The following is a 136,427-nucleotide window of genomic DNA, read 5'->3' on the forward strand; positions in this document are numbered from 1 at the left end:
GTCCATGAAAGCGAGTTGTTGGAATGATTAATTTGGTGCGCAGAATCTTTATTTGTCATTATACATACAAATATTGGTTTTCATGACAGAGGAACACATATTCTTGAATACACATTGGTAAATGAAATGCAATTAATTTATTACTATAGATTTACAATTTGGAAGATATTCTAATTGTGTTTTGGTAGCATATTGTTGCTGAGGATTCTACATCTTTGACGGGCATTACACCCGCATTGGTGGTCAGGCTACTAAACTCTCCTCACAGGAGGATATGTTAACAGACAGCGATGAAGGATTTCAGGGTAGGTATCTAGCGTGAAGAACCCTCAGCTGAAATAGTTGCATGCTCGTTTCAAATTGAAAAGCAAGAAGTGGATTCTGCTTTTACATACCACAGTTTGTTCTTCACACGTCAAATTCGACTATCAGGTTGCTAGCAAGAATCTGCTCGGTATTCTGATCTTCCAACTAGCAGAAAACTAATTGCCCAAAGGCACTTTCACCACAAAGCCTAATAGCCTATCTTTTCAAACTTCAATTCTACAATAAACCTTTTTATAGACACTAAAATCTTAATCTAAAAGCAGACAGGATTTTCTTCTGTTGCTCTGGAGAAGTCAGTTGTATGAGAAAACGTCTGTGCTCTGAGGCCTTCCCACTTTATCATCAAACTCAATAATGACTTCCTTCTTCTCTTAATTTTCTTTTCCCACGGCTAAGTCAGAGTGCCAGTCGCTGAAACTTACTATTTGTCGAGTACATAGACAACCTAAATATCTGAAAAGAGTGTAACAACAATTCAAGAAAAGCTCGAAGTCCCAACCTTTGGAGTTCTAAAGAATCATTACAAGTCATAAGATCTTCCATCATCTCGTACTAAATAGATATTACAATCTCCGATACCATTTATAAAGAAGAGCACAAACAATATGAGAATTTATAATCTAAAAAGATCAATCGATGTATGATTAGAACTGATTGAAATTATAATAAGACTCAATTCCACCTAATAAGAATCCAATATAAAGCTTGGCACTCAATACACCTTGATTATACTCGTTCGTTTTTACCATACTTCATCCAATTAATAGGCAATTACAATCTCCCTCATATGTTTGAGAAGCCATTATAATCTCTAGTCCTTAACTCTCTTCTTCGTCAGGGCCATGTTGTTCTGTGTTAAGATATAAAATAAATAATAAAATCTACCTCTTCCTTTTAGCTTAAACTTTTGGAATAATTAATGATTTCACATTCTAATTGACTAACGACATTGTTACTAGGTCATACCATTTACAACAATCTAAGGAAAATCAAAAAGTCATATAGACTTAAAAAAACAAAGAAAAAAAAAAGAAAAAAAAAAAGAAAAAAGAAAGAACTAGCAAATGCTACAATCAGAACTCCATTGTAAAAGTGGATCTTTCCCAAACAATATGAAATCTTATTCATCATAATTGCAAAGAGTATACAGTCATCAGTATTTTGTAATCAAGATTCCTAGGTTTCTAACCAATACCTTTGGTATAACAACATTACATGATAGCAAGTAGCATCAAAATGAATTTTTTACCCTTTCTAGTGAGTGAGAACTAGAGATTGAAAGAAGGGTGAGTGAGAACTAGAGATTGAAAGAAGGGCTAAACCTCGGTATAAGCCTATGTAATGGTCAGGACCAACCAGGAAGGCAATTGTGGTGAGGGCATTGAGGGTGAAAGAGGCTGTTAGTTAATTCTGTTAATAGTTTACTTCAAGTGTCATTTATATTGTAATAGAGTTAGTAAGTGCTACATGTCGTTTAGCTCATAAGGGAATAAATGAAATGCATGTTTTAATGAAAGTATGAAACGATGTCGTACGATATTACTGTAATTATAAAAACAGATTGAATGAGAGAGAAACACACGAAGTAAATTCATTAAGTTGATTTCTCTTCTGATCTTCTCTTCCCTTTCTCTATCTGATTCTCTCCCTTCTTCTCATTCTTACGTAAATCTTTTCCATCTTCTTACTTCTTCCTTTTCCTAAGATCTTATTAAGAGTTGGATCCATTACAATTGATATCCAAAGCCATGTCAGAAGGCACATGTTCCTATGCTCAAGTGGTTGATTCTTTAAACCAGTTTCGACAACAGCATGATCGTCAACAACAGCAGATTGAAGACACCATTGCTGTCTTGGTTCAACAGCAAGAAACTGCAAGACTTGATAGAAAGAACCAAGATAAACGATTTACAGAAATTTTACAACAAATTTCTAAAAGTTCTCTGAATGGTTCAGTGGGCCACGAGGAGACTGCAAGGAATGTACATGACACACATGGAAGTGGGGATGAGACACACTTTCGAGACAGAGGCGATAAAACCATCTTAAAGGCTACCAAGATTGATTTTCCATGATTTTTTGGTAAGGACCCTTCAGCTTGGGTCTACAGGGCTAACCAATATTTCCTATACCACCAAGTGCCACCAGGCCAACCAATCTTTATTGCCTCCTTCCATATGGATGAGGAAGCATTGGTATGGTTTCAAGATGCTAGTGAAGTAGGAGTCTTTCATTCTTGGGAGGATCTGGCCCAAGCAATTCAAGTAAGGTTTGGCTCATCTCCTTATGATGATCCAATGGAATCTCTTGCCCGTGAGGATGTTAAGTCCCAAAAGTTTAAACGATGCATTTGGGCTAGCTAAGATTCAGGAGCAATATGTGGCGAGTACAAGAAGACCATGGAGAAACAATTCTTTAGACACAGCAGTTCTGTCACAAAAGCCAACTCCAACTCCCTTAATTTTGGGGCCTCCACTAGTCAATTCTAAGGTGTAGTTTACTCCTAAACTTTCTTATCAAAGACTGACAGACTCTCAGATGCAAGATTGAAGGAGGAATGGGCTTTGTTTCTTCTGTGATGACAAATGGCAGCAAGGTCATAAATGTTCAAGGCCAAGATTGTATGTCTTGGAGAGCATGGATTTATCTCAGTTGGAGACATTGAATCCTGAGGAAGATTCTGATCAGCTCTTGACCATAGCTGATAAAGATGTACAAGATATCGCTACACTTGCATCCATCTCTGTGCAAGCTATGGTGGGGACACCTAGCTTAAAGACTATGAGGGTTTTTGGTCAGCTTAAGAAGAGGTGGGTCACCATTTTGATCGACACTGACAGTACCCACAACTTTGTAGATACTATAATAGCAAAGAAGTGTGGCTTGTTGATTCAAAAATCTGTTCCCAGGCCAGTCAGAATTGCAAATGGTGACATGATCAACAGTGTAGGAAGATGTGAAGGTGTGTCTTTGCATGTACAAGGTGCAACCTTTGAAACTGAGTTGCTGATGGGTGGCTGTGATGTGGTCTTGGGAATCCAATGGTTGCTGTCATTAGGTCCCATTTTATGGGATTTTGGTAAGCTTCAGATGCAGTTTACTTATAAAGGTAGCTTAACCTTTTTAAATGGTTTAGCTTCTACCTCTAGTAATTTAATTAATGATGTTGAGATTGCTAAACTCACCTCAATCCAATCTAAAGGCCTACTTTTACAAATAACATTTCTTCAGTCCCAAGAGGGGGTAACTAAGGTACCTAAGGATATCTTGAATCTGTTGGACAGATTCAATAAGGTCTTTGATGAACCTAAAGGCCTTCCCCCTCCAAGGTCTCATGACCATCAAATTATCTTAAAACAAGGTACAACACAAGTTAGTGTAAGACTCTATAGATATCCCTTTTATCAAAAGACTAAAATTGAGAAAATAGTGACAAAATTATCACAGTCAGGGTTTATAAGGCCCAGTCAATCTCATTTTTCTTCACCTGTGCTCTTGGTAAGAAAAGGAGATGGTTCTTGGCGCTTGTGTATAGATTATAAGGTACTTAATGAGGCAACTGTCAAAGCAAAGTATCCCATAGCTGTGGTGGATGAGTTACTTGATGAGCTTTTTGAAGCAAGTGTGTTTTCTAAGATTGATCTTAGACCAGGTTACCATCAGATTCGCATGAAGGAGGCAGACATCTTGAAGACATAATTTAGAACACATGAGAGTCATTATGAGTTCTTTGTAATGCCATTTGGACTCACTAATGCACCATCCACGTTTCAAGGACTCATGAATGATGTGTTTAGGCCATTTTTAAGGAAATTTATCATTGTCTTTTTTGATGACATATTGGTTTACAATCCAGATTTTTAGTCTCATTTGGGCCATTTAGCTTATGTTTTGCATACCTTGGAAATCCATCAGTTGTATGCCAAGCAATCTAAGTGTCACTTTGCATGTGCTAAGATTGAGTATTTGGGGTACCTTATTTCCAAGGAAGGGGTTAGGGCAGACCAAAAGTAGTTGGACTCGATGTTGACATGGCCTCTACCTAAAACTGTGAAAGTCTTGAGAGGATTCCTTGGCTTGACTGGATATTATCGAAAGTTTATCAAGCATTATGCCATCATAGCTGCCCCATTAACTGTTTTGTTGAAGAAGGAAGTTTTCAAGTGGATTGCTAAGGCAACCAGTTCTTTTGACTAACTCAAGCAAGCTGTAACACAACCTCCTGTTTTATCATTACCTGATTTTTCTAAACATTTTATAATTGAATGTGATGCCTGTGCTAGTGATGTAGGTGCTGTGTTAATGCATGAGCAAAGGCCCTTGGCTTTCTTAAGTCAAGCCTTGAAAGGAAAAAATATGTTGTTGTCAACCTATGAAAAGGAGTTCCTGGCATTGATTTTGGCAGTAAAGAAATGGAGGCCTTATTTGCTTGGAGGCTCTTTCATTGTGAGAACTGATAATCATAGTTTAAAATATTTGTTGGAGCAAAAGATTGGAACCCCTGCTCAACAAAAGTGGCTGTCAAAGCTGCTAGGCTATGACTTTTCTATGGAATACAAGAAGGGTGTGGATAATAAAGTTACTGATGGTTTGTCTAGAAGGGGTGCACATGAAGATGACTCAATTTTGCTCACCATAACTGTTCCTAATCTAGTTTTGTTAGAAGAGATAAAGAAGGTTTATGAGGCTGTTCAAGCTGTCCAGCAACAACTTACTCAATTACAGCAAAGTTCTTCAAACAATGCAGCCTATTCTTGGAGAGGAGGTGTTTTGTTCAGAAAGGGAAGAATTTACATCCCTGATTGTGCATAGTTGAAATTGAAAATATTGCACTTCATCCATGCAAGTCCTAATGCTGGTCATTTAAGGTTTCACAAGTCACTGCATCGAGCTAGAAATGACTTCTATTGGCCTGGAATGAAAACTGAGATCAAGAAATTCATCAAGAAATGTGAGACCTACCAAAGAAACAAGGTTGAAAATGTCCTCCCAACTAGGTTGCTACAACCCTTACCAATTCCTCAACATATTTGGACAGACATTTCCATTGATTTTATAGAATGATTGTTTGTCTCTAAAGGTTACTCAGTGATAATGGTAGTTGTGGATCGATTATCCAAGTATGCTCATTTTTTGGCTCTCAAGCATCCCTTCATTGCAACAAAGGTAGCTTCTGTTTTTATGAATAACATTTTTAGGCTTCATGGAATGCCTAAAAGTATTGTCTCTGAACGAGGTTCTACATTTACAAGCTCCTTTTGGCAAGAGTTTTTCAAGTTACAAGCTATGAACCGGTCCTACTCTTCAGCATACCATCCTCAAAGTGATGGTCAAACAAAGGATGTCAATAAATGTTTGGAACACTTTTTGAAGTGTTTTTCTAGTGACAAACCCAAATAGTGGGTTGAGTGGTTACCCTTGGCTGAATGGTGGTAGAATACCACATTTCATGCCTCTACTAAAACCACCCCTTATGAGGTTGTTTATGGAGTACCACCCACTAAGCTGCAAGATTATATTCCAGACCTGTCACCTAATGAAGCTGTGGAAGAAATTTTAAGAACTCATGAACATATTTTAGACACTTTGAGAAGTAATTTGGTGCTAGAATGAAGACTCAATTTGACAAGAGACATACTGAAAGGTCTTTTGCTGTAGGGGATTGGGTGTTTTTAAGGCTCTAACCATACAGACAAAAGTCTTTGGCAGTTAGAAAAAATATGAAGCTTTCCCCAAAATTTTATTATCCTTTTCAAGTTGTGACAAAGATTGGACAGGTTGCTTACAGATTGCAACTTCCACCACAGTCTCAACTACACCCAGTTTTTCATGTTTCATGTTTAAAGAAAAAGGTTGGACAACATGTATCTCCTCTCTCAACCTAACCTCCTGTTGACAGTCATGGAGAGTTGGTACCTGAACCTCAAGCTATTTTATAGAGACACACAAGAAAATGCAACAATAGAGCCTTAGTTGAAGTTTTAGTACACTGGCAAGGAACTGATCTGGAACACGCCACTTGGGAGCCATACTGGCAGTTGAAGCAACACTATCCTCACCTTGTGGGCAATGTGCTTTGAAGGGGAGGGGTGTGTAGTGGTCTGGACCAACTAGTAAGGCAATCGTGGTGAAGGCATTGAGGGTGAAAGAGGCTGATAGTTAATTCTTTTAATAGTTTACTTCAAGTGTCGTTTATATTGTAATAGAGTTAGTAAGTGCTACGGGTTGTTTAGCTCATAAGGGAATAAATGAAACACACGTTTTAATAAAAGTATGAAATGGTGTTGTACGATATTATTGTAACTATAAAAACAGATTGAATGAGAGAGAAACACACGAAGCATATTCATTAAGTTGATTTCTCTCCTGATCTTCTCTTCCCTTTCTCTCTCTGATTCTCTCCCTTCTTCTCATTCTCTCCCTTCTTCTCATTCTTATGTAAATCTTTTCCATCTTCTTATTTCTTTCTTTTCCTAAGATCTTATTAAGAGTTGGGTCCATTACAGCCTGAGATCCAAGAGGGTGTGTTTCGAGACTAACTTCTTAAAATTTTTCTTACGGGAAAAATCACAAACTCACATTTCGCAGAAACTCCAATAACAAGTTCACCATTCGTTGGAAATCTCTGACTCTGATAGTGGTTTTATTTTCATATACGTTATTGTTTATGATAGGATATGAGGTTTTTTTTTTCTCTTTTATTTTTTGATAGGAACAGGATATGAGGTTGTGAGCATATATGGAGGGAAATTGGAATATTATTTAGGATCTTCGTCACATTTCTTTGTAATTGGAATCGTTGGATTGTTAAGATGGGCTCGCTGGGCCAATGGCCGACAGAAGGGTATCCTGGGCTTGCCAGACTGTTCTAGCATTATCCAAAGTGTCACATTGAGTAGCAAGTTCCATCAACGTCTAAAAAGCCCAGGTCCGTACGAATGGCCATAAATAATCTAGCATTTGTTTTCGACGCTATTTCTTTTCATCAATCTGACACTTGATATGGGATTATTGACCGAAATCTAAAATTTAGAATACAAGTGAGAGGTAGATATGGGCTGGTTTGAGATAAGATAGAAACATTTTTCCAAACTATACCATAAACATGTGAAGTTATGATCCAAATCCCAAGAATTACTCATAGCAAAGCAATACATGAGTTCCTTATTCAGCCTCCTGATCTTACATTCCATAATGATAATATTACTTACTTACACAATAATATCCCATGATTCGAGACAATTAAGTTGTACGTCAACATGTTTATATTTTGGATCAAATAAAAACTTCATCTCCACGCTCCATGGTAGAATAAATACACTAATCAACTCAGTAGGCTTAATCCACGTTCGAGATCTATCTTTTTAATTAGTTGAAGTCTCTGAGCTGTGAGTTGAAAAGACTCTGCACCGTTGCGATCATCTAGACATGATATTCTCTTCTAGAAAGAGAAATCGAGCCATGGCAATCAGGAGGTCTTTATAAGGTCCAAAGATGAAGGATATCCATCAATTATTTTTAAACCAACTGGCAATAGAAACCATATTTAGCATGTATGTACTCCAGTCTAATCTGTTAATTTTTTTTTTTTTTTTACAGGGTCTAGCTTACACCAACGAGATGGGTTACGATATTCATGATTCTCTTCATGTATCTATTCATTCCTCTGTTGAATCTTGCATCCAAGTTTCAAATATATATATCCTTTCCAACAAAATGGCAACCATGGGTATCATCTAGAAAGATAAAATTGGTAATAATTCTCTGGAATTACTCAATACCACAGAAAGTTTCCTTTGAAGTGGATATTTTTTTTCCCTTTAAAAGACGAGCAAAAACAGAGTTTAAGACAGGAGACCGAGGATCCTACGTCGTTCGCGGCTTCGCCTCTATTCATCAAAACTCTTTTTATTTTATTTTATTTTTTTTGGTTTTTTAATGAGTAGAGTTCAAAACAAGCAAATGGGTCTTCGTGTACTCCCTCTGCTTCTTTCATTCCTTGTTTTCTTTCTGTTGCATACTCCCACCCTTGCCGTTAAAAAGGTCAGCACAATTATAAAATCTTGATGTCTGCGCATGTGGTTGAACTTCACACAACAATTGCTTTACCATTTATTTTGTCTGGATATTCAATAGAGTTCGGTTAGTGTGCCGTCAATATATAATATAATGGTCTTACAGCTTTGACATTTTCCTGCAGTCTTATATAGTGTACATGGGAGCACATAATTCACCTCTCCTGGAGCCTTCGTTGCATGACCTCCAACTTTTAACGAATTCACATTACAATTTCCTTGCATCGTTAATAGGAAGGTATAAAATGTTATAATATGTTGTGTATAATCTTTCTTCTTTCTTCTGATCTTTTTTTCGTATTAAAGAAGAATGTCGATTTTGTTATTTGCAAATTTCTTGCACAGCACCGAGAAGGCTCAGGATGCAATCTTTTACTCGTACACAAGATTCATAAATGGATTTGCAGCAGTCCTTGAAGAGGAAGAAGCAGAAATGATTGCAAGTGAGGAATACGGCTTTTTAAGTTTCTTTGCACTTTTTTTTTTTCCTTTTCTGAGCATGGCCGGAATTTTTTTTTTCACTTGCAGAGGATCCAAAAGTATTATCAGTATTCTTAAACCAGGGAAGAAAACTGCACACAACAAGGTCATGGGATTTTCTTGGACTTGAGACAGCTGGAACAATTAATAATGCCGAATCAGCATGGAAGGCTGCAAGGTTTGGTGAAGACACAATAATTGGAAACCTCGACACCGGTGAGTTTTTATTTTCTTTCTCCGTATAGTAAGGATCAAATAATCTTGTCTATCCGTAGTAGATCATGCAATGGTTTTGATCTCCTTTGTATTTGCTACTTTTGCAATGTCATGAATCGCTATGTATCCTTTTCCAAAATTCTTGGCGTACCCACTTTTTTTAATGGGGTTGTGCTAGGTGTATGGCCGGAATCAAAGAGCTTCAACGATGAAGGGATGGGTCCCATCCCCTCCAGGTGGCGTGGTATCTGTCAAAGTGGCAACAACGATGGAGTTCGTTGCAACAGGTCAATTATTATTATGTTTCCTTTTCATGCACGCTTTCTGTAGACAAACATTGAATCTAAATTACCTGATCTTCTGGGTATTCTAATATATATGAAGTGGATTCACTGTTTCCAACGGTTGGTTATGTATGTTTGTATGCAGGAAGCTGATCGGAGTAAGGTACTTCAACAAAGGCTATTATTCATTTGCAGGCATTAGTCCGAACTCCTCCCAATCCACTGCTCGCGATCACAATGGGCATGGATCCCATACCTTATCTACAGCTGGGGGTAACTTTGTACCCGGAATTAATGTTCTTGGCCATGGCAATGGCACTGCAAAGGGTGGATCACCAAAGGCACGTGTGGCTGCCTATAAGGTGTGCTGGCCACCACTATTACTGGGTGGTGGACAGTGCTTTGACGCGGATATCATGGCTGCCTTTGACGCTGCAATAGCTGATGGTGTTGATGTGCTTTCAGTGTCTCTGGGTGCCTCCGGCCCTAGCGAGTTCTTTAACAATGGCGTAGCAATAGGCTCCTTCCATGCGGTCAAGAATGGCATTGTTGTGGTTAGCTCTGCTGGCAACAATGGACCAGCTGCAGGGACCGTATCAAATGGCTCTCCATGGATGTTCACTGTTGCTGCTAGTACCCTTGATCGAGAATTCGCTAATTATGTTGCACTTGGCAACAAGTTGCGCCTCAAGGTACACACACAAACACAGACGTACGCTTTTTTTTTTTTTTTTTTTTAAAGAAGGAGACGAGATTGCAATTTTATTGATACCATCACTTATGGCCGCGGACACACACATATATAAGGTTTCTGGCCTTATTCTTTATATATGAAATGAAACTTCACAGACATTCCAACTTCATGTAATTGCCAGGGAACAAGCCTTTCAACTGGAGGCTTGCCTTCTAATAACTTCTATCCACTGATCAGTGCTGGAGATGCTGCTGCTGCTAATGCATCAGCTCCAGAAGCGTAAGCACAAATGCTCGGCCTGTCGCTCAAATAATATGAAAGAATTTCTTCCATTTCCTTATCATAAACTGTTAAATTATTTTATTTTTAAATCAAAATTCCCGTGTAGTATTTTCTGTCAGGCTGGAACTCTTGATCCCAAGAAAGTGAAAGGCAAGATTTTGGTATGTCTCCGTGGGGAAAATGGAAGAGTTGACAAGGGGTATCATGCTCTTGCCGCAGGTGCCGTGGGAATGATATTGGCTAATGATGAGGACAATGGGAATGGAGTTTCAGCCGATCCTCACTTGCTCCCTGCTTCACATGTCAGTTACACTGATGGCCAACGTGTCTTTGCTTACTTAAGGAGTACCAAGTACTTTTTTCTTCGTATTTCACCATTTTTTTTTTAACAATATTTTGGAACTGTTTTAATTCAGTATTATTTTCCAGCAACTTATAATTGTTATGGCCGGTTTCTCATATATAGGAACCCTCAAGGTTTCATAAGTCCTGTAAGGACGCAATTGGATACAAAGCCAGCTCCATTTATGGCTCCTTTCTCAGCTGCAGGACCCAATCTCGTCGAGCCATCGATCCTCAAGGTCTGTTAATATTGTTAAAGCTAGCGATTCAAATATCATGATCATTTTGTACATAATCTTAGGTGCATATTTATTAATTGTAAATGATTATTGCAGCCTGATATCACCGCACCCGGGGTGAATATCATTGCTGCTTACACCGAAGCCGTTAGCCCAACTGATATGGAATCTGACAAACGCCGCTTTGCTTACAATGTTCTCTCTGGCACTTCCATGTCATGCCCTCATGTTTCTGGCATTGTCGGCCTCCTTAAAACCCTCCACCCTACCTGGAGTCCCGCAGCTATTAAATCAGCAATCATGACCACAGGTGTTTCTTAATCACAGTGATCTTTATTTTCTTGCTTTGAAATATGTCAGTCCCCAACTCGTTCGCCACTTTCTAATCCTTCTGTTTCTGTCTCTATTTCCAGCAAAAACGCAAGATAACAGAATGAAGCCAATTCTGAGCTCTGCCAATCACGAAGCCACACCATTGGAATATGGTGCGGGACATGTGCAACCAAACCATGCAGTGGACCCTGGACTCGTTTATGATCTGACCGTCGATGATTACTTGAACTTCTTATGTGCTCATGGCTATAACCAAACCCTGATCCAATTATTTGCAGATAAGCCATATGCATGTCCCAAGTCTTTCCAACTTGTTGACTTCAACTACCCTTCAATCACAATTCCTAATCTCCATGCAACCACGGTGACTGTAACTAGAACAGTAACTAATGTTGGCTCAGCTCCATGCAAGTACAATGTGACTGTCCAGGAACCTGCAGGAGTTTCGGTCTCGGTTGAACCTACAACATTGGAGTTCAAATCAATAGGTGAAAAGAAGACCTTCAAAATTACTCTCAAGACCAAGGTCGGGTCTTCGATTGTAGGCTACGTATTCGGACATTTGATATGGTCAGATGGCAAGCACTTTGTGAGGAGTACTATTTCAGTCAGCTCTTCTGGCAAGATATCAAGCACCTCCTCACATTCGTAATGACTCATCCTCCTCCCTCAGTCTCATGGCCTGAGAAAATCTCATGTGATAATATTTATGGTTAAACTTATCAAAAAATTAAAAATATTTATGGTTAAAAAGAAAAGGAGGACGTTTAGATCAAGGATCGATGTGATTTTTATATTATTATTTGCTCATAGAAATTGTATCAAAGCGTGAAGATCACTTACAAATTCAACATGGACGATGTACAAGTACGATCGACATATACCGTTTGAAACTTCAAATGACACCCGTTCCTTCAAGTTAACATCCTGTAGAATTGGGATCGTTAATGCTACTCGCAGCCACAAGCTATAAATCTCAGAAGCAGGTTTTCCCGGTCATTACATCCATAAAATATTCTCATGTATGAAAAGACATGTTATCATAACAAAAATGATCTATCTGTACACGTATCCCTAATTAATTTGAACAGTAGTTTTCTGTTCATATAAACAGTAAATATACCATACTCTCACCTAGCACTGCGCTTTTCATTAAGAAAGAGACAATGCTTTCACCTCTTCATCCCTGACTTCTATTAGTCCTTTTATCTCTGTCCCAGACAGCCACTGTTGCCCGGCCACATGAAGGGAAGGGAAGGGAAGGGAAGCTTCCCGAGCTTTACGTTTTATTATTCCTGGAAGACAAATCCTCCTTTCTCATTTATCTTTTCTTTTTCCCTTTTCCAAATTCCATTCGAGGAGATTCAGAAGAACTTGTTCTGCGCTGCGGTCATATATAGGATCACATTCACATGCCCAACACCCTTTTGGTGTGACAAATTCTGCATTATGATCTGCTGAGGTTCTGTATTGGGGAGGTATACTTTTTTATTCCCCTCTTATCGAATTCACTGGTTTTCAGAAAGATTTGTTCAATTGTTTTTCGCACTCGCAACAAGGAACTCGTTTTCTACTCGTATACTAGACATGTCGATGGCTTCGTGTGTCATGTCAGCCATCGACTGTCTTGTATACGAGTTAAAAACAGGTAACATATCTAGTATACTTGGCAGCAAAGCCATTGACGTGCCTAAGGTACTCTTTACAGCACATATTGCCAGTAAGAAGTTCAACGTGATTCAGTGAGAAACATATACCGCTTTCAACCTCTTTTTTTTAGCTCTGCTTTTCTCTGTTCCACCGTATCACATCTGCTTTAACTCGAGTACTCGACAAGGAACGCCCCAAGTTTTGTGTCAGTTTCATTAGGCGAGGGAAGAAAATCGCACACAACCTAGTTAAGATCAGAGGGACGGAATAATTTCGCTGTGCTCGATTTGGGAGAAAGTTTTATAGCCGGGTGGTGATGGAGTTACTAACATCCTTAATCACTAAAAAAAAATTAAAAAAATATATAATTTTACTAATACTCAATTTCTTAATCATTAAATAAAATACAAAATAAAATACAAAAAAAAAGATGAATAGCAGTAGGTTGTAACCCTATCATTATTTTCTTTATAGCCAGTTTTGTTTTTGTTTAGACCACCAAAATTATCCCATTCCTTCCATGGAGTAATAACGTATGGATCCATCGAGAAAGGTGACTAAAAAAGCTCTTCATTTTTATCTAGGGAGTTTAGATTAATACAAATTATACCTTCTCTTATTAAGAGCAAGCATTCATATCTGAATTCACATGTCTTCTATACTCATGCTATTTTGTTTGGCACATTTTTTCTTATGATGAATAATTAAATAATGTCATGACTGATTGTGGAAGGGTCTTTACTTAAAAGAAACAAATCTTGCCCAGCCAGCCATATTCCATTTTGCTTTTCTTTTGTGTACAAATCTTATCTTAATATGTGATCCACTGGCAATAGCTTATGTCATAGATTTGCCACGTTTGGCCATTTTGTTAGGTGTTGCTTTTCTTGGGATATGTCAAATATCATCATATGCACATCTTGACCTGGATCTGGAAGGAATCTGTCAACAGTTACACAGGACCTCGGATTCACTTGCCATGGGCCTCACAACACACAAACAGTCCCTATTATTATAGGAATCAGGAAAACAGTCGGAGCCAGAATCAACAGTGCCAGACCCACCTTGCTATTCCATACGATTCGGGACTTCAAAAAATAAAAATAAAAATAAAATCCGTGAAGCTGCTGCTATTGTAAAGCCAACAGTATTGTGATAGCTCAAACAACTTGCGCATCATTATTTATTTTGACAATTCCAGAGCATATATACAAGCATAGCACAACAAGCATTCGTTAATTATTGAAGCAAATCCTTTTTCTCCATCATTATTCCGCGTCAAATTATTATTCATCAGTAGAGCTGTAGCTATGATCGAAGGAGTCTGTCGTAAAGGAAAAACTCAAATAGGAAATAACCAAATCTACGCGATCATTTAACAAATTGATGTTAGAAGATTTTAGACAGATAATGAAATTACCTAGTCACATGAAGCGCACAGAATCACAGACGGAGATGGAGGGTTAGGGCAGAGAAAGCAAGAGTGAGAGGGAGGAACAATCGGAAACCTATGGCATGGGCGGAGTAGGGAAGACACAAATTAATAAAAGTTATCTTCCCCACCCGCCCATGCCAAAGCCTTCCGAATATCCAAAACTCCCTCTCCCAGATTCTTCCACCATCTTCTTCTTCTTCTTCTTCTTCTTCTTCACAGACCCCAGGCGGCTGCCACTTCTTGCTTACACACTTGGTTCCCTTGCATCCCCTTCTTATATGGCCCTAGTTCTTCCCTTGGCCGTTGGATCCAGGAATAAATCAGGTAGGTAAACTTTAATCTCGTCCCTTCATTTCATTTCATTTCTATCTAACTTTTTTTGGTGGCTAATGGACCCCACGTGTTGTGTCGCGCATCAGAATCTCCTAAGGCTGCGTACAGAGTATGCAAGTAATAGTTTTGAAAAAAAAAAACAAAAAGTGAAATTTATTATTAAAAATTTATTATTATTTTTTATATAAATTGTATATTTATAATTATTTTTAAATAATTACTTAATATTTGTACATTTCAGTGATTTCACCGCTATAAATATTATTTCTCATCTCTTTATAGACTCCACCACTCTACCGTCGGCGCGTCGCAATCCAACGAGAGAGAAATTTCTTTTCCAGAGATACACCTTTTACATTATTAGATTTCATTTTTTGGAAATTTTTATTTTGTGTTTTTCTGTAAGATTTTTTTATTATTATTTATAAAAAATAAATATAAATAGAAATCACTATTAAGAACATATGTTTTGTGCATATTATGTGACATCATCTAGATCATACATCTCCTTAAATGAGTATTAGAAATAATCAACTAAAAGTAGCTATACAGTGAGTGTAAAATATACATTACTATTGTGACTTCTCTCTAATATTACTCATTTATAAATAACTGATAAGGTCACTTATTCGATCAAATAATTGAAAATTTTAAATAGATTGAATTTTCAGAAGATACTTGATGGATTTAGATAGTAAGATGAGATGAGATAATTTTAAATAAAAATTAAATAAAATATTATTATTATTTTAAAATTTGAAAAAAATAAATTATTTATTATATTTTATATAAAAATTTATAAAAAATATAATAATGAGATAAGATGAAATGAGATGATTTTATTATCTAAACCTAGCCTAATTAATCTCGTGGGCCCATAGGGGTATTGGACCGGACAGGCTATTCTATAACGGCCAAGGCCAGTTTAAAGCCCAAATTGAGCTCTTCCAAAACCCTAGCTCCATCTCTCTCTACCTACCTCGACTTTTTTCTCTGTTTTTTCGTTTACAGTAGACGAAGGGAGGAGAGGAGGCCATAGCCATTTGCGGGTAGCTGGATCAGGTTCTTCCTTTTCCTCCATTTCTGTTTATGACAAAGTTTTCTTCGGTAGAAAATATGTTATTTTTTAATTCAGTTCCCAAGCGTCTGTTTGTTTTGTATTCTCAATGGCTTGACCCGCCATATCTCTGGTCTGTACCCTAGTATAGCTCTGTTTGTGCTTCTAGGTCTTTTCATGCGTTTATGTTCTTCGGAACTGGGGTCAGTCCATAGTATATGAACTTGAAGCAGACTAGACTCTCGTTTTCTCAGTTTCTCTTGGAACTTCAAATTATGAGCTCTAAAATTGAGAGCATGGAATCTCAAACTTCGGTTTATTTGTATGAATCTCAGTGCTTCAATAGGAGTTTTCAGGTCTTTGCCAGGATCACATTTTTGATAATGTTACCTAGGATAGAGTGGCCATTTTATGCAGAAGGCATTTAGTCCAAAAAAAAAAACTAACTCGATCAATATTTTAGTGGACAACTTTTCCTGCCTAACAAACGGAGCTCTGGAAATAATATTGGTTGATTGGAATGTGAAATTCAATCTAACAAATATCAATTCGATATACTTTGCCGATGTTACTTTTTTTTATATTAGTACACTAATCTATTGGTGTTCGTGTTTTTGCGATAGGATATCAAGTTTTTTTTTTTTTTTTTTATTTCTTTGTCAGGGTAATCATTTTGGCTAAATGATTGTTTCTTTTGGGTATAGACAAACACGATGATAAATCTATAAATCTTTATCATCTTCAATGCTGTTTAAGCAGATCAAATTAATTGGTGCTGTAATATTATGGATTTATGGACTCTAATTAGGTTATTCTCATGTATACTCCCTGTGTACTTGGGCTTTGCCTACTTCTATGAATAAAACTTCTTGATTACCTATAAATATATATATATATATATATATTATGGATTTATGGAAGAGACTACAGCATGAAAGGTTAGGAACTGCATGTGTATGTGTGGTATCAACTTAAGGTTGGATATTAGGCTTCATTTAGATGAAATCAGGAGACGAAACTTGTTATTGCTGTTAAACAAGGCGTCTGATTTCTGAGATATAAGTTTTTTCATTATTGATTGTGAAGTTTGATGAATTTTTGTTACTTACAAAACAAAGAAGTTTTAAGAGGCTTTGACAACTGGATTTGTCCAGTAACATTTGCGGTTTTTAGCACACTTATCAAAGGGGAAAATAAATTATTGTTTTTGTTCGTTTTATTCTGAGTTCTTGTTCTGTCAATTCTTTCCCTTTTGTTTCTATAATTCCAATTCATGTTTCAGTTGCAACTAAAATGTTTATCAATTTTTCGTAGGTTGAAACTAAACACAATCACAAAATGCAGTCCAAGGAAGCCCCTGCCTCCATGGATGTTGAAGCAGTTCCTTTTGAACCACAACCTGAATCTGGATCTTTGCCACCAAAGCCACTTTTTGAACCTTTGAAGGCTCATGAAATGTCTGATGGTCGGGTTCAGTTTCGAAAGGTCAATGTTCCACCACATCGGTATTCACCTCTCAAGAAAGCATGGATGGAAATCTACACCCCAATATATGAGCAGATGAAGATTGACATTCGAATGAATCTCAAGGCTCGTAGGGTTGAATTAAAGACCAGATCCAACACACCTGATGTAAGTAACCTACAGAAGTCTGCAGATTTTGTCCATGCATTCATGCTAGGTTTTGATGTAATAGATGCCATTGCACTTTTGCGATTGGATGAGCTCTATGTGGAATCTTTTGAGATCAAGGACGTTAAAACACTTCGAGGAGAGCACTTGTCTCGTGCCATAGGAAGACTGTCCGGTAAAGGTGGTAAAACAAAGTTTGCGATTGAAAATGCAACAAAGACAAGGATCGTGGTTGCTGACACCAAGATTCACATATTGGGGTCATATAGGAACATTAGAGTGGCAAGGGATTCTCTTTGCAGCCTTATTCTAGGGTCCCCTGCCGGAAAAGTATATTCAAAACTAAGAGCAGTATCTGCTAGACTGGCAGAAGGTTTATGAGGGTGTCTGTTCTTCCGTATTTGTGATACCACGGAAGTCTGTCCGGGGATCAGTCATGAAGTTTTGATAGTTCATTTCAAGTGCAAGTATGCTGATTTTTAATAGTTCATTCGAGTGCGGGGTATGCTGACTGCTGAGTATAATTATAATCGGGTATTTGCTATGTTTTGTGATGGTGGATGTCACTACGCAACAGTGTATCCCTTATGCCATGCAAGGAGTCTCTCCATTCAATGAAAGTAGAGTTATTCAGTTCCTTTTCTTTTTCGGAAAATGATATAAGAACAACTATATTACAGTTTGCATACAACCAAGTATAAAAATTATTATTTTATTTACTTTGAACTGCTGCAAGTACAGAAATTTTGAATTAAAGTAGAAAAATTAATATTTTAATGTGTAATAGTAGTTGAGTTGTAATATAGTTGGTGGTATCATTGTGTTTATATTTTTTCACGCATCTTTCTCTTCTTATTTTTGCAAGTTAAAAAATTAACCATAAGATACTAGAAAAGTAACTTGCACAAGATGCCATAAAAAACAAAGCCAAAATGTTATCTATGTGTCAAGACAGATTTTGTTACGTCCAATTTAGACCATTGACAGAGACTAAATGGAATTTCTTCACAAATTATATCAATCTAACATCTTGATCGGTAACATCTTGGCATCCTGTATTATCCTCAAAACCATATATAGAAAACCAATACTTAAGACTACAAAATATTGCATCTAAGTTATTCTATTACCGACCAATCTATGTCAAAATGGTAATTTTGATACCATAACAGACAACCAGCATGAATGAGGACCAAGAGTTGTTGTTGGGTCGCTAAATCATTAAATCAAAACTAATCCTTCAAGGCGCTTAACTATGTGGCTGGCCCAAATTACAGCCTAAGTGAGCAATGCAATGTGAACATGAAGTATAAGTGTATAATACATTTGCATATATGTACCTAGATGCAGCAGAAGAGACCATCCTCACCAAATCTTGATCTTTTACACCCAATGTACTAAATTTCTCATAATTCCTCATCTCCTTTCCACAATACAGCAGCTGCTGTTGCTGAAGCGGCACACCAGTCTGCTCACATGCACTTTCACATCAAATTTACCATTCATACATAAAACTATACATATTATAATTAGTAAGATAGGGGTTGTACATCTCAGCACCACTTTTATCCTTGTCTCATCCTTGCCAGCTTTCTTCTCAAAATCGTCGAGGGAAGAAATATATATATATATTTTTTTTTACAGTAGTTTGCCTTTATACTATATTTTATATACAGGATAATAATAGAATTACAATCATTTTATCACTATTTTATTATTTTTAATATATTTGTTTCTTTTTTCTTTTGAAGTTATTTTTTAATATTTTTAATTATTAAGGAAAAATTTTAAAAAATATATAATTTTATTAATAATCATTTTCTTAATTATTAAATAAAAAAATTAAAAATTAAAAAGAAGAGTAGAAGAGTGATAAGAGTATGAGTATCGTTATTCATTTGTCAATACTTTTACTTCTTGACATTCCTCTGTCTCAACCTCTCTATATATACCGAAATCATCCAACAAAACCTTCATTGCCGCTCATTAAGCCAGGGGGACACGATTATGAACAGTAGACTTGGAGACCAGCTCTCCTCCTCCTCCTCCTCCGTCCGTTCGCGAAGCAGTCCACACTTTATAATAATGTCACGCATGTTCCCTAACCCCTAAGCTCCTATCCTCACCACTGAACCCCAAACGTACAAAACCCTAAGAGCTATTCACTTTGTTTCTAAAATACCTACATAGTCACAAATTCAATCCCTCGTGCCCTTTTACCTCCTTAAAAAATCTGACCATTTTTAGGATCAGTATTTTGTTTGGATTTGATCGAGCAAACTTTTTCGTTAATTACCTTGATCGCCGTCAGTGACGATGGAAACACGGCATCTGATTAAGCGGGCCAAATACAAAACCACGGCAAAGGGCTCCGGGATTCCTGGTGTACTGGAAATGGTACATGCCAGCATAGTTCATTTTTATTGTTATTTCTCGTGAATTTCGTAAAAGGATTTCCTTATTAATACTACCGTTTACTTGTCAAAAAAAAAAAAAAAAACTATTTGCATTGGGTAATTCATTTTCATGCATTACCTGCCCATTCATAATGTTCCTTTGCGCGTTATAGTTAGTTTTTGGATATGCGGGTGATACACATGTTGCTGTTATTAGGTTTAACAATCGATTTTGCAATCTGGGCTTTGTTGTTAATGGGGTTCAGTTTTACATGCGCAGATTATTATACGTAGTTTGATGTTAAGGCAATGCAATCCTGTGTTTTATCGTGCCAATTGAAACAGTTTAATGATTCTCATAGACTGTTGATGTGAATGGAGGTGTGCAAGTGACATGAAAATGAAGTGTTCCAGTCGTGCACTAGGGGTGTTAAGGTCATATATTTGACGAAGTAAAAGCACAAGACTTTATTAAGATCATTGCTGAACCAACACATTATTTCTTATAGCTATTTTTATTAGGAATTGAAGTTTATTTAAAGGGGGTACGCATATGATTTCTTAGGTGATGCGTGGATTACTTCTTATCCATATCTTTATAACTTTTATAATATTATTCCTGTTATTTTGTTTTGGTAGACCAAGAACAAGATTGTGTTCAAGCCTAACGATCCCACTTCAGTCACAATGATCAATGTAGATTTTAGATCAATAAAAGGTATTTATTGTTTGCCGGATATATTGGCCATAATATCTTGATCCTTATCATTGTTCATCCTGTTTGTTTTGTATTTTAGTCATATTCAACAATCATGTAAGTTTTGGTTATGCTTGTCTCCTAGTAATTGAAACGCTTTTGTCAAGTGGCGTTTGTAACATGAAATCATGGCATAGGCGTGTTTTTTATTTTTTTATTTTAGGGAGGATGGATTTTCCATTAAATTGCTGATCATTTTGAGAACTCATGCGGCTATGCTGTTTTCATTCTCTTCTCTGGTATTTATGGCATGTTTTGTGTGAAAATTTTGTTGATGTCTTTCCTTCTATCTGTGAATGTTCAGGTCATAAAAACACCAAAGAGGGATCAAGCAATCCACCCTTGATTAATCTCGTCCTTGATCAGGTTTTTTCTCTAGTAAATAACTGTGATGCAACACCTTTTAATGCTTTAGCCTCTAAGACACTATGCCTAACTATCCACCCATCATTAATGAATGGGTCTCATACATTACGCATTGATGAACTTAGCAAGTTTATATCGTGTGTTATTCCAGGGTGGAAGTTACATTTTTGAGTTTGAAAATTTCTCAGATCTTCAAGTTTGCCGAGAATTTGTTGGTAAGTCTCAGTTACATCCACCATGCTGATTTGCAAGTTTCCTAGGCCATCATAACATGCCATTAATCTAGTTTAAAGGTTTAGACATTCTGCTAGGCCAGCATTTTTTTTATGGATCTTCCCTGTTGCGCATGTAAAGAATCGCCTTTTGCAACTACTAATTGTAGGGTCCTAGGAAGAATGTACCTGTTTCTTTTATTTTTACATACTTTTTCAGTCCACTACTTTTTCGATGACATGGTATTATTTTATATAGTGATCTTGTGATTATTCTCCTTGCATTTTGCCTTGCTGAAAATTGTTTGTCCTGAAGATGTGGTGTCTCTTCCTTATGAACAGTAAATTCTCTTGCGAAGTCCGGGGAGGGTTTGATAGCCACTTCTGATAGACCTGTGGTTGCTTCCCACGATGAACAACTCAGTACAGCAGAGATGGAGCTTCGAATGAAGCTATTGCAAGAGAATAGGTAAATTTGCTTTTGGGAACTTTTGTCAAAGACCCCATATACCATGAGGTACTTAGGTTTAGTATATTGCGCAATTTGTTTCAAGAATTAGCCCCCTATGGTATGGGTTAATTGAAAGAGGTCCCTCTGTTAATTTTGTAGCCATCAATGTCAACTGAAAATGTGTGGCAGTTTCATAAGAGTTTTATTCTTTGAAAAAAACTTTGAAAAAGATTAGAACTGCAGAGAGAGAGAGAGAGCACCCAGGTCTGACCACCCCCATGATGATCAGAACGTGATCACCCCATGGTGGTGGGGTGATGGATGGAAACAATTAATGGAGGGACCCAATTTTAAGTAACCTGAACTATTTTTTTTACCAGCAATAAGAGAATTTTATTGACAAGTAAATAGGCATTAGACCAAGTACACAGGAAGTAACTCCTACTATTTACCGGTATAAAAAAAGTAGCTCATACCACAACTGGTTATTTTTAAAAAAATAATGAACAAGGGGCCGAATCCTATGTATCCCATAGAATAAGTTGTGTTTGACCAAAATTTTCTTTTACTTTATCCGACATAGAATCCATTCTTTTGTACGTTTACTGGATTGCTTACTTTGAATGTGGTATTTTCCTACACCTTGTGTTTTTTCTGTTTCTAGATTCCTGTTTATTGTTTGACATCATTTAACTTTTCACTTTTACAGTGAGTTGCAGAAACTTCATAAGCAATTTGTGCTTGGTAATATCTTGACGGAATCTGAGTTCTGGGCTACAAGAAAGGTTTGTTTTCTTTTTTGATTATTTATATGATGTGTTGCCTTTTGCTTTTTGTTTAGCATTTGAAATATGAGATCCACATGATCAGAGCTTTTTTATAGTCTTCCAATGAAAGATATTTACAGAAAAAGAATCCAGTAACATTCCCATTGTAAACTTTTAATTAACAGCTGTTTCCCTTTTGACGGGATTTTAACATTTTGTGCTTTTAAAATTTAATACAGAAGTTGCTGGATGGAGACAGTAGCCAAAAGTCAAAACAACAGATTGGTTTTAAAAGTTCGATGATTCTAGACACACTGCCGTTGCATGATGCTCGGGTACAACCGTCTCTCTCTCATGCATGTGTTGATTCATCAGGCAATTTGAGCTTCTGCATCTTTGTATTACGTTGTAAAGACCATATAGATCTAAACCAATCCATCTCTTTGAAACAAGTCTTATCATTATTATTCAATTTTCTTTTAATGCTAATAATTCATGTGTTTTTCCTCCATTGGTTACCTTTCAGTCGTGATTTTATGCATGAAGACTAATTGTTCTTTTTCGTCTTTTTTATTTTTCTTTTGTATTCTCACAGACAAACAAGCTTACATTCAACTTGACACAAGAGACCAAATATCAGGTTTCAATTGTTTTGCTCTCTTTCCTTTTTCTTTTTTGATGCTTAATAGCAGCTAATTTTTCTTTATCTCTCTATGATGTCAATGCTATCTAGCTATCATTTGTAACACAGTTGGCTCAGGTGTCAGCATGGATTTAAGCATTGGCATTATAAAGATAGGTGCCTATTGGCTTGATATGGGTTGTGACACTGGTATGCAGAATGACATGCAGAAGTATTTTAATAAGATGAAAGAAAGATGAGTGACACATATTCAGGTTTTGACTATAAATGTACATTATTATTAAAAAGCTTACAAAAGATGGATTTACATGTACAAAAAAACTTGCGAAAGATGGTTTTTGAACAAATTATATGAAATATTGAATCTCAAAAAATTTTGGTGCTCTCGTGTGGTTGTTTTGAGAGAAAAGATTATAGTGGTTGAAGCTTGTGAGTATTTATTTATCTTAAAACGGATAGTTTTGACTCATTAGAGTGCAGCCTAATGGTCAAAAGGCGGACATGGGATGTGTTGTAAACATATTGAGTTTGATTGTGCAATAGAAGTTCCCTTGGATTACCTATTAAACGATTCTAGCTGGTGGAGTAGTGTGTCCAAGGTTTACTCTCCTGGGTGGGTCAACCTTGGCGAGGTTTCACGTCATAAAATGAAAATGGGATGAGTTGTAGGCTTATGCATCCTAGGTTTGATTCCGTACTAAGAGTCCCTTTGGATTACTAAATACTTGGTTCTAGTGGGTGGGGTTGTGTCCAGGGTTTACTCTCCGGGGGTGGCTTCGAAGTGCCTTGGCATGGTGAGGTTCCACGTCATTTTGAAAACATGGATACTTTTGATACTGTCATAGTTATATTGATTCTTAAGTTTGTGCATGCTCAAATATTGAATTGTAAGCTACAGTTCTTCCATTGTCTGAGATAAGACTTCATTGGGGTTTAAGACATTGGTGTGGTAGAGAGGTTGCTTGACCATCATGGCATCTTTATGCTGCTTACTTTTCCTTGGTGTTTATGTATTCTTGTCTTTCAGATTTTTGCTCTGAAACCAGCTGTTCAACAGGCATTCCTTAATCTCGTTCCTAATAAGGTAGCAAGGACATTGAAGCAATTTCTTCTTTTCACTTTAATTATCAAGAATGTTTTTTTATGTCATAAAATTTTATTGAAACAAGTAAATAGGCATAGCTGAAGTACACAGGAAACTTTAATGAATAAGAATGTTTGGTTATCAGATGATTTGACGAGAATGAGTCATATTGATTTCTTGTGTACTATGCTCAAAGCATGCACTGGTGTTTTTCTCCGTTGTTTTGAATTTCAGATGACAGAAAAGGACTTCTGGACAAAATATTGTAGAGCTGAATTACTTCATTTTAAAAGAAATGCCATGGCAGCCGCAGCAGAGGCTGCTGAAGATGAGGATCTAGTCATTTTCCTGAAGGATGATGACATATTGGCAAGTGAAGCTCGGCGGAAGGTGCTCTTCCTGAGAAAGTTGGGATTTCCTTTTTTTGTCCTTGAACAATTTTGCTGCATTACTTTTTGTGATTACTTAAGTACTTTTGCGAATCCTTACATGGTATTTTTTGTTGACAGATTCGGCGAGTTGATCCAACTCTAGACATTGAGGCTGACCAAGGGGATGATTACATGCATCTGCCAGTATGTGGGATAAGACTGTTCTTTTGATTTCTGTTGGTTGGTTTCTATAGATTTAATTCTTGATTTTAAATAGGTCTAGCTGGTAGCTAGTATTGAAATCTGTATTTCATGATACAATTTTTTTTAATAAGCAAGTGAGATTATTTAAAAGCCAAAGTGTGTACGCAAATACACAAGAAGTATGCAAGAAAACCACCCAAACAGAAGGGAAAAAAACCACCAAACTAACCTTTAAACCGACCAGATCCTATTCGACAGAAACAAACTACCCCTCCAGAGATTATCCACATCAGACTTTACAAGTTATATAGCACAAAGCCTGGAAAAGCACCTCAAACCCCCCACATAAAGCAAAACCAAAATTGAGGACTCTCCCTGATCAAGCACAAACCACTTCATGGTGTGGCCTTGATATGCCCACAATTAGTCCTCCCTTTAGCTCTACCTAGACTCACACTTGCACAATCATTGCTAATGGAAGTGTATAGCCTTCTTAACTCTATTGTCATTATTACCCAATTTAGAATCATATACCAAAGACTCCATCTTGAAGGATGTACGACTTGCTTCAATGGCCAGAAACAAGGCTTAAAGGGACTCCTCATAACCATTATAGGAAAGTCCCCCCACATGATGGATATCCTTCAGTCTTCAAAACTCAGGTGGAGACTTTTTCCCATGCTTAACCTTTTTCAGTAATTGGCGGATGACTGCTCAATGCCTCAATGGGAGGGGATCTTTCTTAAAGAACACTGCCAAATCTAGGCTAGACTAAGAGGCCGAAAACCACACACCAAATAGACCCTCGTCACCTTCTTTTTGCTGACGACACTTTGATTTTTAGTGAGACGAATTAGGATCATCTTCTTTCTTTGAGAGCCCTCTTGTTATGTTTTGAAGCTGTTTTTGGTTTTAGAATTAACTTATCCAAGTCTCAAATAGTTCCAGTGGGTTCTGTTATGAATATTTTGGATTTGATTGATGTCTTGGGTTGTAAGGTCTCATCACTACCTATGAGATATCTTGGTCTGCCTTTGGGTGCTCCTTACAAATCTTTGATGATTTGGGCTGGTGTGATTGAGAGGAGGGCTGGCTAGTTGGAAAAGGATATATTTGTCTAAAGGGGGAAGAGTTAGTTTGATTAGGAGTACGTTGTCTAATCTTCCAACGTATTTCCTTTCTCTTTTCCCTTTGTCTGCAGGGGTGACCAATAGAATTGAGAGGATTTTTTGGAATTTTTTGTCGGGGCAATAATGGAGAGGAAAGAAAGTTTCACTTAGTAAGTTGGTACAAGGTTTGCTCACTCGTTTCTTGTGGAGGATTTGGGGGTTTGAACTATGAGGCTTTTCAACAAAGCTCTGCTTGGGAAATGGCTATGGCAGTATCACCTTGAGAGGGATGTGTTATGAAGAAATATTATTGAGATGTTAAATATGGGAGGATGCAGGGGAGTTGGTGTTCTAATGAAGTTAGAGGAGTGTATGGGGTGGGTTTGTGGAAATCTATTCGGTTTGGTTGGGGGAATTTGCCAATCATATTAAATACAAGGTGGATAATGTGACAAGGTTTAATTTTTGGCATGATATTTGGTGTGGGGATACAACTCTTAAGAATGTCTTTCCTTCCTCTTTAGGATTGCAAGAGATCAAGAAGCTGCAATGGCTGATTCCTTTATTGTTTTAAACAACAATATTCAATGGAATGTAAATTTCATTAGAGCTATGCATGATTGGGAAGTGAATGTCGTTTCTTATTATTATTTTTTTTTGGAAGGTTATATGATATGAAGATTGTTCAGGGAAGGGAGCATAGTTTGCTGTGAATTCATGCTGGAAATTCCAGATTTTCGGTTAGCTCCTTTTTTTGGTCGTCTTCACATATCAAACACCTGCATCACAATTCATGCCGGTATTACTCGACATCGGCAACTTGCTATCTAACTGCCCTCAGTCACCAGTTGCTAATGGGGTTGGTACTTTTTTCCAGGGTTCACTTTCAATTGAAGATGGGGGTGGGGGGGGGGGGTCCTTCTAGGGTTTTGAGTACTTTGGAAGAAGCAGACAAGCCTCTTTCAGAAATTGAAAATGGGGTAACAGAAGGTAGTGCTTCCCCTTCCTGTTCTATGCCTCCTGTGGGAGCAGTAGGGTATGACAAAGTGGCACATAAAGGATCGTCCTGGAGTGGGGCACCTACAAGCAATGTCATCGTTGATGGAACGACAACACCTATGTTGGAGGTGAAGGAACCTTTAATGGTGACAACAATATTGGATGTCAACAATATAGTTGTTGAGGAGGTTTGGGATTTGAATGCTGTCGGGGAGGAAATTATGGGTTTGTAGATGGTGCCTTGTGAGGAGGAATGTCTAGGGTCGGAAGGCAGTTGGGAACTATGTTTGGGGATAATGTTGTTCTCCTAGTTTATAATCAATCACCAGTTTCCATAGAGCTCCGGTTTCCAAATTATACCGCCATAACCACTTCCCAAGCAAAGCCCGATTGAATGTTCTCAAATTCTTTATGCCCAACCCACCTGAGGAGATTGGTCTACACACCTTGTCCCAACTAACTAAATGAAATTTGAATTCATCCCCTATCCCACTCCATAGGAAATCACGATACAGTTTCTCAATCCGAGCCGCTACTCTGACAGGCAAATGAAACAAAGATAGAAAGTACGTAGGTAAGTTAGAAAGGGTACTCTTTATGAGAGTAACCCGGCCACCTTTCGACAAATACAATCTCTTCCATCCTGCCAATTTTATTTCTATCTTTTCAATAACAGAATCCCAAATGGATGAGGCCCTAGCAGCAGCCCCCAAAGGTAATCCCAAATAGGTAATGGGAAGAGAAGCTATCTTACACCCAAGAACGCTAGCTAACTGCCTAGTATTGCTCACATTCCCCACTGGTACTAACTCTGACTTGTCAAAATTAATTTTCAGACCTGATGCTGCTTCAAAGCAAAATAACAGAGCCTTCAATGTCCTCAACTGGTTGTAATCAGCATCACAAAATAAAAGGGTGTCATCTGCAAATAGTAAGTGAGACAAAGAAATAGTACCCCTATTGGGGTCACCAATCGGAAAACCAGCCACCAACCCATGCGTGACCACCGCCGATATCATCCTACTCAATGCCTCCATAACAATAACAAAAAGGAGTGGGGACAAAGGATCTCCTTGTCTGAGACCTCGAGAGCTACTAAAGAAGCCAGTCGGACAGCCATTTATCAAGATTGAAAATTTGGCCGTAGAGATACACCACCTGATCCACCTACACCATCTCACCCCAAAGCCACATCTACCCAGCACATACAAAAGGAAATCCCAGTTTACTTGGGGAGGGGATCCCGTATTAAGTTTTGGGAGGACACTTGGTGCGGGAGTGAGGCCCTAAAGGAGGCATTTTCAGCTGTTTTCCGCGTGGCTCGCAACCAGGAAGCATCCATTGAGGACCTCATAAGTATATCAGGGGATCATGTGCAGTGGAACGTAACATTTAGTAGAGCGGCACAAGATTGGGAAGTAGACATTTTTGAAGCCTTTTTCAGCCTCATATATTCTGTGAAGCCGAATAGACAGCAAGCTGACAGCTTATGGTGGATCCCGACGGGTAAGGGCATCTTCTCTGTTAGATCCTTCTACAAGTCCCTCTCCCACACCACAACCATTCAGTTCCCATGGAAGAGACTTTGGAGAAATAAGGCGCCTCCGAAAGCGGTTTTCTTTACATGAACAGCAGCATGGGGGAAGATTCTGACCATTGACAACCTGAGGAAGAGACGGTTAGTTATATTAGACTGGTGTTGCTTGTGTAAGAGATCAGGTGAGACAGTGGATCATCTATTGTTACATTGCGAGATAACGAGAGCCTTGTGGGTGGAAGTTTTCAGTCGAGTAGAGTTACCTTTCGTGATGCCAGAAACTGTGGTTGATCTGTTGGCCAGTTGGACACTCCCGAGAGGCGTTCAACAAATTAAGGAGGTGTGGAAAATGATCCCGATCTGTATCATGTGGTGTATTTGGCAAGAGCGCAATGATCGGACTTTTGAAAACAAGGAGCGGTCGCCGGGGGAACTTAGAGCTTTTCTTTTCCGTACTTTAATGTTATGGGCCATTGCTATAGATTTTAATGGCCTGAATGTACATGACTTTTTAGCTTCCCTTTCGTTGACCTAGATAGGTGTTATCTCTTGTATCCTTCTTGTGTACTTGGGTTTTTGCCTATCTCTATTTATAATATTATCGATTACTTATAAAAAAAAAAAATAAATAAATAATGTTGTTCTCCTAGATTCTCTCCCTCTGATAAACAATATTGCGGGTTCACCATCGGATTGGATTTTGCATAAGGTTAACGAGATTCAGTATCTTGTGGGGCTTTCATATGGAAGGTGTGAAGACCAATTTAAAGCACTACTCATTGCGATTGAGGCGGACCACTCGCTTAAAACCAAATCAAGTTTTAAGAAAAGCAGGGAGTTATTAAAGCGTCTTTCTTAGGCAATCAATTACGACGCTAAGGGAGGTAGCTCAAGTCGAGGGAAGACTAAAGGGAGGGCTTTATGAAGATGTCCTCGTAGAGAGAGTTTCGAGAGGAGTATTAGTCTTAAGGGAAACAAGGGGTTGGGTATGGAGAGGTGTGTTCTATTCCAATTTGGGCTTGGTGTATTTCGGATAGATTTCTAATTTTCACGGGCTTTTTGGGTCGTTAGGAGCTCTCTAGTATGGGCTAGGTATTTTCTTGTATACGTTCAGTATACTTGGTTACTCCTATTGATATATATATAATATTTTTACTTATAAAAAAACTTGTCATCATGTCAATGAATTCCCTTGGAAGTGTATTTGGAGATCAAAGGTGCCTAGTAAGGTTGCATTTTTCTTCTGGTTGGCGTCAATTGGAAAAGTTTTGACCACGGATAATTTGAGAAAGCATGGATTATTTATTGTGGATTGGTGCTTCATGTGTAAGAAAGATGGTAAATCTATTGACCATTTATTTCTTCATTGTGAGGTGGCTAAGACTTCGTGGGATGAGATTTTTGGTAGGACAGGTATTGATTGGGTGATGCCTAAGCAAGTGGTAGATCTTTCAGTGCGTTGGCAAGGTTTTAAATGGTGTCATCGTATTGTTGCTATATGGAAGATGATCCCTTTATGTTTGATGTGGTGCTTATGGTTGGAAAGGAATGAGCAGTGTTTTGAAGATAGAGAACGCTTGATGGGAGAACTTAGAGAGTTTTTCTTTTGTACTTTGTGTATTTGGGCAAAGGCTCTTGTATTGAATGGAGACAATCTTCATGATTTGCTTTTAGCCTATTCTAGTTCCTTCTCTAGTTCCTAACTTGTATTTAGGTGTTTTCTCTTGTATACTTCTTGTGTACTTGGGCTATGCCTATTTACTTGTCAATATAATTTTCTTATTACCTATATATATAAAAAAAAAAACAATCCACTCAAGAGAGCTAGCCACAACTCCTGAAGGACCTAAAGAAACTGCCAAAGCACCCTTCACACCAAGATGGGCAGGGGCTGCCCCCCCTTAGTATCTCAGAGTTGCTGATATTATACTTTATAAGCCACATTTAATACTGTTGGAGAAACTGTACTTATTGAAAGTGTCCCCTCTTTCTTTCCCCTTATTTTAATTGGGTGATAAATACCATTTATATGACAAGATTCGTGGTCGATACTTTGTCAATTCTGCATATATGGGGAATAGAAGATAACAAAAACTATCATTTTTAACCTCTGGTTAATTTTCATTATTATGGGCATGATCTTGTATTTCCATAGTGTTACTTATAAATAAATAAAAAAAGTATTTCCATAGTGTAAATGCTCTTGAATTTCTTTTGGAGTGATCTGGTTGTATGTTGCAGGATCATGGGATTTTTCGTGATGGTAGCAAGGAAATAACTGAATCACAGCACGAGGTATATAGGAGAACTTTCTTACAAGACTTGAACCGACAGGGTGAAGTTGTTCTTGAAGGAAGAACTATAGGTAAGAATCTCTCACGTTTCTTACTGAATTTCATTTTTTTAAACAGTAATTTGATAAAAAAAATAAAATGTTGCAGTTTGTTTTGCTTATGAGTTTTATTTTTATTCATTCACTTTAGGCAGATAACTCTGGCTTATAAACCTTAATGTAGATGTAGAGTTGGACAATCCAACAAAAGTAGCTGAAGCACTTGCGCAGTCAAGACAGGGTTAGCGTTATTATTTTATTTTTTGTTTTTTCTTCCATTTGATTTAAACCCTTCCCCCTCCCCCACCGGAAAAAAAGGGAAAGAGAAAAGAAAAAATACTTCCGCTTCCTTTTCTTCCAGTCTTATACAGAATCTGCACTTATCATTTACTACTGTTGTGAAGAATCTGATGCGACTGCAAAGGAGGAGAGACTTTATAGGACCTCTCGGATGACTGAGATGGAGGACCTTCAGGCACCTCATGATCATCCTTTTGCTCCACTTTGTATCAAGGTTACTTTGTCTTATTACACAATTTCTCTAAATTATTTACATTTAGATGTTTTATGCTGAGTTTTTTGAAAATCAGGATCCACGTGATTACTTTGATTCTCAACAAGCTAATGCACTTAAAACTTATGACGATACACGAGCTGGAACAGAACAACTGAGTTGTAGTCTGAATACTGAGGAAGCATATGGCTTTTTGAGGAGTTCAATATCTGAGATCAAGGCTATGGGATTGAGTGCTCATATGGTCAGACCTGAGGTTGCACTTACGGTATAACATCTTTGTTTCGCATCGTCTTTAAGATGTTGGATATGATATTTTAATGGTTCAAAAAAAGAAAGATATTACATATGCTATGCTATGAATATTATTTATATATTCATATTTCAACTGTTATTTTGTTTGATTCAGGTCATTAATGGATTGACCCAGAATATCTCAAGTACCAAGTATCAACTGGGGAAGAATGTTAATGAGAGTGTACTGGACAGGCTACCTAACACAACTAAAGAGGAACTGCTACATGTGAGTGGGCGTGAGTTTCTCGAAATAATAAATTGCTGCTTTTACTAAAATGTTAATAGAACTCTTTTTTTCTTTTAATTGTGTGTATATTGTATAAAATTTTCTTTTTTGGGGGATATTATTGTTATTAAAAGAGTATTTTCTATTTTCCAGCATTGGATATCCATTCAAGAATTATTGAGGCACTTTTGGTCTTCATATCCAATCACTACGTCGTATCTTTATGCCAAGGTAAGTGTTGTATTGTATAATGGGCTTACGACCCTCTGTTTTTTCAATAGGGTCTTCATGCTTATGCAAAGGTAAAGATAAGTGTGGTGTTTGTGAAACATGCCCTTTTCCCTTTTTTTTTTTTTTTTGTATGGAGAAGAGTCAGAGTAATGTTAGCAAAATTACTTGTAAGCTTCTTGAGTAAAGCACATAAAACTATAATTTTGCACTGTTAAGTTAAACAAAGGTGTGTTTAGTGCAATTTATAGGCTATTCAAACTATAAGCCATGCCGAGTTTCTTGGTTATATGCTAAAGTTTAAGGTTTTTGGTGGCATACTGGTTTAAGAAACACCCAAAAGAATATATGTTTTATGTAAGTGGTTTGGTTCACAATTAAGGTTCTTGAAGAGTCGAGAAGTTTTCCTATATCAATATTTCTCCTATTATAAAAAAAAAAAAAATCTTATTTACTGATAAAAAAGAAGAAGAAGAAGTTTTCTTATATTTGGGCCACAGGTGACAGTTAATACTTAGGCTCTATTTGGATACAAGGAGTGTTTCATCCCATCCCATCTCATCTCATCTCATTTAATCATTACAATTTTTTAAATTCTCACACAAAATATAATAAACAATTTAACTTTTTTAAATCTCAAAATAATAATAATATTAAAAAAATAATATTCTAACAATATTTTATTCAACTTTCAACTTTCATCTCAATTCATCTCATCTCAACTCATCATCCAAACTGCACCTTAGTATTGCCTGCCCCCAAATGTGAAATTGGTTAAAACAGGGATGCATGATGAAATAGCATTTGAAATAGGGATTTCCAGAAATTTTAGAACATGATTAGCTTTGATTGGATATTGTAGTATTTTGATTGGTTTGATGCAGATAGCAGATGCCTATTGCGTAGTTTATTTAATGATTAATGTGCAGGTGAGCAGACTGAAGGAAGCCATGTCAAAAATTTATCCGCAGCTCGAGGTATCTTTCAGTCAAGAATCCCTCTTCTATCATATTTTCCTACCCCAATAACATATCTCCATGGTTATTGCCTCTGAGGAGTTATGGATCCTCATGTCTATTTTAATTGCATGAGTTTTTGCTTTGATTGTTACATCATTTGACTTGCACGCACGCAATGCTTTTAGTAGCTACAGCTTTGCAAAATTGCATACTGTTTTGGTTGAGGTGGTATTTTATCGTTTTATCAAATCCCAGGAAATAAAGGAATCGGTTCCCTCAGAGCTCCGCCAGCAGGTTTTCCTCCTCGTTCGTCCTATGCATCAGGTCAGCACTTGGTCTTCCATTCTTAATTTTATTGCGAGGCTAAAGCCAACAAACAGGCAATAGTCTGTCACTTGTCCCGTTGGCCCATACGATTGATGTTTCTACCCTCTTCTCCTCTCCCTATTATCGAAGAAATGTACTAAATAACCTCTAAAATAATATAAAGGAAACATCCATGCACTGAATTGGATGGCTTATATTTTTGGGTTGAGGTGGTGTTTGTAGTTGCAATGTATTAAAATGGCCGAAACTCAAGGGAAAAGACCATATTATATTGGTGCAGGCTCTAGATGCTGCTTTCCAACATTACGAGTCGGATTTGCAGAAGAGAACGGCAAGGGGTGGAGAGAAGCCAAATGGATATGTCTAGGAGAAGTATACGAACTACACGTGTACAGCCGATACTAATTACATGTGTCATGCTGTCAGGTGATTTGATGTATCCAGCAGCAGTATAAACTGTAACATTACATCAAATTTGCTCTAAGCTGGTAGTGGGTGTGGGGATTTTGGGGCCATTGATGTGAGAAAGTGTTTTATGGTATAACTGCTGATCTTAAAAGTGCAGAGAGTAGTGAACAAATTGGAGTGGAACTTAAGGGGTCGGTCAGGTCACCATTGAGATCCGAATGCGAATCCTGTATGATGCTTGTAGCAGTTATATCTACTATTATTATTACTCCCCACTCTAAAAAAAAAATAGAAAAAAGGTTTTGTTTTAATTGCCATGAATCTTGTAAGCGCACAGCTGCATTTGCATATATGTATTGAGTTCACGTGATGGAATTGAGTTCCCATAATCCTGTCCTATTATTAGAAACAATCTCTATCCCCACCCCATAAGATATTATTTATAATATTGAGGATTTTTAATGGGCCGCAAACTTCAATATATGTAATTATCAGATACGCTGTAACTATCTTAAAGCATCCTCCAAGGATTAGCTAAAAATTAAATTTATTGAAGATTTAGTTATTAAAACATAAAATGACATTACAATAGATTAGCTAAATTCTAAATAATTGAAATCTAGTTACAATCACTTTTCAAATAATTTCTAAATTTGTAAGTAACTATTTATACATTAAGTACATTTTATATCAATTATTTCTCTCCCTTCTAAATGATAATTAAAAAAATATAATTAGAATATGATTACTAATTATTATATAATATTATGAATAGTAAAATATGATATAATTAAATATAATAAAAAAAATAGTTATTCTAATGAAGAAATTTATGTAAATAGAATAGTCAAAAATTAAATTTATCTTATATTTATAAAAAAATATACTTTAATTTTAACTAATCCATTAAAAGTGCTCTTACTACAATTTATAATTTTTTTTTCATCTAATCTCATTCTCCAGACGAGGCCTTACTTTTTATTAAGAACTTGTGGGGGAGAAAGGAGCCGCATGGGATGAATATTGTATGTTGTATTGCGTCTGGCCATATAAACAAGGATGTATATGTTTATTTATTTATAACTGCAAACAAGGATTTCATACGGGAGAATTTGATGCTTTTTAAGTAGATAAAAAATACTACTTCCACAAATAAATAAATGCATTTATAACATTCTTTTTTTTTTACATGTTTCAAAGAGAAAAACACAGCCAATCCAACACGCGGATCAAGGCTAAAGAAATCCTGTATATCATTCAACAGAAATGTGGGTGGTTCCAACAACGGAATTAAAGCTTAAAAAAAAAAAAGAAAAAAAGGGAGGAGATGCAGATAATAATAATAATAGAAAAATAAAATCACCATAAATCCCAAAGTAACAATTCAAAATACCCAGATGAGGTTTTGAATAAAAGGTAAATGCATGACATAAAGAGAAAAGGAAAAGGAAATCAAATCAATGAGGAGCAGGTGCTGGAAAACCGAAGAATGGCCTTCCGCAGAGATTAGGAGTGAGATTGGGATCGCAAAGATGTACGGTATCCTTCAATTTGTGAAAACCGTGCTTGAACACCCCGAAGCCGAACAGCAATCCGATGAGTATCACCAAGAGTATTAGGCACGTGCATAGCATGCATATCTTACTCGCACAGCACATCTTTCTTTCTTTCTTTCTTTGATTGTTCGAGTGTTGATTATCCTTTCAGTAGTGTTAGGGGATCTGGGTCTTTTAAGGAAGGCAGGGATGTTTATAACTTTATATGAGGAGAAAGAGAAAGAGAAAGAGAAAGAGAGAGAGAAAGTTTGGAGGAAGGAGGCTGGCCCGGGTGGGTAAAACGTGTTGGGCTACGAATTCAATTGAAGAGTGCAGATGATTTGTTCAAATCTAAAGAAGGAAGCCAACCAAAAATGCTTGGACGTTATGTAATGCCTACAGTACTGATCTCCTCCGCAACCACAATGATTCGCTTCGCTTTAAAGTAAAGAAAAACAATAAACAGTACATATTATACCAACTGTTGTGTTTTAAATAAACAAAAATAAAATAAAATAAATTTAACGTTGCAGAGTCGGTGGGCGTTGGAGAGTCGTGAAAAGGTGTAGTGGTGGAGTTGTTACCTCTTTTACTGCACTAAATACGTATGTTATATGTATGTTGTCTGCTTATTTATTATTTATTTAATTAATTTAATATCTCATACATACGTATTATTAAAAACCTTACTAATTTCTTATCAAAAAAAAAAAAAACTTACTAATTAACAACATATATTATCTCCTAATCACTTCACTTCAAAAATACACATTTTTTTTTGTCAAAGGTCTATGGCTTGATTCGCATAAACCCTCTATCTTTAAAGTTTAAATTGGAGATCTTAAATTCGAAACCCCCGTCTCTAAACGTATAAAAATAAATAAACACGCATTTTCCTCTATAAAAAGAAAAAAAATCCTTAGAGAGTATCTTATTTGACAATCATATTTATTTAAATTCAATAAAACTAATTTTCGTTCAGAAAAATTAAAAAACATCGTCATGTTTTTATTTAAAACTATGATTTTTTCATTATATATATTATTAGAAATTTAGAAAGATTAACATTAGGAAGTATCCTTTCAAGGAAAAAAAAAAAAAGTTTAAACATTATGAAGGAAGGGGAGAGATATTCCCGCCCAAATTCATAAATTTGTTTCCCTCTCAAAATCCTCTTGGCGTTTTCCTGTTGCTAATTATCTCCCACACCCAAAATCCCTCCCTTCCCATCTCGCACTCTCTGTAACACTAACATCTCTCTCTCTCTCTCTCAAAGTCGTCTCGAGGTTTTTCCTCACCTTCTTTGCTGAGGATGTTCGCCTTTTCGCTATGTTATTCATTCTGTCATTTGTAAGTCCCTTCCTCTGATTTACATTTGGTTTATGGCGACTGTTTTTCTGCGTTGTTGGCGTAGATGGACGGTTTATGTATGGAAGATTTCTGGAGGCCCCGATGAAGAAGATACGCCTTGAATTACATGAAAAGCTGTTATTTCCATTCAAATTATGGGAGAGGACGACTTTCTTGGCATTGCCACATACAAGTAATCTAAATATTGTCATTTGTGGTTACTCTCAGCTGTGAAGCTGTTCGACATTATACTGCTTATACTTCCACAGTACAACAATAATACTGGAATTTTTTGTAGTTGGGATTGGAGGATATATTCTGAGAATTGATGCAACAAAATCTGGTAAGGGTAAAAGTGTATTCGGCTGAGGAACCTCTCAAAATGCCCTGTTGATAAGGTGATTGATGGGACCCAGTTGGTTGGTAATTTTCTGAAGTCTATAACTTCAAAAGTTCACGTTGGTGTTTGCTTTATAATTTTTTTCTACCAGTTGATTTAGCCTTCGTTTATATGGTAAAAATATTTTATCTTATCTCATCATTATAATTTTTTTAAATTTTTATTCAAAATATAATAAATAATTTAATTTTTTCAAATCTTAAAATAATAATAATATTCTAAAAATATTTTATTCAATTTTCATCTCAACGTAACTCATTATCCAAACAATATCTTAAACGTCTTACTTAAATGGATTCCATGTTTCCAACATGATGTTTCATCGCTCGCAGGTTTTTAACATACATAAGCAATGTTTGTACATGGGTGTGCAGTCGCGTGCAAATTCATATTATATTTTATACGAGAAGATAAAGGAAGATGCTCATGACTGTGCCTCGCAAAATGTATGTTGTGCAACAGGTAAAAGACATGGGATGATTTCTAGCAAGTATGTAGTATGTACCACTCGCTGCATTCAGACCTCATGAAGGTCAGACTGTTTGGTCGGCTGCATTTGAGCTGCTCACCATCCACCAGATCACATCATACTTATCACTTTGTACATATGCCCATCACTAACTTTTTTTTTCCCAGTCCAAGTCACGGCAGTGCTGTTCGTTTTACTGCTACCTCTGACATTATGTATGTCTATTCATTTTTATTTTCGATATTTAACTATCATTTTTTGTATAAGTAATCAAGAAGTTTTATTCATAAAAGTAGGCAAAGCCCAAGTACATTCGATTTTTAACTAACATTGGCATGGACTTGTGTTTTTGTTTCTGGAATTGCATTTCAACAAGCGTTTTCCAAGATGTAAGATGTTTTCTTATAATGGTCGTTTTATGGTGTGTTCAATTTAATTGTGTGAAACCTGTTTGTCGGGGCCACTGAATTGAGTGAAAATGTGGACCTTAACAAGTGAAGAAGGCTGACTACTGCCGAGAGATAGAATCGTGGAAGTGTTCCCAGACATTGGAGTTGAAGAGTACAGCTGAACCCCGTGTTGAGGAGGCATTCTTCAATCAATTGCAGCATTATTCACTCAGACTATGTTCCTAATTCAGCAGCAACCCACGCGGATTTTATACCGTGAGTTTCCACTCACCTTTTTTTTTGGGTTTTACAGGGATAAGTGATCTATTAGCTCATGGTGAACACATTGTTCAGGTTTATTGTGCCTAGAAAAGCCAGATTCAAATGTTGTGTGATGCAACTGGTTCTGAAGGATTTGCTGCTTTGGACCCATCTTGAAATAAGCCTACTGAGAAAGTCCCCTTAGCTGGTTCTGGACCCATACAAAGCATACAAGTAGTTCTGAGTGTGCAACTGCAGCGAGATATCCTGTAAGCTCTCATTTTTCTGAGGCAGCCACTTCAAAAGAAATTAATAGTTTTAGTACGATATCTAAGACTGTTGCACTGACTACAGTATTTGGGAGTGGTTGTATATGGTAATTGAACCCACTGGGAGGTAAACTTTTAATCATTTCTAGATTCTTCATTCTCTAGCGACCTCATGTTTCATTTATGATTTCTACAAGTTATCTCGGTACGCGAGGCATCGTTATTTTTTATCTTCAATAAAATGTTTGAGACTCAGCCATTGAGCGGCCATGGAAAACACCTTTTTTTCTATTTTTAGAATTGGAGGGTGGGTTCATTGTTGAGACTTTGGTCTATCCTATGTAATTTATTCATTGTATAATCCTTTTTTGCCATCAATTACCCTTAGAATGTAATGATGCTGTCATTTTCAGTCCCTATGTCTTTGTTCTTAATATTTTCTGTCGAGAAATGAGAGCTCTAGAGACTGGAACAATTTTCCATTTTGTTTCAAATTGGCAACATCCTAATAAAAAAGATATTATGTTTTAATTATTGATGATGCATGTTTAACTCGTCTTCTTTCTACTCATCCATCTTTAATTGGTTTCCCGTCCTCCCTATTTATTTCGTGCAGGTCATGACAATGGAAAAAAAAAAAAAAAAAATTGCAGAAACGGATGACAACAATGATTTATGTTCCAGTTATCAAAGAATGTAAAGACTAGAGACAAATCTAGGGCGTAGTATGGAGAAAGCTCTCAAAGCCAATACAGATTCTTGCGGACTCGTTTTCAAGAAAAGAAGGGAAAAATTAAGTAGTTATTAGGAGACCGTACACAGAAAGGAACATGTTTGATTAATAACTTAGTGAGTAAAGACTTGCCAATGATGTTAGAAAAAGCAGTGAACAAGGAAATGGCGGCAGCAGGACCTGCTGTAGTTCGTTCAATCACTCTGGCCATTGAGAAAACAACAACTACAGCTATTGTGGTGCCTTTCCAGGTTAAAATCTTGAAGACCTAACACTTCTATAAGACTGGTTGTGGTAGAATTTAACAGATGCTCCCTGCTTCAGAGAGCTGTGGCTGAGAAGGCAGTGAATCAACTGGAGAAATCTGCCAATACAAAGCCCGAAGCTGCTGTTGCTAGGCAAATCCAAGCACAGATAACTTCTGGCAAACAAGCTCTCCAGGTACTTATTATTAAGTTTGATTTAGATTTCATGATTTTTTCCGAGTTTATATAATTAATGGTCGATAGAAGAACAAAGCATAACCATCCAAGTACACCGTGGGTATAGGTCAACTGTGGCCTGTTGGCACAACACTCACATCTCGAGATCATGAGTTTGACCCTTCTCCCCCAATATATCAAAAACAAAAACAAAAAAAAAGTACTCGGTGGGTATACGATAGATACACCGAGAGAGAGATTTTACATCAATTATTGCAGGGTATCTACGAATATTTTTAACTCGAATAGGATATATACCATTCTCAATTTGAAAATGGGCAGTAGTATGAATAAAATCTTACTCAACAAAAAATAAATGAAAATGGGTAACTCCTACAAATGAGAGTCGTGTAAAAGCCACGTTTGGGCAAATAAATGCAAGAGTTCAGAAAGGCATGGTTGAGCATACAACTGCAGCTCACATCTCTCCGAGTCTGCTCATCGGCATCGCTCTACGGGTGTCCACAAGCGTTCCAAACTTCAGAAAGGCACGATTCCACATGCAATAGACTTTTTTTTTTTTTGGGAGGGGGGTGCTTGTTTCAGCAAAATCAAGCTGGTTTAGAGCCTAAACAGATAAAAACACCAGTACAATCAACACCCCCCCAACTTTCCCCCAAAATGCAAGAATATTACCTTTATGAATAATGCCTAACAAATTATATATATATATATATATATTTTTTTTTTATAGTAGAGTTCACCTTTTTACAAAAGATGCATTTATAACTTATACATATATCGTAATTCTTCCTTTTTTACCTTTTTTCTTTTTCACTAACGCATTCAATACGTTATACAAACCTTAAAATTGTATTATTATTATTATTATTGTTAATTTCCTGAATGCCCGTGTTTCATTACCAATACTAGTCTCTCTATCTGTGTGTTCAGTAAGAAAAAGTACATTTTCGTCAGTTGTCTTATGAAAGTACAAATAGGGTATGAAGAACTTAGAAGTGATTACTCATTTTTCTTGAAAGTAATTTTTTTCTAAGAAAAAAAAGGAGAAACAAATAGACGGTAGAATTTACAAGACTTACTCTACATTGCCACATATCCAACCGTGGCTAGTTTACATTTTCTCTCTATTTCCTTTTTGTAAATAGATTCCCTCCCCCATTAGAAAAAAAAAGGGCATGAAAAATGAAAATACTAATGGAGTCGGGCTCCCGCGTGCCTCCTATTCTGATCTATCCTACTACCAGCACTGATCCGTTTCCCATCTCCGGGTCGCGTAAAACCCGGTCCGATTACCGGTCGAGAAACTGAAGGGTCGCCTCTCGAACTGGGCACCCAAGGACAGATCGTAGAGCGCCCTTGAAGATGGATCGGAGAGCGTGGCGTAGGCGTTGTGAATCTCGATGAAATCGCTGCCGTCTGATTCGGGCTCTTGAATGGCGTCGGGGTGGTACATCTTGGCCAGGCTTCGATAAGCAGTCTTGATCTCCGTGAAGGAAGCGGTACGCTTGACTCGGAGGACCTCGTATAAACTGGAGGGCCTTCGAGAGACGGTGGCCGTTGCCGAGGACGAGTGGGTTTGGGTGAATGCACAAATGGGAGCATTGAAGCTCGGGGTCCGAAGCGAGGTGGGGAATAGGCGAGGAGGCATGTGGGAGGAAGGAAATGGAATTTGCCGGGAGGAATGGAGGGAATTAGGGTTGGGGAGGGTTAGGGTTGGGGACATTGAGAGGAGATGGGGAAGGGCGTGTCGGGGCAAAATGGGGAAGTAGAAATTAGTGTGTCTGGAGAGAAAGAGAGAGAGATTTGAAATTGTGAATTACGCGTGGTATGACAAAACAGGGAGAGAGAGGTTGGGTTTATATATATATAAATATCGAGGGAGTCAATTGAAGAAGGACAATGCTAGAGATTGGAGATTGGAGAAGGATAGGAGAGAATCAGTGGTCCTTTACCACTGCTGACATGGAATACTTTTCCTTCTAGAATACCCCTCCTCCTCCACCTTCTAGAATGCTTTTATATATATATATTTATTACATGTTATACGATTCTTCCCCCTGTTCTGACCTTTTCCATATTTTTCTTCCTTCTAGATTGCCTTGTATGAATGCCGACCGACTGTTTATAACTTCTTTTTTCAATTGTTCGTCCACTGTCTCTTATTGTTTTCGTCTATAAGAAATATATTTTTTTAATAATAATAATTTTCTTATAAAAAAAATAAATTTTTTATTTTTTATTTTTTAAAAAACTAATAAGTTTTCCTTCACGGAAAAGAGGAATTATTCTTCACAGAAGCATAGTACATCAGATTATCCCTTTTAAAAATAAAAAAAATAATAAAAACACAGAAGGATGCTCAAGTAGATCAGAGCATGGGAGTGTTGGAATAAAAATTCCTTTTTCCACTATTTAGAATATGAAATTGGAATATAAATGACAAATAATTAAAAATGCCACATTAGAATCAAATATGCTTTTCTCTGTCAGATTAGATGTTTAATATTATTTGTTAGTAGGGAATGATATTTTGTTTGTAATATATTCAAATAGCTGTTGTGGGTGTGAAAATAAATGAGTGAATAATAAGGCTCGGACTAGATTTAGTGAAGCATATCTTTTTACAGGAATGAATGAATGAATTTGATAGTGTATCCTTTAGAAGACAAAATATATATATATATATATATTTTGTAAAAAATGCTGTGTCCACCGTGAAGGGTATCCATCATCCAATAAGTATAGATTATAATTGTCCACGTAAGCAGCCGTACTGTGGGCGATAAATAGATAGAATCTAGATAGAAACCGCCCAATGGAACAAGGTTAATGAATTCAGCGTCTCAGAAATGACACGCTCGTTGTTTTTTTTCTCTTTTAGATATACTTACTTAATAACGTAGGTGGGGCCCACCACGTTAGCTTTGCTTTATTTGTTGCCCAAGTTTCGGCCCCACATGTGCACACCCCACCCCAACCCAAGCGCCCTCTTCTTCTGACTTTCCTACGCCCTTGCACAGTAAATTTCTTCATCTTTATCTTATTTCGTATCATCTTTATAAATATCAATTTTTTTAATTTCTTTTCAGTCTTTCCATATACTTTTTATTTAATTATTATATATTTTTTTAAATCTTAAAATAAAAATAATATTTTAATTATTTTTTAAAAAAAATTTTCAAAATCTAATAAAATAATTTAACTCAAATCATTTCGATATTATTTATAAATTATTTCCCTAAAATTCTCCAATAAAAATTCCAAAACGGTTGAAGCTCAAATAAATGCCCCTCCACGAACTTACTATTTTACTTCTCACATGCAATATTTTGGTTTCTAGAACATCACCAAGAACCAAATGCCTTTTTATTAAATATAAAATTATACATATAATCAATACAGTCTCACATCATCAGAAATATAATTTTTTTTAAAACTTGAATTTTAAAGATTATATAATTGGTCTCCAAAATAAGACTATTAAAAAAAATTATAAAAGGATTTGTATATGTTTTCTTATTTTTAAATTAAAAAATATTTTAATTACAAATAAATTACATAAAAATAAATGAATTTTTACGTTAAACCTTAAAAGAAATACCAATCATTATTCAAAAGGGGATTCACACCAAAGAGGCTTTCCAATTTTCCATAATCTAGGCGGAGATCTCTTTCCATTCCATTCACTTCCGTATATATTATTTTATTAGGGCTCATCAACATCTCTTATAATTGCAAATAGTTTGATAATTCCAACCTCTCAACACCATTTTCCAAACCTTTCTTTCCTCCCATTTTTTGGAATGTTGTTGTGTTTTCTCTGGTTGAATCTTCTCAATCTTGTTCGGTATGGATCTTGTCCCAAAAATATAATCCAACGGTGGATATTCTTGGAAATTGACCATTCACCGGACAATGGGTCGGATTGTCCTGTCGTATAGAAAACGATATATTTTTGGGAGGTGTTTGTTTGCTTGATGTTATTTCAAGTGGCTATGGTTGTCATTGGTTTGGCACGTGTGAGGCTTTCTAGAAGCCGTCTTTGTCTTTATCTGTGCAGATCAAAGAATCCACAAGTTAATTTAAAGTAGGGTCTCTACCCTGCCTATCTTTTTACTTACATGTGGGGACAGGCAGTTGGCCTGGGAGTGCTTCTAGAAGGCTTTCCCTTTTAGCTATGAATTTTTTAAAGACAAAACATAATGACAACATTGAATCACCACCGAAAGGGTTTAGCTAAGCTTGATTCATTATTGGATTTGTGTGATTGATGTTAATGAATGTAACCTTTTTCACTTGGATATGTTTCAAAAAAAAACATAGAGACTGTGGTTATTGTTGATTTGGTTGGTGCCTTTAAATTTTGTTAAAACATATATAAAATTTTTTGTCATCAATCAATATTCATCATCCACATCTTATATCTAAAAAAAAACATCCCACACCCTATAAGAGAAATTAATAATGAGGAGTATTAGAATAGATAGTAACTGATATATATCATTTCTCAAACATATAATATGATATTAAAGTAACTAACGACAGAGTCAATTTGTTAGTTGGGTTTACTTCCAAATTAGTTCGTATGTCAATTGCCATCTGTTTCGAATTTTGATTGATTTAAAGTGGGTTTTCTTACTTACTTGGCCACCTTCTTCTTTTCTATTAACAAAATGGATCATTTTGACAAGTACATACATACATGCATGTATCTTTAAAGCCATTGTTGTTTGTTAGAATGTGCGTTTTCTCCCATTATTGTTGACTTACTTTACACTTAAAAAATCATATTTAACGTGTTTGTAATATTAATCAGCCTCATCGTCACCATAAAAAGGATTCCACTTTCTTTTGGCTAATCATGTTGCCTACTCAAAAACGAAATTATATGGAAATGGAATGCTAATCCTCCTATAAGAGATCAAATGTATTAGGCTCATTATGTTTTTTAGGCCCAATTTAAGGTGAGAGACTCGTCAGGAGGGAAAAAAGAGAGAAAGAATGAGGGGATAAAAGGTTGAGGAAAGATAAGGTGTCAAGAGAAAAATGAGAATGTGACATAAAGAAGGAGATGAAACATAAAGGAGGTGCACAAGATAAGAGGAGGAACTAGACGACTTCAAGGTCTTTTTTGGCCAGGCTTTAGCTTATTCGACCTCACGAGAGGGACTCCAGCGACGGGTGTTCTACTAGAAAATAGAGCTATAGTCTTCCTTATATAGCGATGATGAGAGACTGTAGAACAAATATATTATATTGGACTCCTCCTCCCCAAACTCACATGGACGTAGGCCCAGTGCCGAACTACGTAAATCTACGTATCTTCCTCTATTTATTTTTTCTGTATTTATTTATTGCTCACGGTTTTGAATGTATGTACGAATATTGTACAGTCAAACCAGACCATTGCGAGGGGCTCCACAGAACACCGATCGAGATCTAGATCGCCATAGTGAGTTAATAATGATTATTTCTTCCCTTACAGTCTATTGTGCCGGTTTTAGGCATTAACCTTCCATAGGAAACTGACCTATCTATTGTTATATCAAACGTTCATAGTTAGCTACTGTCACTATTTGCTAATTATTCTTGCCTTAAAAAGGAAGCTTTGATTTTCGATGCTATATATAAATAGCAACTTCATCTTAATTTGGATTCTTTTAATTTTTCTAAGGTAGTTTTTGGATATTGTTAGGGCTGTTAAAAGTAATCATCATGTTATTGATTCACATTTAAACATGTATAATAAATTTTAACACTGATAAACATAATTATTAATTGTCATTTGTATTTTTACAATACTAAATTTATCGTGGAAGAGACCAACTGCATATTTTTAGACTTTAGAGCATTATCAATGATTTATTCATCTTTACCTTCATCTTTAAATTTGAATAATATGTCTTTATATTCATCTGCATTGACTTATGCATTTCTAAATTTTTGAATAGTTATAAACAGTACTTTTTTAAATTTGAATAAATACTATTCATTTTTCAAATATTATTTTACTATTTTTTTTTCTCTCTCCTATCTATTAAAATTAATTTTGTAGAATTTATATTAAGATGATTTTGATACATGAAATTTATATTAAGTTGATAATACAAAGTAGATGTTAATTGTAAAATATATATAAGAAAATAATTTTAGGAAACAAATAAAAATATATATATTTTTTATTATCATTTGGTTCAAAAAATATATAATTTAACGGTGAGAATTTTTTTTTATATATAAAATTAATTTTTAAAATATATGATTTTAAAGATGCGTATAGAAAAACTATTGCTTGTGCTCTTAGCAAAGATATTTCTTTCAAAAAATAAAAAAAAAAAACGCAAAGATATTTCTTTTGTGAGTTGAGTTGAGCCATGACGTGGGTTTGATAAGCTGACGCGCGTGGGAGATATAGGACAAAAAATGGAACCGTCTAGCTTCACCACAACAATAATTGTAAAGCTGGAAAGCAAAATCGAAAACCACTACTTGCAAGTTTCAATGGGACACCGCACACTGTCTGCTCAATACAAAATTATTGATGGGATGCGTTTTTGTTTGTGGAATTTTCTCCGAGTGTTTGAAAAAAATACTACAGATTTTTATTTGATTCAATTCCATTCTCGTTATTTTTCGCTGGATATTTCACCCTATTTAAATATATATTTCCTACTCAATTAATTGTCGGTATCTTTGTAGTGGGAGTAGAATATGAAAGAAAATATGAGAAATTTTATTTACAGTTTTGAGCGAGAGTTTGTTTGTACAATCTTATTGATGAATGAGGGTACAAGAAAAAAAAATATTATTTTAAAAAATATATTATTATAATTTTAAAATTTTCTTAAACATAATTGAATGAGTTTGTAGACCAACTCATGAAATATTATCCACATTAATGGTAAAAAATGGCGAAGCCTAATAACGTCTTTTGCTGTCCATAGTGGAGATCTGATGTAGGGGGCCGTGCCATTTTGAAGAATGAGGATGATTTATATAGAAATATAAAAGGCCCATATAGGTCAAGACATGTCCATGAGCAAACATGGTTGTTTTAACAGAATCTAAGGTTACTGATTAGGGCTACAACCTGATGAGTTTGGGTTGGACTTAGACATCATCGTCTCCAACTGTTCATGAGCAACTTGAAGGAAGGAACATACTTTTTCTCTAAACTGGTTTCTCTATAAATCTGGCCCAAGCTTTATAGAGAACAATATGTCAAAATAAGGTAGATTATGTAAAATCAATATAAAATACGTACGAGTTTAAGTGCTTTTCTACATCTAACATGCACTATTTATCTATTTAAACATCTTTTTATTATTTCTTTCTTTTTCCTAATCTTCCTTTTATATTTCTCACATTTATACCTTTATTTATAAAACATAATTATTAGAACATTTTATTTTAATAAAAAGAAAAATAGTCATGTTAAAAAATTTTCAAAACATGATAAATGGATAAAAAGTTCCCAAAAAATAGGTTGAGTTTTTTCATCTTTATTTTCTATTTAGTTTTTTTTTTTTTATTATTGAGCTATTGATAATACTTTGGCAACAGAGAGATTGTGTTTACATTACTATATGAAAAATATTAAAATATTTGTGAATATTATAAATTTAATGGTAGTTATAAAAGTATTTAAAATAAATAAAAGAATAAATATTTAAATAATATAAATATAAAATATATATAAGTTGATATACGGTGTATTATAAAAGTCGTTAGCGGAAAAATAAATTTTGGTAAGTATAGAATATAAAAATCATTGTGAAGGGTTCGGAGTAAAGTTTCTGTCAAGAATATAATACAATAAAATAAATCTAATTTTTCCTATTAATTTAAACTTTTGGAAAAGTGATAATTTTACTTAATATTAGAGCAGAGGTCTTGAGTTCGAGTCCTAACTCTACATTCTACCCTATTTAGAAGAGGTTTAGATAGTGAGTTGAGATGAAAGTTGAAAGTTGAATAAAATATTGTTATAATATTATTTTTTAATATTATTATTATTTTGAGATTTAGAAAAATTGAATTGTTTATATTTTATTTTAGAAAATTTATAATAATGAGAAGAGATGAAATGAAATATTTTTTGTATTTAAACCTAAACATTTCACGTGTTAAACTCACTCATGAAGGAGGAATCTGACCCATATGTGAGAAGAGTGTTAAGAATCTAATACAAAAAAATAAATTTATCTATTTTTATTAATTTAAACTTTTGAAATAAACGATAATTCTATATTTTTTAACTGCTGATTAAGGGCATTAGTCAATAGAAGGCCTTGGGAGTTGTAAGACTCGTTTAGTGGTTGTGTTCGCGTAGGTTTTCAGACAAATGACATTATGCAAAGATGCATATGAATCTCTATGAAGTATGAACTCCACCATATTATATATAAATATATAAATATTATATATATAGATAACATTAGAAGGAAAGAAAAACTTGAAGAGATTCCTCATCTATCACGTCACATGATTATGAATACTTTTTGAATTTTCATAACGAGCAATAATACAAAGTCCCCGACAATTTTCAGGACGAGAGCCACCCTACTTTTTGGATCATCCGTAGAAAATAGAAAACATGACGGTTTGAATCGGAGATGTGCTTTGATCACATGCGTTTGTCCCCCCCCCTAACTCACCACATGATCTAATGCTTTCCATCTGAATCTTATGTCTTATGTGAATGTCCTGTTCTGTTGCAGAAAAGGCGGATGTTGATATTAAAATTAAAATAATAATAATAATAATAAAAAGGCTGTTTTATATGATATATATTATGTGTTTCTTCGTGATTCTCATTTAATTTGGACTGTCATGATAGATAGATAGATAGATAGATAAGCTGGGATATCCAAAATAATGATAGATAGATGGATGTTTGTTGTGCCAATCATTCTTGTAGATGCAAAATCTATGTATCGGTGAGCTTAATTGATTGAGTAGTGAGTACTCTTATCTAATATCTATCCATCCGGCCCGGCTGGCTATCATGTACTACATTTTTCTTTTTATTGTTGGTTTTAAGTTCGTTCACACATTAAATATGCGTTTCCTTTTGTGGGGATCGGTCAAAAAAGTATAACACTTTTGGCCGATGCCAAGTAGGATCTGAGCTGTGTCCTTGTACCGTCTGACGTGGCCACACGTACTTCGCTTTAATTGTTCAACACTATCATCTATTATTGTGATTACTTTATTATATTATTCATTCAAATACAACATAATAATAATAATAATAATACCCTTGTGTTATATTTGCTATGACCTGCCAACCATATGAAAATAAAAGCAATGACATGCCAACCGACGACTCAGCTGTCAAAGTGTAATACCACGTACAATATTAGAATACACAATATCATGTAATCATTTTTAAAAATAATAAAATATATTATTAAAAAAATAATTTTTTTTTATATGAATATATTATTTATTTATTTATTTAAATAATTATATGACACTGTCATATTTATAACTATATATATCATTTCTTACTGTCAAATATTCATTAATTAATTTATATATGTATATGGGGAAAGTTGGTTGTATAGAAGCTAAGCAGCCACCGGATCCTCAATTTCGCCGTTAGCCTTTAGACTGCCCGATCATCACTCTCTCTCTTACGTTATTATTATGGAACGTGAGATGAGAGATAATAAACAGTGATTGATGAAAAAAATTATTTTATTATTTATTTTTTATTTTTTCCAAACTTTCTTTTCCGATAGAAAATGTGAAAAGGCTACCTGTTTTTCATCATCGCCGGAAATCCACGTAGCTCCAACTCACAGGGTAGATATTTTCAAGGCAGTTATCCGGTACAGAGATTGGCGAAGAGGTAGATATTTTCTAGGCAATTATCCAGTGCTTCTCCAATCTCTCATCACCTTAACTTGCAACAACTATCCATTCATCAAAACCCAATCAGCACAGTTACCTTCTTGCTCTTGACCATCTACATCATGGTCTAAATTAAGAAGAAACGCCCACCGAGTGCTACTCTTCTTGTTAACATAAACAACTTCGTAAACAAATATTGAAAAAAAACAAAAAAACTAAGAAGATTTTACATCAACCAGAATGGTAGATGATGGCCCACGAAAAGATCGAGAGCGGACCATGAGATAAATCATCTGATGCATGGTGGGTGGAGGGCTCACAGGCGTTGCATGCATGCTTGGTAAAGAAAGCGACGTCACCTGAGCTGCCCAGTCTGTTATATGAATCTTGATCAAAGAAAGGAACAAGCGGGACACGACTCATGACGACACATAATAGTGTAATACTGACATTCTAGTTTACATGATCCGACTGGACTGGCATTGATTCCCGCCTCAAACAGATCATATTTAAAAAAAAATGAACTCTTTGATTCTCACCGGGTCCCGATGGCTTTCCGTCTCTGACCGTGACATGGACCTGTTTCACGCGTGAACTAATTTTTTTGGCTAATAAATACCCTCACCTCCGTTCCTATTGCCTACAACGTGTCTTGCTTTTACTTATCTGTCATCCCAAATCGTCGTCCTTCTTCTTCTTGTCACCTTTGCCCTGTTTTTTACCTGTTCCGGTTTTTTGATTCTGTTTTCCTTGCTTCTTCTTCTGTTCTTTGGCATCTGAGTGTTGGCGTTGGTGTTGTTTTTGGGGCTCTTGGCAACAAAAAGGAAAACTTTTTGAGGGAAGAAAGGAAACAGAAAGATGACTATTGGGGCGGGGATAGGTGTGGCGGATGGGAAGTTGATGGTGTTGGGGAACTGTGTGTTGCGAGATGTCAAAGAGAACATTATCGTAACAGCTGCCTCAGGAGGTGCATTGGCCAATGGCGCATTCATTGGCGTCGTATCCGACCAGATCGGTAGCCGCCGGGTATTCCCTATTGGAAAACTTGAGTACGTTCCTCTCTGATTACTTTTTCCCCTCGTTGTTAAAATAATAATAAATAAACAAATTTCTGCTTTATGGTCCTCGTTCTTTTTCTTCTGGATCAATAATTCTGGGTTTCTTTTTCTTTCTTTTCCCTTGGTTTTTCTTGTTTGAATGCTCATAAAAACGACTGTTTTGATTTTGGTTTATAAAAGTAATCTTACCAGCTTTTCATTAACCTCTATTTTTATTTGGTTTGCGTTACTTTTCTTTGCTATTGACACGTATCTCTGTTCGATTTTGTTCTTTGTTGTATCATTGAAGTGTAAACATTTCAGTATACGTGGAGTTCAGGATTTTTTTTAAAAATCTATTTATGTATATCCTCTGTTGCTATGTCCTGTGGCGTTTTTTTTTTGTGGTTTTATTAATTCATTGAACTCTTCAGCTGTATAGTTTTCTTCGTCTATTTTTTTAAATTTCTGATCCAAACAAAAGATTGCGAGTGTTCTTAAGATGATCTGAAATGTCTTAGAAGGGCAATGCTCAAAATTTGGACAATTGACTTACACAATGGTTCTACAGGGGATTGCGCTTTTTGTGCGTTTTCCGCTTCAAGATGTGGTGGATGACACAGAGGATGGGTAATCGTGGCCAAGATATACCCTTTGAGACCCAGTTTTTGATTGTTGAAGCGCGCGATGGTTCTAGTACTATTGACGATGAAAGCAATGGTGGAATGGACCAATCTGCCTTGTATACCGTTTTCTTACCCATTCTTGAGGGTGATTTCAGGGCTGTTCTTCAGGGAAATGAGCATGATGAATTGGAGATTTGCTTGGAAAGTGGTATGGAAACTAAAGAGAATCCTCAGTTTTTGTGTTCGATCAATTCATTGTCGCTCTGGCCGTCTTTAAAATAATGACTTGAAATCGTGATTCCTTGCAGGAGATCCCACGGTTGAGGGCTTTGAGGGGAGTCATTTGGTTTTTGTTGCTGCTGGACCAGATCCATTTGATGTCATCACAAATGCAGTAAAGTGAGTCTCGTACGCATTTTTACATTGGCAATACCAATACCCCTCAGTTTGGTATTTCACGTCTCAAGTAAATCATGAATATACATTTACATTATTTCCTTCATTCTAGAATCGTTGTAAAGACATTCTTTTGAATTTTTTTTCCCCGAAGAACCGCTTACAGATTTAAATGATTACTGTTTTTTACATCCAATTATTTACAGGACCGTTGAGAAACATTTACAAACATTTTGTCATCGCGAGAGAAAGAAGGTACATTTTCTTCCAAAGTACCTCTGGCTTGCGAATGTTTTATACACATCATCAGTCCTAAGTTATGAGACCATAACCTATAATTTCGTTATATTATGCCTTTCAGATGCCAGACATGTTGAACTGGTTCGGTTGGTGTACATGGGATGCTTTCTATACTGATGTCACCTCAGAGGGCGTGAAGCAAGGTCTAGATAGGTATGGTTTGTCTCCTCATGGGTAGTGATTTAAAAATTACATTGTTCTACAATTATAGAGATTCTGAAGCTTATATATTTTGCAGCTTAGAGAAGGGTGGAATTCCTCCAAAGTTTGTTATAATCGATGATGGGTGGCAATCGGTTGGCATGGATCCCACGGGAATCGAATCCAAAGCTGATAACTCAGCCAAGTGCGTGCTTGATCCGAATGAATTTTCTGCTTGTGTTGCCACCTTTTCTTTCGTTGGCCAACAATATTTACTGTTTTTTTCATTCTTGTCCAGCTTTGCAAACAGGCTGACCCATATCAAAGAGAATCACAAATTTCAGAAAGATGGCAAAGAAGGTCATAGGGTAGAGGATCCAGCTTTGGGACTTCGCCATATTGTTGATGAAATAAAGGACAAGCATGCTTTAAAGTATGATTCTATTATTTAGATTTTCGAATTTAATGCTTCAAAGCATTGTTTGATATGGTGCTTATATTTTCCTTTTTTTCTTTGAATATCCAGGTATGTTTACGTGTGGCATGCAATAACAGGGTATTGGGGAGGTGTTAAGCCTGGTGTTACAGATATGGAGCACTATGAGTCTAAATTAGCCTACCCAGTTTCATCTCCCGGAGTTCAGTCAAATGAGTCGTGTGATTGTTTACAAAGCATTACAAGAAATGGTCTTGGCCTTGTGAACCCTGAAAAAGTTTTCAACTTCTATAACGAACTCCACTCGTACCTAGCATCAGCCGGTATCGATGGTGTCAAAGTGGATGTTCAGAACATCCTTGAAACGCTTGGGGCCGGTCATGGTGGAAGGGTGAAACTTGCTAGAAATTACCATCAGGCCTTGGAGGCATCTATTTCGAGAAATTTTCCTGATAATGGGATTATTTCTTGTATGAGTCACAACACAGATGGGTTGTACAGGTAGCAAATCTTTTGCCTTTCTGTTTCTCACTTTCTTTGACAGTAATTCTATTTTGTAACGTTCATTTTGGAGTTGTGTGATAATCAAATGTTATCAAATTGATTGTGTAGTGCAAAGCGGACAGCTGTTATAAGAGCATCAGATGATTTCTGGCCAAGAGATCCGGCATCACACACTATTCATATTGCATCAGTTGCTTACAACACCATTTTTCTTGGGGAGTTCATGCAGCCTGATTGGGATATGTTCCACGTAAGCTAGCACTCTGATTTTGTGTATTTATGTTGATTTTCCCAATTTGTTGGATCTCTCATTTTTCAATTTTTCCGGGTGTTAGAGCCTACACCCAATGGCTGAATACCATGCAGCAGCTCGTGCTGTGGGAGGATGTGCAGTTTATGTTAGGTAAGATCTTCGCTCGGATTAAGATTCTTTAGTATTACTTGTCCCCAAACATTTTCTACAATTATAAGAAAGATATACATAACATGTGGACCTCACAAAATTAAATGAAAAGTAGTCTACATGTTAAGTCTATTACCTGATTGCAGAAAAGGTTTAGGATAGATAATTGTTAAGTCCACATGTTAAGAATCCAGGTCCTCTTTACTCACAAGGATGGATGTCTGCATTGATGCAGTGACAAGCCTGGGCACCATGACTTTAATCTTCTGAAGAAGCTGGTACTCCCTGATGGTTCAATATTGAGGGCCAAACTTCCAGGAAGACCAACAAGGGATTGCTTATTTTCTGATCCTGCCAGAGATGGGAAAAGGTAAAGCTTAAAGGATATGATTCCCATTGGATAAGCATGTTAATAAACAAGCCAAAAAAAAAAAAAAAGATGAACAAATGATCGTTTAATTTACATTTAACTTTTCCATGAGCTGATGTGAGCGTGTGTGTTCAGGTTCACATGTCTTAATTTTTAACTTTAGTCACTCTTGATTTTGCAGTCTTCTAAAAATATGGAATCTGAATGAATTTTCTGGAGTTGTGGGGGTCTTTAACTGCCAGGGAGCTGGCTGGTGTAGGGTTGGAAAAAAGAACCTCATCCACAATGAACATCCGGATACAATTACTGGGGTTATTAGGGCTAAAGATGTTGAATTTCTGCCAAGGGTCGCAGATGATAGATGGTGTGGGGATACTGTCATGTTTTCCCATCTAGGTGGTATGTTTTTATCCCCGTTCTTGATTTGTCCTTGATACTATCAAATCTACCAACGCATGGTTAAAAATCGTTCAATGGGCCATACTGTTTAAAAATTATATAAGGAGATTGATGGAGTTTAAATTTAGTTAATGAACTTGTGGTGCCAATTGCAGGAGAGACAGTTTATCTTCCAAAGGATGCAGCTATTCCAATTACACTAAAATCCAGAGAATATGAAGTTTTTACTGTGGTTCCTGCCTGGGAAGTGTGGAATGGAGTTAGATTTGCTCCAATAGGTCTAATCAAGATGTTCAATTCAGGGGGAGCCATCAAAGAAATGAATTATAAAGATGAGAAAAGCACTAGTGTTGTCTTGAAAGTTCGTGGGTGTGGCCTATTTGGAGCATATTCTTCAGCCAGACCAAAGAGAATAATAGTTGATTCAGAGGAGATAGAGTTCGAATATGAAGAAGGGTCTGGTTTGGTCACAGTTTGTTTGAGAGTTGCAAAAGAAGAGTTATACCTCTGGAATATAACATATGAACTATGAAACTGAAGTTTATGCAGTAATAGGAGAACTGGGAGTTCATAATCATATCCCCTCTCCCATGAGGAGGAGGAGGAGTTAGATGTAGATGATGGTAGTACCTTGTTGTCGCAGATTTAGATTGTACAACACACCGTTGAAAAATAATGATAAACCACGAATGTTATTCAAGTCTGTCTACAAGACACTCCATTAGTGTTATTCTCATTTTTGGCTTCTCTTCTTTTAACTCGTCTCCAACCCCAACCCCAACCCCACCCCCAGGGACAAGTACGGGCTCCTTTCACTCCCTCTGTTCATGTAATCCAACACGACACTTCTATTTTTGCTCTTGGATTGGAATATAATGGATCTTTTCGATAATATCCGATCCACACGAATCCTTTTACACCATTCACAAAATGTTTGTGTACATTTAGGTAAGTGTTACTATTATAAAAATATTATATAAAAATAATTTTATAAACTGAAGTGTTTTCTTATGACTTATTAGATTTATTTTATAATAAAATAACTTTACAATACGACGAATGTGAAGCGATATTAGTTTCTTTCTATAATTAATTATTTTATTATTTTTAGTTTAATAATAGTTTCAAGCCATATCAGTTTATTTATTTTATTATTAATTATAGTTTGCTCCGCACACTGAGAGATCGCCAAATAAAAATGCTACACGTGCCATATAAGTGGATTATGCACGTACGCTATTCATGAAGTATTAAATATCTAATCGTTTTTTATATTTCAAAAAAAAAAATCTAATCATGATCTTAATTATCTTGTTTTTTTTTATATTTTGAAATGAACAGTAATATTTACATAATATATTTTATAACATATTTCATAACACATGTTATAAAATATATATATTTTTATAAAATATCTTATATATTTTATAAATATTATTATATAAAATATTATGTATTTATTATTTAAATATGGACTCGATAGAATGGCACATAAGTATCTCCGTATAGAGCACCAATTTCTATGTAAAGTTGGCAGTCAATGTCAGTCCTTTTATCACTATTTTATTATTTTTAATTTTTAGTATATTCTTAATTTTTTAACTATTTTTTAATATAATTAATTATTAAATAAAATTTAAAAATATATAATTTTATTAATAATTTTTTTAAAAATTAAAAAAATAATAGAATGATAATAAAAGTGTGATAAGACAATCATTATTAATTTTCTTATTATAGGTCTGTCAAGGAACATGGGCTCGGAGAATTGATCTCGTTAACGGTTATTTCTCTGCATTTAATTAATTGCAATAGATAGCATGATTTTCATTGTAATCTTTATTTTAATTAAATAATTCTCCAAAATTTTGAAATATATAATAAAAACTTATAGATAGAGTAGAGGAGACTGGTTACAGAATAAGGAAAAATTGTATCTATTTCTTAGTTAAAATGAGTATTACTGCATTTTAATATTTTGGATTGAAATGGGGAGTGTATCGACTTTATCCTAATTAAGCCTAAAACTAAGATCATCAATCATGCTTCTCTTTAACGGCGTAGATCTTGTCTCCGGCCCTACTGCACCAAACTAATATTTACACACCCACTTTTTTTTATCAAAAGAGAGACCAAGTTTAGTTCTTTAAATAATAAAAAATATATATATATATATTTACAATCATAAATATAAAATATGTAAGCGTAATATAATTATTTAAAAAAATAAATATAAAATTTATATAAAAAATTAATTTTTTAATAATAAATTTAATTTTTTTTAAAAATAATTAGACGACTATTAATGAATGTACGTAACACTACAATAAAATAATAATAATAATAATAATAACAACAATGGAACTTTCAAGGAAACTGACACAGACGGACCGGAGGAGACGGGCAGACGGCTACGGCAAAATTACTCAAAAATCAGAAATGTCGTCCTAGTCGTCTTCGTGCGCGGAAGTCCTTGAAAATACACACAGGAAAAAGGGGGTGGACGAGGAAATCTGGATCTGGGGGCTATAGCCATTAGCCGTTATACACGTTGCTTGAGAAACTCTTGTTTTCTCGGCTATCAATAGTCAATACTGCTCTGTTTCTCTCTCTACGCTTAAACTATTGAGGCGGAGAATCGACTAGCACGAATCCCTCCATGTATCTATATCTATTATTTGCTTATTTGTCCTCCCCTCTTTGAAGGGTTTTTCTGTGGTGTTAGAAGAGCTTAGATTTTTCGTTATTGTTTGTTCATTTGATTTGCAGCCGAGCCGACATCCCAGATCAGACAACCAAAGCTAGCAAGGTTAGTTTGTTTCTTTTTATTATAGCAGATCCGAGAGATATTAGTTTCAAGTACAGAATTATAGTGGGTTTGTGGGTATCTTTTAGTTTAATGCGATTTTCTTTATAGTGAGGGATCTTCTGTTATCGGTGGAAGCTATGGTTTTCTTCCCTATAACTTGTACGATCTTGAAAGTTTTTTGTTTGTGGGTGAGTAGTAAGAAATTTTGAAAGTGTTATCTAGACCCCGCGTGCAAAAAGCACTTTCAAGAGCCAAATGTTGAAATTCCTAATCAAATATGGTCTAGATCCTTTTAAAAAAAATTATGGGGAAGAGATTTAGGAAAACTTCCACTATAAAGTTTTCTTTTTTCATATTTACTTGCAAAAAAGTTTTTTGTTTATTTTGGTCTTTCATTTATCGCTAATGCTACGGTCGGTCGTGTAGTATCAACTGCGCTAGACGTTCCTTGCCTTGGTTTCGAGGAAACTACATCGAGTAGGCGACGCCTTCTATGAGAATGGAACAATTGGCGTGCTAGTAGTTAGAGAATGGACTATAAGTTACAAATTGTTGGCACGAAACCTCAACTTGAAGTAAGTTCCAACCTTAATTATCATTTTTTCTTCACGAGGAGTGAAACGTTACCCTGCATCCTTTCATGTTTTAACAACATTCTTCTTTATCATTCCACGCCTTCACCTACTTTCGTTGAAATTGTAAGCGTGGTTTTGCATTTTATTTTGTTTTTGGGGATTAACAGATGGGATCACTAGACGGTAAATCAACCCATGAGTTCGAGGAGGAGAGTCTTTTTAAAGCGGAAATAGATTCTCAGAAGTTGCAACCTATGCATGCAGCTGAGACTGGATCGTGTTCTGGAGGTTTGCGAGCTGGTATGAGTATGATATCAAGGAATCTTATGTATAGGAGCATAAGGACTGTTGTTTTCTCCAGTAAACTCAACTTGCTGATTCCTTTTGGGCCACTAGCAATTCTTGCTGAGAAACTGACTGGCCATCGAGTAAGCTGTAGCTCTCCCTTCCTTGAATGATTTGTATGGTTGTTTAAAAATGCTTCTGTTCATTATGTTCTGGTGGATTAATTTTATGTTAAAAAAAAAAAAAAAAAAATTCTGGTGGATTACAGGGTTGGGTCTTCTTTCTGAGCTTATTGGGTATAACACCTTTGGCTGAGCGTTTAGGCTATGCTACAGAGTAAAAGTTTCTGTCTATCTCTTATTTATTTGTTTATCTATTTTGAATGAATAATACAAATTGGTAAGTAGCTAATCTGATGATTTTCATTCTGATTTAGGCAGCTGGCTTTTTACACCGGACCTACAGGTAGATTTTTGTTTTATCTGAATTTAAATTAGTAAAATCTTGTCTTTTATCTTTGGGTCCATTTTGGTTTATTACCTCAGAACTTACAAATGACATGTCAATATTTCTGCAATGGTATGCTCCCAGAGTCTTGCTTGCACCAATTTGACTTCATCATACATATTGGGATTGGGTTATGTGGATTAGGTCATATTTAAAAAGTATTCCTTATTTACTTATCAAAAAAAAAAAAAGGTATTCCTTATTTTATTTTTTAACTAATTTTTATCTAATCTTTTTTTTTTCTTTTCTGTTCTGGCTCGGCTATCCCCCCTAGCTGAGCCATTCTCTTTTATGGTTTGAGCCAGATAAAAGCAATTAAAAGAAAATCTATTCGTCAACAAAAACCAGAGAGAGAGGTCAAGAGAATATTGGACTTTAAACCCAAAAAAAAAAAAGATTTAACTCATGGTATGAATATTGATTATGTTATGCATCTTGATCAAGAGATCCAGAGATGAACTTGGTTTATTGTTGGTCAATCACAATCTTGAAAATTTATAATTTTTGTATTATTTTTTTTTTTTTGATAAGTAAACAAATTGTATTACTCCAAGAATAGGCCTAGCCCAGTATATACAATTTTTGTATTTGTTATACCTTGTTAGTTTCCCTTGTATTATACTCATTTGAAGGATTGGAGGAGTGTGCCTAAAACACGATGCTGGCATAATTTGTGGCATGCATATTGCTCTTTTCATCTTAAGGTTGGAGATCAGTTTTGCATCTGGATTCTGTTTTTGATATAATGAATTGGAATGTGCAGTTGGAGGCCTTTTAAATGCTACTTTTGGAAATGCAACAGAACTTATTATATCAATCTATGCACTTAGAAGTGGACTGATACGTGTTGTTCAGCTGTCATTATTGGGCTCAATTCTATCAAACATGTTGCTGGTGCTTGGATGTGCATTCTTTTGTGGTGGGCTTGTTTTTCATAAGAAAGAACAGCAGTTTAATAAGGTGGACATAGTAGCAGCTTTTGCTGGCATTTTATTTTCTATTTTCGTTAGTTGTCTACTCTTTCGGTCCTAAGCTGATTTACATTGCCATGCAGGCAACTGCTGTTGTAAGCTCCGGATTGCTGTTGATGGCAGTCATGGGCCTACTTTTTCCAGCTGTTCTTCATTATACACACACTGAGGTTCATTTTGGAAAGTCAGAGTTGGCTCTTTCAAGATTTAGCAGTTGCGTCATGCTTGTGGCATATGCTGCATACCTTTTTTTCCAGCTAAAGAGTCAAAATAATCTATATTCCCCTCTCAATGAGGTTCGTTTTGTTTTCTATCATACACTAATGTATTTATCCAATAGCTAGAAATGTTTGTATCTGGATCTTTTAGTACCATGTGTGTGTATGATTTAATATTCGAAGGATTTGCAGTTTCCTTACTGTCAATTACTTCAAACCTCTAAGGCCATGTTTGGTTAACCAAGTTTTTAAAAAAATTTCAAAAATATTTTTCAACCACAATCTAAACATCTTTGGATCTAAAAAAAATTTTCTATTTCAACTTTTCATCCAATCATTTGCAAAGAGTAAAAACACCAAAACCCAAACAACTTTTACAAAAACCAAAACAAAGACTAGCCTAAAAATTATATTCTAACAACTTTTCAGTTTTGCTTATCTGCTTTTCCAAACCCCAATACAAAACATATTATAAAAGGATTTATTCAAATTTTCCTATCTACTTTCACTAAACCCATTAAACAACATGTATAAACAAATTCAAAATTTCACAAACATTCTAAAAGATTTTAACCAAACATACCCTAAATATTCTCAATCTGGAAAGTTACATTCTTTAAATTTCTGGGTCAGATATACTTCTTTACTGATAAAAAAAAAAGAGTTTCTGGGTCAGATATCTTTAGGCTAAGTGATATTGATATGACTATCAGTTTAAACTTGTTTTATTTGCATCTTTATTTGTGTATTCTGTGTATCATTGACTCGCTATGACTTTGTTCAATTAATTGATTTATAGTGTGGTATATGTTATCAACTTAGGAAGGGATTCAAAATGAAGAGGGACCGGATGAAGATGAAGCTCCAGAGATTTCTAAATGGGAATCAGTAATTTGGCTTTTTATTATGACTGCTTCTATCTCAATCCTATCTGAGTATTTAGTTCGTGCAATAGAGGTAATATTTTCATGTTCATGCTTTCCCTTTCCATGATGCATTTATTAGCATTTTTTTTTAAGGATGAATCCGTTTCTTTTTTTCTTTTTATAAGTAAGAATTTATTAATATCAATAGGCCTAACCAAGTACACTGGGTGTATACAAGAGAGAACAACTAGCCCATAATAGACTACCCCTAGCCCATAATAGGATGAATCTGTTTCTTAAAGAATATATGTCGTATGCATATATATATATATAATATTTGGTTTTTTGTATACATGTAGGACCCTTCACAATTAAATTCTTGAAGCAGACATGTCATTTTAGTGCACAATTTATATGTTTATATGCCTGCTTGGTATGTATTGCTACCTTGGTTGGGGCATTGACTCATTGTTGGTATGGAAGTCAAATGGTAAAAACCTCGACAAATCAGCATTTATTAAAGTGTTCCCCAAAAGAAAGAAAAAAAACCCTTCTTTCATTTTCTTAGCTGTCTCTTCTCTTTGTTGTTGGTTATTTTATGCATTTTCTTTGCCTTTTCAGATTAAAAGCGATGTGTTTTCCAGGTTTTTCTGTTGAATAGGTTACATATATAAGATTTTAGTAGTTATTTTTCTATTAACTTTATTTCCTTGGTCTGCTTGTCTTTGATTTTGTAGGGAGCATCCGTTGCATGGAATATTTCGATTGTTTTTATTAGTGTTATTTTGCTCCCGATCGTGGGGAATGCTGCTGAGCATGCAAGTGCTGTTATGTTTGCCATGAAAAACAAACTTGTAAGCTTTTGGACATTTTCTTTAACAAATTTTTGTTACAATGAATTGCAATAATTTGAGTTTCTTTGCAGGACATTTCTTTAGGAGTGGCAATAGGATCTTCAACACAGATATCCATGTTTGGGGTGGGTACTGCCTTGTGTTTTAATATCTATTTTACAATTTATACCTTCTAAAAGAAGGTTTTGCCAAAAGTAAATTAGTATGGTGTATGGCTGCCTTTACTCTGCCTTGACAAAAGAATCAATATAACAGTTGTTTCAAGCTGTAGTGAGGCCAGTCATTTTTTTTGTAGGTAAAAATAAATTTTATTGGAAGGAAAAATAGTCATGGCCCAAATACACAGGAGGTGTACAATGAGAACACCTAATTACTACTTAGGACTAGAAATGGATACAAGAAAGTCATGAAAACTAGTTCTGTTGAGAACAGTGACAGATGCCCATAAATACAAGGTGTTAAAGAAAAATCTCTTGAGCTCATCCAAGGAATGTTCCCGGTGAGGCCTGACAGTACTTACCAAAAAACAAAGTGAGGCCAGTCATCTACCAGGGTTTGGGATTGGGATGTTCCATACTCCTAGTGGTTGCATCTCTTAGGGAGCGAGGGAGAAGTGCGAAGCAAAGTGACGTAAGGAGTGAGGGAACTAGCGAGCTGGGGCCCAAAGCGGTTCCTACAGAGTCAATAAAAGCATAGGGGGAGATAGCATCTGGTCTAGCTCTCATATAGAGCAAGTATGGCTTTATCATCCCCCCCGCAGCCGGGGGGGGGGGGGGGGGGGGGTGTTGTTGTATGTATTTCTTTTATGTTTTATGTTTGGATGTTTCGTTCACTGAGGAGTTACTTTTGCATCCATGACTCTGCTTGTTAGTATTGTCTTGTTGAATATTCTATATTCAGATCAATATCTATTAAAATCATCACTATTTTGCTGCAGATTCCTTTTTGTGTGGTGGTTGGTTGGATTATGGGGCAACCCATGGACTTAAACTTCCAACTTTTCGAGACAGCAACACTTTTTATAACCGTCTTAGTAGTTGCCTTCATGCTGCAGGTTAGTGCTTCACTGAGTAAGGAAACCATATATGCAATCTTTATGAAAAGATTCTGTTGTGAGAGAAGAAACTGTCTGTATAGTAGGGACCAACAAGTCCCTGCTATATTTTCTAATATGGACCAAAAGTCCACGATAAATAGTTCTTGAGTGGACTAGATATGAGGATGCTGGAAGTGATCTTGATACGAAGAGCAGGAACCACCAGAAATGATTCTGTAGCTGCAATTTCAGACATCCACGTGTTTTCACCATTGGTTGTTGCTAGAGGTCATTAAAAATGAAGGAGAAAAACCAGATCTGGGAACCATTTATCTTGGAGCAGCACATGGCGGTGCGTGGGCTCAGGTGCCGAACAAAATGGTTGTGGCAGAGGCTGGGGTGAGAGATTGGCTTGTGGGGAGTTGCATGAAGCAGCACATGGTCATCAGTAATGGTCAGAGGTGGGCAGAACTAGAAAATGATGAGGGAAAAATAGGGAAAGAAACAATAAAAAGGGCTGGGGGATGGGATGGTGGGGAGTGGAGGAGACCTGGAGGCCGACTTCCCCTCCCACTGGAATAGGAAGAGGGGGGGGTGCGATTGAGAGCTGGGGGAAAATCAGTTTGACTAGAGTTGAAGATTTGTAAAATAATATAAAGCATATTTGAAAGTCAACAGCTCACTCTAGTCCAACTGCTTTATGAGCCAATTGTGTTTTGAACAAGTTTCTGCTACCGATTTTCTCTTAATTTTGTGGATTGCATTGTCGTAATGGTTATTAATTTTTGGTAATTTTAGATACATCATATTCATAGATGGTTGCCTGCGTTTTGTTTTGTTTTGTTTGCAGGAAGGAACCTCAAATTACTTCAAAGGACTGATGCTTATTCTATGCTATCTGATAGTAGCTGCAAGTTTTTTTGTACACGTAGATCCTTCTCCAGATGCTGATAATGAACCGAAAACGTAGAGTCAGGGAAGCTCCATTGGATTGATGAGGTAAATCTCCAAAAGATTTGGCTTGGCTCTGTATATATTTCACACGTCAACTTTTTCCACCTGCTCCTGCTTTTTAGTGAATTCAATCAACCCCCTATTATGTTCTTTTCGGATCAGCTACGGCTTGGATGTCTGTCAAGCGTTTGCTTAGATTCCATTCCAAGAAACGAGTGTTGTACTACAGGAAAATCAAGATATAATTTTCTTTATAAAATAAGGAGTACCTTGGGTTTTAGTTATCAAGGGCCGTTGCCTCCATTCCAACAAAATTGACTTGGTGCAGTGCCTAACATGGAAGGAAAGCTGTATTTATTGTTCATCTGACTGTCTTGGTCTCGGCCTTTTTTCTTGAGTTTAGTTTCCTTCTCTTTAACTCCTGTTCTGCCCTGCCCTTTACAGTCTCTCTCAAATGAGGCCAGGCAACCTCACTTGTTGACCAACTTTGGGGACCGATCAAATATGGTTTTACCTTTTCAGGGATGGATCGAAACTACTACGTGTTCCCCAACAACCTTGTTTTTCTTTTAATCTATCAGGTTTTAATTCTTCTTTTGTAACACGCTTTAAACACAAGCTGTTTACGTGGAACTATAATGGAACATTAATGTTTCTTTACTCTGTTGCAAGGCTCGAAAAATTGAAATGGGATATGTAATTGAGCAAGCACCTATCTATTGAATCAACTAAATTCAATAAGAGCGTGATATTAATTTATTTCACATATCAAGTTTCCTATATAATTTGTTATCTTTTAATTCAGTTCTCTTATATTTTCATACAAGAAAAAAACACCAACTTACCTTTAAAACATAATCCAAAAAAGATAAAATTTTTGAATCAGTCGATCGAACTGAATTTGGTGGCTTGGATAAAAAATGCAACCAAAGTTGGGTTTGACTAATCACCAATCCAAGTTGAAGTAGATGAATTAATGAACCGTTTTGTAGAGCTATATATGATAGTGACTAGAAATGAGACAAGTGCTAGGAGACATCGTGGCATAAGCAAAGCAAGGACCTAAAAGATCAAAGCCTTCACCTAATCTTTTTTTATTTTTGTAATTTTCAAGAGCCTTCACTCGGTTGTGCTTCTTTCCTCAATTATTTCTAGCACATGCAAAATCTGGAAGCGGTGTTTTCAACATATTTCCAGCATTAATTGTCAATGGATTTTGGTAAACCAATAGAAATAATAGGCTGGCTTTTATAGTCAAGAGTCAGATTCAAGGGATTCTCTTTGAAATGAAGTCCAATCTTGATAGGTTTCTTCCAGTCCCCACCAAACTTTCAAACGTAAGACTTTCTATTTCTAATTCAATATATTTATGGTAGGAATGACAATTACAAGAGCTGTTACGTGTTTGATCCGGACAGTACAAGATATCTGTTAAACGCCAGATGACATCCAACATGTAGCTTTCATTCCTTTCTGGATACATCGTTTTCCGAGTTGATTAATAAGAAACCCGGTGCCCTGCCCTCCTTTTTCATTACATTCATTTACATACACTAAAACAGCTATTTTTTTTATAGGTTCGTATTTGCCTGCCTTGTTATACCGACGAGGGGAGGGGGAGGGATCAGCTCCATAATCTCTTTTGAGGGAAGGGAGAGAAATGGCTGCTGGGGAAGAAGAAGATCATCACCAATCGCCTTTACTGAGGAGCTCCGATGAACTGAAGGAGCCTCTCAAAAGAACTGGTAATTTAACTTTCTACTCACCTTCGCTCTCATATACTTTCTCGTTATATCTTCCATAGAAAACGTTGCAAGACGTGGAAAATTTCTTCATCCTCTGATTCGCGCCCCTCTTTTGCCCATGCGTTTCCTTCTCATAAGCATAAACAAGTGAACAACAGCATCCTTCCTTTCTCCTTGTCTGTCGTGTTTTTTTCTTCCATTGTTGGGGGGGGGAAAAACCACCAAAATTGTAGTGGTAAGTTTCCATATTGATTCAGCAATGAATTATACAGATGGTAGTGGTGGTGTCCTAGTAGGTGAGATTGGCAGTTGGTTGGCAATTTACTATTTGCAAGAGTGATGATTACAGCAACCAACCAGTCCAAACCGCCCTGTTTTAGATACAACTGCAGATCGGCTTGGTCTTGTAACTTGTGCTATATTCTATAATTGCTTTGAGCAATTTACTTTTGACACAGTAGCCTCACCAATTCACCATTGTTATTTGATCCAATTGTATGAAAAAGTAGAGTATTTTGAATTAAAATTATAAAGCTTTGACTTTTTCTGCGTCTAATATTTTTGAGTTGGTAACATCTACGTCAAGGAAGCGCATGGAGTGCAGTTGCACATATCATAACAGGAGTGATAGGGGCAGGCGTTCTGTCTCTGGCATGGAGCGTGGCTCAGCTGGGGTGGATTTTAGGCCCCCTTCTCATCATAGTCTTTGCAGGCATCACACTCGTTTCCACGAGCCTTTTGTGTGACTGCTATAGATACCCTGATCCTGAACGTGGGCCTTCAAGAGTTCGCTCCTATATGGATGCTGTCAAGTTGCATTTAGGTGAGATATTCAAAACCCCACCCTCTTTTTTTTTAATTTTTATACAAACAAAAAATCTACGTCACTTCTCACCCATCATTCTATTTATCAACGTACTGTCTCATAGGTAAATATCTTTTTAAAGGGAAAAACAAGGTAGGTAGCTATCTATGTGCCTTACATTTTCCTTCTCTCTACAGTATATTTTTCTCGATGTATGTAGTTAAAGGTTAGTGATAGGATTATTGTCTTATTATTATCCATCTAGTCTACTATCTTCTCAGTGTATTTTAACCCTATCATTATTAGTAGATAAAAGAAGTGGGCATGAATCCCAAAAACAAATAAGCACTAAATAAAATCAGTTTATGCAATGCTAAAGCGGCATTTAATTTTCTGATAAAATTTGATGGTCGATAGTCTCTGGGATTAATTAGAAGCCATGTGCCCCCGATAGACTTCATGCTCAAATTGTATTTCTTTCTTCTTTAAACCAAAAGAAAAGCATGAAATCTTAGACAATAAGACATAAAGGGAGCCATTTTTTTTAAAAAAATTTCTTCATATCTTTGTGTTTTTTGGGTTCCTTCTTCTTTCTTGTATTAAAAAAGTTTGGTGATTTCAGGAGAGAAGATACACAAAGTGTGTGGAGTAGTTGTGCAGGAGAGCTTATATGGGAATGGAATTGCCTATACCATCACTGCAGCTAGCAGCATCAGGTATTCTTCTTTAACATAAGTGATGATTTCGGAATAGAGTTTTTTAAGTTCATACTCTCAGTCCATGCTACAGTCACCGCTCCCACCTGTTACTTATAGAAATTTCTTTTTTTTTTTTGTTTTTTCATATATGTATTTTTTAATATTTTTAAATATTATAAAAATAAAAAAATATTTTTTTAATTATTAAATAAAATTAAAATCAAAATCAAAATCAAAATCAAAGCGATAGAATATAACGGTAGAATAGAATGGTAAGAATAATATTATTCATAAATGAAAAATAATGATAAAATTACTACCGTGTTACTAATATAAATTAATATCAAAGTTGACCTTTAGATAATTGAGAAGAGTGAATGCAATATCTCTTTACCGTTTTCGGCTTCTTACGGCACGACACGATGACGCATTGACTTGATGTTGTGCCAAACCCCCTACTCAGTCACGGCTACCTACTTACCACACCTACCTTGTAAGATAGCTGATATACACTTGGGCGGGCCGTAGTACTTTATCGGTCCAAGGCAATACAAGTTTACGGGTCTTGGCCCAATCGAATGGTAGGCCCACCCACCACTGGACGTTTCAAAGCAAAACGACGAAGGACGAGATAAGATTGTAATTTGACATGGAATGGAAGTGATTTCCAAGAGATTTTAGCGGGCCCCTCAAATATTGTCACTACGACTTCACGTCCCTATAATTTACGTGTCGTCGGACGGCAGGGCCACGTGCGTGAGAGTAGAAAAACCGAAATGGGCAATTAGGCAGTATTAATATTATTATTAGAAATTAAGTCCTATGTATGGTTGTAGTTAACTCATGAATCTGATGATCGGCTGGGGTTGGGGACCGTGGTCGGAAGTTTGAAGATTCCTGATACCAAAGTCCGAAAAGTTTTTCAAATTGCGTATGATGTGAATTAAGGCCATGTTGAGAAAAGAATGAGACATAACTTTCACAGCTTCCAGCAATGGTGGCTGGTGCTATTGGAATCTGTATCTGCTGAGAGAGGTCGCGTATCAAACTTCCTTCCTACAAGAAAAAGGAATTACCTTTTGCAGGTCATTCACCAGAAAAAGAAAAAGAAAAAGAAATTAGGGGCAATATTTATGCAATCAACTCAAATGTTAGGTAAATAAGACTGACTAATTAACCACCCATCGCACTCACCAATCACCATTGTCCTGAAAGGCGAAGTCATACTACTATTCGATTCAAAATAAAGTTTGGCCAAAGTAATAAAGGAGGAAGTGAAAATGCCATGATGAACACGACAGCCATTTCTTCCATTATTGTTTCGTATCTATATGAAACTTCATGGATTGGACTGGTGCTGATTAGAGTATACTTGCAAAAGCCTTCTTAACTCTAATATTACAGATCTAACCTCCAGGACCAATATATATAAATATATATATATATATATATATATATATTACCAGACCAATGACATTCGCACACATGAACAATTTAAAGCTTCTGTAAGAGTGAAGAAGAAGTTGCATTTCCCATTTTACTACCGTGCCTGTGTGGGTAGTTGTCACTTAGTTTATGTTAAAGAAGCCTTCGTTAAATGCCAGTCATGGTCGCCATATAATGTAATGAAGGCCACGGCTATAAATGGATAAGAGGAACATGTTCAGAAACATCAAACTTTAACTGTCACAAGCATGATATTTAATTTTAATAGCATGGATGTATTTGTGGCACAGTGTTTCGTATCTTAGGCCTTCTAATATTGGGTATACAGTTAGCAGAGTTCAGGCCCCTGTTTTGAGTTGAAAATAAACAAACATGGCTGTCCAACAATCTTGCCCCGTAGCCAATGGTTCCTGGGATGATGATGGGCGTCCTAAAAGAACCGGTAAAAAACTTTTTACTGCACTATCCACTAGTTCTTTTAATTCAGTTCCGATTCAGTCTTGAAATCAGTGCCTGTCGGGAACTAAACCAGGAACCTTGTGGAGTTGCATCGCTCATATCATTACTGCTGTTATCGGCTCTGGAGTTCTGTCTTTGGCATGGAGTACTTCACAGTTAGGATGGATAGCAGGGCCAGTTTCTTTGCTTTGTTTTGCGATTGTCACCTATATTTCTGCCTTCCTCCTTGCCGATTGTTACAGGTCTCCCGACCCCATAACCGGAACTCGAAACTACTCATATATGGACGCTGTTAGAGTGAATCTTGGTAGTATATACGTCAACTCCTTTTCTTCTGTCAGAAGTTTTATATGATCTTCAACTTAAGGATATCCTTTAGTATGTTTTATGTGCTCTCTGATTTGATCTAGTGGAAGTTCAGGAAGAACACATACGTGGTTTTGTGGTTTGCTTCAATACTTGAGCTTGTATGGGACAGATGTTGCTTATGTAATTACTACAGCAACCAGTATGAGGTACTATAGACAGACTGCGATTAGAGGATAGTAGAATTTTGTGTATTTGCTTTTTGCCTCTGCGCATCTTCATCTATCTTTTGGAAATGCACCAGAAAGTTATATTATATTATATTATATTATACAGTTATTTTTTTTTCTTCCTCCCCTCCACAAGTTATGCTTGCTATCTTATCTACTCCTCCATCTTCTCTCCCTTTCTACTTGACTCAAGTTGGCAAAGCTCATTCATTGTATTTCTCGTACCTTTATTTTCTCAGTTTTTGTTGCTATATTAATGCAGAGCAATTCAGAAGTCAAACTGTTATCACAAAGAAGGGCATCAGGCTGCATGTACATATGGGGATAATTTCTATATGCTGCTCTTTGGGCTTATTCAGATCGTCATGTCGCAGATTCCAGATTTCCACAACATGAAATGGCTCTCCGTCGTTGCTGCAATCATGTCCTTTTCCTACTCTTTCATTGGATTTGCACTTGGGTTAGCAAAAGTAATAGGTATATACATCTTTGAATTAGCCTGCTTTTTTTCTCCCATTTTGCAGACCTACTTTACAACAAACACAAACTCTATCTTTCACTTACAGCCCTATACAATTGAAAGAAAAGTTTTCGAGTTTCAGATCATATGGCAACCAAACGGAGGGTCATAGAAATGTTTGGTTGATACAGTAGGAAAGCCAGTTGGCTTTGGCCATTTAAGGGTTAAAACTGATCTTGTGATTGCAATTGCAGGAAATGGAAAGATTATGGGGAGCATTACCGGAGTCCCTGCTGCTAATGTTGCTGACAAATTATGGTTAGCCTTCCAGGCACTCGGGGACATTGCTTTCGCCTATCCGTACTCAATTATTGTAATTGAGATACAGGTATATGGATTACAATCTTTAGACAAACCAGTTTATATATTTAAGAAGAAAAATAAATAAATAAATTAATTAATTAATTAAATAAATATGGTGTCTAAAATGTAACTAGGATATTTTTTAAACGAATTAGGATACTTTGAAGTCCCCTCCTCCAGAAAATCAGACCATGAAGAAGGCCTCGATGACTGCCATCTTTGTCACAACCTTCTTCTACCTCTGCTGTGGCTGCTTTGGATATGCTGCCTTCGGGAATGACACACCAGGAAACCTATTGACAGGATTTGGTTTCTATGAACCTTATTGGCTTATTGATTTTGCTAATGCTTGCATTGTCCTCCATTTGGTAGGAGGATATCAGGTATTCCCTACTTGTATGGAAGTTCCTTATGTTAAATTTCTTACTGACCTTGATCTGTTTCTGCTCTTTATACTTTCACCATCAAAAGGTAATAATATGCCTAATGGAACAAGCATTTATTTTTTCCAACATAAGAACTTTCTGAAACTATAGTGAAATCCGATGCATTCTTGATTGAATCTATTTATTCATTTATCACCTGTTTTCTCTCACAGATTTATTGCCAGCCAGTATTTGCATTTGTTGAAAGATGGTTGACGAAGAAATATCCAAACAGTAGCTTTGTAAATAATTTCTACACCTTCAAACTCCCTTTGTTGCCGGGCTTTCAGTGGAATCTTCTCAGGCTATGTTTCCGAACTGCATATGTTATCTCAACCACTGCACTTGCAATGCTCTTCCCTTACTTCAACCAGGTGTTGGGACTATTAGGGGCCCTGAACTTCTGGCCTTTGGCAATATATTTCCCTGTGGAAATGTACTTCGTACAAAAGAAAATAGGGGCTTGGACTAGGAAATGGATTGTACTTAGGATATTTAGCTTTGCTTGTTTTCTTGTGACTGTCGTGGGTTTTATCGGGTCGGTTGAAGGACTGATAAGCGCCAAATTGAGCTGAGGGATTTATGTTCTTCATAATTTAGCACTTGGGAGAAAGAAAGTTTGAAATGCATCCTACAAATTACAATACCTCTACAGTCTTCAACCTTCTCTTCGCAAATGATCTTATCATTTTCAATTCTCAATTTTGAATATTAACTTCAATCTAGAAGCTTTACCAATCATCTTCTATCTTAAAGGTCTACCTGTTGTGTTTTTGTTACTATGAGTGTAACTTGCTTCTTGGGAAGATCTAAAGAACCTCCCAAGTTCTAGCATATATAAGAGTTTTTGGTTAGAAAAAATTATATCGATGGGTTCATGGGAAGACTGAAACTTGGGCAATCACCTCTTTTCAAACCTTGTCAATCATCTTCTATCACCTCTCTAAACTTGGGCAGACACCTCTTTTCCTCAGCTATGCCTATGGTTTCAAACAACTGAGGTTAGATTTGGATAGTGAGTTGAGATGAGATGAGATAAGTTAAGATGAAAGTTGAATAAAATATTGTTAGAATATTATTTTTTAATATTATTATTATTTTAGGATTTGAAGAAGTTGAATTGTTTATTTTATTGTGGAAATTTGAGAATTTTGGACAAGAGAACCCTCAAGTGTTGAAGTGGTCAAATGAGCATGGTCCAAACATGTTTTAGGCTCCCCCCTTTCATTCCATGCAAAAAATTAAGAGCCACAAAAAGTAACCTGAAAAATTGGAGCAGACATTGTTTCGGTAATATCCAATCTGGCATAAAAAATTCTGAGTGAGTCCCTAACAGAAACCCAATCCTCTACCTCAGGAAATTTTGATAGACACTTGGAACAACAACTCCAAGAAAACCTCAATGAACTCTTGAAGAGAGAATAACAACTCTGGAGAAAAAAATCTAGACTAACCTGACTTACCACCACTGATCTAAACACAAAATTCTTTCACTGGTCCACATGGATCAAAAGGAGGACTAATGCCATTGATAGCCTTAAAATTGAACAAGGGATATGGTCCATTGACCCCACGACCATCCAAACCTCATTCCTTGATCACTTTAGATCCATCTACGCCACCTCCAATCTAACCTTATCTGACAACTCGGACCTCCTTTTCTCCCACAAAAGTCAATCCAATAGATAACTCATTCCTCACAGCGATTCCGTACCAAGATGAAATTAGAAAAGTCATACAAAACACCCCATCTTCAAAAGCCCTGGGCCAGATGGATACACTGGCCTATTCTACAAATTCTATTAGGAAGTTGTTTAAAATGAGATGACAGAAGCAATTAGACACTTTTTCCAAAAGGACCACCTCCTTAAAGAGATGAACCATACCCACACAGTACTATCAGTCAATTTCGACCAATAAGTCTTGCCAATGTATGCTATAAAATTATATAAAAAATCTTGGCAAATAGACTCAAGGTCATTCTTCCATCAATCATCTCCCCTTTCCAATTAGCATTTGTCCTTGGTCGATTAATTCAAGAGAACACCATCATAACCCAAGAACTCATTTCTCACATGAAAAGAAAAGAAAAGGCAAAAAAAGATTAATGACCATCAAAATAGATATTGAAAAGGCCTTTGATACTATGGAATGGCCCTTCCTCATCTTCATCTTAAAAAGTCTAGGCTTTTGTCAAATATGGATCCAATGGGATCTCTGAATGCATCTCCACTGTTTCATACTCCATCCTAACGAATGGAATGTCCCATGACTTTTTCAAACCATCAACAGGTTTAAGAAAGGGAGACCCAATTTCCTCCTTGTTTATTCTAGGAAGTGAAGTCTTATCAAGATTGATAGCCCGGGAGGCTCACTTGAAAACCTTAGAAGGGATAAAGACTGAAAAAATTGGCCCTTCAATAACTCACATTCTCTTTGTTGATGACCTGTTAATTTTCAGCAAGGCAATGCCCTTCAATATATCGGACAATGCACAATGTTTCTCCAAATCGCCGCGCACGCACGAAGCAGGACGAGCGGGAAACGAAATGAATTTGGGTCTCCGCTTTTCCGCTTCGCTTCGCTTCGTTTCGTTTTTTTTTTTTTTTAACGACTGACGTGGCATGACGCCACGTCAGCCGACTGCACGCCGTCTGCGTAAGACGACTGTGCATAGCAGTATTGATAGTTTTATTTTGAACACCTTAAATTTGATTAAATCTATTTTATAAAATGGAATTTCTGCTAGTACTTATATTAAGTAAATATCGATTAAATTGAGAAGTGATGATATTTTAGAGTCAAGAGAATTTTAGACATTTAGGAAAAAATGTTATTTTAGCATTTCAAGTTTAAGTATCGAAATACGTGTACGATAAAAAATTTATGGAATCTACATGATTATTTTATAGGTGACGATTACTATTTGCTCGATACTGTTGTAAAAAAATTTAAAAAAAGCTAAGAAGTTCAAGTAAGCGGAATTCCTACGCTAGACTTTGCATCAAAGAAATGAACTGAGGTCAATTTTAAAAAATATGCATATTTTGTTACGAAAATAAATTTGAAACAACTTCAATTATTCATTTGGCATTACTCATGAAATTCTGTATAAAAATAAAGTATTTTCTAGTATGATTGGTGTAAACATGAGCTATTTTGATATTTTGTTTCTAAACTGTGCAAAAGAGGGCGAATATAAAAATTTGTACATAAATTATGTTTTTGTGATTTGATTATGTTCTATTATGAAAATGTTTTGTATCCTGATATGATATAATGTGATTTTTGAGACCTATGGCAAGATATTCTGTTTCTGTTCCGTTCTGACCTTATCACGGGTGTAAAACTGTGGCCTCAATTCGGGTTGGTACCAACTTATTTGTTTTTGGTGCACCCACTTTGGAAACAAAGTAGTTTTATGTGTAGTCTTTTCTATATTCACACTCGGGACTCCGAGAATAATAAGGAGAAAATTCACATTCTATTTCTACTCGGTTGACCGCTGAGGTTTGCACAACCCTACCACGGGGGTTAAATATGGAATTTTGTTATGATTTAATGTTTCAGTTATGCTGTACCAAATGAATTTGGAATAAGAATATTTTTGAACATTCACTTTGATATTTTTGATAACATGTTTTGATTTTGCATTTTGAAAATAAAAAATATATATATTTTGTTATGCATTCTGAACTCTATAAATGTTCATGTTTACATACTAGTATATATTCTCTGCTTACTGAGTTGTTGATAACTCACCCCTTATCTCTACAATATTTTCCGATGTTTGATTGTTTCAACTAAGGATCAAGAATCAGAAGCATGTATAAGGCTACGTGAGCATAGTAGTTTTGTTTTACTCAGTTGACTGGGCATTTTGGAAGGTTGATATTTCTTTTGAGATTTTGTGATGTTTAGAATAATTATATCGGAGCAGTTGATTTGGAACATAGAGTCCTACGCATCATTGAGAGTTTGAAGCCTCTGATTGTATGGTTGAAATATGATTTTTAAGTGAAAAGAAGTAATTATCTGACTCATGCGGGACTGGGCGTTATACCCAAAGGAAAATCTGTCAGTAACGTAACATAATAAAAAACATACTCAACACACCTGCAAGGAAATTACAGGATAAAGAAGTCCCACTACTACATCCATCAAATATGAAGATCTTCCAGACTTCAGAGATGAGATGATAAAATGGAATATCTACAAAGAGTAGAAAAAATCAAGTCATGAGTAAAAATATTTCGTTGAAAGAAGATTTAGTTTTTTTTTACAAGGAAGATTTAGCTAATAATTAAAGGAGGTTCACTGGAAACTAATCTAGAAATTGGTACCGTTTCCATCCATTTGACATCATCTTTTGAATCTCCATTCAAACGTCTATTTTGATGCCTCTCATCTGCTGGGGTCTCCAAATTGTCAGACTGACTGGTATTCTGAATATTCACTACCAGTTCAGATGCTCTGTCTATTAGAAACCGAACCCAACTTCCTTCTTTAAGCCGTAATTAACATACAAACACAAAAAAGTTTGCCTAGAAAATTGGTGAGACCTATGAGGAATGCTTACTTGGGCAGATGAATGGCACATGTTACCAAGCAGCTCCCCTAAAACTTTGGGGACCGATCAAATATGGTTTTACCTTTTCATGAGTCGATGGATCGAAACTACGTGTTCCTCAACAACCTTGTTTTTCTTTTAATCAGGTTTTAATTCTTCTTTTGTAAAGCTTTTTTTTTTTTTCCCCTTAATTGAAGGAGGACAGAATCTCCGGATCTTTATTGGAAAAACCCTCACTTTTGGCGGAAAATACCATGATTACAATCAAATAACCAACCAAAGAACTTTTAAAACCAACCAGCACCATTTTATAGACAACCAAAAACAATTCTGTGCAGGATCAAGCAAAACCGTGTAAAACTTCTACCACTCCCCTTCAACCCAAAATCATCTAACCTTCCGTAGCTGTGCTAAACACAAGCTCTTTACGTAGAACTATAATGGAACATTAATGTTTCTTTACTCTGTTTCAAGGCTCGAAAAATTGAAATGGGTATGAAATTGAGCAAACACCTATCTATTGAATCAACTAAATTCAATAAGAGCGTGATATTAATCCAAAAAGATTCTACAAGAATTAATTTCACATATCAAGTTTCCTATGTTTGTTGTCTTTTAATTCTTCTATTATTACTGGAAACAATGATGACATAATTGAATACATGTTCAGTTCTCTTATATTTTCATACAAGAAAGAAAACAAACACTTACCTTTAAAACATAATCCAAAAAAGATAAAATTTTTGAATCAGTCGATCGAACTGAATTTTGTGGCTTGGATAAAAAATGCACCAAAGTTGGGTTTGATTAATTACCAATCCAAGTTGAAGTATATGAATTGAACCGTTTTGTAGAGCTATAATAGTGACTAGAAATAAGACAAACTTCCTTCCTACGAGAAAAAAGTACCTTTTGCAGGTCATTCACCAGAAAAAGAAAATGAAATTAGGGGCAATATTTATGCAATCAAGTCAAATGTTAGGTGCTGACAAGAGTATATTGCCAAGAGTATACTTGCAAAAGCCTGCTAACTCTAATATTACAGATCTAACCTCCCGGACCAATATATATATATATATATATATATATATATATAAATCTGGTGCTGACAAGAGTATATTTACAAAAGCCTTCGTTAGAAGAGTATACTCACAAGAGTATACTGACACGAGTATATATATATTAGAGTTAGAAGGCTTTTGCAAATATACTCTTGTCAGTATACTCTTGTCAGCACCATATATATATAAATATATATATATATATATATATATATATATATATATATATTACCAGACCAATGACATTCGCACACAGGAACAATTTAAAGCTTCTGTTAGAGTGAAGAAGAAGTTGCATTTCCCATTTTACTACTGTGCCTGCAGTGTGGGTAGTTGTCACTTAGTTCAACTGACGGAACACTCTTATGTTAATGAAGCCTTCGTTAAATGCCAGTCATGGTAGCCATATAATATAATGAAGGCCACGGCTATAAATGGATTAGAGGGAGATGTACAGAAACATCAAACTTTAGCTGTCACAAGCATGGTATTTAATTTTAATAGCATGGATGTATTGTTGAAGATTAAACTTGATTTATTGCAAAAGGCCACAATTTATTAAGTTGTTCATTTACGAGATATGTGAAAACTGGAAAGTTTATTTTCATTGTATCTAGGTGTGTACCGTCTAGTGAATCTGAAAGGCCATAAATGTCATTAATTTAATTTCCAGAATTTTCTTTTGGTTTTATATATTGATGTACTGAAACACTATTGAATGAATTGAGAAAAACAGAGTACCGACGTGTGAGTGCTTCTTTCCTCTTCTATTGTTTTGTCTCTATCTTCCAACATGTATGTGAGGCACAGTTTTTCGTGTCTTAGGCCTTTTGTATTGGGTATACAGTTAGCAGAATTCAGGGCCTTGTTTTGAGTTGAAAATAAACAAACATGGATGTCCAACAATCTTGCCCCGTAGCCAATGATTCCTGGGATGATGATGGGCGTCCAAAAAGAACCGGTAAAAAACCTTTTACAGTACTATCCACTAGTTCTTTTAATTCAGTTCCGATTCAGTATTGAAATCAGTGCCTGTCGGGAACTAAACCAGGAACCTTGTGGAGTTGCATCGCTCATATCATTACTGCTGTTATCGGCGCTGGAGTTCTGTCTTTGGCATGGAGTACTTCACAGTTGGGATGGATAGCAGGGCCAGTTTCTTTGCTTTGTTTTGCGATTGTCACCTATATTTCAGCCTTCCTCCTTGCCGATTGTTACAGGTCTCCCGACCCCATAACCGGAACTCGAAACTACTCATATATGGACGCTGTTAGAGTGAATCTTGGTAGTATACACGTCAACTCCTTTTCTTCTGTCAGAAGTTTTATATGATCTTCAATTTAAGTATATCCTTTAGTATGTTTTATGTGCTCTCTGATTTGATCTAGTGGAAGTTCAGGAAGAACACATACGTGGTTTTGTGGTTTGCTTCAATACTTGAGCTTGTATGGGACTGATGTTGCTTATGTAATTACTACAGCAACCAGTATGAGGTACTATAGACAGACTGCGATTAGAGGATAGTAGAATTTTGTGTATTTGCTTTTTGCCTCTGCGCATCTTCATCTATCTTTTGGAAATGCACCAGAAAGTTATATTATATTATATTATATTATACAGTTATTTTTTTTTCTTCCTCCCCTCCACAAGTTATGCTTGCTATCTTATCTACTCCTCCATCTTCTCTCCCTTTCTACTTGACTCAAGTTGGCAAAGCTCATTCATTGTATTTCTCGTACCTTTTTTTTCTCAGTTTTTGTTGCTATATTAATGCAGAGCGATTCAGAAATCAAACTGTTATCACAAAGAAGGGCATCAGGCTGCATGTGCATATGGGGATCATTTCTATATGCTGCTCTTTGGGCTTATTCAGATCGTCATGTCGCAGATTCCAGATTTCCACAACATGAAATGGCTCTCCGTCGTTGCTGCAATCATGTCCTTTTCCTACTCTTTCATTGGATTTGCACTTGGGTTAGCAAAAGTAATAGGTATATACATCTTTGAATTCGCCTGCTTTTTTTTTCTCCCATTTTGCAGACCTCCAACTTTACAACAAACACAAACCCTTTCTTTCACTTACAGCCCTATACAATTGAAAGAAAAGAATTCGAGTTTCACATCATATGGCAGCCAAACGGAGGGTCATAGAAATGTTTGGTTGATACAGTAGGAAAGCCAGTTGGCCTTGGCCATTTAAGGGTTAAAACTGATCTTGTGATTGCAATTGCAGAAAATGGCAAGATTATGGGGAGCATTACCGGAGTCCCAGCTGCTAATGTTGCAGACAAATTATGGTTAGCCTTCCAAGCACTCGGGGACGTTGCTTTCGCCTATCCGTACTCGATTATTGTAATTGAGATACAGGTATATGGATTACAATCTTTAGACAAACAAGTTTATATATTTAAGAAGAAAAATAAATAAATAAATATGTAAAGAGGATATTTTTGAAACGTATTAGGATACTTTGAAGTCCCCTCCTCCAGAAAATCAGATCATGAAGAAGGCCTCGATGACTGCCATCTTTGTCACAACCTTCTTCTACCTCTGCTGTGGCTGCTTTGGATATGCTGCCTTCGGGAATGACACGCCAGGAAACCTATTGACAGGATTTGGTTTCTATGAACCTTATTGGCTTATTGATTTTGCTAATGCTTGCATTGTCCTCCATTTGGTAGGAGGATATCAGGTATTCTCTACTTGTATGGAAGTTCCTTATGTTAAATTTCTTACCGACCTTGATCTGTTTCTGCTCTTTATACTTTCACTTTCAAAAGGTAATAATATGCCTAATGGAACGAGCATTTATTTTTTCCAAAATAAGAAATTTCTGGAACAATAGTGAAATCCGATGCATTCGTGATTGAATCTATTTATTCATTTATCACCTGTTTTCTCTCACAGATTTTTTGTCAGCCAGTATTTGCATTTGTTGAAAGATGGTTGAAGAAGAAATATCCGAACAGTAGCTTTGTAAATAATTTCTACACCTTCAAACTCCCTTTGTTGCCGGGTTTTCAGTGGAATCTTCTCAGGCTATGTTTCCGAACTGCATATGTTATCTCAACCACTGTACTTGCAATGCTCTTCCCTTACTTCAACCAGGTGTTGGGACTATTAGGGGCCCTGAACTTCTGGCCTTTGGCCATATATTTCCCTGTGGAAATGTACTTCGTACAAAAGAAAATAGGGGCTTGGACTAGGAAATGGATTGCACTTAAGATATTTAGCTTTGTTTGTTTTCTTGCGACTGTCGTGTGTTTTATCGGGTCGCTTGAAGGACTGATAAGCGCCAAATTGAGCTGAGGGATTCATGTTCTTCACAATTTAGCACTTGGGAGAAAGAAAGTTTGAAATGCATGCTACAAATTACAATACCTCTACAGTCTACAACCTTCTCTTCGCAAATGATCTTATCGTTTTCAATTCTCAATTTTGAATATTAACTTCAATCTAGAAGCTTTACCAATCATCTTCTATCTTAAAGGTCTACCTGTTGTGTTTTTGTTACTATAAGTGTAACTTGCTTCTTGGGAAGATCTAAAGAACCTCCCAAGTCTAGCATATATACGCGTTTTTGGTTAGAATAAATTATATGGATGGGTTCATGGGAAGACTGAAAAGACTAAATAAAAAAATAATAATACTTGTCAATCATCTTCTATCAGCAATTTCAAAAAGTATTGATAAATCTTTCATGAAATTCTGGTGGAGTTTTAGTCACACAATTTTACACCCAAATCATAGAAGACTATATGTCAACTTAAGTCAGCAAGAGGATTAGGCCTGAGAATGACCTCTCTTTTTAACAAAACTCTTTAGTGCAAGTTAGGTTGGCAATTGCTCAATGATAGTCAGGCAAACTAGAAACATGTTCTGATGAATAAATATATGAGGAATTCATTGTTCCTTAATGTAACACCAAAATCTTTTGATTCATGGTTTTGGAAAGGTCTTCTTAGACAAAGAGATTTCCTCAAGGAGAGTGTCTGTTTCCAAATCAACAATAGTACAAATAATAGAGTTTGGATAGATCACTGGATCCCCACCTAGTCTTCCTTCCAACCCTTACCAAAGTCAGATTCCATTCAAAAAGATTTGTCTTTAACTGTTGCTAAACTAACCATAGAAGAACCCACAAGATGGAATACCCTCCTAGAAGCACTCTTTCATCGAGACTCTGTAAAAGAGATAACAAAAATACCTTTAACTCAGACCCAATTTCACAATAGGGTAGACAAGCTCATCTGACTACATCATTCTTCTAAAAAATTCTCTGTGAAGTCAATCTACGCAGCCTTTACCAGAGAATCAGGAAATCACTCATTGTCTATTCAATCAAATCTAATTTGGAAAACGTTCTAGAAATTAAAGATCCAAGATAGACTCAAGCTCTTTGGTTGGAAAAATCTCAACAAAATCATACCCACCAAATCAGTGTTGAAGAATTTTCTTCCTCTCACTGAAGAACAAGTGAATTGTCTAATCTGCAATATGGAGAAAGAAACCCAAGAGCATTTGTTTCTGAATTGCACATACACAAGAATTATGTGGAGACAATCTCCATAGCCTTTGAATATTTCCTGTTTCACAAACTTTAATACTAGGAACTCATTTTATCTCATAATGGAAGTCTCAGTATTCCTAGTAAAGAAGAGAACCTTTTCCAGTTGTTTGCCATCATTGCAATGGATAGCATTTGGTTTATGAAGAATAAAATAGCCCATGAATCGTATAGGCCTACCATTGAAAGCTTTGTGTCTGGGACCCTAAAGACCTATAGAGAAAATAAATATGCTTAGGGCAATAAACAAATGATTGAGCCATATAATGGAAGAGTAATTGCTAGGGACCATTATATTCTATCTTTCGATGTGGCTGTTAGAAATACAAGCAACACAACATCAGCAATTTGTAGAACAAGTGATTGGTCTCTCTAATCTTTGTTAAAACTAAGTTCATTCAAAGCCAAAATCCCAATCAAGGTGAAGCCACTACAATGCTTATAGGAATCGAGAAGGCAATTGAGCATCATATCAAGAAAATCACAATCATAGGAGATTCACCAGTAGCAATAAAAGCAATTGAAGATCTAGACGACTGCCCAGATTGGTCCATTGAACCAATTGCCAAAGATGCAAGTACTCTGTTGCAATCCTTTGAAAGCTGAAAAATTATAAAAATACATCGAGACTATAATCACTGCGAGGATTACATTGCGCAATGGGCAGTCTCTAGTAACATCTAAGGAAGCATCCCACATATCTATATTCCCCCTTGCTTACTAGACTTTCATAGTGGTAAAGACTTTCATAGTGGTAAAGACCCACCCAATTCCGTAATATTCTAGACTCTTAAGTGTATTTTGTAAACCTCTTTATTATTACTATATGTGAGATGCTTGTAAAAAAAAAAAAAAAAATCATCTTCTATCAGCTATCTAAACTTGGGCAAACACCTTTTTTCCTTAAGTTGAATTTGGATAGTGAGTTAAGATGAGATAAGTTGAAATGAAAATTGAAAACTGAATAAAAGATTGTTAGAATATCATTTTTTAATATTATTATTGTTTTGAGATTTAAAAATGTTGAATTATTTATTTTATTGTGAAAATTTAAAAAAATTGTAATAATTAGATAAGATGAATTGAGAGGATTTGTTCAACCAAACCGGGCCTTAAGGTTTGCATTGATTAGATCATTATCCCCTCGGGTGTAATAATAAACCCCAACATATGGGTGCTGGCTTTTCTGCTCAGAGTTATTGGAATATTACAACTTTACTGTATATACGTAAAATAAAAAAGTAAAAGTAACTTTAGATCACGTAGTCTTAGGGCTAACATCAGGGTACACCACCCCGATGGAATCTTCCTGGCGGAGACACTTTTGACTGTTATAAATAGGCTAGGTTTTTCTTTCCATGTTCATATTCCCCCTAGTGGTAAATGGGGAGGCATGTTATTTATGTGGAAGCAAGAACTGGATGTAGAAATTGAAAATATTTATGATAATATTATTACTCCTTTGATGTACTCAGATCTCGTTCATCACCTTTGCTCCTTAGTTTTGTTCATTGTCATGAAATACAAGAGAAAACATGACTTCTGGAAACTGCTCTCAACAATCACCGACTCTTTACCGGACCCTTAGTTAGGAATAGGTGATTTCAACAGCATTATCAACCAATCAGAGAACAGAGGGGGTTGTCCCTTTGCCTGCTCTTCAAAACCAACTGGTCTAACTTCTTTCATGGACCATCATGGCCTAGTAGACTTAGGAGCATCTGGCCATCTATCATATGGTCTAATAGAAGAAATGGAATTATTAACATCCGAGAAAGGCTAGACAGAGGCATTGCTAATAATGATTGGAGGATCCTTTTTCCTATGCCCAACTGACAAACCTCCCAACGACATCTTCAGACACTCCCCCGTCATCCTGTCAACCTTGGATTTAAAAAAAAAAAAAAAAAATCTTCAAATTTAAAGAATTTTGAACAAGAGAACCCTCTAGTGTTGAAGTGGTCAAAAGATCATGGTCCAAACATGTTTTAGACTCCCCCCTTTCATTCTATGCAAAAAATTAAGAGCCACAAAAAGTAACCTAAAAAATTGGAGCAGACATTGTTTTGGTAATATCCAATCTGGCATAAAAAATCTGAGTGAGTCCCTAACAAAAATCCAATCCTCTACCTCAGGAAATTTTGATAGACACTTGGAACAACAGCTTCAAGAAAGCCTCAATGAACTCTTAAAGAGAGAAGAAGAACTCTGGAAACAAAAATCTAGACTAACCTGGCTTACCACCCTGATCTAAACACAAAATTCTTTCACTCGTCCACAACGATCAAAATGAGGAGTAATGCCATTGATAGTCTTAAAATTGAACAAGGGATATGGTCCACCGACCCCACCACCATCCAAACCTCATTCCTTGATCACTTTAGATCCATCTACACAACCTCCAATCTAACCCTACCGGACAACTTGGACCTCTTTTCCCCCCAAAAGTCAGTCCAATAGATAACTCATTCCTCACAACGATTCCAGACCAAGATGAAATCAGAAAAGCCATACAAAACACCTCATCTTCAAAAGTCCCTGAGCTAGATGGATTCATTGGCCTATTCTACAAATTCTACTAGGAAGTTGTTCAAAATGACATGACAGAAGTAATTACACACTTTTTTCCAAAAGGGCCACCTCCTTAAAGAGATAAACCACACCCACATAGTGCTATCAATCAATTTCGACCAATAAGTCTTGTCAATGTATGCTATAAAATTATATAAAAAAATCTTGGCAAATAGACTCAAGGTCATTCTTCCATCAATCATCTCCCATTTCCAATCAGCCATTGTCCCTAGTCGATTAATTCAAGAGAACATCATCATAGCCCAAGAACTCATTTCTCACATGAAAAGGAAAAAAAAAGGCAAAAAAGGATTAATGACCATCAAAATAGACATTGAAAAGGCCTTTGATACTATGGAATTGCCCTTCCTCATCTACATCTTAAAAAGTCTAGGCTTCTATCAAATCTTGATCCAATGGATCTCTGAATGCATCTCCACTGTTTCATACTCCATCCTAATCAATGAAATGCCCCATGACTTTTTCAAACCATCAAGAGGTTTAAGAAAGGGAGACTCAATTTCCTCCTCCTTGTTCATTCTAAGAAGTGAAGTCTTATCAAGATTGATCACCAGGGAGGCTCAAGTGAAAACCTTAGAAGGGATAAAGATTAAAACAAATGGCCATTCAATAACTCACCTTCTGACCTGTTAATTTTCAGCAAGGCAACCCCTCAATCGGCTCAATCCATCCTAACATGCCTCAGCACCTACTCTGAATGGTTAGGTAAAAAAATCCACAACAAATCTACCAATGGCAATTCCAATCCAAATCTGATCTCTTCCATAACTTCCATTCTCCCATTCAAGAAAACCAACTCCTACATTAAGCACCTGAGCCATCCTCTCACCATAGGCAGATCAAAGAGAGAAACCTTTTCGAAAATCTTTGAAAAAATTCAAAATAAATTAAGTGGGTGGAGATCAAGACTTCTTTCTAAGGCTGGTTGTACCACCTTAAGAAAATTCATTATTTAACCCAGATAGTGTCAGTGTAATCCAGAAAATTCATCTTCCTCAAGCAAGCACACCAAATATGCCAGACCAACCCATCTACACTAACCAACACTGGTAAATTCTCGGTCCAATTTGCCTATGAGTACATCAGGTCTCACAGTAGTACCTAAATTTCTCAAAACCCTCATCTCACCAAATCTAACTGGAAAAATATCTGGAAAATAAAAATCCAGGACAGATTAAAAATGTTTCTTTGGAAAGTGGTCTCGAATATTCTCCCAACAAAGTCCAGATTCAAATTTCCCTTAACCCTCTCCAACAATGACTCCCTATGCCCTTTATGCCATACTGAAGAGGAAACAATAAAACATCTCTTCCTCAGATGTGCCCACTCAAAATCTTATGGAGACTCTCACCCTGGCCACTAAACATCTCTCCCTTTGCTAGCTTGCCTTTCCGTGAGTGGACCAAAATAATCTTGGATCCCAAACTCCTAAACTTCCATAGAGATGAGACACATAACTTCCAACTATTTGCTATAATAGCAATGGACTCTCTATGGTTCCTTCAAAACCAGGTCATTCATAATCACCCATGTCAAACACCCACAATGTTCTCAAACTCAGTGAAATTTCTTTTCAATGAACATCAACTGATGTGGACTACAAAAAACAACCCACCACCCACAATTCCAGAGTGGACACTCCCTCCAGAAGGTCATTCCTCTCTATCTTATGATGTAGCTGTCAGAAACAAATTTTTCACAACAGAAGCTATTTGCAGATCAAGCACAAGAGAAATCATATATGCGACTACTCAAACATTTCAATATGTCAACCCTACCTTTGGAGAAGCAATGGCTGCAAAGCTAGCCATAGAAGAAGCTACCCGATTCAATCTCACTGACATAATCATAGAAGGAGACAATCAGGTAGTAACCAATGCTATACCATGCCCTACATCTTCACCAGACTAGTCCATTCATAACATCCTCACTGATATAACAAGCCTTCTAAAATATTTCAGAAGCTGGTCAAAGAAACCATGGGACTCCACTAGAGCAACATCAACAAGCTTTGCACTGGCCTGCGCACTTTCCCTGCATCTTGTTCCGATACCAGTAGGTCCAGTATGGTCCATAATCTTTTGGAAATGCAGGGGGCCGATCACCATGGCTTGGAAGCACATACATAGAAGGGGACCAGCAAGTTCGGCTGCATCAGGAATTTGCAAAGGAAGGACTACCTACTTCATGGATAAACTTAGACATTTTCAGGGAAAAACAAATAAAAAAAAATCTACATGTAAATAAAGCTCATTCCATAAATTAGGGTGAAATTTAACAACAAAGCTTAATTTATTGCCAATAGCTTTCCACTATATCTTCTTTCTTGCTAGGAATACAATGTATATTAAGCAAAATATGATGATGACGAGGATGTATCAGCCAGAACCTGCAAGTGTAAGAAGAATAATTTCAGGAAATGGAATCGATGTTTCTCTGACATAAGGCAAGGGTTCTTGGATTAATATTTCTAAGCAGCTACCTCAAGTTGCTCTTCAGTAAATGAATTTTTCTGAACATTCCACGTATCTGCATGGGTCCGTCGGAACTCCGCAACTGCTTTAGTAACTGTAGATTTTACAGGTGATGGCTCCCCAGCAAAACGAGCTAGTAATGTAACATGCTCAGGCAACCAACTGAAAGAGAGAAATCATCCAGAAAGGAACAAGAAATTAAAAACCCAATACATATTCTAATTCGTTGCCCCATCCCTCAATTAGATCACGAAGCAGAATGCATATTGACTAGCTCTACAGTCAGGTTTGACCAATAGCAACATATTAGAAATATTTGCCAATTGTTGACCAATGACTAAGAAAAAACTATTCCTAGGAATTTTGTCAAAGGTACGATTGAAACTTTCCAAATCTATGGGACATGAGTTTTCAAGTGTGAACTATAAGATAATAATCTGGCCCTTATTGGCCAATAATAGCAACTATTAGTTTTTCAAAAGTCAAGTCTAATTGGGGAAAAAAAGAGTCTAGTGGATTGGATTTTCAAACATTGAAATCACATCCCACCATACCCAACCTACTGGCAGCTTTAAGTAAGATCCTTCTTGCTTATGTTTTGGCAATATTTTGTTGTCATTAGTTATATAAGCATCATGTCGTGCATAATCTAACTTGTTACAGCATATTTCTCTAATCAACTTATAAGACTCAATTCTTATCTTTAGTAGAACACACCTGGGCATGTCATAAGGAGCTGATAATACAGAAGCTGCCAAAGCAAGTATAGTGCCATGTATAGAAGCTGTGGAGTGACGAGAAGAATTTCTGCATTCAATGATTACGAGATATGGATCAGAAACATTGAGCTGTGAATGGAATATGTAGTAACATGTCTTAATCCCTTATAAAAAAAAAAAACACGCAAATTCACACCTTTTTTTTTATTATTATTATATCGGGGAACCTCTACAAGGCAAGGCCTTTCGGACCCAGCCTCCAGAGTAAATCCCGATCCCGTGCACGCAAGTTCACACCTATAAATACATGAAATTAAATGAATATCTACTTACTGGTTTGTGTGCGCATGAGAGTTGGCATTAGTAGTGTCATCAATGCCTCTTTTTTTCGATACGTAAATTAGGTGTCATCAATGTCACAGGCATATATTGAGTACTTTAAAATCTTATGCAGATGATTAAATTTCCTCATATTTGATGTTGGACACGTGGATGCATTGCATATGAAAAAATAGATTCCTCAAAATGGCTTGCACCACGCATTCTAAACCTAAAAATACAAATGACTTCATTTACTGATAAAAAAAAAATTATAAATGACTTCAACGGATGAAAGAAGCATTTAGGAGTGCTTCCGCAAATGAGAAGATTTGATCAACTTCAGTTCGAAGACAATGAGCCAGGGCTGCACTGTTCAAACAAGTATTCAAAACACTACAAATGTCTCCTTTTATCTGTGTTTTGATTTCAATTTCAACGAATAAGAACTAACTTATGAAAGGCAAGCAGGTGAGTTTTCATGTCCATGCTGAATGCATGCAAATCGTGCATTCCCAAATATATATATATAGGAGTTGTTTGCATAAAAAATACATACATGAATGTTGTCCCCTCATTGAAAAGCTACATTAACTAACAACTATAGGAACTTCAAAAAAAAAAAAAAAATTTTGATACGTAAAATAAAATTTTATTGAATCAAAAGAATAAGCATAGCCTACACAGGAAGTATACAAGAGGAAACACTTGCATTAGTGCTACAAAAGGAAATAAGAAAAGCATAAGCCGTTCAGTGTCAAAAACAAGAGAACTAACCTTTGCTTTCTCTTCCTTGGAAGATCATTTGCCTTCACGTAGGCTCTATCACGAAAATCTCTAGCTAGATCTTCATCCCCACCCTTCATTAGGCCTGCCAGAACTGCCGCGGCATGCTCTCTTACCTATGCCAGAAATTAGCTTAATTAAGTTGAAAGCAACAAAACCTACCCCTGGCTCAAGTAAAGGAAAATTCATTAAGAACCATGTGACCAAGTCTTTATATTTACTTCATTCCAGGCATCTTATGACTTCTGCTCATGAATTTCAGTCAGTTAGATCAAGTTTCTAAATTAATAATATCACTCAAAATCTAAAATAAGACAAAAGTTGAGGCACCAAGAACATGGATCACACTCATTATTCAAAATTGATTTTCACTTCATTATTCGTAACTTCCACAAACAAGAGTGTGTTTTAGGAGGGGAAGCAATGGCAAAGGCCCCAGAGTAGAAAACTTTATTGAAGGAACAATTCGGCGAGGAACTTGCCTCCACTTGGTTGTCCATCAGTAGCTTCTCCACAGTGCTCCAGATTTGTTGTTTCTCTAAACGTGAGAGAATGAAAGTATGCCTGTAAAAAATATTTTGAAGAGTTTTACTTAGTATCAGAGAAAAAGTTTCTCTGCATATCAGAACACTGATGCCATACAAAAATTCATTAAAAGCTGAATCGGAAGAGTAAATTGAGACAAACAGAGAAAAGGACCACAAACAGATGGTCATATGACAAAATAAGAACACTCTTATATGTAACTTCTTATGCAGAAAAAATTTGATATGTGAGTTCCAAACACATCACAAAATCATCCCATGGCCCCCGCCCAAAAAAAATGAAGAAAAAACAAAAAACAATAAGTTTAAAACAGAAAGAAATAAAACAATAGAACAAAAACATAACAGGCTATATGACTAGTATGACTTACAATCCTTGCAGGATGCAACGCGAAAGGGGTAACACTTTAGATATTTTTTTTTATAAGTATAACACTTTAGATATATCATACCTATACATAAAAGTTCGCAGATATGTCAGTGTCGCAGATCTGGTTCGCCAGTTAGAATCATTGGCTGAAGAAAGAATCACAGATACAGTCTCCTGGATATGAGGTTGCCAGAAAATCCTCCATTTCAACAGTTCAAAAGCTGCCTTGGCCAATGTTGACAAATCTTTATTCGATGTTTCCTTCAGAAAGCAGCAATATTTCTCAGATAAGTTCTGGCGCCCGGCCTACTTGGCACCGTGACGCAATTAAAATGACCAAAAAGTTCTCTAGTGTTTGGGCCATAAATATCTCTGAAGGATTGAAATGAGATTTAACAGAAGCATGTAATTTTTTTCAGGACTCATAAATGTCAAAGATCAGAAAGTGCCATCAACTTGCATCCTAGCATCTCTATAATAAATCAGTACATAGTCTCCTCTCTGCAGGAGTTCTCTCCATGGAATCTCTCTTCAAGCATAAAGCACGTCTAAAAATTCGGATTAATCTAGTTAGTAACTACACCCAAACAAAAGCACCTAAAATGGAAATGTTACTTCTTCTTTTTATGAGTAACAAAAATGGAAATGTTACTAATGCAACAGAAGTCTGTTACAAGATTATGCAGGCAATTCAAGAGCTTGTATAAGACTGCAAATTGTCAACATCTCTTATAATGCAACCAGTGAAAGAGGAGAGGGGGTGTGTGTAAGGTGGAGGGTGGAGGGGACCGATATAAGTTTTGCATATCCTGGGATATTGCAGAAATGTTTTTTTTTTTATCGATAAACTAAGTTTTATTGAGCATGAAATATTAAGAATCCTCTTGCTTAAAATGGACAGCATGATGTCTAATCATATCTCACATATTAACACTTGGAAAATATGAAGGTCCAGTTTCAGAGGAAATTTTGCAGTGTTGTTCATAAATTTGCTTCAATGCCATATTTAAGAAGATTTTGTAAGTTTAGTCGATGCACAAGGATATCATAATTTCTTTTTGACGATAAATTGGGCAGATACTATAAAAAAAAATTGTTAAAAAATGGAAAAATACTTTTTTTATTAAAATTGCATTTTATAATTTAGAAAACCAGTCAATCCATGCCATCACTGGGCATCCAAAACGACCCACACGAACCGAGCTCAACATCCTCGTCAAGAGTGAATTGAGGGAGTCTTTCACTTCTTTGTCACACTGCCACAAAGGGATGTCTCTCTCCTAGCTTACGTCATTTTTCTTGAGCTGTACCTCCCAAAAATCACGTTCTTGTCTTCCTCCAGATGAGACCACCACCAAGTTCAGCATCACCCATGAGATACATCAAGGTTTTTTTTTATTGTCACTGAGTGTCTGGGAACAACGTCCCGACTAATCCTAGGGTGCACAAGCTCTCAGCAAAGAGTTTCCCGCAAATGCACCTCAGGTAATTCAAGGAAAAAATCCTTCAATCCGATGGCCCCTAGAGATTGTTTGCACCCAATGAAATTCGAACCTTGGATCTTGGAGGAAGCATACCACCAAGAGCAAGGCCTTTACCACTTGAGGAATCCCTAGTGGTTAATCGATGAGATACGTCAAGGTGATGGTTATTTTCTTTTCCTCTGGCACACGGGTGGCACAGAAGTACTGTTCCATGTTCCAACGGAAGTTCTCCATCTCCTTGGCAGAACGAGTAGTAGTGAATTTTGTAGGTTCCAACGCCTTTAACTTGGGGAGATACTAATAGAACTAGGGAATTCAAAGAAAACTAGAGCAGCAAGCAGCAGATAAAGTTTGATGTGTAAACTTAGGTTGCGTTTGGATGTTGAACTGAGCTCAGCTAAGTTGAGTTTTTTATGAATAGTAGTAAGTTGAGTAGTAAAGAGAATTATGTAAGACCCATCTAAACTGAGTTTAAAGTGTGTTTGGATGTTAAGATGAGTTTAGTACTTTTTATGAGAAATTGAAAAAGGTTGTGGGTCCCACGTATAAATATGTTTTAAGTTGAAAAAGGTTGTGGATCTCATGTGTAAGAAGGTTTTGAATTGAGATGAGTTTAGTAATTTGAGAATTGAGTGTTGGATGTTAAACTCAACTTAAAATTAGACTCAACTCAGCTGAACTCAGTTGAGTTCAGTAACCAAACGAAGCCTTAATAGCCACTTACTGGCATATCTAAATTGTTAACTGGAAAAAAAATATTAAACAACTTTCCATCATATAATTTAAAAAACCAGTTCAACCAATATTACTAATTTAATCATGGTCAAGGAATGATTGATTTGAGATGTTCTCTCTGACATAATGGTCAGCTAAACCCTCTAGTCCATAACACTAAACCGAAAGGGACTGAAGCAAGAACAATATAAAAGCTACTCAATTTCAGAACCAAATAATAGTCCCAAAGGAAAATCTGTGAGTAACATAACATAATAAAAAACATACTCAACACACCTGCAAGGAAATTACAGGATAAAGAAGTCCCACTACTACATCCAGCAAATATGAAGATCTTCCAGACTTCAGAGATGAGATAATGAAATGGAATATCTACAAAGAGTAGAAAAAATTAAGTCATGAGTAAAAATATTTCGTTAAAAGAAGATTTAGTTTTTTTTTTTACAAGGAAGAATAACAAGGAAGATTTAGCTAATAATTAAAGGAGGTTCACTGGAAACTAATCTAGAAATTAGTACCGTTTCCATCCATTTGACATCATCTTTTGAATCTCCATTCAAACGTCTATTTTGATGCCTCTCATCCGCTGGGGTCTCCAAATTGTCAGACTGACTGGTATTCTGAATATTCACTACCAGTTCAGATGCTCTGTCTATTAGAAACCGAACCCAACTTCCTTCTTTAAGCCGGTCATTAACATCAGTGTTTTCCCTTTCAAGCGAATGATCACATTCCAATGATGCATAAAGCTGAATGTTTGAGCACAACACAGAAAGGGTAACACCTATAGCTTCCCTTACCTGTTCCGCATAAAAGATGAATCAAAAGTCATGATTAAGAAATTAAAATAATGGAGAAATAAAATTCTTGATTGTGTTTCGCCTATCAGTAGCAACACTTTTCTTGTGCTTTTTCTTCTCCTTTTCTGATATCAGATCAAGGACAATAAGCAGGAAAGATTTTCCAGAATCTAAGAGAAATCAAGATATACAAGCAGCCTAAGATAACTTTGAAAACAAAATAAGAGGATCAAACAGATAAAGGAGAAAAAATATATATGGCATAAATCCACAACACACCCACTCAGCTTATTGTAGTCCTTATAATATAACAGTCTAACTTTTAACATTGAAACTGTTGTAAGTAAAAATTTATTGTTTCCACAGCTACCCTTTTTTTATTCTGCCTATTTAAAGAAGCCACAATGATATAACCATGCTCTTCATACATCTTTCATTTTTACAAAGAGAAAATAATAATGACACAGCCGTCTTCATAAGAAGATATTAAAAGACACAACAGTTGCTAAAACTTTTTGCTCTATAACCACTACATTAATAGGCATAGCCAAGTACACAGGGCGTATACAAGAGCACTATAATATAACAATTTTTAGGATAATCCAGGCAAAAAAATTCGTGAAAAACTAAAGGCTATTTAGAGTTTATATAGACATACAAACACAAAAAAGTTTGCCTAGAAAATTGGTGAGACCTATGAGGAATGCTTACTTGGGCAGATGAATGGCACATGTTACCAAGCAGCTCCCCTAAAAGTTTATTATGGAGCTGTAACTCAGTTGCTGGCATTTTCTGAGGGGATATTTCTATAAGTGCAGCTGACAGAAAAGCATAGCGGTTGGCTACTACAGTAGTAGTTGCTGTTGATGGTAAAGGATTCGCCAAACAGTCTAGGATTCTTTGCCTCAGAAGAGGAACTCTTGTTCCGTATTTTCCTTTTCCTGTAACTGCATAACGAATACAAGCTGCCCACTCAGGTACCGATTCCACTGATTGTGCTAAAACAATATTCTGCAACTGGACCATCAACCAGCTGTCCCATGCTTCTAGAAGACCGTTAACATCAGAATGCAACACCCCAGCCAATGCTTCAGCAGCAACACACTGTTTAGACCTTTCCTTGGCATTTGCAAACTCCTCCAATGTACCTTTTAGTGCCAATAAAACAGGCATACCACATTCTTGTATTAGCCGCTTAAAAATCCGGGCAAAATTAGAGTAGAAGGTATCAGTTCCTAATAAAGAAATCCAGCTAGGAGTACGTGGCCATGCAGCAGAAAAATCAAAATAAAATAGGGTGATTGATTTGTCTGCTAGGCTCTGAAAAGCTGAATTTCCATGATTTCCTCTGGAAGATGCGCTCTCAGTATCAGTAATTATGTGAACATGGGAAAGACTATTCAATGTCTCATTGAAGAAACCCTCTTCCTGAAAAATACTAGTTAAAGCTCCTTCTAGGGATGATTTTGTACTTTCTAGTAACTCCCCAGAAGCAGAAGAGCCAGAGTGTTCCTCGGCTGTCTGTTTATAAGGAGATTCCTTCAACAGTGTATTTAAGGCCGAGATTGCAAGTATTCTTGTCTGAGGAAGTTGGCTTTTCAAATTCCTTAAGAAGTGACCTGTAAATGTTTTAAAAAGAAATGTTAGAAACCTACACAAAAAAAATGTTAAAAAGGTCAAAACTGAGATATTTGCACTCAATTTATTGCAATGGTGCTATTGAGAAACAAAGGTAAGAGGCAATCTCTGACGCAACAAGAAGAACTGACCAGCAGTTTCACTCAATATCTTAGAAGAGGCATTTGGGTCATTCCTAGATGCCATAGCCAACAGGAGTAGAACTCTATTAGCCATGAGATTATACCTGATAAATTTTGAAAAGAAATAAGCCTATATATAAAATATTTACAAAAATCAGTCTAAGAGAATATATAGATTCAACCAACTTCAGCTGATATCAAGAAATAGAATTTAAAGGAAAAAAGTTCCCAAATAACCAGATATTTACCGCCAATGCAAGCCAATGGAATCAAAACTCATAGAACCAATTTGGGAAACCAAATCTACAAAATCTGGTACATCCACGTCATTGTTTGTTTTCCTGAAAATGCTTCTAGATACTCCAGCAAAGTAGATGTTGTATTTGACAAATAACTGTTGGCACTCAGAGAATGTTAAACAACAGAATTCACAACTACACACTCTTAATCATTAAATGAGGATTTTACCTCATTAATTGCTTTTTGGCATTTCAGTGATTCATGGTGGGAGCTTCAAGTAGAAACAAAAGAAGGTCAGACAGAGTTCATACGAAATGTTAGCCATTTCCCAACAGAAACAGAAGTTCAAACGAGTTGAATGGAAATTTTTCACCAGTTACCAATCTAAAACTGTAAGTTATGCAGATTTACCTGGAAAGGATCCCAAGGATGAATAAAGAGAATGCTTTTGGATCCTGGAAATAACAGAAGATACATCAGAAGAAATCATTTTTTAAGATCATGTTGAGCATTTTATCCTCAGAAATCATTTTTTAAGATGATGTTGAGCATGTTGTCCAGAATGACTACCGTTGTCAAATGCTTGAGAACCGTTTGTGAGCTAAGGACTGCACAGGAACCTAGCACTGCATATTCTCGTGATTTAGGGTTCCGCAAATTCTCAGCAAGCGTTAGAACACACTTTGAAATCATTGATGGCCATCTCTTGATCATCTTTAACAGAGATTTTCCCGCAAGTCTGGGCACCATGTCAAAATATTAAATCCGATACAATAAACACCACCAAAAATCCCAGAAAATGAACTGATGCCAAAATTCCAACATATTGATAAATACACATGCATACAAACATATGCATATACACCCAGTGTTCAATGAAGTAATGTAAAAACTAGAACACAAATCCACCACTTACAAGGAAGCATCAAAGGTTTTGGCCAAAAGTTTAATGCATGTGTTCCCATGTAAATTGAAAGCACAGGGACCTATTGAAAAATATGATCTAAGCAATTTTTATTAAGAAATTAAAGATTTTAATCAGTTAACTCTAATCAGTATTCAATAAAATCACAACTTTTACCAAAATTTCAAGGCTCAAAACACATTGTATCGACAGGAATGGAGGCTACATCAATTAATTAACAAAATCTCTCCAGAGAATGAGAATGCCAGTTCAAGGTTTAGCATGGTGTTAGTACAGTTTGAAATTTTATTCAAGCTAACTACCAAACACTTCATCTTATCTGCATCTCCAGGTAGGTTGTAGGCAGCATCTTCTAATTAATTTCATTCCTTTGTTGGATTAATGCATTTAGTACGATGCCATGTCCCTTTTCTTATGATCATAACCATTAATAAAAGTCCAATAAAGCAGTCTAAATTATCCTACTTGAAATGTGCATTATATATTAGTGGGCAACAACAGTCACAATGCATTAAAAATAGATAACAAGATTTAGAAATCTGTACTATAATTTTTCATCTAAGAGGTCAAAGAAGATCAATGGACTTACGTGCGAACAGTTTCATAACTATGCAGGCATAGACTTAGAAGATCATCCATCAAAAGAATCAAATGGTCCGATGGAGAGAAATTCCCACTTGTACGGAATAGATGGTAAGACGATTGTGAGGATCTCCACGTACTGTGCATGTATGCCTTGTCAATAAGCGCCCACCTTGGCCTGGGATAGAAAATTGAGGTTTAAATGCTACACTATTGATGCATAGTCCATGCAATGAATGGAAATCCAATGATACTCTTCACCTTCTGTTCCCCTTAGAATGAGATGACACAATGAAATTAATCGGAGGTTCAATTATGGCAGAAGATTCCAACTTCCATGCCTGCCGGTGATTTGACCATTCATCATATTCCAAACTTCCTAAAGGACAAAAATCAAAACAGTTGATTAGAAAGATGACATATGGGGGAAAGGGGCCCACTGAAGGGGACTGCCCAGGAGAGGAGGTGCTTGTGGTTGGATTACAATAGGTAGCTCCAACACGTCAATATGTTCAATTCATCTAAATTCATTGTGCATTACCGTAGTTCACTAAAGCATCCATAATACGAATAATGAGTATCAATAAAATGCTGTCATCAGACTTTTCCTGTAACAAGTATCTGTTCAATGCGCAAAGATCAATGAGTTCAGAAAATTAGAGTCAGCCAGATAAAAGGGTTGATATCCAGAGAAGCACTAAAATTTAAACATTACTTGCAAGCTTCATGTATAATCTCAGCAGCTTTTTCCCGCAGTTGAGTGCTGCCAACACTCGAACCTGTTGCTCCAGCAATTAAGAAAGTATGATCAAGATCCTCAACCATCGTATTACTGGAGGATGGGCTGAAATCAGGCAAGCAAGACAATACTCCTTGCAATGAAGAATCAATACGCAAAAGAGTCACTTTCAAGTGCTCTTTCTCATCTCCTGGGTGACAAATTGCATGTAAATTGTCAAATAATGGAAAAATATGCTTAAACTGGATGGTGGGGAAAAAGAATTTCATGTTTATTTGGATGCACTGAAAACATTCTTTCACCACTACGTCAGTCTAGTTAAAGGAAAAGTTGCCAGTGGAATGACTATGTCTATTACCTGGTTCGGAATGGGTTTTAGTTTGGCATATGGTCAAAAGATCATCCAAGGCCGATTTAAAATGAAGGTCCAAAAGTTCATTTGCAAAATGAACTTCTTCATCAGTCGGAATATGCCACCTGGGCCCCATTGGCAGTTTATCATGGGAATAATCTTTTGTGCTAATCCATCCCTCCAGTTCAGAAGCAACGGGGTGACGGAAAATGCACCTACCAAACCAGAATTATACGGTTCTCATTTTCAGTTAGAGATTAAGTGAATGAGAATGTAGACACAACCTCATGTTAATAAAGAGAAACATACTTGTACTGATCCATTGGATAATAAAGAACCAGGCTCCCAAGGAGGGATCGAAGAAGATGATCACCAGCTCCATTGACCTATCATGTGACCAAAAATCTATTAAAGAAGGAAATTTATAAAACCAGAGAATGATTATTGAGCAATGACATAAGCAAGCATCCCATTTGGAGACACTTCTGCATTAATAGAGATAATTTTCAATCTTGCAGGTACTTTAAACAGCCACGAGAAAGATACAAGACCTTCCAAGATGGAGAATCAAAAGCAGACATGATAGCCTCTTTAAACTGATCCCTGTAACGGAGAAGAGCAGTGCCTCCATAACTGATAGCAACTGACATTATTTTCAATTGATAATCAAGTGTTGTTTCCAGAGCGGGAGAAAGTGTGGGTTTTTCCTGGAAATATAAAAATTTAACTTTAACAACAAGAACATAGGTGCGGTAATATAACAAAACAATTCACAAGAGAAATACCTTGGTTGAAATAGAGACATTGGAACTTCCTCTTCCTCCAAATCCTGTGACCGGCATTCCTTTTAAAGAGGATATAACAGAGAGCAAAATGGGCTCAATAAGGTGTGTAACTGCATCTTCTGGATTCGAATGAACACATGCACAACAAAGCAGTCCAACCTCTGCAATTGCCCCAGGAAGAATATTTGTCTTGACAAACTTGGAAATTTTCTTCAAAGCCTGTAACCAATGCAAGGAAAAAGCTAACATATTTTTATGAAAACTCAATAATATAAAATCAACCGAACAGAATATGTCTACTCGAGTACTCAAACCTGATTATACAGTGATTTTGAAAGTCTCCCAAGCAAGATTTCAAGCATGCAATAGTAATAAGGACCGTCCTCAACCAGAAACGTTCCCGATGTAGCAGATGAATGAAGGCCCTCATTCCTGCAGAGCACCAGCAACTAATTATTCCAGCAATAGGGCAACGTGGAAAGTGATGGCAATGTATATCTAGTATATGCATATTATCGCAAACATAAAGAAAAGAAGAGATGGGGCAACTAAATGCCAACACATACGTAACACTGCTGGGTTCCAAGTGCAGAAGCAAGGAAAATAAGCGACATAAGAACTCATCAAGCCATTCAGAAAAGCGAATCATAGGCATGAATGAAGACTCCTCTATATTGTCATCCAAAGAAGCCAACTGCAAGTATACAAGTATGTAAGTAAAGCAATTTCTTTACAAAGTATAGGTATATAAATCAAGTAAGATCATTATGGGCCAATGTGCTTACATTGGAAAAAATGGAACCAATTAATTGCATGGTTGCCAACGTTTTAGGAGGATCATTGGCATCCATACCAAGTAATGCATTGGATAATGAAACCATCAAAAGATCAGTGAACATGTCACCACCATCAATAGCAACTGATTCTGCTGAGGCCGATTGTGAAGTGAGAAATAGTGAACGCCCAACAAAGGCTACTGACATCACAGCAATTTTCAGCTGGTGGGTGGCAGTCATCTGACAAGACAAAAAAAAATTGAGAAAAGAGAAGATAATTTGAATGAAACAAGCAAAACTTAAAGCAGTGAAGTTTGTTCATAACACTATCAACTTGGACTCAGTTTCTTAGATAAACACGTCTTCCATGAGGAACCACTGCAAATGTCGTTATAAATTTTCAGCAATTCTATGATGCAAATAAATAAGGCATGCAATGCTACTTACCGTCTCCAAAGCCATATGAAATCGAGACGCGACAAAAGGAAGAACCAAAGAAGGCTCCACATAAGACAAAATAGAAGTTGCTGCAGCAACCGTCTCAGATAGATGTTCATTTTTGCTATATTGACCACGGTCAATTAACTTCAACATCACATTCACAAAATAGGTCCTTTCTGAGCTTCCTAGACACAGTTCGGGCTGTCTATTGTTATCTGTGTTCCTGTAATAACAGTTATTTAGTAGAAAGAACAGAATAATGTTCTAAAGCATATTTAGTAGAAAGAACAGGCAGTTCTTACTGTTGCTCATGTTGTAGGCGTTTCTGAAATTGGATTATCAAATGGAACAAAAACCGCTCCAATGAATATGTCCAACGACCGCCGTTGGAGGGATGGTAATATCTACAACAAAACATATCAGCAAAAAACCAACAAACAGAAACTAGAACCAAAGTGCATGCTTAAAAGCGGGAACTGATATGAACATTAGAATGTGAGTTAACAAACTGTTCCAAAAGGTTGACCAATTTCTCAAAATGTTCTTCGATTGAACCACCAGGCTTTAAGAGATACACCTGCCATGGACATTATAACATATCACATACAAATATTCTACGAACCATCTATATCGTGACTGATTCATGAAAAAAGTAAAATGTAGCCCATTGTACAACAGTCTTACAATTGATTTTGCAATGGCCTTTGCCGGGGTGACTGTTTTATTGGAGAACAAGAACCTTGTGTTTCTAGGAACATCCATGGAAAAAGGATAGGATCCACTTCCATTTGCCACAGGAACCTGTGGTTTATAGGATGAGGCAAATAAGTGTACATAGTAACAATAACATCAATAATAATTCTTATTAGCAGTAGTAGCAGCATTGTTACTAGTAATTATTTCAGGCCATCTAGTAGAAGCAGACGCTGCCACGATTTTGGTTTCTTGACATTATTTATGCATAATCAATGGAAATACAATGGCAAATAGATGAACATGATGAAAAATCAGCTCCATGAGATTATTTTTTTTTATAAGTAAAAAATAAAAATCAGCTCCATGAGATTATTAAATTCTAAAACTCTAGACTAAAGAGCTCAGAAGAATTCAGTATATTTGTTTATATATAGTGTGTATATATATATATTATGTATATTTTATTTTTATTTTTTTGATTGGTAATATAGTATGTATATGTATATATAGATTTCAGGATAAGACTTGAGTGCCCTGTCGCCACACCATATTAGTTTAACTACCGATCAAAAGCATATTTGTTTAACTAGTCTTCTTATTATTAAAACCCAGACTAAAGTATTAATTATCTAAAATGTCAATCAATATGTACTTCTACATCCTTTTTTTTTTTATAAGTACTTCTACATCCTTTATGACAAGCTTCAGGTAGAATGCATGTCATGTTCAGCTACAATAGTCAATATCCATGCGCTAGGCAGCATTAAATACTTTTTTATATATAAATAAAAGATAATTTATTAATATTGAAATAGACATAGCCCAGTTACACAATTATACACCTAGATAGGAACAAGAAACGGATACAAGGAAATCATGAAGGCTGAGACCATTAAAATACTATCCCTACATGTTTAACATACCTCAAACATATTTAAGTATCTTGTAAAAAGTGTGGGTAAAAAGCACTCCCAGTCAATAAAGCTGCAGTGCTTTACAACACGAGCTACGAGAGCAACCCATTGACTATTCCAAAATTGGCAATTTGGTATCGAGTCCCACAGGTCTACACAAGATTTCATCCAATCACTGCCAATGCCAACAATAGGAAGTTAGTTTGCCTAAATGAGACACGTCAAAAAACATAAAGGAAAGAGTTCCCAAAAATATGTGCTTCTTACTTTGAAAAAAAGTCCTGGTTGTCCAAATTTGTGGGAAGAAACAGTCTCACAAACCCAGATCCTTCAAAGGTTGAATTATGCCATGGATTATCCAATAAAGATCTGCAGATTTTTTTTATCATTTAGAAAGCAACACGAGTTAAAAAAATTAAAAGAACCCCTGGAGGGCTTTTACCATCATGACCAAGTGTGGCAATAAATCCAAATCTTACCTCATTCACTACAATAGGAAGGTTGAAGATAGTAAGCCTATCATGACTACGTTGACAACTTTGATTTCTATTTTATTTGGTTTAGCATCTAAGGGTAAATATCAGCAACCACAGGACAGTACCAATGTGAAAAAATATCAAACCTGAAATGACTCCGCTTGTCAGGCATTCCATTTCCAATGTTCCATGTAAGAAGCCAAAAGTCAAAAATATAAAACATACTTTAACTTTTGTTGAGTGATATATGCAAATAACAACAACCCCTTTTTGTTTTCTTAACATCAAATGTTAAACATCAGTGACTGCAGGACTGTATGGACGTTGAAAAAAAAAATATCAAGCCTGAAATGAATGTATATATCCGCTTCTAAGACACATCATTCCAATCTAAAAAGTCAAAGGTCAAAAACATAAAATATATGCAACTGAAAAGAGAAAGAACGACATGTAATTCCCTTTGACATAATCTAGAAAAACAAAATGATCTTCCTGATGAAATGAGGAGTTCAAAATTGCATTATAAATTTCAGACAGATAAGGAAAATATGAGAGAGAGAGAGAGAGAGAGAGAGAGAGAGAGCATACCTAAACTCAAACCATATCTCAGAGGCAGAACCTGGTGGGAAAAACCTCCGGCAGGATCGAACAAGGGAAGTAATAGTCACAAAATGTCTCTGTCTTAATCTCCACCCTTCAGGACCAGTATTCCTATAAGATGTTATCCAAAGGCTTCAGCATGTAAAGTTGTTAAAACCAATAAGTACAAGACAAAGGAGAAAGTTCTTGTACTTCTTATATATGTGATAAAGATATCTTGACCTTCTGTTTATTATAAATAAAGGATATGTTGACCTTCTGTTTGCAATTTTTTTTTTTTTTTTTGGAAAGTTTTTACCATGAAATAATTGTCTTTTTTTTTATAGGTAAACAAGAATTATTATTTCAATAAAGGCAGCAAAGTGCTAGTTACAAATGTCTTTATGCCCTATCTACGTAGGCACGTTAGAAACTAAGAAATCATGAAAGTTCATGCCATTGAAGTCTACAGCAATAGCCCAAGTACAAAGAGTCCTAAAAAAGAAAACTTTAAGCTCCGCCAAAGATCTCTCTTTGTCTTCAAATGTCCGCTCATTGCGTTTCTTCCACAAGCACCACATGATACAATTCGGAATCAATTTCCAAACCGCTTTGATCTGTTGCACACCTCTAATAGAGGTCCAGCTTGCCGACATTTCCGCCACAGATTCTGGCATCACCCACGCTAGATCCATTCTATTAAGCACCTCATACTAGAGAGACCTAGCAACCTCACAATGTAAAAGTAAATGATTCACCGACTCACCCTCACTTTTACACATGCAGCACCAATCTATAATGATTATCCTCCTCTTTCTCAGATTATCTGTAGTGAGAATCTTACCTAAGGATGCTGTCCATACAAAAAAGGAAGCTTTGGGTGGAGTCTTGTTCTTCCAAAGCCTTCTCCAAGGAAATTGTGTCTCAGGTTCTTGTGTGAGAACCTTATAAAAGGATCTAACTGTGAATACCCCTCTCCCCACTGGAGTCCACCACAACCCATCTTCCTGCTGGATATTCGGACGACAAGAATACAACAGACTATACAAGTCTACAAAACTCTCCACCTCCCAGTCTTGTGCCGCTCGGATGAAGTTGATATTCCAATGTGTACTCCCATCCACTCTTTCCATAAGCTCTGCCACTGTAGCATCTTTATCACTTGCAATTAGGAAAAGTAGAGGAAACAAATCTTGAAGGGCGTTGTTACCACACCTAACATCCTTCCAAAATCTGATCCTGGACCCTGTACCCAGCTGAAGCCGAGTATGATGATGAAATGCCTCCCACCCTCTTCTTATATGTTTCCATAGCCCCACTCCATAGGTGCCTCTAACTTCTCTAGTACACCAACCCTCCCCTAATCCACCATACTTCATCTCAATCACTACTTTCCATAAGGCATCCGGTTCTTTAGTATAACGCCACAACCATTTCCCAAGCAGCGCCCGATTGAACAATCTCAAGTTTCTGATACCCAATCCGCCACTGGAAATAGGACGGCAGACTTTTTCCCACTTGACTAAATGAAATTTAAATTCCTCTCCTAAATCACCCCACAAAAAATCTCTTTGTAGCTTCTCAATTCTACTAGCCACACTTGCCGGTTTAGGGAATAATGATAAGAAGTATGTGGGTAGGTTAGAAAGTGTACTCTTAATCAACGTGATCCGGCCCCCTTTTGACAAGTACATTCTCTTCCAACCTGCCAATCTCCTTTCTATTTTTTCAATCACCGTATCCCATATCGAGCAAGTCCTCGAGTTTATACCCAACGGTAGGTCCCAGGTACATCATAGGAAGAGACGCTATCTTACAATCCAATATCCCTACCAACTCTTGGACATTCTGGACTTCCCCAATCGGCACCACTTCGGATTTATCATAGTTCACTTTTAAGCCAGATACAGCTTCGAAACAAAGAAGCAACGCCTTCACAGCCTGCAACTGATCAGGATTGGCCTCACACATAATAAGCGTATCATCTGCAAACAACAAATGAGAGATAGTAGTAATACCCCTACTCGAGGATCCAACCTGAAAACCACTTACAAAACCATTATTTACCAAAGCCGAGATCATCCTGCTTAGTGCCTCCATCACAAGGACAAAAAGTAGGGGAGATAGCGGATCCCCTTGTCTCAAGCCTCGAGAGCTCGCAAAAGAACCTTCTGGGCTGCCATTGATCAATACAGAGAATCTTGTTGTGGAAATACACCAGCTAATCCATGACCTCCACATCTCCCCAAAATCACACATATCCAGTAGATATAGAAGAAAATCCCAATTAACATGATCATACGCCTTCTCCATATCTAACTTACACAGAATCCCTGAACTCCGATCCTTCAATTTACTGTCTATACATTCATTAGCAATAAGAACTGCATCAAGAATCTGTCTACCCTTTACAAAAACATTTTGAGGCTTGGTAACAATCTTCCCCAACACCACACTCAACCGATTAGCTAGTACTTTAGAAATAATCTTGTAAACTCCATTCACTAGACTAATAGGCCAATAATCTGCAATCTCACTTGCCCCCACCTTTATAGGTATTAAAGCAAGGAGAGTGGTGTTAAGGCTTTTCTCAAATTTTCCAACCGAGTACAACTCCTGAAACACCTTCATAAGATCATCTTTTATCACCTCCCAACAATCTTGGAAAAACCCCATAGAGAAACCATCTGGTCCGGGGGCCTTGTCTTTCACCATCTTCCTTACCACCTCATACACCTCGTCCTCCTCAAAAACCCTCTCCATCTTAGCTACATCCCCCCTCTCAATGGTGTCAAAAACCAACCCATCAAGAGTAGGCCTCCATCCCACTGGCTCGGTAAGGAGCTTCTCAAAGACATTAGTAACATGATCTTTGATAACTTCCTCATCCCTACACTCCATCCCCTCAATTTTCAAAACCTCTATATTATTGTTTCTTCTATGCGAGTTTGCAATACTATGGAAAAACTTCGTACTCCGATCCCCTTCCCTTAACCATAATGCTCTTGACTTTTGACGCCAAGACATTTCTTCTTGCAAAATAATTCTCTCAAGATCAGCGGCCAACACAGTTCTTTGTAATTGTTCCTCCTCAGAAAGTGGCCTCACCTCTTGAAGTCTATCTAACTCCTGAATCTCCAACCACTTGATATTCTTGTTCTCCCTTATGTCTCCATACGACTGTTTATTCCACTCCTTCAAGTCTCTCTGTAATGCCTTCAGCTTGTTCGCAAAAATGAAACTAGGCGTTCCATTGAACTGATAAGAAATCCACCATTGTTTAACCCTCTCCACAAAACCCTCTGATTTCAGCCACATGTTCTCGAACTTAAAGTATCGTCTCCCACTATGAATACCTCCGCAATCTAGTAAAATAGGCCAATGATCAGAATTTAAACGTACCAACCGCTTTTGACATACCTCAGGAAAATGGCTTTCCCACTCAGGGGAAATAAGAAAGCAATCCAAGCGAGACCAAGTCCGGTTGTTTGACCATGTGGCATGGCCCCCTGCGAGAGGAAGGTCTATCAAATTCAAGTAAAAAATACACTCTGAGAACTCCACACTTGCAGGCCTCACTCTTCTTCTTCTGAAGCTTTCACTTGGAAATCTCACAACATTGAAATCACCCCCAATACACCACGGAAGATCCCACCAACTATGTACCCCTGCTAGTTCATCCCACAAAAAACCTCTGTCAGCATCTAGATTTGGACCATAGACACCTGCAAAAGCCCATAAGAAATTATCGAACACACTTTTAAAGGAGCACGCTACCGTATATATCCCTATATATTCCTCCACTTTTTCCACCACCCTCCTATCCCACATTACCACAATTCCTCCCGATGCCCCTATAGAGGCCAAGTAAACCCAATCCACATGAGCCCCACTCCATAAACTTCGCACCATCTTTCTATCAATCATTTTTAGCTTCGTCTCCTGTAAACACACAATGTCTGCTTTCCACTCATGAAGCAAGTGTCGAACCCGGTGGCGCTTATCTACCTCATTAAGCCCACGCACATTCCAAGACACAATCTTAGGCTTCATTTGGGAACAGCCAGCCCCTTCCCTTTTACCCTATTCCTACTGGAACTTCCTTCTAAATTCATCGACCACGCCAATTTTTTCAGTTCCCGATTCTTCTTTGAATCCCCTTTCCTTTTTTGTTGATGTCCAGCTTCCATAGCCGCTAACAATGCTATATGAACTGCTCTTCATACCCTTCACAATTAATCCCCACGTAATGTTGTATCTCTTTCACCTTATTAATGACCCAGTCTGAGGCTTGGGTTGGATAGCAGTAGTTTAATGGAGTAGGAATGCCCCTCCTATCAATCTGAAAATTCTGGAACTCTTCACTCACCGGAATCCCTTCCAACCCCACCTGATCACACGCCTGAGAGAAGAAAAAATCATCCTCCACCGAATTCAGAATCTGGTCGCACGGCTCAGGGAGAAACAACTCGTTTGGTCCATCTTCAGTGCAATGGCTTGGGAAGGTGTTAGAGGAGAGTATGGAAGGCGGAAGAAAGGAGGTGTATTCAGCAACTAGAGAAGGATACTCTAGTATTATTGCCCAGCGATGCTCTAATCATAGAAGAAGATATATTGAAGTTGCTGAGTATAACCAGGGGGGGAGAAGAAATGTCTTGTGCACAAATAGTTTAAGAGCACAAATAGGAGAGTTCTTTATTTATTTATTTATTTATTAATCGGTCATTTACAAATATAGTCAATGGGTCTTGGTTCTATGGCCTCACCCTCCACCCTATATCTTACGGGAGGAGGAGGTGTCATTTGAGCATTCATAATCTATTACAGCAAAGGGAATACATTATTTAACCCATAAACTTTTATTTATAAGTAATCGAAGATTTTATTATAAAAAGGCAAAGTCCGAGAACACAAGTAGTATACAAGAGGAACAGCTAACTAGAACCAAAAAAATAAGCATAATAATAACTTAAATTGATACATTTTAAAGGTGTGTACACATATCTCACCTATGTTATTTCCAGCATATGAATAATTTCAAACTTTTAATTTTCTCTCAGTACATTTGAGAAAAATGCTATGCCTTTTCACCGGTGATAGTCTACTATTAACGGTGGTGGTTATCTGTGTTGACTAGTTCAGTCTTTTCAGTACATTATGAGTAGTTACGAAGTAAGGGGGTTGAGTAGGAACGTTATTATCGATCAAAAATGCTTTGAGTTGAAGAAGATAAATGCAAGGTGGTGGAGAATCACAGAGAGCAGCTGTCGTCTGTGAAGTTTATCTCCTTGGACCAAGAATCTTTGGGTTGATTGGCTGTCATGGTAAAGGAAGGTGCAGTTTTTGAGGGGTCTTCTGGTTTTCTTAGATCGCGTAGAAATGGAACTCAGGTTTTGGTGGTGCAGAGGCAACGCAACTCATTTGGGAATTTTTATCTATATCGGAGTTTGGTCAAGAGAAGCGGCGTGGCTTACTTGCGATACCGGAAGGGAGGAAAGGGGTGGGGTGGAGAAATTTTGGGGAGCTATTGATGGAAGTAGATGCAACTTCTTCTGCTTCGGGAAGGAACAACAGAGGGAGTCTGTCATGGCTACCTCTTCCTCCGTCGCAGGGGCACCATGTCTATCATTCGTACAAAGAAGCATTATCTCGAGTGCCGAAACCTACTGGGAGGTCAGGAATTACTTCCTCTTTGGTGATGGAGCAGTTCTACGAAGATGATGACAGGAGTGTGTCGGGGCTGCATTTGGAAACTATGATGCATGCGTTGGTGGAGATGGAGACACAAGTGGGTACGTTGCAAACTAATATTGGTTTTATAAAACGGTGTTACGGAGGGGAAGCAGAGGGACTTCGGTGATGGACTCTTGGGGCTTAAGGGGAAGCAAATGGCTTCAGATGGGCCTCATACACAAGCCGGCCAAGTGGCCCAGAGGTCTTGTACGCAGGTCCAACCCGCCCATCAGACCTAGGGGCTTAAGGTTAAGACAAGGGCTTCTCATGGGCCTCACCCATTAGCCGATCAAGTGGCCCAGAGGCCTAGTACGTAGGCCCAGCCCGTGCTGCCTATATGGAGACATAGCGATGCAACCAGTGACATCCCAGCGTCATCGTCATGTGGGCCTCGACCCTCATCGCCGACAGTGGGTCAGGGATCATCGCCGATGATGGTGGGTCTGTCAGCGAGGTATGGGGTGGAGGAGTTGGTGCCTGTAGAGAGTAGAGATGCATAGCAAGAACTGGGCAAGGCAGTGAGTTGTTTTCCACCGCCGGCAACTGCACAAAAACAGCCATGTGTGGGTTCGACGGCGAGGTCTGGGGCATCGGAGGATGTGTCGACAAAGCCCAGAGATGCGAACTCGAGTATTTGCAGTGCTGAGAACGTCACGTTGACAACGGCAATGGCACAGAAACCGTCGTACGAGGTGCTCGGATACTTCTGTCTCTTTGGTACCGTCTGTCACACCGAAACATGGTATGGGGTCTTTGATAGGCTCGCCCTGTTTGGAGATGGATGGTTTTGCTGGGGAGTTGATGGGGGATTGCACTAGAAATGAACCTGAAGTTGAGATGAGGACTTCTGATAATTTTTTGGTACTCAGAGATGAAAATGATTGTTCTAGTGGCTCAGTTGCAGATTTGGACTTGCAATTGGCCTTGATTGATAAAGATTGTGTTGGGGAGGAGGGAGTTGTTCTAACCCCGCTGTTTTCACTCCCTCACAGCTCTAAATTTGGGAATTGTCCTTCAAACTGGGTTTTTAAAAAGGTGGAAGAATTACAGACTATTTTTGGGGTGTCCTGTGAAGGCTATGAAGAAAAATTTAAGGCCTCTGTTGTGGCTATTGAAGCTAATCGTTCAAAGTCAGCCTTTAAGCAAGATAGGGAACTTAGAAGGCTAACTTGCTCCATTAACTATAATGTGAAGGAAGGGAGTGGTGGAAGGGATAGATCGAAAGGGAGGGGCAATTTATGTTTACATGAAGCCTAAGATCATATCATGGAATGTGCGGGGCTCAATGATCACAATAAACGCCTTCGTATCAAATCATTATTGCGGATGTAGAAGAGTGATGTGGTGTGCTTTCAAGAAACAAAGTTGACACATTGATAGAAGTATTGTGCAGAGCCTATGGGGATATTCGTATGTGGGTTGGTCTTACTTGGCCTCTGAGGGTGCCTCAGGCCGAGTGTTACTTATGTGGGATAAAAGATTGGTTGAGATGATTGATGAGTGTATTGGAGATTTCTCAATAGCAACTCTTTCCATAAATGTTGTTGAAGGATGGGAATGGGCATTTGAAGGCACATATGGTCCAAATGTGGACAGGGACAAAAGAAGGCTGTGGGAGGAGTTGGCGGGCCTACATTCCGTTTGGGATGTGTTGTGGTGTATGGAGGGTATTTTAACATAACTCGCTTCCCCAGTGAGCGATCAAGGCATTATCGGAATTCTGTAGCTATGGATGAGTTTTCAGAGTTCATCTTTAATCTGGAACTTATGGATCTTCCATTGGTAGGGGTGAGTATACTTGGTCAAATGGTCGGGTTTGGTCCAAATTGGAAATATTCCTTGTCTCTCCGTCGTGGGAAGCCCACTTTCCGGAAATCTGTCAGAAACGGCTAGCTCGAGTCAACTCAGATCATTTTCCTATTACTCCATATTGTGGGGGTATGAACAAGGGTCGCCAATCTTTTAAGTTTGAAAAAACATGTGGCTTTTAGCGGATGGATTTGTAGAGATGGTGCGTGCCTGGTGGTCAGCATATCAGTTTTTAGGCACTCCAAGTTTTATTCTTGCAAGTAAATTGAAGGCCTTGAAGCAAGATCTGAAGAAGTGGAACTTGGAATTTTTTACCACATTGACAGTCAAAACTCGACTCTGTTGGAGGAATTGCAAGATATAGAGGGTAAGGAATTTTTGGGTGATATTTCGGAGGAGTTATTGAGGAAGGCCACGGTGATGGCAAATTTGGAGAGGGTTTTGTTGTCGAAGGAGATTTCTTGGCATAAAAAATCCAGGGCCCTTTGGTTGAAAGAAGGAGATAAGTGTACGAAGTATTTTCACAAAGTGGCTAATTCACATCGGCGTAGCAACGCTATCGAGTCGCTATATTGAGGTACTCAGGTCTTATCTTCTCCTTCAGAGCTAGAAAATCATATTGTGCATTATTATGAGGCCCTTCTCAAGGAATCGGCTAGCTGGAGGCTAAAGCTTGATGCTTTGTGTTTCAAGGCAGTTGATTCTCAGAGTGCGAGTGTCTTGGAGAGACCTTTTGATGAAGATGAGATTTATAAGGTTATTTCTGGTATGGCTAAGGATAAAGCGTCAGGTCTGGATGGTTTTTCAATGGATTTCTTTCAAACTTGTTGGGACATAGTGAAAGGTGATGTTTTGCAAGTTTTTAGTGAATTTCACTCTTTCCAAAAGTTTGAAAAATCCCTTAATGCGACGTTCATTGCGCTCATCCCCAAAAGGCAGGGCTTCAATTATTGAGGATTTTCGCCCTACAAGCCTAGTTAGTAGTGTGTATATGATTATTTCAAAGGTTCTTGCTAATCGGTTAACTACTTGTTGGATTAGATCATTTCCAAGTCCCAGAACGCCTTTATTCATGAGAGACAAATTCTTGATTTGGTACTTATTGCAAATGAGTGCTTGGATCATAGATTGGGGGAGGGAGGTTCAGGTATCCTGTGCAAGCTTGACATAGAGAAGGCCTATGATCATGTGAATTGGGATTTCCTTTTATATCTACTTGAGAGGTGTGGTTTTGGTTATAGGTGGATTTCCTAGATAAGTCATTGTATTTCTACCGCCCGATTCTCAGTTCTAGTTAACGGTACACCTGATGGGTTCTTTGATAGTTCTCGGGGCTTGCGACAAGGAGATCCACTATCTCCTCTATTGTTTGTTATAGTTATGGAGGTCCTTAGCCGGATGGTACAGTCTACTGTTGGTGGAGGTTTCTTATCTGGGTTTCAGATGGGTAATGGCACTGGTGGTTCCATCATCATCTCACATCTTTTATTTGCAGATAATACTCTACTCTTTTGTGAAGCAGATAGCAACCAGATCCAAACTTTACGAGCACTACTACTTTCTTTTGAAGCAGTGTCTGGGCTCAAGGTGAATCTTGGTAAGTTTGAGATGGTTCCGGTGGGTGCAGTTTTTAATATCCTCAGTCTAGCTAGCCTTTTAGACTGCAAGGGGTCCTCTCTACCAATGAAATACTTGGGTCTCCCTTTGGGTGCATCTTTTAAGGCTAGAGCTATATGGGATGGGATGGTGAAGATAGAGACTAGGTTGGCTGGGTGGAAACAGATGTATTTATCAAAAGGGGATCGCCTCACTCTTATAAAGAGAACCCTTACTACCCTCCCCACATATTTTTTTATCTCTGTTTCCGATGCCTGCAAGGGTGATGAACAGGATTGAAAAACTCTATTGGGCGTTTTTATGGGAGGGCATGGGGGGAGGAAAAGAAATTCCATCTGGTTAGGTGGAATACAGTTTGTGCTCCAGTTGTGTATGGGGGGTTGGAGTGAGTAATCTAAGAACTTTCAATAAAGCTTTACTGGAGAAATGGCTTTGGAGATATCATTCGGAGGAGGGATCATTATGGAAAGAAATTATTGACGTTAGACATGCAGCTACTTGGGCGGTTGGTGCTCCAATGAAGTGCGAGGGGGGCATGGTGTAGGTTTACAGAAGTTTATAAGGGGGGGTGGCCTTGTTTCGAAAAACACATTCAGTTGGTAGTTGGAGAGGGTAATCGAATCAGCTTTTGGTGGGATGTGTGGTGTGGAGAACATGCATTGGAAAGGGCTTTTCTGGCTCTCTATCATATTGCAGCTATTAGGGAGGCTTTAGTGGCGGATATGCGGCTTTTTTCCCATGGTGCTCCCCAGTGGAATGTACTTTTTAACAAAGACTTTCATGATTGGGAATTATCTAGTGTATCAGATTTTTTCAGTCTACTATATTCCATGGAGACTCCTATAGCACAACGCGACAAATTGAAGTGGAGGTACAAGGATCATAAGAAATGCACGGTTAAGGCGTATTATAAAATCTTGTCAACATAGGATCCTACCCCGTTTTCTTGAAAGAATATTTGGAGGTCTCGAGTGCCTTCTAAAGTTGCCTTTTTATATAGAATGCTGCTTTTGGGAAGATCTTGACCACAGACAATTTGAGGAAAAGGGGATGTATTGTGATGGATTGGTGTTCTATGTGCAAAAAGAATGGAGAATCTGTGGATCCTCTCTTATTGCACTATGAGGCAACAAGGAAGTTGTGGAATGAGATCTTTCAAAGGGTTGATATTGTTTGGATTATGCCTTTGAGGGTGGTGGATTTGTTGGGGTGGTGGATTTGTTGGGGTGCTGGAGGAAGATGCAAGGTTGTCACCAAGTGGCAGCCGTGTGGAACATAATTCCGTTGTGCATCATGTAGTGTATTTGGTCGGAACGGAATGCGCGATACTTTGAAGACAAGGAACGCACTATGGCGGGGCTGAAGAATTTTTTCTTTCACACTTTAATGCTTTGGTTTTCTGCTGTTTTACTAAATGGGAACAATGTTTATGATTTCTTATCTTTAATTTTATCACTCTTAGAATGTACTTAGGGGTCTTTCTGTATACTTCATGTGTACAAGGACTACGCCTACTTCATTCATATCAATAATATTTATCTCTTACTTATCAAAAAAAAAAAACATATCTCACCTTGTGAAATGTGTATGAACCAAAGTATCATACAAAGGCCGCCACTGAACCTTTAAGGAAAGCTTCTTTCGGTACTTATTAAGTACTTTTACTAAGATATTTCCCCATCTAACCTAATCAACACAAATCGAACAATCATTTAAGGAAAGAAAAGGTGTAAGATAAACATGTAAAAGGAAAAAATTCTTTCAAAGAATAAGAGATCACCTGCGCATAAAGTTTATTTTGTGAATTTATAAACAATTCTAACCCTATCTCGACAAGTGTGCTGACATCTTCCAAAGACACATCACTTTTTGCCTTTATGAAACTGCATAAAAAATATATGTAAGTTAGCTTTCGAATTCTGTCGCATGGATGCCCTATCTTCATCCACTTCAACAAACGTTCAACAATCACAAACAGCGAGTTAAAATGAACAGTCTGAGAAAAGAAAAAGAAAACACCCTTTTTGGAGTGAAATTAGTAGATAACTCAATTAATAATGCCATCCAAACAATAGAACCAGAAAAGAGTAAGCGCAAAAGACATGTTTCCCATTTATTGATCAGACGGTTACTCAGAACCATAAAATTTATATGCCACAACCAAATTCGGACACGAAAACACAACTAAACAAAGTCTTAACTCGAAAGGCAATAAACAGAAACACAAATAAGAACCCCGAATCAAAATTGTGCTGAAAAAGGAGAGAGAGAGAGAGAGAGAGAGAGAGAGAGAGAGAGAGAGAGTAGAAACATTACAGATCGAGGACAGAGATCCACTTGAGAGTAGAGTAGACAGAGTCCGGGTCGTCGGGTCGGAATGATGACCTGATGGAGTGGACGACCCGAGAGAAGGACTCCTTCTCTCTCTGGGTCTGTTGGGCCACCGGTGGCGGAAGCCACGCATTGTACAGATGCATAATTGGTTCTCGAAAACGGAGAAAGGAGAGTGAAGAAGAAGAGGAGCAGAATAGAATGAATGAGGAAATTTGTAGTGTGTTGTGTTTATAATTGCTTGCGAGTGAGTTTCCTCCGATGTCTTTCTTTTCTTTTCTTTTTTAACAAGAAAGAAAATAAAGACTTTTTGTTTTTTAAAGGAAAGAAAATAAAGACTTGCGGAGGAAGGCAGATTTTTTTTTCAGAAATTCTATTTACAAGCACACCCTCCTCGTTGGCACAGAGTATAAGAACTCGTTTGGTTACGTAATTTATGTAAGATAAAATAAAATATTATTATAATATTATTTTTTATTTTAAAATTTAAAATTTTAAAAATATTAAATTATTTATTATATTTTATATAAAAATTTAAAAAAATTATAATAATTTTATAAGATGGGATAATTTGATTTTATATAATCAAATCAACTCACAACTCCTTTTATCATTCTCCTTCACTCCTAGTCACCGACCCCCTTTCTACGTGTCCTTCAGCATGCTTCACCTTCGCAGGCCACCGAATCACCATGAGCAGATTAGGCCAAGTTTAGATATAAGAAGTGTTTCATTTCATCATTTTATCTTATCATTATATTTTTTTAAATTTTTACATAAAATATAATAAATAATTCAATTTTTTTACATTCAAAAACAATAATAATATTAAAAAATAATATTCTAATAATATTTTATTCAACTTTCAATTTTTATCTCAACTTATTTCATCTCAATTCACTATCTCCAAATGGCACATAAGGGTACGTTTTGGTAGTGAGGTGATCTCAAATGATCTGTAAATAATAGTGAAAAAGTTATGAAAAAATATTGTTAAAATATTGAATAGTAGTGAATTGTAATAAAAATGAATGAAAACTACGTAAAAATTAATGATAAAATATTGAATAGTAGTATAATGATCTCATACCACTCCACTACCCAAACACAACCTTAAGGACATGTTTGGGGAGTGAGATGAGAATTTTGTTAATAATAGTAAGATAGTTTATGAATAGTAGTGAGATACTTTTAGGTCCCGTTTGGATACAATAAGTGTTTCATCTCATCTTATTTTATATCATCTCGTCATTATAATTTTCTCAAATTTCTACACAAACTATAATAAACAATTCAACTTTTTCAAATCTCAAAATAATAATAATATTATAACAATATTTTGTTCAACTTTCATATAAAAACATCTCATCTCATCTCATCTTACCATCCAAACTGCACCTAATGTTTTTGTTTATAGATTTGAAAAGTTAAATTGTTTTTATTTTTTGGTTGAGACCTTGTTGGTTTTCAGAATTGAGACAGTTGAAATAAAACAAACTCTACATTTCATACAGACAGAAACTTTATGAAAGCAAACGGTCATTTATATCTCATTTGTAAACATCTCATCTTATTCAAACATTGTATATGAATTTTACTTAACATTGACAACTGAAAAACTGACACACCACGTGCTTCTTCAATTTTTCTCTCCCGGTATACTGTAGCTCCCTTCCATTGCCTTACCTTTTCCCTTTTATAGAGCTCACACATTTCTCCTTTGTTCCCCAAGCCCAACACTTGCAAACCCTAGCTGCCCAAATCTGCATCACATGGTCTGACTCTCGACGTCGTCCGAATCTCCCTTTGCACCATACAAAAATTTCCTTACAGCCTTGGCGAAACACTGTCAAATGGTTTTCGCCCCTCTTCAACAATAGTACCATCGCGTGGCTTCAAACAGTCCAGATTCTCATACCCTCTGCAACAGCAGTGGGTTTGACTTTACCTACAAAGTGCAAACCAATGTCAAGGCCCTTGCCATTCCTACTTTATTTTAGACAATGGGTTTGTTAAGAATCACTCTCTGTTCTATGCATAATGAAGTCTCTATTATTTCATAACAACTCTAAATTTGAAGGTACCCAAGCCCAAGTTTTCCACCAGAACCAATCGCACCTCACGACGCACCACTGTCATTTACTCTGGCCATAAATAGCGTATCACTCATAGGTCAGCCACGACAGCTCCGAAGACTCGATCCTACCAGGTAAGTAGACTATGTGGCACCCTCGACCCCCACATGTGATTTTAGTGGAGTACAATATAATAATCGCAACGGAAAAAGAGGCATTTCTACTACCATAAAGTCTTTAAACCTTACAACCCACAGATGATATCCTCCATGAGATTTATACAATCGTCCAACAAATAATTAAAATAAAAGAAGACAATATAACATAAGGGGAAACAAATCTCATATCGTCAAGGCAACCATAACTTCAGCAAGTCATGCCTCCGGCGGAGCCAGTCCCTCAGGCTCATACTAAGTCTCTGCGTCAAAATCTACGGTTCCATAAGACGGAATCGTAAGGTAATACACCACAATGAGATTATGAAATTTCAGCAAGTAAGAACCCAAACAACATCCAAGAGATTAAAATATATTAATTCAACTAACATGTCCACGTTCATACATTGAAACATAGTTGAACAAATCCACACTTTTTTCTCAAAACGACACATTTAATTACTCATACCAAAAATCTCATTGGCCCAAATTTAACCGTTTATCTTATGAACCATCCGCACAACCTGACTCTCATCGTCACACCACGGGTAACGTTTGTGCATGTGATTTCGTAACGAGCGATGCCTAGCTCTGCGCCTGATGCGTACATGACCAAACATCATCTAGCCCTACCAGCAAAGGGCCACATAGTCAGCACAAGAGCGTTACCATCTCGTTCGAGCTCGTTGTCGCCCGGCAATAACTCAGGGGACATCACTCAGTTTATTACACTCCCGAATGACCAAATGAGCTCCACCAAGATAATGCATCATCTCGGATTGGGTCATGATACACATGCACCCACACGTTATAACCAGCACATCAGACCCAAATTCAGCTCACATGACATGACATAGCACAACACAGTTATATAAACAGCTCGGATATCAATAACATAAAATGCACAAATGTATGATAAATAGTATATTAGATGACATGGCAGATCACTCAATAGAACATATAAATAAACCACATCAATCTCAATCATCCAGTTTCTCAATTCACGATCACAACTACACGCGTTTTCCCATCCTCCATTTATGGCCCAAGGCCCAATTCCATCCCAACTACAATTTAATTCTCAACACTTCACTAGCCCAAGGCACAGTTCAACCAACCAGATTGAAAAAAAAAAACGTTAGTGTAATAATATTCTTTAATCTCAAAGTGGTCGCATCGGGGAATATTACTTACAGCGCAGGCATGCAAATTTATGGATAATCGAACACGTGCCGGTCTACAATGTCCTTCGATTGGAAAAGTGTGCGTGTTGCGACTTGGACTAACATGAAACTGTTAGATGATCATACAAACATAAAATGAAGATTAAATGCAACGTAAGGAAGATTTGACTCACCCAGGTGGTGCCTAAAGTGGTGGCGACAGCGACAGCGACAGCACGGCGGAGACAACGGTGGTTCACTATAACAAGTGCGGGTTTTGAGGGAATAAGGGGAATCTACAATTGAGAGACTAAATGGTGACAGACCTTAAGGTGGAGAAGGAATTTTCGTAGTGTAGGGTGGTGGTGCACGGCGGAGCAGAACCCAAAACTCAGTTTTAGCCCACGGGTTGAGGTGAAATCCAAGGAAGGAGTTCGGTAATAGGGGAAAATAAGTGAGGGGTGGTCGGACGACAACAAAGGACCTACTGACAGTGGCGAGACGCTACGGTACACGAGGGAACCCTAAGAAAGAAAAACATAGCAAGAGAATAGAGGGTCTGAGAGAGAAAAGAGACATCAAATGGATGGGGGTTGAATTCGAGGAGCCCACCATGGCTATGTTGGATGGTGGGGCAAGCAGCAGCGAATGATCTACGAGTGAGACAGAGGGAGAGTCGCTAGAAAGAGAGAAAGAGCAGCGAAATTGGAAGGACCAAGAAATAAAGATAACGATGGAAGACGACTTACCAGTAGTAGCGAGTTCGAAGTGGAAAACTCACCATGGCCAGCGTCAAATGAGTGACATGGTGGGGTGGCAACAGAAACGTGGTGCTTGTGCTAGTGGCAGAGAACCAGTGGAGGAAAGAAAGGGATGGTGCTGACAGAGGAAACAAGAGGCACGGCTATGTGGAGAAGAGGTGGGTGACGGCATGGCCGAGGAAGAAGAAAGAAGAAGCAAAAGAAAGATGGAGAAGAAAGAAAGAAGAAAACAAAACAGAGGGGAGAGGGGCATTATGCGGCGCAGGGGTGAATACAATGGAACCCTAAGGGTTCCCCTCCAGCAGCACCAAAACGTTGCCGTTTAAGGCCTAACGGGCTAGGCTCCCCTTTGGCACATGGGCTGGGCCCGTTTCTTACACCCCAATTCTGCCAAACAGAAAATAAAAACACCCCCAAACACCAAAGCCCAATCCAAAATGACAAAAATAAACTAAACAAAAGACACATTAAAATAAAATACACCATAACCTTAGCAATTAAATAAATAAAGCAATAAAACCAAAATAATAATTATAATAAATCGAAATAAAAGTGCCAATAATGAATGAGCAATAATAGTAATAAAGGCTCAAAATTAGGGATCTCATAGACCTCATCTTCTATGTTGGATTTGCATTTTTATTAACCTCGTCTAATTTCATTATGCTAGAAAAAAAATATGCCATTACTCCTTGATTTACTTTTTTCAATCTACTTCATTGTCATTTTTATAGATGGGTTCCAGTTTAGAAAAAATCCAGTCGTAACAATAATATTCAATCCCATTCATTGCTCAACAAATTTCTTCTCCTTTTCATAATACTGCTCAACAGGATTTAGAAAGCTTTCCCATACCTTATTAAAGTTGTCTTTGAGCACAAAATTGCCAGTTTCGTACATTGAACCATAGGAAGCAACACCAGTTAGGGTCGGGGATATCCATACGTTTGTTAAGTTTTGCAGTTTCTCAGTTGGATTGAGTTTTTGGATTTCTCGGCGTAATTGGTTATCCATATATATTAGTGTCTTCTTATTAACCTGGTGGTTGATGTGGGTTGTTGTTTTTGGGTTTGGTTAATTGTTGTTTTGTGATTGGATATATACAGTGTGGTTGCTTCATGGTTTGTTTGTGTGGTGGTGGGGTGCCGGTGGAATGGTTATAGACGATTAAGGCTGCGTTTGGATATTAAGTTAAATTTAGCTGAATTGAGTTTTTTATGAATAATAGTGAGTTGAATAGTAGACAGATTTATGTGGGGCCATCTAAACTAAGTTTAATGTGTGTTTTGATGTTAAGATGAGTTTAGTACTTTTGATGGAAAATTGAAAAAAGTTGTGGGTTCTACGTATAAAGATGTTTTAAGTTGAAAAAGATTGTGGATCTCACGTGTAAAAAGGTTTTGAGTTGGGATGAATTTAGTAATTTGAAAACTGAGTGTTTAGATGTTAGACTCAGCTTAAAGTTAGACTAAACTCAACTAAGCCCAACAACCAAACGCAACCTAAATCATGTTTTGGCACTAGGTGTGCTGTGACATTATGCTTGGTATTTAACTATTTATTGCTAGGAGTGTTCGTGTCTCAGAATGTTATGGATGATGCGGTATTTTGGGTTTTGTTTAGGTCTTTATATATAATTAAGTTAGATAATGAATCTTATCAAACTCTACCTTAAAATGTTTGAGTTCTTCCATTTATAGCACTGCTTATTTTATGATCTATTACAATTATAGAATAGTCATAATAGACCTTTTTATTTTTTTTTTATACTAGCTAAAGCGATAAAATTTCACATCAACAATGTATTTAATATATTAAAAGACAGACTTGCAAATATGAATCTTAACACTTTGAATTCATTTAACTTGAAAGTACTGACTACCTTGAGGGCTAGTCAGTAATAGCCCATGATTAGCAGTTATCTCCATTTTTGATTCCCTTGGGGCAGGATTATCTCCATTTGCGGACCAGATTATGGTTTTGTCTGGAATCTTGTCGTACCAAATAGAAAGAACGAATAAATCTGTGTTGGTGAGATGGCCAAAGGCAAAAATTGGTACCAGATTATTAGCGAATAAAAGAGTGATCAAAATTGCATAGAAGAGTTATCATTATTTGCATAGAGAGAGCCATGAAGAGTTATCATTATTTGCATAGAGTTATCATTAATTTGAAAGTGTTTGTGTTTGAATGATGATTAAAAAGAAAATGAGATGAGATGAGATAAGATGAAAATTTTTTCCAAACATCCCCTCAGAAGACAAAATGGTTGTGGTGTCCGAATAATAGTAATATCGGTCAGTAGAGAACTGCGAAAGGCTTTTGTTACATAGCCTCTTATACCACACATGTTTTATTTTATTTTTATAAATTATATTCTTACTAAAATAATTGAATTTTTTTACTTATCATTCATACACCACACATTTGCTAAGGAAAAAATAAAAAGGTAAAAAATAAGAGTAATATTACATACAGTCGTGGAGTGCACAAACGTTGTGCAATTGTTTTAAAAAAGAGTGGGATTCATTATTAAAAAATTAATTTTGTTTCATGTAGGTTTCATATTACTCACTTTTTTAAAAAAAATTGTATAACGTTTGCATATTTAACGATTGTAGATATTCTTTCTCAAAAATCAAATATAGTAAAAATGAAGAATAAAATTTTTCACTCCAAAAAATTGAATAGCATTTAGCATCAAGGAATTTGGGAGGCCTTTGGTGGGCTTTTTGCACTTTTCAAAACAATATCAAGATACTACTTCATAATGGGCTGTTCTTTTTATTCTGTGGGGAGGGAAAACTTTTTGCAAACCGAATATATGAAATATGAAAAAAAGAAAAAAAAAAATCCCAAGCGAGAATGTTAAACATTAGCTCACTCGGATTCGGACTAATATTTAGATTCTTTAGGGGATGTTTGAAAAAAAAATTCATCTCATCTCATATAATTTTCTTTTCAAGTACTATTTAAATATAAATACTTTCAAATTAATCAGTACAACTTTTTCAAACTAATCATGATTCATTACAACTGTCCAAAACTTTTAAATAAAAAATAATTTAATTTTTTTAAATCTCAAAATAAAATTAATATTAAAATATTATATTATAACAATATTTTAATTTTATAATATTTTTTATTCAACTTTTTCTCTCTTATTTTATAAAGCCCAATAAATACTAACTCAAATTACCTCATTACTATTCACAAAATTTTCATCTCATCTCATTCTCCAAGTAACATGATGGCGCAATCAAACCACATTTTTCTACTGTTGCCCATCTAGTTACCGTAGACTATAGCACGACATTATACTCATAGCTCGCACACCTCCAAGCAATCTAATTTGCTCTTAGATTAGTGCGGACGCAGATATTTCTAACAAGGAAGACGCTTGGAACCGGTCAGGTGTCATGCCTATTTTTACACCAGCAAATGAAGAGCTGCCACGTATGAATTTTAGCAAAATAGATAATAGACCCACATGCAGCTAGTCATTTTTTTGTACTCCCTTCTTTGTGTGCTCGATCTCTCTCTCTCTCTCTATGTAAAATAATGGAAAGCTCGGAAATAGAAATGATGATACTCAATTTTATGGCCTTGGGTCCCGTATGGTTATTTGAATGATCCATCGCATATTGCAAAGAATTTTACTGTCATGAAAAGAGAACAAGATGATGATGGAAAACTATTTTCTAGTACTCAGGTATCAAATTTGCTTTGGGGTTTGGTTTTCTGCATGTCTTGTTGCTAGTTTAATATAATGTGATTCTTTTTCAACAATTAGAATTGAGGAATTGGAACTCAGGTTCAAACATTATCCAACCACTTGAGCTTGCCAAAGACTTATTCAAAGATTGTAGCCATGGAAAAGTTCCTGCAATTCCAAGATTCTATTCCTTGTAAAATTATAGCAGAATAAAAATTGCATCCAACACGATATGATCAGTTTTCGCATCTAACATGTCCTAAATAAATCAACCCTAAATCGACCATAAATATATGCCTTAAATACTTAATATGCAGAAGAGAATGCATAACAAACAAACAAAAAAACTTATAGGTTAATGACTAAAATACAGTGGGTTTCGAATCGAAGATTGGTTTGTTCTAAAGCATTCGACGGAGAAGGAGAAAGAGCAGAGGGCGCAGGGGAGAGAAAAGAGAAAGGGAAAAGGGGAGAGATGACGCTAGGGAGAGAAGAAAAAGAAGAGAATCAGGAGGTGAGCAGAAAATAAAATAATCGAAAGGGAAGAGGAGAATTGGGAGGGGGAGAGCATAGGGAAATGAATAAAGCTAATTCAATAAGTTAGGATCCACTGTAAGACAAATAAATCTCATATATGTTGAGATTCTATTGGCCGGTGTAAAAATGGGTATGACACCCGACCGATTGTGAGCTTTTCTCTTCTAATAAAAAGAAATATATTTTCATGGTATATATTTTAAAATTTTGCCTTTGTGAAGCTCTGCCTAAAAGAGAAAAACTTATCATCGGCCAGTCTGTTTTTTCCTAAATAGCAACCTTCCAATAAGTGAGTGTCACATAAGTCTCCCATTTTAACTACCATATGGCCACACAGTAGATGATAAAGCACGAAAAAAAAAGTCGACCCCTTTTTCTCCTTTTTTTTTTAAACCAAATTAATCACAAAAAACTGTATGCACGGGGAGAGAAGGAAGCAAATGAAGATCCGCTCAATAAAATATAAAAAAGCAGATCGAAGACAGGCCGCCAAAATTGAGTGAGGAAGAAGAAGAAGATTGAGGGCTTGTTTGGATAGAGAAACGATCTCATTTCATCTCATCATTACAATTGTTTCAAATTCTCACACAAAATATAATAAACAATTTAAACTTTTTCAAATCTGAAAACAATAATAATATTAAAAAATAATATTTTAATAATATTTTATTCAACTCATCTAAAACTATCTTATCTCATCTTATTATCCAAATGAATCCTAATTATTATGACAGAAGGATATGATAACAATATTGATACCAAATTTGTTTCTTCCTCTTCCTCGCTTTGCCCCTCTCTCTCTCTTCCGATTGAAATTTCAAAACAAAAAAGTGATAATAATGATAACAATGAAAGTATCTTCGACTGTAGAATCTTCAAATTATACTGAAATAGAAAATATTGTACACGTAAACAAGGAAGAAAAGAAGGAAGGAAGCAAGGAGGTGGAAATCGTAGGGGCTAGGGGGAAATCTAGAATGGGCCGTTTCACAGAGCTTGGTGGGTAACAACGTTGTCCCGTTGTGGTGGCGACAGACCTGGTGTTGTGCAGTGGTCTGGGCTCCCAAAGTTCACGGTAATTCACTTCTCCCCTTCTGTTGGTTGTATCATATAAGACCAGACTCATGATATGCAGTATAGAATTTTACATGTGGCCAGCTTTTATTAGGGGCTGTTAAAGGCCAAGGCCAGACCGACCCTAAAATTTGGCTTGTTAGGATCTCCACTCTCTGATCGTTGCCGGTCCATCAACAAGCAACAGACCGTCAAAAATCCCAGCCACAGGCGTTTCGGCGACAATTTCAAATAGGCAAAAATAATAAATCATATAATATTACTCTGCGCTACTTCTCAGAAAGCTCCACAAAGTTGCTTCTCTTTCGTTTCATCTATATAATCATCCAACCTCAGAAAAGTAAATTAACAAGTTGTGCCGCGATTACAACCATGGTTACAACTTTCAGTTATATCTAAATTTAAATAAAAGCCACTATGAGCCAAAGTCCGACAAATCCAATTGGTGTTCTTCACGCAAAATTGATTAAAAACCTGGCCCAAATGCTCTCTTGCCTTTGATATTATTAGGCGCTTTCAAAGCCAAATATTCTAAAAACACCTGCCAAGAAGAATTGAAGGGAAGTTATATATATGTATGAAACTGATGTTCATCACCAATGTATGAAATTATCGAACAGCAAGAAACTGCAATACCTTCATCAGCCTGATATTTGTTTTTGTCATCTCCAGCATATGCAAGTAAATTGTATTTAGGATTCCATTCCACGCTGTTCATGGCAGCCCGACATGGTATCTGATGCACTGTCCGTCCAGTTCGAACATTTGACTGTACCACACAGTAGCAATATCACCAATACATCTTTATCTTATCTAACTTTAAAGTGAAAGTCCAGAAACATAGAATCCATGTTTGTCCCACCACCTAATTAATACGTTCTTATCTCAAATGACTTAAGCCTGAATTGAATATTAACGGGCTGAACTGTATCTTCAGCTAAAAAGTTGAATGTGGTAGAAGGACAAGCTTTTCTCACACGCAGTTCTTAGGGAAAGAAAATATAGTTTAAGTCATACGGATACTTACTATATCAATGAACAAGTCTTCACTGGCAGAAGCAACATAATCTCCGGTGTAATTAAAGCTTATTGTGCGGACAGGCCATCTAAGAAAGGCATTGAAAGGCCAATTCCATGCACAGGGATGCAAATTTTTGTCCAAAGCATCAGTCATAGTATCCCCCACAAATGTTAAATTTGGTTAATAACTGCAAGGATCACTGAGCACTAACACATTATATGATATATCCCAAAAGGAAAACTCACTCAAGTTTTGTAAATGTTCGCACACAGAGCATCTCTGATATATCCCAAAGGCTGACTAAGGAATCAGCACTTCCAACAGCAAAGTATCTGTCACATTCAGAAAAAATAATTGGAAGTTTGAGAAACAAAATCTTTATATCCATTGTAGTATATATCTTACAATAATTTTTACAAACGTGTGACCCTTGTTAAAGGACAATATATAATTAGGTTAGCATAGAGAAAAGTGCCCACAATTTTATATTTGCATAAGTAGGTTATAAGAAGTTGTTTTAACAAGTGAAAAGCCCAAAACATATAAGAGAGTGTTGATGCCCACCTTCCTATTGGATCAATTGCAATACAATAGCAGCCAGCTGTATGAGCCATAAGGGTGTCAAGCAGTCGCAGAGATGGGTATGCTAGTACTTCAACAGTACCTAAGCAGAAGATTATATAATCAAATGTCTATTCAGGCATACAAAGATGGCACAAAGTTCATCTCCTAATCGGTAAATATTATAAAATTAATAGCACAATGGTCCAAAATACTGTAGTTTTTTTTTTTTTCAAGAGTTTCTGGCATTATTCCCTTTCCCCGTTAAGGTGAATTTCTTCTGTTTACAGGGGTACAAACCTTCTTTTGCTGTAATATACTTATATTACTTATCAAAAAGAAATTATATCACAGAAAGAAAAGTGACTGCCCTCTTAGAATCATTTGTACCATTTCCAGTGGTCAAAAAGAACATCTCCCCTGTCATGTTCCACGCAATCTCATTTACCTGGGAAAAAAAAGGAAGTGCACCATTCAAGAAGCAAATGATATATAAAACAAATTACCACAGATAAAAATTGATGACATCCCTCAGATTTAGGAAGCAGCCTCCCCCTGACAGACCTAACATATCGAGAACCTGATAACATGTAGGGGCAGGAACAAGTAACTCGGATTCAGACCCAAGCGATTGGATTCTCCTCCTTCATTCAAGCGCATAGTGGATTGTGCTACCTTAAAAACTCATACAGTGCATTGCTTACTGTAACGCCCCAATAGAAAGCCCAAATAACATGGCCTATACTCCAAAATGAATAGTCAATGATACAATTTGAGCCTCATTGGAACATTATAAAGAGCAATAACTTCTCTTTTCTAAGCAATGCGGGATCTCATACACCACCTACTCTCACTTATCAGAATGGGGTATCACAATCTCCCCCCTTATATTCCTAACGAGCCAGTTTGTCGTAAGTGGCACGGTTCAAGTCTACATTTCTGGTTGGGATAGGCTTTGATACTATTTGTAACGCCCCAATGAAAGGCCCAAAACGCATAGCCTATTCTCCAAAAGGACTAGTCAATTATACAATTAAAACCCCATTGGAACATTATAAAGAGCAAGAATTTCTCCTTCTCAAGCAATGTGAGATCTCATACACCATCTAGCCTCACTTATCATAATGGGGTATCACACTTACACAACTATATGCTGTAAAGATAAATAAAATTATGCAACAATCAATTTTTTTCCAGAATTGTTTGGAATCTTCCATGGACAGGAAGCATCGGTAGCAAACTGTTGGTAGTGATCCATTGGCCCTTAAGAATTGATCATCACCTTTATTCAATCAGCAAAAGATTGGGAAGCAGAGTTGTTTTTCTCGTTTTTTAATCTCTTATATTCTGCCAAGATAGGAGGTGGCAAGGATAGGATCTCTTGGGCAATGTCTAAGAAAAGGAAGTTTGAAGTCAAAACATTTAGACACACATTGCGACCTGAAAGCACTACTTTTTTGTGGAAGGGCATTTGGAAAAACAAAGCTCCACCATGAGTGCCGTTCTTTACAACTGCACCAGGGAAGATCCTAACTATGAATAATCTTAGAAGAATGAGAATATCAGTAATGGATTGGTTTTGTGTTTTTTTTTTTTTTTAATGATGGGAAACCACCCCACGGCAGAGCCCGTAGGAATCACCCATGGAACCTAAACCCTAGGAGAAACTGGCATAACAACCCACTGCCATGGCCTCCCACTTAAATCACAGTTTGATCCCAGGGTGAATTGAACCTGTGACATGGGGCTCATGCACACAAGTTCTCCCTTACCGCTTGGGCTACCCACGGGTGGGTAGTAATGGATTGGTTTTGTATGTACAAGAAGATCATGTAAACAATGTATCATCTCTTGTTACATTGCAAAGCAGCTAGAACTGTATGGGGTTAGTCTTTTATCTTGTAGATGTGCAATGGGGGGTACCCCAAAGGGTAGTAGAGTTACTGCCCCGAGGCGTAGTCACGAGGTAGGCCATTGAGTTGTGGAAGTTTGGGGGAAGATTCTATTATGTGTGATGTAGTGTGATAGGAAGGACCACAATGAGCAGAAATTTGACAATTGTGAGAAGACAACTGATAAGCTTGGTTACAAAATACTGAATTTTTTTTGTATGTCTAGGTTTCCACTCATGATAATTATAGCTTTCATTCTTAAGAGTCTCTCTTCATGTCTTCCTTCACCAACTGTATGGTTAGGTGCTTCTCATGTATATATGGGTTGAGTCCATTCATGCTTTTTAATAAAATTCTTATTTATCAAAGAATTTTTTTTTTTTTTATAAGTAAGAAGTTTTATTAATCCACGTAAATAGGCAATGTCCGAGTACACAGAAAGTATACAAGAAAGAGCCTAGTTACAAACTACTCACTACGAAAAGTAGCATAAAAGTCATTAAAACTCGCTCCATTCAATACTATAAATGAAGCCCAAAGCAACAATGTGTGATAGAAAAAGACCCTAAAACCATCAGGAGAGCGTTCCCTATTTTCAAAACATCGGCTATTTCTTTCAATTCATGTACACCACATTAAACATAGAGGAACCATCTTCCAAATAGCTGCAATGTGACAGTGGCCCCGAATCCCTCTCCAACATGACAATAAATCCATCACCCTCCTAGGCATAACCCATGCGATACCAAGCCTAGTGAAGAAATCATCCCATAAATCCTTGACTACTTCACAATGGAGAAGCAAGTGGTTTGCTGATTCACTGTTGTGTTTACACATGAAGCACCAATCTATTAAGTAAAGCCTGCGCTTTTTCAGCTTTATCAATAGTCAATATTTTCCCATGGGATGCCAACCAGCCAAAGAAAGCAATTTTGAGAGGAGCATTGCTCCTCCAAATGCTCTTCCAAGGGAAGGCATTGGACGGGTGAACCATCAATACCTTGTAATAAGAGTGGACTGAAAATTTCTTGTTCCCTGTACGTGTCCATAGTAGTATGTCCTCCCTTCCTGCTTGCACTTTTAGCGCATATAAAACATTGTAGAAGTCAACAATGTCGTCCACCTCCCAATCTTGTACAGCCCTAGAAAAACTCACGGACCAATGAAGAGAATCATTGGAGATGCTCATATTACCAGCCACAGAAGCATCCTTATCTGACGCAATCCTATAAAGAGAGGGGAAAACGTTTTTCAAGGCCACATTACCACACCAAATATCATGCTAAAACTTTATTCGCATGCCACTTCCCACCTCAAGTCTGAAATTACCAAGTATATCTTCCCATCCATTCCGAATGAATTTCCAAACACCCACCCCGTAGGTCCCTCTTACTGCAATAGAGCACCAATCCCCCCAAATGCTCCCGTATTTAATATCGATGGTACAACCATAGCCACTTTCCAAAAAGAGCCTTGTTGAAGGTTTTCAACTTTCTAACCCCCAATCCACCACAAGACAAAGGGGTACAGACTTTATCCCATTTAATTAAATGGAATTTTTTCTCATCTTCTAACCCTCCCCACAAGAAGTCACATTAAATCTTCTCCAGTCTATTTGTCACCCCTACAGGCAAAGGGAACAAATATAAAAAATACGTTGGAAGATTAGATGATGTGCTTTTAATAAGCGTGGTTCTAGTGCCTTTAGACAAGTAAATTATCTTCCAACCCTCCACTTTGCATTCAATTTTCTCAACAATCTCATCCCACATTGCCTTAGATTTATGAGGAGCCCCCAAAAGAAGTCTTAGGTACTTTATAGGCAAGGATGACACCTTGCAGCCCAAGATGGCAGCCACTTCACTTAAATTATTAATCAAGCCAACTGGAACTATTTCGGACTTTGATAGGTTCACTTTAAGACCGGAGACAACTTCAAAACAAAGGAGGGTTCTCAAGGAGCAAATCTGGTCGGGACCTGGGTCACAGAAAATCAACGTATCATTGGCGAAAAAGAGGTGAGCAACTGATATGCTACCATGCGAGGAACCACCCACCGAGAAGCCCGAGATGAAGCCCCTGTCCACCACCCCCTCCAACATTCTACTCAGCACATCTATCACAATAATGAATAACAAGGGGGATAAGGGGTCTCCTTGTCTCAAACCCCGAGAACTGTTGAAGAAGCCTTTAGGAGTGCCATTGATCAAAATGGAGAATCTGACAGTTGTGATACAATATTTTATCCACCGACACCATCTTTCCCCGAAGCCATGCCTGCCAAGAATATACAACAAGAAATCCCAGGTCACATGATCAAACGCTTTCTCCATATCCAATTTACACAAGATACCTGGGATGCCGTCTCTAACTCTATTCTCCAAGCATTCATTAGCAATAAGAACAGAGTCTAAATTCCTTTAACGAAAGAATTTTGTGACTTCGAGATGATCTTCCCCATAACTTCGCTTAGTCACTGAGCAAAAACTTTTGAGATGATCTTGTAGACCCTACTCACCAAACTTATGGGACGAAAATCTTGCACCTCCACCGACCTCGCCCTTTTTGGTATAAGGGCAATGAAAGAGGCGTTAAGACTTCTCTCAAATTTCATAAAAGAGTGAAATTCGAGAAAAACCTTCACGAGATCCTCCTTGAAAATGTCCCAACAAGTTTGAAAGAACACCATTGTGAAGCCATCTGGGCCCGATGCTTTGTCTTTATCCATCCCTTTAAGCACACTAAGCACCCCGTCCTCTTCAGAGGACCTCTCCAACCAAGCCGCACTTGATTGATCAACTGAATCGAAAACGAGTCCGTCTACCTTGGGCCTCCATTGATATTGGTTCGTTAACAGCTTGTCTTAAAAGTGGACAATGTGGTTCTTGATGGCAACTCTATCTGTCAAAACCCTGCCTTCCAAATGAAGGACCTCAATGGCATTGTTTCTACAATGGGAATTAGAAACTCTATGGAAAAACTTTGTGTTCTTGTCTCCTTCCTTCAACCAAATGGCCCGAGATTTTTGTCTCTAAGAGATCTCTTCCAAAATAGTGATTTTTTCCAGCTCAGCTACTACAATCATTTCCTTACCTTATCATCCGCCGAAAGAGCCCCATCTACTTCTTTATCATCAAATTGATGCAACTCCTGAAAGAAAGGAAGCCGCTGGTCATTAATGTTCCCGAAGACTTCCCAATTCCATTTTCTTAGATCGTTTTTCAAACCTTTAAACTTCCCTGTCAAAACAAAACTAGGGGTGCCCATGAGTTGATAAGAGGCCCACCACGATCTAACTTCCTCTATAAACGCGTCGACCTTCAACCACATATTCTTGAATTTAAAGTATTTTTGTCCCCGTGAAGACCCCCGCAATCTAATAAGAGGGGGAAGTGATCAGAGCAAAGCCTAGAGAGCTTTTTTTGGCAAAGGTTGGGGAAGTGGACCTCCCAGGAGAGAGAGACAATGAACCTGTCCAAGCTAGACCAAGCCCTCCCATTAGACCAAGTGAAATTTCCTCCCGCCAAAGGTAGATCTACCAAGTCCAGCTCAAATATAAGTGCTGAAAAGTCAGCCATGGTTGTACCCATGCTAGAATCCCCTGATCTTTCACTCGGAAACCGAGTGACGTTGAAATCGCCTCCAATACACCACGGGATATCCCACCAACTACACAAACCAGCGATCTCATCCCAAAGGAGTTGTCTATTGCTGTCAACATTTGGCCCGTAAACTCCTAAGAACCCCCAACCGAAACCATCTTCTACATTCGAGAAAGAGCATGCTACCAAAAAATTCGTTGACTAAATCCTCCACCAAATTAACTACTCTCTTATCCCACAACACTAAAATACCCCCTGAAGCACCCTTGGAGATAAAGTTGGTCCATCCCATGTAGGGGCAATTCCACAAGTTTCTTATTAATTGCATGTCGATAGACTTCAACTTAGTCTCCTGCAAACAAATCACATCTGCCTTCCATTCCCGTAATAAGTTCTTCACTCTAAGGTGCTTGCTTGGGTCATTCAGTCCTCGAACATTCCATGAAAGGATCTTGGGCTTCATGGAACGCCTTGGTTCACCCTATCATTGTGTCTCCCCCTGCTCGCACTTCCTTCCTTTGCATCATAGTTTATGGAGCAAACAAGCTTCTTAAGCTCCCTATCTTTTTTAGCAGCAGATTTGGCAATAAGTGGTTGTCATGCTTCTATGGCAGTGAGAAGAGCTTCAAACTGGTCCTCAAATCCTTCGCATGAAATCCCGATGCAATGACGAAGATCATCTACCTTCTGTAAAACCCAATCAGATTGTATGCCAGCCCATGAAAGCGCTAGTGGCAACGAGCATAAAGGACTAGGTATGTCTTCGGAATCCCCCAGTTCCATGTCAACTCCAAACTCCTTGCAAACTAACTGTAAATCAGACCCAAGTGAAGATTCAACATCCGAGAGAACCCCATCATTCACTGACTCATCATCCCCTTCTACCACTTTGCACAGAACCCTTAAGGGGGTCTCTAATTCACAAAACCATGGATGAAGGCCTTGGGCCCTAAAGAGAACCTCTGAGGGCTATGAGGGACCAGATTCAAGCAAAGGGTCGTCATAGCCTTCAAAACGAGGCAGCCCAGTGGAGGACGAAGCCTCCTTGCAAAAGTTTCTCACATTTGAGGGCAAGAACGACACCAGACTTCTAGCCATAGGGTCAGCGGAGGCCATCGGCCCTTTCTATGGCATCGGCGAGCTCCCAAAGGCCTGGGGATAGGCAGGGACACCCTTCTCGACCAAACTAGTTGACACCTTCAACTTCAAGGGGCTATGCTTCTCAATGAAGCCCTGTGGTTGCACCCTAGTAGTGGTCGTAGAGTCGTTGGCGACCGTTGGTGTGTTCTGTGTCGCCGGTGGGGTAGCTAGGTTGATCGCCGAAGGCGTTACGCTTTTACAGTCCAAGACCAGAATCTCACGGGCCCGAGAGGACCCCTTGGCTTTCCAGACAGAATGGATGGGCTCGACCCAGTCCATACTACCAACAGGCTCTCGGGCCCCCCTTTTAACAAACTGTGGGCTCACAGGCCCCTTCAGGCTCTGGCCTAGTCCAGATAATTCCTTTGCCAGGGTCTTCAAATTCATAGACCCTCCCTTTCCCATGTCCATTACCAAGCTTAGGCCTACATCCACTTTATTCATCAACACCGAAACTTCCTCTAATACCCCAGACAACTGTGCTCTGATAGCCCACAAAATACCTTCAACCTCCCCCAACTTCGTACGCTCGACAGAGGACACCCCACTACCCACAAGGCAACGGGAGTTACATTCAGCGTTGGTCTCCTTGCCTATCAACAACATGGCAGAGCTACCCCTTGCCAAAGAGTTTGCCGGTGACCTCAAAACAGAGGTATAAGAAACACCATTTGAGGTAGGCTTCTCTGTTTCCAGCCCATAACCAGCCACCCCACCTCGACGTAGGCCACCCTCTATAAGCACCCCCATGAAACTAGCCACCTTCTTGAGGTGGTAAGTAAAACCTTCCCCGCTGCATCCATTCACGCCTTCAGGGACAATCAGAGAGCCCCTCCTCCTGCCATTCCAAAATTCCTCCAAGTGCAGAAAACATGCTCTATTGTTACTGTGACGTTGAAGAATGAGGACCCCGTTTCCCACACTCAACTTTCTAAAAAGCCCTTCACTCCGTCGAGAGGCAAGAGCTTCTGCAACCATCATTGCCACCCATGAAGCTGGCGTCCCATTAATGAAGAGAAACAGAACCATTCTTCTGTTTGTCTCAATGATACAAAAACTTTAACCAGCCACCTTCGAGAAGATGAAGGTTGTAGACTCCACCATAAAACTCCCATCACCTTCCATCTAGGTAGCTTTGAAGACAGAAGCAGGAAAAGGAAGAAAATAAACATAAAAAAGAGAGGAAAGGGAAGGAAGAGAGAATCAACTCCGGCAAGAAGCGCTGAAGAAGGGATTACGTTCGTGCATGAGGACAGAAGAAAAGTGTATGGAGAGAAAATAGTTAAGAGATAAAGTTTTACGACTACCATACGGTAAATTCACTGTGAGGTGGCAAGGGTGCTATGGGATGAGTTTTTTGGCAACCGGACTTGCATAGGTAATTCCTAGAAGGGTGGTGGATCTTTTTGCTTGTTGGAAAGGCCTTCAGGGCAATCCCCAAATTGCTGCTATATGGAGAATGATTCATTTATGTCTCATGTGGTGTGTTCGGCTTGAAAGGAATGGCCATAGCATTGAAGATCCCTAGCACTGTTTGTATGAGCTTAGAAGTTTCCTTTTCCACACCTTATTTATGTGGGCTTCTGTTGTTATATTCAATGGAGCTAGCTTTCATGACTTCTTGTTTCATTTTCTAGCTCCAACTTGTAACAAGTGTTCTCCTCATCTATTTTCTATGTAGTTGGGTTGTGCCTATTTACTTTATTCATTGAAACTTTATCTTACTTCAAAAAATAAGGTAAATTCATGTAAGCAGGTTTGATTATGTGCCTGAGAAGTAACTATTGTTAAGACAAATATAAATATTAAAAATCTACATCTTCCCATCACTTTAAACTTTTAGGACAAGTGATGATTTCACGTGGTATCAGAGCAGAGAACCTAAGTTCAAATCCTGACTCTACACTTTACCCATTTAATTTAAATATTCCACGTGTTGGACCCCTTACTAAGGGGGAGTTTGGCACACACGTGATGGAGAGTGTTGAGACAAAAAAATTATTAAAATCTAACACTTCCCATCAATTTAAAATTTGGAGACAAGTGGTGATTTCACAACTATTGGTGTTAAAAATGACATTTATCTAGTTCAAGCAATGTGGAGGGCCATGCCAAAAAGAAATATGACCTTAACCAGAGCCAGATGGTGATGTTCATCCAAAACATATTTCAAGGTGAGATACGTGTATGTTTCTGTACACATTCCTAACTTTAATTAGATGAGGCACTGGACTAAATTGACAAACAATTAAAATTTATATAAACATCATAAACAATTGATGAAGAAAAACAAAAATTTTAACATCAAGTTTGGAACTATATATTACCTCGTAGCTGAATTTGCGCTTATGGATTGGCCTAAATTTCCGAACATCTAGTATTGTTAGTTCATCATCCTGCAGTCGATGAGAGATTAGAGTAAGAAACAGCAGCAAGTTACAATTTGTAGCATGCCAACAGTCGGCAATTACCATATCTATCCAAGTCCTGCTGAAGATACTAGAACAATAATAGAGCAATAGAAGTAATAACTCAAACAAATTTGGAGTAAAAAATATCATGTCAGAACAGTATCAACCCTGCAGATGTTTTAGCATGCATGCGGACTCCTGTACAATATTACCCACCCTATTGCCAACAGCAACGTGTGTCCCATCGGGTTTATACGTAATGTTGATGTTCTCCCCACTAAGTTCTGCCTGCTGTGAGCATTTCCCACCTGTAAAACCCAACATAGACATAAGTGTATGCATATTCTCTAATCGTTTTTATGAAAATTATAAGGGGCGGTGTGATACCCCCATATGATATGGATGAGGGTAGGTGGTATATGGGATCCCACATTACTTGGGAATGAGAAGTTCTTGCTCTTTATAAGGTTCTAATGGGGCTCTAATTGTATCATTGACTAGTCCTTTTGGAGTATAGGCCATGTGGTTTGGGTCTTCCATTGGGGCGTTACAAATGGTATCAGGGCCTATCCCAACCAGAAATGTGGGACTTGAGCCATGCCACCTATAATGGACAGGTCCGACGAGGACGTCGGGAATTTAAGGGGGGTAGATTATGATACCCCCATATGATATGGATAAGGGTAGATGGTGTATGGAATCCCACATTGCTTGGGAATGAGAAGTTCTTGCTCTTTATAAGGTTCTAATGGGGCTCCAATTGTATCATTGACTAGTCCTTTTGGAATATAGGCCATGTGGTTTGGGTCTTCCATTGGGACGTTACAGGCGGGGGGGAGGGTTCACGTAACTTAGATAGCATGTGGCACGCTCAGGCGACACTCTTGAATATGTTGTCTACCGGGGCTTTTGTCTATTCTTATGGTCAATAAAAATATAGTTTACCGATAAAAAAAAAACCTAGATAGCATGTGTAGGCATAGTGGTTTAGCGTTTGGGACAAATGGTCAAGGTACCAGAGCAAGTGCTCCCAAGTTCACTCACTTCATTCTATCTCTCATATACAGTTTCAAGGACTCGGATATAGTAGCATATTTTCGTGTTAGCTTATTAAAAAAGTTCCTATCGCTAATGAAGTGGGACGAATGGATTTTTACATACTTCGAGCATCCCACAAACGCACAGTCTTGTCACCTGACGCAGTTGCAATTAGATCAGCGTGTTTGGGGTCCCAACACAGCTGATCCACACTATCAGTGTGACCCTTCAATTCAATATCTTTAACCTTACCCTGAAACAAACACCCTCAAACAAGCGAATCATTATGGTTATCGTTATTGATAACTTCAATTAACAACAACAACAAATGTTGCTTTTAGAAGGGTAGCTTACGTGTCCGTGCGGCTCAATGTGCCAGACACGAGCGGTTTGATCCACGGAACCAGAAGCGAGCTTCGTGCCTGAGCAATTCCAAGCCACCGAATGCACCTTTCATTGGAGCCCAACAGCCATTAATTTGTTAACGAGATGAAAAATTAATCAATTACACGGGGGTGCAGAGGGAGAGAGAAGGAGAGAGAACCTTCTTCTTGTGACCTTGATACTCTCGGCTATGGATATTCTTGAAAGGTAAGGTTGCCTCCATGTCTTCCGGCTTCACACGCGAATCAGATTTTCATCGGCTCTTTTTCCTGAACTAGTACTCATTAATTGGGGCTTGAATTTTTTTTTTTTTTTTTTTAAGTCAAATTGGAGTACGGGAAGGGAGTTAAGGTCCGTTCATATTTACGCGTCGTTTGTATTTATAACTCATCTCAACTCACTTTAATTTATCTTATCTTATTATTATAATTTTTTAAAATTTTTACACAAAATATAATAAATAATTCAATTTTTTAAAATTTCAAAACAATTTTTTCAAATTTTCACATAAAATATAATAAATAATTCAACTTTTATTTTACTATTTACAAATCATCTCAACTCATTTCTGAATCAAAACCACTCCTTAGAGATGATTTAGATGAGATAATAAAATATTAATTTTTAATAATATTATTATTTTAAGATTTAAAAAAATTAAATTGTTTATTATATTTTGTGTAAAAATTTAAAAAAATTATAATAATGAAATAATATGAATTGAGGTGAATTTCGAATGCAGACGAGATATATACAATAACATCTTTAAGGATTTGGACAGATAACATCAAGCTGCATCTTTAATTTTTTTTTTTTTCCTTTCTTGAGAGCAAAGTTACATATTTATTGACAAATCGTGATTAAGGGCCTCGTTTGTTTTTACATATAAAATAAGATGAGTTAAAATAAAAATTTAAGATTAAATAAAATATTATTAGTAAGGGCGAAACTAGGATTTGGTGCATGAGTGGGCGATTAGCAAAGTGTGTCACCAATATTAAACATTAACCATGTAAGGTAATTATCTAGGAACAACTCAATTATTCAAGCTGTCAATCTGAACCTCTCACTTGAGCTCCATCGGATTTAAGTAAACGATCAAAATTAAGATAGAAATAGTTATGTGAGACTTGTTGAAACAAACGATAAAAATTAATTATATAGTTTTATCTTTGCCTTCACTCTTAATTGTTAATTCGATAGTAGTACATATGAACTTACTAACAAAACTAATCCAAATTAATAAATTAGCTAGTGAAAGACTTGAAAATATAAATATAAATAAATAGGAAAAGTGAGATTGTAGATTTACCAATAACTTATAAAAAAAGACTAAGATATTTTCTTGTCTCTTATGAGATGTGAAAAAAAATAAGAATATAAGATTGTATTAATAACAAAAAATTGGCGTGAGTATGAAAGATTATTAAAAAACTAAAAGAAATATAGACAACTAAGTAAGATTTTTAAAAATGTTTTGAAGAGGTAAATTATCTTTAAATTAAGACATTTTTAAAAAACCATATATTAAAACAAGTTTTTAAATTTTTTTGCAATGTACGTCCGCCCCTTATTGTTATAATATAACTTTTTAATATTATTTGAAATTTGAAATTTAAAAAATTGAATTGTTTATTTTATTTTATATGTGAATTTGAGAAAATTATAATGATTATATGAGATGAGTTGAGATTGATTATAAAAACAAACGAGACAATTCTAAGGTGAGGATTAGATAGTAAATTGAGATGAAAATTAAAAATTGAACAAAATATTATTGTAATATTATTTTTTAAAATATTAGTTTTTAAAATATTAATTTTTAAAATATTGTTATAATATTAATTTTAAAATATTTTAAAAGTTGTTATAAAATATTGTCATAATTAGAATTACATTAACCTTAGCGTACAACAATTTATCTATACTTAAGTTGGGTAAATTCATCAATCAATCTCTTATCATAAATTCATAAATTATATTAATTTATAAATTTTATTTTGTGAAATTTATTTATAAACTATACATTTTTTTTTTCGAGTTTTATGGGTTTACAAACGTAGGGTACTTATCTATATCATTCACGACGTAATAAATATTTTGACGAAATTTAAGGTAAAAATATGAAGAAAAAAAAATATCTTATTTATTTGTTTAAGCAATTCCAAAATATGATACTTAGGGGATACTTATGGTAATAATTTATACCAGTAACCCAGTTATATTAGTTGTATTGTAGTTCAACTACTCTGGATAAATTCATCATTCGTAATAACAAATGGGGAAGGTGGTCGTAAATTTTAACTCCCATGAAGATGTTATCTCATGGAATAAATGAAAATAAATGGATAAAGTCAGGATAATGATAGACTTATTATTACTATTTTATTATTTTATAGTGTATTTGAATTTTTCTTAAATATTTTTTTAACATCGTTAATCATTATAAAAATTTTAAAAAATATACAACTTCACTAGTCACTTCATTGATTATTAAATAAAATAAAATAAAAAGAAAAATTCTATTTACAGTTTTGAGTAGGGGACTACACACCAATCTCATTGATAAATGAGAATAAAAGGAGAAAAATCATCATTTTAAAAAAGATATTACTTTAATTTTAATTTTTTTTAAACATAATTATATGGACTTGCCTGAACAGTCATTAAAATAGAGACTATATATAGACTAACTCTAAAAAAAATATAAGAAACAGTAAATTGATAATAAGAAATAGCAACCCTATCATTTGGTATGATCATATGTAATGGCAAAAGAATTTTCTTAGCATGTTATCATATTTCCCATTACTTTATTACATTCCAATAAATTTAGTCATACAAGTTTAAGAAAATTTAAAAAGTTGGTGTTTCTAAAAGATCATTTGGGATTTTTAAGATTTTGAACACTTCAATCTTATATTTTTGTATGTCTGTCCTTCTTTCCATCCAATTTATTACTAATATGTATGTATATGGGGCATGTGGGTACAGGTTTTGTAGGACAAAGTAATTATATTCGATAACGAGAGAAATAATTATTGTCAAACATATCGAAATCTATTAAAAGTAACATCTCAAAATAATTACATATTTTTAAATAATGTACAGAAATGTGAAATTTATGTTTAAAATTTGTCAATAAATAAAAATATAGACATGATTTAGAAAATAAAAAAGAATATTTAGATGTATAAGTGAAAATGTACAAACACATAGAGG

At 36.8% G+C, this 136,427-nt stretch overlaps 13 protein-coding genes and 3 long non-coding RNA genes across 23 annotated transcripts in view; 10 read left to right on the forward strand and 6 right to left on the reverse strand.

The window, feature by feature from the left end:
* LOC108985744 (BTB/POZ domain-containing protein At1g55760-like) overlaps positions 1–163 on the forward strand; it is a 2,903-nt gene extending 2,740 nt beyond the window's left edge. The window contains exon 4 of the mRNA XM_018958169.2: positions 1–163. This exon is cut by the window's left edge and continues 670 nt beyond it. The gene's annotated coding sequence lies outside the window, so the exon portion shown is untranslated.
* An 8,126-nt stretch (positions 164–8,289) lies between these two features.
* On the forward strand, positions 8,290–11,947 carry LOC108983322 (subtilisin-like protease SBT5.4). Its single transcript, XM_018954920.2, has 11 exons — positions 8,290–8,370; positions 8,528–8,640; positions 8,748–8,845; positions 8,931–9,098; positions 9,277–9,385; positions 9,528–10,074; positions 10,258–10,355; positions 10,465–10,710; positions 10,825–10,939; positions 11,036–11,249; positions 11,353–11,947. The coding sequence occupies exons 1-11, from the start codon at positions 8,290–8,292 to the stop codon at positions 11,922–11,924; spliced, it is 2,361 nt and encodes a 786-aa protein (XP_018810465.2). The 3' UTR covers positions 11,925–11,947.
* Positions 11,856–13,298, reverse strand: LOC118347638. The gene is made up of 3 exons (XR_004800864.1): positions 12,407–13,298; positions 12,116–12,199; positions 11,856–11,954 (listed from the first exon to the last, which is right to left on the reverse strand). It is a non-coding gene; the product is annotated as an uncharacterized LOC118347638 (long non-coding RNA).
* Positions 13,299–13,659: 361 nt separating this feature from the next.
* LOC108985760 lies at positions 13,660–14,599 on the reverse strand. Its single transcript, XR_001995248.2, has 2 exons — positions 14,343–14,599; positions 13,660–14,246 (listed from the first exon to the last, which is right to left on the reverse strand). It is a non-coding gene; the product is annotated as an uncharacterized LOC108985760 (long non-coding RNA).
* A 1,025-nt stretch (positions 14,600–15,624) lies between these two features.
* On the forward strand, positions 15,625–18,017 carry LOC108985766 (RNA-binding protein pno1). The gene is made up of 2 exons (XM_018958191.2): positions 15,625–15,752; positions 17,062–18,017. The coding sequence occupies exon 2, from the start codon at positions 17,086–17,088 to the stop codon at positions 17,758–17,760; it is 675 nt and encodes a 224-aa protein (XP_018813736.1). The 5' UTR covers positions 15,625–15,752; positions 17,062–17,085; the 3' UTR covers positions 17,761–18,017.
* Positions 18,018–19,291: 1,274 nt separating this feature from the next.
* On the forward strand, positions 19,292–33,936 carry LOC108985777 (general transcription and DNA repair factor IIH subunit TFB1-1-like). Of its 2 annotated transcripts, none has more exons than XM_018958218.2 (20): positions 19,292–19,776; positions 20,415–20,493; positions 20,837–20,898; positions 21,050–21,113; positions 21,453–21,579; positions 22,271–22,346; positions 22,568–22,663; positions 22,924–22,968; positions 23,999–24,055; positions 24,290–24,445; positions 24,565–24,630; positions 30,517–30,640; positions 30,792–30,848; positions 31,012–31,121; positions 31,198–31,389; positions 31,531–31,644; positions 31,798–31,875; positions 32,802–32,849; positions 33,087–33,155; positions 33,439–33,936. In XM_018958218.2, exons 1-20 carry the CDS (start codon positions 19,696–19,698, stop codon positions 33,523–33,525), a joined length of 1,788 nt encoding a protein of 595 aa, XP_018813763.1. In that variant the 5' UTR covers positions 19,292–19,695; the 3' UTR covers positions 33,526–33,936. The 2 variants fall into 2 exon arrangements, with proteins under 2 accessions (XP_018813763.1, XP_018813756.1); XM_018958211.2 differs by having other exon boundaries at positions 19,317–19,776; positions 32,810–32,849.
* A 970-nt stretch (positions 33,937–34,906) lies between these two features.
* LOC108983509 lies at positions 34,907–35,512 on the reverse strand. The gene has a single exon (XM_018955159.2). It carries the CDS (start codon positions 35,222–35,224, stop codon positions 35,024–35,026), a length of 201 nt encoding a protein of 66 aa, XP_018810704.1. The 5' UTR covers positions 35,225–35,512; the 3' UTR covers positions 34,907–35,023.
* Positions 35,513–36,329: 817 nt separating this feature from the next.
* LOC108985816 lies at positions 36,330–38,589 on the forward strand. Of its 3 annotated transcripts, XR_001995257.2 has the most exons (5): positions 36,334–36,387; positions 36,516–36,644; positions 36,750–36,874; positions 37,184–37,985; positions 38,064–38,589. It is a non-coding gene; the product is annotated as an uncharacterized LOC108985816 (long non-coding RNA). The 3 variants fall into 3 exon arrangements; XR_001995255.2 differs by having other exon boundaries at positions 36,330–36,644; XR_004798714.1 differs by having other exon boundaries at positions 36,330–36,644; positions 36,750–36,849.
* Positions 38,590–38,863: 274 nt separating this feature from the next.
* On the forward strand, positions 38,864–40,074 carry LOC118345002 (enhancer of mRNA-decapping protein 4-like). Its single transcript, XM_035686885.1, has 2 exons — positions 38,864–39,223; positions 39,297–40,074. Exons 1-2 carry the CDS (start codon positions 39,107–39,109, stop codon positions 39,465–39,467), a joined length of 288 nt encoding a protein of 95 aa, XP_035542778.1. The 5' UTR covers positions 38,864–39,106; the 3' UTR covers positions 39,468–40,074.
* A 323-nt stretch (positions 40,075–40,397) lies between these two features.
* LOC108985808 (chaperone protein dnaJ 11, chloroplastic) lies at positions 40,398–41,269 on the reverse strand. The gene has a single exon (XM_018958242.2). It carries the CDS (start codon positions 41,139–41,141, stop codon positions 40,656–40,658), a length of 486 nt encoding a protein of 161 aa, XP_018813787.1. The 5' UTR covers positions 41,142–41,269; the 3' UTR covers positions 40,398–40,655.
* Positions 41,270–49,911: 8,642 nt separating this feature from the next.
* Positions 49,912–54,588, forward strand: LOC108985825 (probable galactinol--sucrose galactosyltransferase 1). Its single transcript, XM_018958259.2, has 13 exons — positions 49,912–50,325; positions 50,885–51,147; positions 51,248–51,338; positions 51,542–51,590; positions 51,697–51,788; positions 51,874–51,981; positions 52,075–52,209; positions 52,303–52,713; positions 52,825–52,966; positions 53,052–53,119; positions 53,355–53,489; positions 53,671–53,888; positions 54,044–54,588. Exons 1-13 carry the CDS (start codon positions 50,135–50,137, stop codon positions 54,418–54,420), a joined length of 2,280 nt encoding a protein of 759 aa, XP_018813804.1. The 5' UTR covers positions 49,912–50,134; the 3' UTR covers positions 54,421–54,588.
* Positions 54,589–56,201: 1,613 nt separating this feature from the next.
* LOC108985860 (vacuolar cation/proton exchanger 5-like) lies at positions 56,202–64,559 on the forward strand. Of its 3 annotated transcripts, none has more exons than XM_018958321.2 (14): positions 56,202–56,549; positions 56,658–56,697; positions 57,124–57,272; positions 57,440–57,700; positions 57,826–57,893; positions 57,994–58,022; positions 58,828–59,024; positions 59,119–59,331; positions 60,076–60,210; positions 60,857–60,973; positions 61,045–61,098; positions 61,911–62,027; positions 62,860–63,008; positions 63,408–63,722. In XM_018958321.2, exons 3-13 carry the CDS (start codon positions 57,228–57,230, stop codon positions 62,977–62,979), a joined length of 1,356 nt encoding a protein of 451 aa, XP_018813866.1. In that variant the 5' UTR covers positions 56,202–56,549; positions 56,658–56,697; positions 57,124–57,227; the 3' UTR covers positions 62,980–63,008; positions 63,408–63,722. The 3 variants fall into 3 exon arrangements, with proteins under 3 accessions (XP_018813866.1, XP_035542824.1, XP_018813881.1); XM_035686931.1 differs by lacking the exon at positions 63,408–63,722 and adding an exon at positions 64,541–64,559 and having other exon boundaries at positions 56,255–56,549; XM_018958336.2 differs by having other exon boundaries at positions 56,255–56,549; positions 63,486–63,722.
* LOC108985832 (probable amino acid permease 7) lies at positions 64,537–70,548 on the forward strand. Of its 3 annotated transcripts, XM_018958283.2 has the most exons (8): positions 66,139–66,229; positions 67,986–68,099; positions 68,190–68,423; positions 68,538–68,631; positions 68,915–69,129; positions 69,367–69,500; positions 69,631–69,858; positions 70,074–70,546. In XM_018958283.2, the coding sequence occupies exons 2-8, from the start codon at positions 68,030–68,032 to the stop codon at positions 70,473–70,475; spliced, it is 1,377 nt and encodes a 458-aa protein (XP_018813828.1). In that variant the 5' UTR covers positions 66,139–66,229; positions 67,986–68,029; the 3' UTR covers positions 70,476–70,546. The 3 variants fall into 3 exon arrangements, with proteins under 3 accessions (XP_018813814.1, XP_018813828.1, XP_018813822.1); XM_018958269.2 differs by lacking the exons at positions 67,986–68,099; positions 68,190–68,423; positions 68,538–68,631 and adding exons at positions 64,537–64,708; positions 65,295–65,531 and having other exon boundaries at positions 66,136–66,229; positions 70,074–70,548; XM_018958277.2 differs by lacking the exon at positions 66,139–66,229 and having other exon boundaries at positions 67,673–68,099.
* Positions 70,549–76,252: 5,704 nt separating this feature from the next.
* On the forward strand, positions 76,253–78,911 carry LOC108985855 (probable amino acid permease 7). Its single transcript, XM_018958302.2, has 7 exons — positions 76,253–76,492; positions 76,583–76,816; positions 76,931–77,024; positions 77,308–77,522; positions 77,765–77,898; positions 77,996–78,223; positions 78,439–78,911. Exons 1-7 carry the CDS (start codon positions 76,423–76,425, stop codon positions 78,838–78,840), a joined length of 1,377 nt encoding a protein of 458 aa, XP_018813847.1. The 5' UTR covers positions 76,253–76,422; the 3' UTR covers positions 78,841–78,911.
* A 5,993-nt stretch (positions 78,912–84,904) lies between these two features.
* LOC108985890 (proteasome activator subunit 4-like) lies at positions 84,905–111,936 on the reverse strand. Its single transcript, XM_018958354.2, has 35 exons — positions 111,662–111,936; positions 111,126–111,228; positions 110,919–111,031; positions 100,196–100,318; positions 99,399–99,500; positions 99,141–99,306; positions 98,206–98,322; positions 98,031–98,098; positions 97,824–97,925; positions 97,528–97,744; positions 97,090–97,320; positions 96,871–96,998; positions 96,619–96,736; positions 96,305–96,523; positions 96,071–96,226; positions 95,829–95,905; positions 95,526–95,734; positions 95,144–95,357; positions 94,970–95,049; positions 94,690–94,807; positions 94,436–94,606; positions 93,492–93,660; positions 93,333–93,376; positions 93,150–93,192; positions 92,930–93,075; positions 92,691–92,785; positions 91,633–92,540; positions 90,640–90,921; positions 90,398–90,493; positions 87,985–88,163; positions 87,470–87,551; positions 86,979–87,103; positions 85,882–85,971; positions 85,173–85,326; positions 84,905–85,079 (listed from the first exon to the last, which is right to left on the reverse strand). Exons 1-35 carry the CDS (start codon positions 111,820–111,822, stop codon positions 85,038–85,040), a joined length of 5,448 nt encoding a protein of 1,815 aa, XP_018813899.1. The 5' UTR covers positions 111,823–111,936; the 3' UTR covers positions 84,905–85,037.
* A 9,462-nt stretch (positions 111,937–121,398) lies between these two features.
* LOC108985900 (THO complex subunit 3) lies at positions 121,399–133,499 on the reverse strand. Its single transcript, XM_018958363.2, has 11 exons — positions 133,366–133,499; positions 133,176–133,271; positions 132,945–133,074; positions 132,000–132,091; positions 131,700–131,768; positions 123,129–123,186; positions 122,742–122,841; positions 122,423–122,509; positions 122,184–122,262; positions 121,793–121,925; positions 121,399–121,697 (listed from the first exon to the last, which is right to left on the reverse strand). The coding sequence occupies exons 1-11, from the start codon at positions 133,426–133,428 to the stop codon at positions 121,663–121,665; spliced, it is 942 nt and encodes a 313-aa protein (XP_018813908.1). The 5' UTR covers positions 133,429–133,499; the 3' UTR covers positions 121,399–121,662.
* Between the last annotated feature and the right edge of the window lie 2,928 nt (positions 133,500–136,427).

Source organism: Juglans regia, chromosome 2 (assembly GCF_001411555.2).
Source record: "Juglans regia cultivar Chandler chromosome 2, Walnut 2.0, whole genome shotgun sequence".
In the NCBI taxonomy this organism is placed as follows: domain Eukaryota; kingdom Viridiplantae; phylum Streptophyta; class Magnoliopsida; order Fagales; family Juglandaceae; genus Juglans; species Juglans regia.

Bases quoted from the DNA above. Each gene is read 5' to 3' on its own strand.
- LOC108983322 (XM_018954920.2), top strand. From the start codon at position 8,290: ATGGGTCTTCGTGTACTCCCTCTGCTTCTTTCATTCCTTGTTTTCTTT. The intron at 10,356-10,464 runs GTAAGCACAAAT...ATTCCCGTGTAG, and splicing joins AATGCATCAGCTCCAGAAGC to TATTTTCTGTCAGGCTGGAA. The intron at 10,711-10,824 runs GTACTTTTTTCT...TCTCATATATAG, and splicing joins GCTTACTTAAGGAGTACCAA to GAACCCTCAAGGTTTCATAA.
- LOC108985766 (XM_018958191.2), top strand. From the start codon at position 17,086: ATGCAGTCCAAGGAAGCCCCTGCCTCCATGGATGTTGAAGCAGTTCCT.
- LOC108985777 (XM_018958211.2), top strand. From the start codon at position 19,696: ATGGAAACACGGCATCTGATTAAGCGGGCCAAATACAAAACCACGGCA. The intron at 19,777-20,414 runs GTACATGCCAGC...TTGTTTTGGTAG, and splicing joins TTCCTGGTGTACTGGAAATG to ACCAAGAACAAGATTGTGTT. The intron at 30,641-30,791 runs GTAAGAATCTCT...ACCTTAATGTAG, and splicing joins TCTTGAAGGAAGAACTATAG to ATGTAGAGTTGGACAATCCA.
- LOC108983509 (XM_018955159.2), bottom strand. From the start codon at position 35,224: ATGTGCTGTGCGAGTAAGATATGCATGCTATGCACGTGCCTAATACTC.
- LOC118345002 (XM_035686885.1), top strand. From the start codon at position 39,107: ATGATGTTAGAAAAAGCAGTGAACAAGGAAATGGCGGCAGCAGGACCT. The intron at 39,224-39,296 runs GTTAAAATCTTG...TCCCTGCTTCAG, and splicing joins CTATTGTGGTGCCTTTCCAG to AGAGCTGTGGCTGAGAAGGC.
- LOC108985808 (XM_018958242.2), bottom strand. From the start codon at position 41,141: ATGTCCCCAACCCTAACCCTCCCCAACCCTAATTCCCTCCATTCCTCC.
- LOC108985825 (XM_018958259.2), top strand. From the start codon at position 50,135: ATGACTATTGGGGCGGGGATAGGTGTGGCGGATGGGAAGTTGATGGTG. The intron at 52,210-52,302 runs GTATGATTCTAT...TTGAATATCCAG, and splicing joins AAGGACAAGCATGCTTTAAA to GTATGTTTACGTGTGGCATG. The intron at 53,490-53,670 runs GTAAAGCTTAAA...TTGATTTTGCAG, and splicing joins CCTGCCAGAGATGGGAAAAG to TCTTCTAAAAATATGGAATC.
- LOC108985860 (XM_018958321.2), top strand. From the start codon at position 57,228: ATGGACTATAAGTTACAAATTGTTGGCACGAAACCTCAACTTGAA. The intron at 57,701-57,825 runs GTAAGCTGTAGC...GGTGGATTACAG, and splicing joins AGAAACTGACTGGCCATCGA to GGTTGGGTCTTCTTTCTGAG. The intron at 60,974-61,044 runs GTAAGCTTTTGG...GTTTCTTTGCAG, and splicing joins TTGCCATGAAAAACAAACTT to GACATTTCTTTAGGAGTGGC.
- LOC108985832 (XM_018958269.2), top strand. From the start codon at position 64,624: ATGGCTGCTGGGGAAGAAGAAGATCATCACCAATCGCCTTTACTGAGG. The intron at 64,709-65,294 runs GTAATTTAACTT...ATCTACGTCAAG, and splicing joins GGAGCCTCTCAAAAGAACTG to GAAGCGCATGGAGTGCAGTT. The intron at 69,859-70,073 runs GTATTCCCTACT...TTTCTCTCACAG, and splicing joins ATTTGGTAGGAGGATATCAG to ATTTATTGCCAGCCAGTATT.
- LOC108985855 (XM_018958302.2), top strand. From the start codon at position 76,423: ATGGATGTCCAACAATCTTGCCCCGTAGCCAATGATTCCTGGGATGAT. The intron at 76,817-76,930 runs GTAGTATACACG...GTGGAAGTTCAG, and splicing joins CGCTGTTAGAGTGAATCTTG to GAAGAACACATACGTGGTTT. The intron at 77,523-77,764 runs GTATATACATCT...TTGCAATTGCAG, and splicing joins TGGGTTAGCAAAAGTAATAG to AAAATGGCAAGATTATGGGG.
- LOC108985890 (XM_018958354.2), bottom strand. From the start codon at position 111,822: ATGCATCTGTACAATGCGTGGCTTCCGCCACCGGTGGCCCAACAGACC. The intron at 111,032-111,125 runs GTGATCTCTTAT...TGTGTTGATTAG, and splicing joins AAAATAAACTTTATGCGCAG to GTTAGATGGGGAAATATCTT. The intron at 90,494-90,639 runs GTACTAATTTCT...TACTCTTTGTAG, and splicing joins ATGTCAAATGGATGGAAACG to ATATTCCATTTCATTATCTC.
- LOC108985900 (XM_018958363.2), bottom strand. From the start codon at position 133,428: ATGGAGGCAACCTTACCTTTCAAGAATATCCATAGCCGAGAGTATCAA. The intron at 121,926-122,183 runs GTAAGTATCCGT...TGTGTGGTACAG, and splicing joins AAGACTTGTTCATTGATATA to TCAAATGTTCGAACTGGACG. The intron at 121,698-121,792 runs GTATTGCAGTTT...TCTTCTTGGCAG, and splicing joins CAAATATCAGGCTGATGAAG to GTGTTTTTAGAATATTTGGC.